This window comes from Paramormyrops kingsleyae, chromosome 10 (genome assembly GCF_048594095.1).
Source record: "Paramormyrops kingsleyae isolate MSU_618 chromosome 10, PKINGS_0.4, whole genome shotgun sequence".
Classification (NCBI taxonomy): domain Eukaryota; kingdom Metazoa; phylum Chordata; class Actinopteri; order Osteoglossiformes; family Mormyridae; genus Paramormyrops; species Paramormyrops kingsleyae.
In genome coordinates, this window is record NC_132806.1 from 11,139,425 (window position 1) to 11,264,859 (window position 125,435).

The 125,435-nt window shown below is 50.6% G+C and overlaps 1 protein-coding gene across 3 annotated transcripts; it reads right to left on the reverse strand.

The window, feature by feature from the left end:
- Positions 1-1,839: 1,839 nt before the first annotated feature.
- Positions 1,840-121,131, reverse strand: aff2 (AF4/FMR2 family, member 2). Of its 3 annotated transcripts, none has more exons than XM_023819909.2 (21): positions 120,999-121,131; positions 87,612-87,735; positions 79,145-80,002; positions 48,989-49,033; positions 47,157-47,243; positions 46,172-46,208; positions 45,919-45,973; positions 38,862-38,913; positions 32,186-32,223; positions 16,538-16,697; positions 14,469-15,464; positions 14,240-14,349; positions 12,292-12,562; positions 11,281-11,417; positions 10,729-10,792; positions 8,602-8,738; positions 8,216-8,287; positions 7,559-7,652; positions 7,404-7,453; positions 5,523-5,737; positions 1,840-5,247 (listed from the first exon to the last, which is right to left on the reverse strand). In XM_023819909.2, the coding sequence occupies exons 1-21, from the start codon at positions 121,049-121,051 to the stop codon at positions 5,126-5,128; spliced, it is 3,777 nt and encodes a 1,258-aa protein (XP_023675677.2). In that variant the 5' UTR covers positions 121,052-121,131; the 3' UTR covers positions 1,840-5,125. The 3 variants fall into 3 exon arrangements, with proteins under 3 accessions (XP_023675677.2, XP_023675676.2, XP_023675678.2); XM_023819908.2 differs by having other exon boundaries at positions 79,145-80,005; XM_023819910.2 differs by having other exon boundaries at positions 79,145-80,005; positions 87,612-87,732; positions 120,999-121,118.
- Between the last annotated feature and the right edge of the window lie 4,304 nt (positions 121,132-125,435).

The following is a 125,435-nucleotide window of genomic DNA, read 5'->3' on the forward strand; positions in this document are numbered from 1 at the left end:
CCGTCACGGTCCTCGGCGTGTAGAGGGCTGGCCGTCACCCTGGTGACCTCTCGTCTCACTGGGTGCTGGAATTCCTGCTCTTCCCTGGTCTTCCCTCACCACTGAACATCCTCAAAGAATTAGGTAGCTTTTAAACGTCACTATTAGACCCTGAGCCTCGGGTACTCAGATCTGCTGGAATGTCTGGGGCATCTGCAGGTGGTTATTATGGGATGTCTCAGCATAGAGCCACCACCTGGCTCTACTTTCACCTTATGAAGGTGTCACGAACACAAAGGAGGGAGGCGGACTCTGAGGGGTTCCACATAGATTTTGCATGGATTCTGATGTGGATCTCTCTCTCTAACGTGTCAAAATAGGGAGGAATTCTTCTTTGGGAAAAAAAAGTGCCCTGACTCTCACCTCTGACTCTCGTAAACAGTGATCCCCAGTAAGTGTTCACGGCTGCTCCAACTGCATCACACACGATGTTACTCTGTCCGTCGGCACTATTTGGCAGAATCGATGAGTGTCCGGTAATACATATAATGTCCCAGAGCAGGAGGTACAGCCATGGAAAGTAAATGTCTTTTTCACCATAAGAAAAGTTTTTGTTATCTATACACTTTTAGAGTATTATTACTTTCTTTCTTTAAAAAAGGAGGAAGATACTACGAAGAGAACGCACTCGGGATCAGGATGGAATGACCGGAAAGTTGAGTACACAACCAGATAGGATACAGAACCGGATAGGTTACAGAAACTGGATAGGAAACAGAGGTGGATAGGCTACAGAATACCAAAGCTAAAGGGAGGTAAGATGTCACACATCTGCAAACGTTTCCAAGGCGACAGGGTTCCGAAGCAGTGGCTTCGCTCAGTCCCGAGGGGCCCAGAGTGCAATCTATGTGGCACACTCTGTAAGACGAACGTACACAGACCATGAAGCACTGTGATGCACTGTACAGGAATTAACATGTCAGAGCGCCACCCGCTGGCAGATGCCGCGTCAGGTGCTCCGCTTCTCTTTGCATAACGCTCAGTTTTGGTGGGACGCAGGTCAGCACAAATGACGCTCCCCGAAGCCTGAGGAGGCTCAAGGGGTCGGTAAATGCATAGGCTCTATCCCAGGGCCCTGGCAAAAGCAAGCGCCCCCCTCGCCTTGGGAAAAAGAGAATGGTCAAACGTATTAAATCTGGACAATTGATCCTCCAGCACCCCCCGCTCATGAAATTTTAACACCAGTGTCTCTCTCCCCCCCCCCCCTCCAATTGGTAAGCTCTACATCTTGTGCTCCCCCTTGGTCGGGAAGTGTTACCGCCTGCACCCCGCATGTCAATTAACAAATTATTGATGCTGCATTGTTTTTAATTCCCTCTCGTTTCTCTTTCGGCTCACAGAAAAACATCAGGGGGTCTGTGTGGGGGCTCAAGCCAGTTTCCCACAGGGATGAATGTGCCCCGGGGAGCTTCCTGTGGTGAAGAGAGCCTCCCTGTGGTTTGGGGTGCATCACGTCCAGCCCAGCGGACACCGCACATGTGACCCGTGAACCTAGCCGGGCCGAATCTGCCGCGGGACTCGCAGCAACATGGGTAACATCGGGGGCCTTAGCCGGCTACCATGCTAACTTATTTTACGGCAATTAACAGGTTGCTAAGGAGTCGGAGCACCACCTGGAACTGTCCAACCGGACACCTCTGTCCAAGACATCCGAATTTCACCAGCAGACGGGAAGGGAGAACATGGTTGTCGTCATGGAGTTTGCAGGTTTTCAAAGAAATCTGATACATCACAGAGTGCCTCGAGAGAATCACGTAGAGCAGAACCGCGACTCTGAAGGTGAGGGTGGGGGGGGGGGGGGGGGGGGCGTGTCATTAAACATGGCTGGCTTTGTCATGCTTCTTCTGACGTTTTTAAGACATTAGGCTCTTTTAAGGGGGGCATCTTAGAGATGTGCCTCCAATTCCTTGTTACCACCTCAGTATTAAGATCTGTTGTCCATGATTGCATTATCACTTTGGAAAGAGGACAGTGACCTGCAGACGATCCCGCTACTTGTGGGTGCTGACCTTGACTCACGTCAATACATAAGCGATGCACATTCGCGCAGTTACGCTGGTGCATTTATCTGACTGCATCTACGAACACACCGGTGCTACAGGTATCAAAAAAACAAGAAAGTTAACATTAAGAAAGACTTCAACACTAAAAGTGCGCTCACAAGAGGCAGACTTCTAAGGTTAATACTGCGAGGTCACCCAAACCCCTGTCGAAATTATCCAATTATATCGAGCAGAGCGGTCCTCCATCAGCCAATTAATTTGCAGAGTCACCACCTTGAGTTATGCGGTGGTGCGTCGGAGCTCGGTAGGTCACGCGTGAGGCGGGGGCAGCTGTTTCACGACAGTGATGGCCAGATGGCCCCCATCACGCCTGCTTAACGGCATTTGTTTGCGGAGGTGGGGGGGGGGGGGGTATCACGAAAGGCCGTCCAATCAGCAGGCCTGCTTTCATATAAAAACAACAAATAATAATAACTAAAATAGTACCAGATGTTAAATGTCTGTTCCCCGTACCACAAAATGCCTTGAAACAGGGAGTCTAACGTGGTGTTTGCATTATGGAATGAAGAACTGTGTGGCTACACTCCCCTCCGCCACGGGATGCTGGTCTCCCTGCCAGAGTGACTCCTTCACGAAGCAGCTGTGAAAAGCCCACTCAGAATCGCGAGCGGCCCCCTTTGCTGTGGCTGACAGCTGGCGCTGGCTGAGGAGGGGCTACCATTTGCATAAAACTAATGAGGAGACGCTTCGTTGTTCCATGTGCTGACATGGATACACTGGACATTATACACAAAGTTGCAAAAAACAATAATAAAAAAAGGGAATGGAGAACTCTACATTTTCTACTGAGATTTCTTTGTACATTGAGTATTTTTGTGTAAATGCCAAGAAACAAAGTGGATATTCTTAGACCCTCCTACGTGTAGTTTAATGATACTAATATTAAACTGAATATTGCTATCTGTCCTCAGTCTGGAATCACAGAGCTATTGCACGATAAACAGGGTAAATACTGGAAATTTATGGCACTCTTCTAGAATATTCTGCATCAACAACAACCAGATTAATTAAACAATAGTTAAAATGATTTGGTTCACTGGTCAGGAGAGAGCGAGTCGTTAATTTAATTAAATAATTCGTTCAGTCATCTGCGTTCCTCTCTGCAATTTTGTGGTTTATTCTCCTTACCGTCGACACAAGAGCAACTATTCTCTTTAATACTGTGAAATAAATAAGTTAGACGTTAGCGATTTTTTTAAAGCCAAAATGGTATCACCATCATCAGTAAAAAGTATACAAATAAATAACTGTGGCTTTATGAAAAAATCTAATATACCAATATGGTATGGAGGAATCACATCATCATTCTTAAACAGGCGCTTCATATTGTCACCTCGGTCAGTAGGCACTTTGTATCGTCTGGCTGAAGAGTCCATTTCAGTCCCGTCCTTCCGATGGCTCATTTAAATTCGCCAGCAGCAAAGCGCAATCCCGGTCAAAGCCCGTAGGCCACCCTAGCCGCCCCCCCCCCCCAATATACTTCACCGCCCAGTTTCACTGTGTCTTGGAGAGGGTAGGGGTGGCACTTTGCTTAGTTGGTGCCCCTTAGAAGCCACCCTAGGTGGCTGGTAAAGGGTGAAAGGGTGGTCCATGGGTAACAGTACACCTCCCTTGCCCCACACGGGCATGAGGACTGATGTCCCCATGACGCCTGTGCCTTTACACTGTCGACGCAGATGTTAATCTGGGCGGGTGGGGTCCTCTGTAACAGGCAGGGGGCCACAACACACCCGTTGCACCTACGACCATGAACAACGTCAAATGAAACATTTAGGGCCGCGGAGGTCGATCCGGAGCGCATTTATAGACCATGGACTGAAATACCATGTCACCTGTGAAGGTTCGGCGTGATTGGCTGGCGACCGACGTGTCTGAGCACAGTGGGAGATGGAGGTCTGTACTGCACAGTACTGACATGCTTTCCCCGAGTCAGGAAGACAGTGAATTTGGGCTCAGGTTAAAAGCCGCAATCAGAAAACGTAACGTACTCCAGACCTGGACCCCCCTCCCCCCCCAGCATGAGAAGAAAGATGCAGGAGACCATAGTGAAGACGCCGGCCAATGGTACCGAAAGCCTGCGGTGAAGGCAAACTACTTTCAGATACAGCTGCATCACCAAAACCTCGTTCTGCTTTTCAGGCTGATAGCGATCACGCATCGGACACCTCGGTTGAGTTCTGTGCCTCCAACCCCCCCCCCCCCCCCGAGTGATGCTCCACCTGGCTGCTGATCTCACGGATGGATGTGCTGCTTTCCGCCAGACTGTGTCCCCTCTTGAAGACGGCCGAGTGATGATCTGGCTTGGAATGAGACGCCCGAAATGGCAGCTCCTCTCTAGATCGCTCCTCTTACTTGGCCGTGGCTTGCTGACCTTCATTGCATCCTACTGGAACATCCAGGAATCGATAAACCATCAACCAGTGAATTAAAACACTGTGACTTTTTTCCAAAGTGTACAAATAAGCCATTTTTCACCCGTCCCATAGCTAATGATAAGTGAAAACAAACTCGCAGTCTATTGAGACGTCCAGTACTGCATACAATACGATGAAACCACGTGGTGTGCAGGGACCTTTCCGGCTTGAACAAGTCAATCCTTCACACACTCTAACCCCACTCCCCATCCCACCCCCCACCGTCCCACTCTATCTCTCTGTCACAGTGCAGGACAATCCACTGTCCTTAACAGTTGTCATTCCACAGAATGTTTGGGTTAAAAACAAATTAAGAGTGAAGACGCCTTCTCACTTTTGGGAAAGTCTTGAAATTCCTTCAAATCCAGTGGGACTCTTAAAGTTCCTCAGACGGCCAATAACAAAATAAAAACAAAAAACAAAAAGTAAACAACAAAAAAAGCCAAAAAATGCATGGTTATACACAAGGGTGCGGACTCCTCCCGAGGACTGTGATTGGCTGGCAGAGAGGGGCGGTCCTCGTGGGGGTGGGGCGGCTGGAGATGGACGTGCTGGTAGAGGTAGTGATGGAGACGGGAGACGTGGGGGACGGCAGCGGCGGCCCAAGTCCTATAATAAGTGAGCCTCGAGACGCAGCCAGTGGAGCCCCTGCCTGATGTAACGCACCAGGTCTGTCATGCTACTGTGCTGTGTGAGCGGCTCCATCACCGAGTCCAGCTCCAGAAAGAACTCTGAGTGGGAGAGAGAGAGACAGAGTGAGAGAGTGAATGAACAGGAAGCGTGAACAGGGAATATACTGGGGAGCACTGGAGGGAATTGAGGTGGCAAAGACCCCCCCCCCCCCCAGCAGTGGGTGGCAAATTCTCCTCCTCTGAGGCTGAGCAGTGCTCACTACAGGCTGTTAGGTCAGGACTTGGTTATACAACAAATGGCTTCCGTGTGGCGCTCCGTTCTGGGCTCATGTATTCGCGAGCGCTGTGGCGGATGGCAGGTTCCCCCCGGGCACCTTGGCTCTCGCGTGCCAGCCGGTCCGCCGTGTCCCAGTGCTCGTAGCTGCGCAGCACATTGTTGGTGATGTTGACGTGACTCGCCGCCATGTGGTGGATGCGCTGGGGGATAGCGACGCAGCCGCTGGGCGAGGGGCCTCCAGGACCAGTGCCGCTGCTCACCGAGCTCACGGGCGACGAGCTCAGGGACATGGGTGACGGCGTGCCTGTGCCCCTGGGGGGAGAGGAGGGCCATAGGTCAGGGGTCAGGGATCAGAGGCTAGGCCGGGGCATGCTGCCCTTTCACTCATCATCATGCTATCAAATTAGCTTGTTTACTTATTTATCCACTACGCAGTGAGCAGGCTCTGGTTGTTTAACGTGTAGCTAATTAAGGTCCATTTCAGAGGACCAGAACCAAGCACGTTCACCTTTCCTGACCTTTACAGACAGGGTTCACTATGAATACACAGACTGTGACCTGACTGTAAGATCATACCGGCAATTTATATAATGCATCAAATCGGAAAACAGTGGTACACTACTCCCACTGACCAGGGGAGGCGCCTGTAACTCTTTGTAGGCCTCATGGGGGGGGGGCCTGACCTGGGACGACCTCGTCCCCGGGCCTGTGTATTTGTCCCATAATGCCCTTCCAGCCAGGCTAACCGCTAATCGCTAATGCTGATGTTGGCTGCCAGGGCTCTGAAGGGGCTCCTTCTAACTGAACAATTATGGGCCTCTGTGCCACTGGGAGGTTCCAGCCATCAGTCAGAGGCCGCATTCATCAGTCTCTCAGCGCAGAGCCCGACAATCCGGCTCCGAGTACCGTCATTCCGTGCCGAAATGGGACGCACTCCCCCTGCAAACGTAAATTATGCCCCCTGTCAGCAGTCTTGCTCGTTCCGGGCCATGCTGAGGTTTTTACTCAAACAAACAGTCCCTGGAAGGAGGAGAAAGCAAAATAATGTGTGATTCATGACTGCGGTGTGGGGGGGGGGGGGTCAGACGAAAGGTGAACAAACAAAGCCTGGAATGGAGGCCGACTCAAATCTAATGCTGATTACAGCTGCAGCAGGTGGGGGTCCAGAACCCCCCCATACTGTAGCTCCCCCCGCTGCATGGGCAGCAACCTTACCAACAGCACAGGGGGGTAAGTCACCACTGAGCCCTGGAGAGGGCTGTGCTGAGGGCCCATCACCCAAAATCGACCCCTGACTTAAGTTAAACACAGTATTTAACTTAGCACTTAGCTAGGTTCTAGTACATTCTTACGTTCCACCTCCCAAAATTAGACTGTGCTCTCACAGTGTGATTGGATATCTTGCCATGTTTGACAGGGGCTGGACCCTGCACCAAGTGTGTCAGGGGCTGCTCATCCCGCCACGTCCAATTGGGGCTGGACCCCATGCCACATGCGATTGAGGCTGCACCCTACAGCACGTGTGATTGGGACAGGACACTACAGCACAAATGATTAGGGCCACATATAATTGGAGTTGGACCCCATACCATGTGTGACTGGGGCTGGACCTTACGCCACATGTGATTGGTACTGGTCTCCCCGTCATGTCTAGTTGGGGCTGGACCTGTGATTGAGATTGGACCTTACAGCACGGCCATGCCACATGAGATTGGGGCTGGACCCTATGCCACATGTGATTGGGATTGGACACCACATCATCTGCAATTGGGGCCAGACCTTACACCACATACAATTGGAACTGGACACCACATGAGATTGGTGCTGGACCGTATGCCACATGCGACTGAGACTGGACCTTACACCACATGTGACTGGAGCTGGACCCTACACCATGTGCGATTGGGGCTGGACACCATGCCACAAGTGATGCACACCAGGAGACTCTGAGTGTCAAGATGGCACTGGGCCCACTTACTTTCCATTTGCTCCCAAGGGAGAGGGCGCTTGTGACGGCTTGGTGGAGTTCTGAAACAGAGACAGTGTCAGCAAAACGCATCTCCAGTTTCCCCTCATGAGCAGACCACCAGGCGAGGCCCGTGCCCAGCGGTGCAGCTTTGGGCTGAGAGTTACCTTGAAGTACTCCATCAGCGAGCGGGAGTACTTCATGGCGTGGTCCTTCTTTAGTTTAAACATCCTCAGATAAAGCAGGGATAAACACCGGTAGCTGTAGACACAGACAGAGACACGCGATCAACACACGATCGACTTCTCAAACCTCCACTCAATAACAGACGCATAATATCCTAACTAAATTTTAAACCATGTGACACAAAGCAGGCAACATAAATGTGAAACTGAAAACCCAGTTTATGTGATGCTGCCGATCAGCAATGGTGCCCATTGCCCCACGTAACTGTTGCCGAGATACCAGCAGTGCCCAGTATGTTCTGACCCCCCTCCCCTATTCACAGACCCCTTTCCTGCTGATTGAAGCAGCGGCTGGTAGGGAAATCATGAGTTATGTTGTAATAGCTTAATGAAATACAGAATAAAGGGCCACTTTAAGCTGATTAAGTGCTTCAGCTGTGTTTAAAGCTCCTTCAAGATAGAGCCGATTGTACTGGATATTTAAATAGCATTTTAGCAGGGCTGAGAATTTACCATCTGATGCTTTTGAACAGCGCTGGGTTTCACACTCCACTTTTGGGGGGGGAAGGGGGGGCTGGGTCAGACCCACATGTGCACGCGCATGTGTGCGTGAGGGGGCAAGCAAGGTAAACAACTTACCACAAGACGGCTAATTTCTTCTCTGCAACGGTTGCAGAATGGCTGGTGAAGTTCTTTAACCTCATGGCGTACCTTTAAAAAGCATGTCAGTGTGAAACTCTCCAGTGACACTAGCGAAGGCCGACAGTCTGAGGGAGGCGCTATTTCCTGAATATGCATCCCTAACTCTAAACTTATCCTGAACACCTCTGGCAGCCTCCCGTTGTTTCAGTAACTATCATGGCTGCACGGCGATTTCCTAACACAGCAAGTAGAGTAAGGACGACATCATAGCTAGCTAGTTGGTTAACAGAACATGCTGCGCCAGCATTTCCTAAATAACTGATGTGTTTATTTAATATTTAGTGTAGTGACTGCTTGTGCCCAATAGGGGGAACAGGACCCACCTGATGAGCTCAACCGTCTCTGAGTACATGGTGTAGGGTGACTTGGCTTCCAGGGGGTCCCGCTCCATTGCGTTGCCGCACTCGATGAACGAGAGTGCGCCATCTGCGTAGTTTACCGCCTTGCCGAACTTCTCCAGCTGCGCGGGGAAGAGGTGAGGGTTGGTGGTGAGTGAGGGGGTTAGGGTTAGGGAGTCAGTGGAATGCGTTTGGGAACACGGATGGTAGCACTGAACCCCAACATTCTCAGATTCTGACAGGGAACAAAAAAAACTCATCTAGATGGGTCATTACTACATCATCATTATTACAGTGCTACACCTTCACCACCATCACAGTCTTTAAAAGCACCATCACCTCAATCATCATCATCATTTTTGTGACCACTGTCCTCTGTTAACATCCCAATCCCGATGATGCTGCTAGCCCCCCCTACAGGTCTTACATGGAATGTCACATTTCTCACAGTCCCTCCTGCCAAAATGCCCATCCTTTCCGTTTCATGGCAGTGAAGGAGATTTGTGGGCCCCTGTGAGGTCTATTAGTCGTAAATGAGCCCTGTAACGCAGGCCGCTGGCTGGCCTCTACATCCTGGCTAATCAGCTCCCCTTGCCTTGCCTTCCTGTCATGCTGCAGGTCCCCGACCAGATTTGTGACCAAATAGATGGCTACACATCTTCAGTATGGCGACATGTCTAGGGAGAGATAAACCATAGGCAACATTTTCCATCTTCCCGTGGAGCAGAGATCGCCCAGGTTCAGGGTTAGCACCAACCCGTGTTTCTGCTGGTTCTGGGCACTCGGAGAGTCTGTGTTTCATTGTCCGCATATGCTAACTAGGTACATAATAGTATATTGTGCCATGATAAATCGTGGTGCAAATTTATGACAATTCAAATCAGAAATTTAAAAAATAAACCACAAAATTGCAGAAAAGATTATTAACAGGTTGCATATTTTACTTAGCTTTTCCTAGCTGTAATGGTGCTGTTTTGACAGCAGAAGGTGCAATAACTTGGCCTTTCCCTGTACCAGCAATCAACTAAACAACCTGCAGAAGTAACACCTTGGAAAGGTGACATGGTTAAGAAAAGCCCTATGTGTTAATAACTTTTTTCATTTTTAATAAAAAGAATATTTCAGTTAATAGGCAATAATATTTTACTCCAACTTTTACAAATGTTTGTAAATAGTTATTGTAATGTTGTAATAATCGTGGGAAAATCAAATCGTAAGCCCAGTATCCTGAGTCATGAATTGGGTGAATCGTTACACGCCTGTTGCTACAGCCGGGTAAGATGTGTTCTTAGGCTTTATAGTTTAATGAACTCGTAAGGAGAATCAGCCCTCAGTTCTCTTTGCAATGTCTGTGAAACTGTCCTACGCATCCAGTAAGCCTAGATGGATGATTTATTAATGCAAAGAAAATCCACAAGCAGGAGGTAAAACATGGTGCTCTGGGCTTTGACTGTTGTGTCAGGGGCCCTGCGAGAGATGGCTGGACCCTGAGCTCTGCATATAGCTGTTTGCAGCCCCACACGCCGATGCTGAATCACAAGAACATATTGTCAGGCTGCAATCCCTACTCCGCCACAACAAGACCATCTCTCTCTCACCCTCTCGCTCTCTCTCTCTCTCTCTCTCTCCTCCATTTCATTGAGCAATCCGATCTTTTCCCTCAAGGGGTTTAACATCTGTAAACTGCTGCCCTGATCACAAAACATGGATACATCAGCCATTCATCTAGATTAGGGTCAAAGGGCACACAGGGTACAAGGCGGGGGACAATCTGGACGGGACCTGGGACAGGTTTGTTATTTCTGTGGCCCCACTCAAAAAGTCAGCACCCCCCCCAAGATGTATCTATAACTCAATAGCTAACTAGCTAAACAACTAGTGAGTTGAGTCAGAAGATCAAAGCTAGCTAGTTGGTTAGCAAAATATGCAGCATCAGCATCAGCTACATAAAGAATGCATTTATTTAATATTTGGCGTAGTGACTGTTTGTAGCCAACAGGGAGCCCCCCAAGTTCAGGGCCCCCATGCTAATGGCTTGGCTGGTAGTAAACACCAATGCCGGAAGATCATGCATAATGAGATAAAGGCCAAGGAGAGAGGGCAGGCTCTTACCAGGGCGTCAGCTTTGTGCTTTAACCGCTTGGCCTCCTGCATGTAGTAGTCGGCGTTGTGGAGGCTGTAGGGGGAACAGGGCACAGAGTGAGCTTTGTTCCTGCCAGCACATATGCAGCCACTCAAACACACTCGCCCTGCGCTTCATCTTCAGGCTCCTCCATTTATCTGTCAGCTCACTGTGACTCAGTCTAACGCGCCACTTCCAGCATAAACAGATTTTTTCTTTTCCCACAAGAGCTATAAATTGCCTGGAACAGTCAGGCTGGATGCTAAATAGGGAGAAAATGATTAGTCACACGTAGCGAAAGCTCTAAATCTTTATAGTTTTAATGGAGACTGTGATTCACAGCTCCTTTCAGCCGCAGACAGGGGAGGTAAGCAGGCGGGAATGCTGCACAGGAAGTCTGCAGCACCTGATCGCGCTGTCAGTTATCAGGGGTTAACAGGTGGACAGAGTTGCAGCAGTGCTGCTCTGTGATTGGCTGATCTACGAAGGGGCGGGTCAACAGTGAGCTCTGGCTCCGCCCAGCCCCGTGTTCCAGCACGTACATGTTGCTGAATGTCAGCTTGGGCCTCCTGGGCTCCGGATGGTCCGCCGACACCGATGGCGGGTTGGACCACAGCTCGATGTCGGGCTGCCCGTTGCCATGGAAACTGCCGGAAGGCTTGCCGCGGGTGTCCTCTTCCTGCGAGACGAGGAGAGAAGTGATTAGGAGCAGGTTCGGACTTAATGGCACACTGATGCTCCCTGGTGAGGTGACACTGCGGGTACATTACAGCCACTCCCTCAGTCTCTCAGAACATGGGAGAGCTGATTCTGACTCCTCTCTAGTAAATAATTAAAATTGTGAAAAGCACAAGGATTGCTGGGAAAAGCCTGAGGCACATGAGACGTTTCCAGCAGAGCTCTGAATTTACAACTTATTCTGTTTACAAAATGGGCATTTTATTTCTCAAAGCGTGTGGACTCAGGTGTCTAGTGAAGACCGTTAACTGAACCCTAATTACCCTGAAACAACAAAATCAGGCACTTCAGAAAAGTACTGAATCTGCAGATTTGCACAAACAGAAATAATTCTGATATACTTCAGGCCATAGAAATTCATGGCCTGCATTGATTATTGTGACTTTTATTGTGATTCATAGATGTAATGGTAAATGACGGTCAGGTGAATCTGACAGCACGACTTTGGTTTTATTCCCGAAATGAATAACCAGAAATGACACCGGCTGGCTTAAAAAGTATGTCCATGAATGGTTTTTAGAATCAGACTTATCCTTAAAGCTGCATTAAACGCCACGCTGCTAACCCACCTCAAGAGCTTGTCCAGAAAAGGTGGGAAGTTCAGGTCCAGAAAGCACAAATCCAGACTAAGGTTTTGTTTTAACCAACCATCAGAGTATAAAGAGTCACAGTCACAGAGTACTAAACTGGTTGGTCAAAACAAAATCTGGATTTGTACTTTCCCTGACCTGAACTTTCCACCTCTGACATCCAGGACATCACCATGGACACAAAATCCACCCCCCCCCCCCTCCCCCAGGGCTTATGATGCTCACCTTGGAATGGGCTGGAACCTTGCTGTCCCCTTTGCGGTGCTTGTGTGAGGAAGAAGATGAGGAGGAGGAAGAGGAAGACGAAGAGGAAGATAAGGGTAATGGGCAGCTAGAGGGAAAGGAGCCCGCCACGGAGGTCGGGGGAGGGACGGCTTCGGGGCCGAAAGAGCCACACCCCCCAGGTGGGAATTGCCGGATGGGCTCATCAGACAGGGGCGACAGCAGTGGAGGGAGGAGCTTCTCATCCCTCTTCCTGGGCTGCTTCTTCGACGAGCTGGATGCAGAAAGAGGAAAAGCCCCCCCGCTCGGTCAGGCTGCACACGTGAATGTACCATGCATGCTCCATCTGAGAACGGTTCCCCCCACGTGCTCAACACGTATCGTATCGACAGAATTACGAGTGCACTCCAAACAATTAAAGCTACTAATGGCACTACAGACGCCCTCCAGAGTGATTAACACTGCACAAGTCAGTGTGCAGAGGCAACTAGGAATTAAACATGCCATCGGCTTTATGGAGACACAAACAGCCGGTAACTGCGACTGAAAAAAAGAGCAGCGGAGGCACCGAAATCAGAAGCACATGACATGGAGATGGGAGCCAACCAGAGAAGCGTCACATTATCGAGAGTCAGGTGATACAGGGACTGGGCATGGTGATGCTGCAGGCCTCTGACTCCAGTGCCAGTGTGTAGCCAAAGGCAGCTGTTAGCAAACCCAGTGTGGGCTGATTCCCAGGATAAGCAGTGCCGTAGCACCATGAGATAGCGACACAACATGCAAATTCAGCGTAAATGGCTCTGCGAGCAAAGTAAGGAAGCTGAGGAAATGGATAATGGGTAGGAAAGTGTCAGGACAGCTCGAGGCGGACTGTCACAATTGGGCAATAACCAAGAGCAGCACTTGGATGCAGGTTTTGGGGTCTGCTGCGTTCAAGTTTCACATTTACATTTTACTTATTTATCTGACTCCTCTATCCAAAGCGAGTTACACTACAGAAAAGGGTCACAATTTTAGGTATGCTCTCTGAGATTTGAGCCCACAACCTTTGCATTGTCAGCACAATACTCTACTTGTTGAGCTACAGGAGGGCATTGCCCCAGTTCTATTCTTGCTACTGGAGACCTATCCCAGCCTGAGTAGGGGGTCACCCTTGGCCTGTCCTGGAATAGCAGCACTTGAAGACACACGTGTTAACTGGACACTCCCTACATGAACACCAGAAAACACGTCACAGGAAGGGGCAGGACTTAGTAAAGAGCAGAAAGTATCAACTGGCTGAGTGGAGGATGGCTTCCGAGCCCCGATATCCGCTGGTGGCGGTTCTCTAAACGCACGGACAAGCGCTCCTCCTCAGCTCTGCCCGGGGTTCTCTCCTGGGGAACACGGCGTTCTCTGTTTTCACGTCAAAGCTAAGACCTCGCTCTGGTTCTGCCCAAAGTTCTGTGGATCGTTGCGGCCCTCCGGGACCCATGGAGAAACTGTGAGTATATCAGGTTTCTCTTCACTTGGATATTTTAAAGAGCTTCCCAGGATGGAAGTTGGGGGGGGGGGGGCGGGTGGCACCTGTACCTGCCTGGCCATTTAAACAGTGTGGTAGCAGTTCGCAGGCCAGCAGGTCAGAGCAGATCCACACCGAGGAGCCTGGGAAGACCCCTGTGATAACCACCCCCCACTCCTTAAGCACTACTGTCTGCAATGAGCTTCCTCACATCTAATTTATTGTGGAGGGGGGAGGTAGGGGAGGGGGAGAGAGCAGGGTCTGGCTGGAGGGGAAGGGGGGCAAACTGCACAAAATTTCTGGCTCGGCTTGTGCTCCTGGAGAAACCCTGCACGGAGCTCCTGGTGGACATCACAGTTGCTATGGAAACTGGAGTTGTACGTGCTCTTTTTCCTTAAAAAGCGTTATAGTGGCCACTTGCTTGGACTGCAGGGGGGGAGACATACTCACTCTTTAGTGCTGGTGAACTTGTGGCTGTGTACGGGGGATATGCAGGGGGGCTGGAGACTCGACTCCAGACGTGACTTCTTGGTCCCACTAATAGGTTCGCAATTCTCCGACTGTGAGAGAAAATGAGAGAGATGACAATTTAAACAAAAATATGCAGATCGCCCCCTACAAGAGGGGTGGGGTCACTGCAGCAGGGGAGAGAGGCAGCAGTTGGGACCGGGCAGCTTGCCTTGTGTTTTCTCTTGGATTTGCTTGGGGGCTTCTCAACTGGCATGGACACAGGCGATTGCCGGCGGTGCCTGGTGACAGGGTCCCTGGGCTCTGGCTTGGTCAGGGCTGGCTCCGGGGGGTCCCGACCAGGCACCCGGGTTAGGAAGCTGAGCTCAATCTTGACCCACAGGGACTTGACCTCATCGAGGTCTCGGAGTGGAGACAATAGCTCGTTGGGTGCCATGGGAATGGGGGAGAAGAGGGGGTCATCCAACAGGTCAGTAGCCCCCGGGTCCGGGATGGAGGCGCTACTGGTACTCGCCAGGCTGCTCACGCTCAGGATGTTGCCGCTGCAGTCCTTGGACTTCAGGGGCCCTGGGCCACTGGGTCCTGGGCAAGGAGGGGGCACTTTGGCCAGTTCCTCTGGATCTGAGTGGCACTCAGATGAGGAGGACTCTGTCTCGATGAACTCCTTGGACTTGGGGATGATTTTGCTGGGTCCCCGGTGCTTCTTCTTGTCCTGCGTGGTGGGTGGGGCGGCCGTGGCCGTAGACCGTGGCTCCTTCCGGGGGGCGCCCTTTCCCCTTCCTTTGGTGGGCTCTGGTGGCGGGGGCTCCTTCTCCTTGGCGATAGCACTGGGGTTGCTGGGCTTGGGCCATCCGTGTGGGTCCTCCACGCTGGGGGTGCGCTCAGCCTTGCGGGGCTGTTTTTTCCCTGTGCTCCTCCGGAGTGGCACTGGTTCCCCGCTGGCTGGGGACTTGGCCCTGGCACTCTTGCCCTCGGGTGGCTTCTGGCCTGTCCGGGGTTTGGCCTTGTCCCGCACAGGGCTGAGGAGCGCCCGGTCCTTGTTCTCCAGCGGTGCCAGTGGTCCCGGGGGTTTCCCCTTGCCATCCTCGGCCTGACCATCCCCTGGGCCATGACTCTCTGGCTGGCTATGGATGAGGGCCTTGCTGTGAGGGTTCACCTTGTTCAGCCACTTGTCAAGCTGCCACTTGTTGGTAGAAGGCGGCTCCGGCTGGAAGAAGACAGACATCAAAGCATCAGAAAGCCTGTGAGCATCTACGAGGGCTGGATAATTATGCAGATAATACCCCCGATAACACAGCGACACATAAAGCGCTGCGTGTTGATGTGTCACAGAAGAATAGCGATGGTTTCCCATCATCTGAGCGCAAGCAGCACTGAAAAGCCTCTTAGGATTGATGGATTGTTTGCTCGATGTCTTGCTTGTAGCAGTCGGGGTTTGAGACCTTCGAGCGCTTTTGTCAGCCGTGTTATCTCCCATCGCGTGTCGTGCCGCCTCGCCTAATCACAACAATAAATCTTCCAAATGAATACCTGAGGTCTGCCCTGAATGATTTTATAAACGATGAGTGAGCCATTCGGAAAAAAGAAACCTGAAAGGGACTGGCAATTACAATGAGCCACCTCAATGAATATAAACTCATTTAAAGCCAGCATCTACAGCTGACGGTTAACAGACTATTCGGCACGATATCATTCGATGTTACTGTCTATAAAAGGTAATCTTCTGGCCCTCTGCTTTCCCAAGCATCTGAGTGTACATCTCGAGCTCGTGTTGTGATGACTCCGGGCTGTTATGAGCTCGGAGTTTAAAACCCGCAGGAACGCTGATTAATATTGATGGGCCTCGCACGCGGAAACGCAAGAGCCCCCTGGATTGTTTATAAAACATCACAGTGCAACGTTCTCACAGGAGATCTCCGGTTGGTCTGCTCCGAGGAGCCTGAGGATATGGGTAGGCCGATCGGTGAAAAGTTTGAGCAGCAATGAATTCTGGGTAGGTAGCAAGGGCTGGGGAGGGGGTTCTCAGTGCGAGCCACAGGCACCCAGGGCGTACCACTGTTGTGAGGCTCAAATATGCCAATTAGAGTATTTTTGAGACCTATGCAGACTGTCCTCTTTTATGCATGCATGCCGCAGGGCCTATCGGGGTAGGGGGCAGAATTAAATTACCCACAGTCCTCTTTGCAACATGTCTATCTGCTCCTTTTGTGGTAAATGAGCATGCAGAAAAGTAAACATTTTCTTAAAGAGTATTAAGAGCCAGCAGGAAGGCAGTCGTACCTCGGGTGTGGCTTTCCGGGACGCCCCATTGCCCTCGCTGTCGCTGGAGCTGCTCTCGCTGTCTGAGTCCGACTCAGAGCTGCTTTCTGATTCGCTGGAGCTGCCCGAAGCACCGCTGGAGTGGCCTGCTTCACTGGAGCGAGTGGCCGGCCCGGGGAGGCTGAGAGAGAGGAAGGCAGAGGTGAGCTGGATCTCGCTGCCTTGAGTGGCCCGCCCCAGGACCCGGTTATGGCCAGTGCGGACAGTGTACCACTCGGCTGGCTCTGGGGGGTCGTCACACCTTGCGCTGGGGACGTCGGCATTACCCACAACTCTCTGCAATCTGGCTGAACCCATATTAAAGGAGCTCGCCACTCTCCCAGGCCACCACGGCGCTCCCCAGTGCGTTGCCTGACCCACGCCGCTGACTCCTGTTCTCCACGAAAACCGTATCTCCGCCTCCCATCCTTCTGCCGGCAGCCACCGCCGTGGCCTGCTACACAACATGCTGTCGAGGGCCGCCTGACACTTCTGAAGGTGCCACTGACACTCAGATAAACCACTCGACACTAAGAGGGAGGGGAGAAGACCTGACGCCCCCCCACGCACACTCATGTAACTGCAAAGTGATGTTTACACAATCACCACACGCTCTTGGAGGGAGCCCTTAATCCAGATCCTGCTCAACATGCTATTTATAGGTTACCCATCTATCTTATAACCGCTTTTCCTGCTGCAGAGTGCAAGAGTGCTGCAAGTACATCCCAGGAAGTACAAGCCACAAGGCTAGTGGGCGTTCTGGATGGGATGTCAATCCGCAACCAGGCATGCATGCATGCATGCACGCACACACACACACACACACACACACAAAAAGAGAATGAGGAATGCAGAGTAACACAAATGGGATTCAAACCCACAATCCTGGAGGTGTGAGGTAGCATTGCTCATTTGATCAAAACATGCTGTCCGGCATGCCTTCACCCTACCCCCCTGTGGCCAAAGTATGACCTTTGAAGCTGTTCACTTGCTGGTCGCTAAAACACTTCAAAATGCCAATGACTCTATATAATTAAGTCTCGAAACAAGATTATGGACACATAAACGTAAACACTGCACCGTGCACACACTCCCCGCCTGGAAACCCACTGGCTTAATTACATTAGAATTCCCTCATCCAGAAAAGTCTTCCAGGTCCTGCATCGATTCACCGGGAATTAGTGCGGAATCAGCTTAGCCACGCTTCGGCATACTGGCCGAGCCACGACTGGCCGCTCCGACAATGTGCCGGTATCACACACCCCAGGCAGCCCTTAGAGGGACCTGCAGCCAGCTAAACAGATTGTCACCATACTCACACCTTAAGTCACCATACTCACACCATAAGTCACCATACTCACACCATAAGTCACCATACTCACACCTTAAGTCACCATAAGTCACCATACTCACACCATAAGTCACCATACTCACAGCTATATGATTTACTGTCTTCCAGGAAGAAAGTGAGAAACCATCAGAGACTGCTCACCTTCGACCCCACCCCCCGAACTTTGACCCCCCCACTCTGACTTTTGACACCAGGGCTTGAGGATCATAACGGCTCTCCAGCTGGCCCTGCACTGGTACCAGAACCCACCACCAATGGGGACGAAACACCCCCAGGAGAGTGATTTGAACTGGACCGACCTGAGGCCAGCAGGCCCCACTTTAGCAGGGAACCACAGAATTCAAAGGAATCCCAGCAGATGGACCCCCCCACCCCCACCCCCCGCTGAGCCCAGGGCTGCGGGACAACCAGGCTCAAATCAGCCCTGCAAAGCCCCCTAGTTCATTTCCTGTTTGTTGGTAGTGTCTGATTATTTAAACATCAGACAGAGTCAGGCTGGGGGCCGCACGGGTCCACACGTAGGGCATTAACATTCCGACACAAGCTCCCGGTCTTACCTTTCAAGGGCAGAACTGTCATGGTGCCTCCTCAATAAAGCTGGTTCCTTAATTATACATGTATGAATGGGGGACCGGAGGAGTTGGGAGGGCAGAGCCAGCCAGGAGACGGCGAGGTGCTCGCAGCACGCGTGCGTCTGACTCCATTCCCTCGGACACTCGATGCCTGATATCCATTTGCCGGCTCCGGGCTGCCAGCCGGGCCGATGTTCAGTCCTGTTTCTCCATACCAGCGTTCACGCCACTCCCAGAGGGACCCGGGTGAAGCTGTTTGTTTGTGTGTGGGAGTGTGCTGGTGTATCGCGGTGTGAGAGTGTGAGATAACGAGAGACGGGATGGGGGGGAGACAAGAGTTCCGGAGGCTTGTCATCCATAATTTATAGGTCCTCGGCTAGCCCCGCTGCGTTATTAAATGATCTTCAACACGCTGCACGCTCTATTATTTTTATAAATCACTCCAAAGTGCAACCTGTGCTCCGGAGCCACGGAAATGGTACCACTGACGTGGGTCGCCCCTGGACGCCCCGGGGCCTTTAATTGATTCAATTACTGGGTCGCAGCATGTAACATCCGTGTCAGCAGCGGGTCTCCGGTGTGCTGGGGCTTTTGGCGCCTGTCACATCCGGGAAAACTCAACACGGCCCATGCCACAGAGGTCCTGACCCCATCAGAGGACAGGTCATGTTTAGCTATTTGTCCTTTTTTTATACCATTTGTGTAAATGTCTCAGACATCCCAAGAAACAGCCCAAGGATGGTCCAGAGACGGGGTAAAGATGGTCAAGGAACCAGAGAAAGGGCAAAGATGGTCCAAACTTTGGCCAATGTGGACCCCAAATTTAGCCAGTGATGGACTAAATAGGGTCCAAAAATGGTTCAAAGATGACCTGATTTTGGTGGTGCCTAAAGCAGAGTGCGCATCAAGGTTTTCAAAAAGCTGATGAAATGAATTCTGCAGTACCTCAGAAGACCACCAACTCTGTAGGCCTCTTGGACCGTAACTGATTTGGCCTGGTTTACCATGGGGACGTGTTTAATTAGATTACAAAATGTGCCCCCAGTGGGCACTTGTGTGAAAAGGCCGCTTTCTTCAGCTGTGGTGTGTGTTAGAGCACGGTCAGATCATCTCCTGGGATGAGGACCTGACTGTACAGTGCCATTAGATGCATGGACCAGTAAGCTAAGTCTCAAGTGTGTCTATGCCTGTGTGAGCATCTGTGTGTGTGTGTGTGTGTTTGTGTGTGTGCACTAAATTGTGCTTGAGAAAATACAAGAATGTGTTTTCCCCTCTGATGCAGGTATTTGCGCTTGATTCGGGCCAGTGAAGGTAATCACAGGTCTCTGCCCTTGGCTAAATTGCTGGTAATTTAACATGCAAAGAAAAAACACACAGAGATGTGGTACATTTTACTGAATCACTTCAATTACTGAGGCAGCATCCAGATGAGGAGCCGCAGAGGAGGCACAGAGGAGGTGCAGAGAAGCCGCGATAACGACAGGAATCAGAGCAGTTAGATAAATTCTCTACTGATGCCAGCTTTTACTCAGATAGAAGTGAAGGTGTGTCCCCCTATGCTTTCAGGTTTCAGTACATTGTGTGCTTTGTGTGTATGTATGTGAGAGTGTTTGTGCTTTGCTTGTATGTATGTGAGATCGTGTGTGCTTTGTGTGTGTGTGTGTACATGTGAGAGCATGTGTCCCTTATGTGTATGCATGTGAGAGTCTTTGTGCTTTGCTTGTATGTATGTGAGATTGTGTGTGCTTTGTGTGTGTATATGTGAGAGCATGTGTCCCTTGTGTGTATGCATGTGAGAGTGTTTGTGCTTTGCTTGTATGTATGTGAGATCGTGTGTGCTTTGTGTGTGTGTGTGTACATGTGAGAGCATGTGTCCCTTATGTGTATGCATGTGAGAGTCTTTGTGCTTTGCTTGTATGTATGTGAGATCGTGTGTGCTTTGTGTGTGTGTGTGTACATGTGAGAGCATGTGTCCCTTATGTGTATGCATGTGAGAGTCTTTGTGCTTTGCTTGTATGTATGTGACAGCATGTGTGCTTTGTGTGCATGTATGTGAGAGCGTATGTGCTTTGTGTGTATGTATGTGAGAGTGTGTGTACTTTGTGTGTGTGTGAAAGCATGTGTGCTTTGTGTGTATGTACAGTATGCAAGAGCGTATGTGAGAGTGTGTGTGCTTTGTGTGTGTGTGTGTTAGACTTGTAGTCAAGACCGCCTAAACCAAGACCAAGACACTACCAAGACCAGAAGGTATCGAGACCAAGACAAGACCAAGACTAAAGACCAAGACAGACAGATTCAAGACCAAGACAAAGTCGAGACGAGACCAAGACTGAGACTGAGACTAAAAAAAGAGACTCCCTTAACTTTTGTGTGCTGTTGAGGACTGACATGACGGGTACTAACTGGTCCCAAAGTCATCTGACAAAACAGCTAACACCTCCAACAACTGTCTAAAGGATGGGAAATATGTAACTGATTTCAATTATACTTAATTTGAAGATGAAATTGTAACATCAAATTGAAGATACACAATTATAAACTTGAAATTTCATCATGTCCCATTGTAGTAGTACTAGCCAAATGACACTGCATGATATCAACATCCCTGAAATGGATTAGGCCTGTTAGGTCAACACAACGTGATATGCAGATGTTATTTAAAAGTCAATGGTCACATTTATTTAGCCAAACAACACCATTTTAAGTAAAATACTGTAATCAAACAATACAAAAGACATGCTCACATGTCACATGAATCAAATGCAAGCTACAAATACTATATACCAAATTGTGCATTAATAAGAATAAGGACAAGTGCTTAAAAGATTCTGACATCTTGATGTCTGCAGTGGCATGTGATTTCACATTTAACTAACGTTTAACTAGCGCTACAATTATTTTGCGCATATAACGCGTATTTTGATTGGATGAGCGCCAATGTCTGAATCACAACAAAATGCATGTATGTCATTGATTGGTTGCATTTGAAGGGCGCGAAAGGTGAAATAATAATAATGTTGCATTATCGAACGTTATGTTGTGTGTCATGGATACTTTTCGTTCCAAATCTCCCGACCACTATGTCGATCTGAGACAGCAAGATCAAGACAGCAAGACCAAGACAAGACTGATGGATCCGAGACCAAGACAAGACCAAGACCATAGACCGTCGAGACTGTGACAAGACCAAGACAGCATAAAAGTGGTCTTGAGACCAGTCTCGAGACCAAGACCGGTCTCGAGAGATCCAACTCTAGTTGGTGTGTGTGTGTGTGTGTGTGTGAGAGAGAGAGAGAGAGAGAGAGCATGTGTACTTTTTGTGTATGTATGCGAGAGCATGTGTGCTTTGTGTGTGTGTCTGCTTTGTGTATGCATGTGAGAGCATGTGTGCTAAGTGAGTGTTAGTATGTACCTAGTATGTATGTATGATAACGCATAGTGGACACAGGGATAGGAGCCTCACATCAGAGTTACAAGCTGTACTCACAGACATTAATTTACGCAGCTCTCAGACTCTCTGCCTTTTAAGTTGAAATAGAAAATGTCAGTCACATGTTACTTAAACAGAGTCAAGCCAAGCCAGCACTGACAGCGGCCCAATGTCCCGCTCTCATATGTGGCCTCCAGGGTTCAAGCTTAGACTCACAGCCAATTCACTTCTCTTTCCCTAGATCTACTAATCATGCCTCGTCTCAAGCTGACCACAAACATGTTCATAAATGTCCCAAACTACTGTTGTAGCTCATTCTTTGCCTTTTTCATTAACATGTGCCTGCCTCATTAGTGTGTCTTTTCCTTGTGTCCTTCCTCATTAACATGTCCCTTTTTGTTAGCTTGTCCTTTACTTGTAAGCGTGTCCCTTTTATTGTCAGCATGTCCCTTTCTCGTTAATATTTCCCTTCCCTATTAGCGTGTCCCTTCCTCCTTAACGTGTCACTCCCTCGTGTGTGTGCCCCTTCCTCATTAAAGTGTTCCTTCCAAGTTCACATGTCCCTTCTTATTTAATGTGTTCTCTTCTTGTTAATGTGCCCCTTCCTCGTTAGCATGTCCCTTCCTCGTTAGCGTGTCCCTTCCTTGTTAGCGTGTCCCTTCCTCATTAGCATTTCCCTTCCTCGTTAGCATGTCGCTTCCTCCTTAACGTGTCACTTTCTCGTGTATGTGCCCCTTCCTCATTAATGTGTTCCTTCCTCGTTAGCGTGTCCCTTCCTTGTTAGCGTGTCCCTTCCTCATTAGCATGTCCCTTCCTCGTTAGCGTGTCCCTTCCTTGTTAGCGTGTCCCTTCCTCATTAGCATTTCCCTTCCTCGTTAGCATGTCGCTTCCTCCTTAACGTGTCACTTTCTCGTGTATGTGCCCCTTCCTCATTAATGTGTTCCTTCTAAGTTAACATGTCCCTTCCTAGTTAATGTGTTCTCTCCTCATTAACGTGCGCATTCCTCATTAACATGTCCCTTCCTTGTTAACGTGCTCCTTCCTTGTTAGCGTGTCTGTCCAACTTTTTGGAGGCAATGATAATTGGATCTGTTTTCCATCACATCGTGTATTTCTTGCAAGTTGCTCAGCTGAATATGAATAATTGAGAGGCAGAGCAATACGTGCCAGGGGAACAGCCCCGGTTTGCGGGTGAGCCTGCCTGCCTGCCTGCGGCTTATGTCACAGCTTGTAAATATTCTAGGGTCCAACATCCTACTTCATTATCCCCAGCCCACAATGTAGCCTGGAAGGGGCCTGGATTGTAGATTAGTGCTAATGGCATTAAGCAGTGCACTGCTTGGCTTTCAAAATTCAGCCATTCTTTATGTCTTATTTTCTAAAGTCAGCCTTTCTCTCTCTCATATGTATAAATGAAAGATGAATTCATTCATGTATGAAGATTGTCCAGAGAGGGAGAACAGATTAACTGGAAGGCAGAGAGAATCACCAGAGAGGCATAAATAAGGTGAAAATATTGGGGTTTCAGCTACATCCCATCATACGACTGCCTGCCAATCACTAGGTTTAGCAAGGGGAAAGATCAAAAGATGTAAAGATCAGCAGGGGGAGAGATCTGTAAGGAGAGGAGATCAGCAGTAGAGAGAGCTCATCGGTGGTGGACATCAGCAAGGGGTGAAGATTAGCGAGGGGAGAGATAAACAGGGGGAGATATCAGCAAGGAAGGGGGATTAGCAAAGTAGAGACTAGCAAGGAAAGGAGAATGACAGGAGGAGAGATCAACAATAAGGGGAGATCAGCAGGATGAGAGATCAGCAAGGAGAGGAGAACAGCAGTGAAGAGAGTTCAGCAGCGGGAGAGTTCAGCAAGAAAGGGTGATCAGATGGGCTAGCAACTACAAAGGAGGAGTGATCACCAAGGGAGGGATCAGTAAGAAGAGGAGAACAGCAGGGGGTGAGATTAGCAAGGGGAGAGGTCAGCAAGGCAGAGAGATCAGCAGGTGGAGAGATCAGCAAATAGGGGAGGTCAGCAGGGAAAACGATCAGCAAGGAGGGGAGATCAGCAGGGGGAGAGGTCAGCAGGGGAGAGATCAGCAAGGAAGCTTTATCCAACACTTTCACGTTGCTGGGCCCTGGCTCACGCCCTAAAGGGTCTGTTGACAATGCTGATGATCTGTCACACTGATTACTGGGATTTTGTGAGTCTGGAAGGCTTTCATTAAGTAGTATGATGGAAATGTGACAAATATTTATCTTGTTCATACAACAGTAGCTCACTGGTCCAGGGGAAATAAATGACCCCCCCCCCACACACCCAAAAGCGGGGATTGACTACAGCGGACAGAAGAGCGTCACAGTTCACATAGGCCCCAGAAACCATTATCTATGGAATCACTGTCATCACTGTCAAGCCACCTGATACACATGCTGTAGTGACAGATGACAGAGTTCAAAGGTCAAGTGGGTAACTGGATTGTGAGAAGCGTGCCTCTGATACCTGCTCCCATCAAATTTTAATTCCACTTTCACTTGAAGACAAGTAACTCCCAGTGACCTCGCTGCATTTGGTCTGATAATCCCGCTGCAGATGGATGTCTATTAGCACCAAGGGCTGAGAAAGCAAACCCCTGCTGCTAGAGGTGTTTCATGGCCTTAAACTGAAAAATGTTCCATCCAGGTTTTACACCCCAGATAGATCAGTATTGTTTTGGACAAGAAACCTTAAATGTTACCATCTTTTAGATACTGTTTCATACACGTTTCATCGTGACCTGTCACCACGGCACCGGCAAAGGGTGGGTCACTCATATGGGGTGAGGACCCTCCCGTAAGCCAAACACGTGGATTTAGTGTTTTTCATGGGTTCAGTTCTTCAAGGTGCCCGCGGCTCCGTTCCCATGGAAACAGTGAGTGCGATGTAGGTCGAGCAGCTCGCTAATTAGCCGCGCTCACCTTACGAGGACAGATGAGCGCCTCTGTCTGTTGGAGAGTGTGTTGTCCTGCCTCACATGTGTGCGTGTGTGTGTATGTGTGTGTACTGAGGGGGGGGGGCTCTCCCACCATGTGGCCTCTGTGCTTTTTTCTTTGATGCCCCCAAATAAAAGAGATATATGCTCACATAAATAACCTGCAAAAGCGCGCAGATATTCGACGACCTTTCCTGCCCTCGCCGCTACATCCCTCATATACGCTTCAAAAATACGGCCACCTTATAGACCTTTACAGTCTCACACAGCAAGATGAATTGCAACCCCCCCCCCCCCCACCCTTCCTGCATATAAATGTACATAGAGAACTCCAGTGGAGCGGAGGGCAAGGTTAGGGGCTGTACAACATTAAAGTAAAAGTAAAGGACCCCCCCCCCCCCACACACACACACTTTTTCAGTGTTATAAATAACTTCAGGGACTAAGGAGCACTCTTACTTAAGATAAAATAAGGAAGGGGGGGTTCTGGCTGGTGTATAAATAATCCATCCAGGATGCTGAAATGCTTCCCCCCCAGCATGGACCAGAGTCTGGCATCCGACACGGCAGGCCTCGTTGCCGTGGTCGCCCCGTCACCGCGGTAACACAGGGCGGTGTGACACTGAGCCGGGAGGTTAAAATGACAGCACCGATGATTGGTGATGGAGTTTTAAAGACGCCATAAAAAGCTGAGTGGGCTGTACTGAGCACAGGGCCAAGGTTTAATGGTAAAACAAACAATGCTTTGATGCGGAATAACACTCCTGCATGCAGACAGTGGGGGTGTGCTGGGTCTCAAACCAACACCCTGCCCCTTAAAGACCTGGAGACTTCATGAAGACATCATCGCAAGCTTCCGATATCAGCGCTTCAGATTTTGGGGGTAAATCTAAAGAACTGCTCGATTAGCTATTTATGCTGGAAGGAATGCCACATATCATGGAAACCTAACCTTTTAATTTGGGCTTATTCAAGTCGGTTTGCTTTTGATTCGAATCACACATCAGTCAAGCGATCAACTGGATTTTGCACGCAGCTCCGTCCAGATTGGATTTCCAGATTTCAGTGCTGATCACAGTTGTGGTTTTGGAGAAAATGATTAATTGGAGTATGAAGGCAGAGCGACACCCAGAGGTGGGAGATGGGACTGCAAGGCGCAGGGGTATCCTCGCTGGGGATCATGATCTCCATAGTGACAAACACGCGCTAACTGCAGCCAGGAGAACGTTCTGGAATAACATGCACCTGATGAGAGAGGCAGGCACTGTGTCTTGCTGGTGTGCTAATCAGAGCCCCTCCCACCGTAATGGTGACATGCTTCCTGGGCCAGGGCTGGGCTGTTCCCATGGCGATGAGTCACCTGAGCATGCTCTCCATGGCAGATGTCTCACGAATGGCACGGAACATCAAGCAGCTCATTAGAGGGACGGAAGTGTCCTGCAAAAAAGCTGCTGGCAGGGGTGAAGCTAAACCACTAATATCGAGTGTCACATCACGAGTGCGTGCAATTCACCCTGAAGGATTTGTGATCGCCGCCCCCCCCCAGTTTCTGACACTGTTGCCAGCCAGCCCCCCCCCCTTTCCGTGTTAATGATACATTTAATTAAATTAATCAATTTAGCGGCTCGATCACAAAGTGATTTGTTGATGGACACTGATGGTTCATGTCGGGCTGCAACCTAACGTCCAGCTGGCCAGTTCCAAGCTCCAACTTCTGGGGTACTGCCTACACTGGCTATACATTTCTCGAGCATTACGCAACCAAGGGACTGTGCCAATAATCAGAAAGTTGCCAGTTAAAATCCCAGTGCCGGCAGAGTAATGTTATCACTGGACTCCTGAATGAGTCCCTTAACCCCCAAATGCTGCAGGGTCTGACTGAACCTGCTTTTTCCACTACTTTGGATAAAAGCCTCAGCAAGGCTGGTAATACATCAGATGACACCCCCAGAGGCTGATTTTAAAGATTTCCGACTCCGAAAAGAGCGAGGAAATTAAAAAAGTTCACAATTAGCATCAGCAGAAGCTGCGGATTTTCGAAAGGAAGGTGAACAGATCTGCTGACTGTGGAATGAAATGTTCAGATTAGCAACCCGCCGCTCTGCTATCCGCAAGTTACTGGGGAGGGGGGAGAGGGGGGCACGCTTTGCGGGGGATATAACGCTGATGAACCCAGTGATGAGGTGTCCCTGTCAGCTGTCTGTCAGCCCAGACTGTGGGGAGTTTCCGAGGCTCTGCTTTGATCCGCGCTGGACCAAAGAACAGATGCTTGTGTTAAACGGGACGCACTGATTATTCCTGCGATGACGCATTGACTGTGCTGCTCACATTGCCCAGTGGGATAGCAGCTAAATAAACCCCGACAGTGCGCTATGGCGGGAATCCCACAGCACAGCTGGATACACAGTGACCGGAAAAATCCCAACAGTGGGCTATGGCGGGAATCCCACTGCACAGGAAGACCCCCCGGGTTCTGCAGGGGAAATGCGTAGCTTGGCAAAATGACAGGTCACTGATGCACAAATGATGCAGGATGAGGAGGGAGGGAGAGAGAGGGTCACACACAGGGGTCACATGAACGGGTGCCATGGAGGGGCCACAAACAGGGACCAGTAGGTTAGGTCTCTGTGCCAACAATGGGAAGGTCACTGATTTGAAGCCGGTGCTCCACATCATAGCCACATCTCAGCTGGGCCCTTAACCCTCTGAAAAATGCCTCTTGGGGTGCTGGACCATTGTGGGGACCAATCTCAATTTTATACAAATCTGTGATCAATCAAAAAACTAAAAATGCCAAAAGTCTCGTGTTTTGTTTGGCTATTTATGGTTAATGCTAGGACTAGTTAAACAATAAGGACTCTATTGCAGACTGCCTGTCTGGACACATTAACCATGTGATTCCTTTGTCCATCATAACTGCACTTGGCAAACCTCTCCTAAGGTACAGACCTTCATCAAGCAGGTAAAGAGACACTGGGATCGTGTCAAACCACAGATGCAAGAGCATTTTGCTCCAGGGTTCGGAGAAGATGATGGGAGGAAACCTCTTTTAGAGGGAGAGAGGGAGATAATGACAGAGAGAGGGGGAGAGGAGTAGAGAAAGGGTGAGAGAACGTGTGTCACTTCACCATTCCATCACAAGTGCTGTCCCTGTGAGCCAAAGACTGCTCTGACTCTGATCTGGGTTGGGGGTTTATCAGCCCTGAATGGGGGTCCGGGGGGCAGTCTCCCCCTGTGCCTTTGATGTTTTGATGTTCTGCCCTGGTTATACAGCTTGGAGAATTTCGATCTTGTGTTATTGCAGTGAGGGTGGGGCCTAAGCAGATCTCCCATAAAGATCCACATGCGCAGAGAGAACTTCTACCTTATCTATCTGGACCCATTCAACGTCGGCTCTAACCTCTCACACTGAGAGGACTTCATTCTGTCCTCTGCCCACCTTCATTGTGCCTTCACCAAACTTCACTGTATTTTACAGAACTCCACAGAGAATCATCACTGAGCTCCGTCAAGCATCACAGTAGCAGCATTGTGGACCTTCACTGAGCTCCATCAAGCATCACTGTATCAGCATTGTGGACCTTCATTGAGCTCCATGAAGCATCACTGTATCGGCACTGTGGACCTTCACTGAGCTCCATCAAGCATCACTGTATCGGCACTGTGGACTTTCACTGAGCTCCATCAAGCATCACTGTATCAGTATTGTGGACCTTCACTGAGCTCCATCAAGTATCTTCACTGTATTTTCTCAGTTTCCAAGGTCTTCATCCTAAGCCTCCATTGATTTCTCTGCCTTTAAACCCAGAAGCTAGTAGACCTGCTGTGTGACTGTGTCACCGTTTCAGGGATGTCACATTTGCCAATATGTCAATCAGTGACTTTCTGCTGACTGCTTTGATGTTTTTTACTCTGCCATTAAGATCCCATTAAGATGCTCACAGCATCCAAAAGGTGATGCTGATCCAGAGACCTAAGAGTCCGCCAACAGAAACCCTGCATGTTCAGTTACACCTGGCTGCCTAACCCTTTTCCTGTCACTGCGTGTACCTGTCACTGTGTTCGCCTGTCACTGGATTTGTCTGTTGTTGCATTTGTCTGTCACTGCATTGACCTGTCACTGTCTTCGCCTTTCACTGTATTTGTCTGTCACTGCGTTGGCCTGTTACTATGCTTGCATGTTACTTTGTTTGCCTGTTACAGCATTCCCCTGTGACTGCATTTGCGTGTTAATACATTTGCCTGTCACTGTGTTTGTCTGTCACTGCATTCACCAGCGACTGCGTTTGCTTGGGACTGCCTTCACCTGTCACAAACACCCCCCGAGCACCTGTAACTCCCCCCAGCCCTTGGATTCCTACAGTGCCTCTGTGTCAGCACACAGATTCACCTACTCAGGAACGCATGAGCTTTGGGCAAAGCAGCAGTCCCTTCCTGGGGTTGAGCTGGAAACCCCCCCCCCCCCCAGTCTGGATTCCCCCACACCATGTTACACGCAGACAGCATGCAGGGAACTGTATTGGCAGGGGGGAATGCACTGTGACTAATGTAGAGGTCACGCAACACAGTGAGCTGATCCCTCTACACTGTAATACAAAGGTAATAAAAAAAAGTATATATGAGGCGTCAGAGAGAAAGTTTGCTCTGTCAGGTCATTTGGGCCATGCTGGTCTGGGACACAGAGAAACAATGCTGCATTCGCAGGAATGTGCGTCTAAATGTACCCATCTCCTGAGTCTAGGGGGCACTGTCAGATCAACAAGTCTCATCTGAGAGACCACAGGTATGTGGCTCCATGATCGATCAAGATGTCTCCCCTAACAGGCCAGTGAGCAGAGAACTGGAGGCGGGGGGGTCAGCGGTCAGAGAATGATACCTCTAAAGTGGGCACATGCACTCACACACAAACACACACACACACACACACACACACACACACACACACACATATACATGCATACCTAGCAGGAGGCCAGGGGATTTGAACACCCTGTGTGTGTCTCTATGTGTGTGGGAGTATATGTGTGTATATATCTCTCTCTCTGGTGGTATGTTGAAGTTTTGTGCCATTTTCTAGAGGACTTGCAAAGTTTCAGCTGTGAGGGGGAGGCTGGGGGGTCAGACCACTGCTGACCCTCTCTGAGGGCCCGAAACGGAGCCCCCTATCCCTTCAAACTCCCCTGGTCATATGTGAAGGCCAGAGACAGCAGAGCTTGGCAGGAGCCCCCACCAGGCACTCAGGCTGCACCCCACCCTCCCCCACCCAGAACCCAGACGGCAGGTTTAATGGGGGAGATTAAAAGCGCCCCCCCCCCCCCCCAAGTCATCGCCTCCCGTTATCAGCCTCTTGTTGCCAGAACACCTTCTGCTCTGCCAATCGGCACGCCAAGCCGTGCGAGGCAGCTGGGGCGCCGGCAGCAGTTAGCGGTTAGCGGACGCAAGCCTGATTAATGGAGGCCGGACGCTCATGCTGCCCACCCCCCCATCCCGCCCATTCACGCCTCGCGAGTGTGTCACACTCTGCCGTGTGAAAGCATGTTAGCGGTGTGCAGAAGCATGCCGCCATTCCCCGGCTGTGAACCTCATTGTTAAAATAGTAGTAGGTGCCCATGAAAATTCGGGGAAAGCGCAGAGGCCAGCAGCCAATCAGAGAGGAGTCGTCTGAGGCGTCCTGACACAATCTTAAAACACTCTCCGTCTTCAACCCCCCCCCCTTCGTAAAGGATGACCAGCCAGTAGACGTATTGCCAGGGCAGAATGAGACAAGGCAGTGCACCGCCCCCCTCCCCCGCATAGCCTGTCATGCATTTCCTGCCTGACTGCTCACACAGATTGGCAGCACCGTTGGGCCGTCCGCAGAGCTGAACTCAATACATACATTTTCTCACCTTCATAACATTTACTTCCCAGATTCCTGGCGCAACTAAGGCAATTCGGAGCGACAGGCGTCGGCGTGACAGTAAGGCTCGGCACCCCCCAGGTCACAGGCCGTAACCCCGATTCGCTGGCCATTAGTCCGCTTTTGTCATGCGGTTGCTGGGCCAACAAGCAGGGTAGTGTCTGGACTCACAGATAAGAAGACAGATGTATGGACTGGTGGGGGGGTGCAGTAAAGCCTGTTTCAGATTTACCTTAGCGTCCTGACTGGGGATTCTCTGGAACGGACCACTACTGCTGAAACATCCAGTGCTAATAATTAGCTGGAATCTCTGACATCACGAAACATAAGTTAAAGTGTTACGGAGCCTCTCCCCTAGTCACATGACCCATTATAGAGCCTCTCCCCTGGTCATATGACCTATTATATAGCCTCTGCCCTGGTCACTTGATTCAACAGAGTAACTGTTCGAGGTCCAAGGGCATGATGTATTCACTTCCCTTATCTCGAATGGGGGCCTCAACGTGACAACATGTGGCATGAGCCATGCCTGTATTCGGAGTGTTAATGTGTGAATTTACACTCTGATCAGACGGCCGGCCGGACAGCCTGGTAAGAGCTTCACATTAAGTGTCTCAGCTGACAGCTTACGCCACGGCGGCCACCAGCTGGACATGGGACTGCAGTGCAGAGCGTCCACCATGTTTCCCTGACCGCTACTCCACCAGCCCCTTCTGAGAATCCAATCCTGGGCAGCTGCATAATGCAGTGCACTGTTGCACAGCTCCTCAGGTCAGGCTGGAACCGCGTCATGCTAATGCGCGGTAAACGTGGTAAAAAGGCGGTAAAGGTCCCCAGTTCCTTGCAGCTCGGTCTCGTACAGCACCACAGCCACGCTCCCACTCCCTGATTGGTCAGGCACTGCAGCCTGCTGGTGTGCCGCCCTCCTAGGATCGGGCACCAGGGACTGTGGTTACAGCAGCCCCCCTAATGAGCATCTCTACACTGTCACCCATCTCTGGCTGCCGGTGTGGAAATGTTTATTAGCGATAAAAAAGTCATACGTCAGGCCGTTAATATTAACTCACACATGGGGGCGTCATTCAGGCAAACTGGGCCAGCCGCTTGCTACGCTTCTCCAATCAAACCCCCCGCAGATCTTACCATTGTGCGCGCAAATTGCTGATTCAAAAGCAGTTTGTTTCTCCAGGCCATGTTTCATCGCCTCGCATAAACAGCACAGGGGAACTGTGACCCCTCCCCCCCCCCCCACACCCCGGTGTAACCCACTGACCCCCACGACTCTGTGTTCTTGTGGTTCCCCTCCACCCAGTGGTACTCTGCTACAGTCATGTGACACACAGCGGCGTCTGATTGGTGCACAGGTGAGAGAGAACCGAAACCCAGGCCCACAGATGCGGGGTCCACACTTACTTCAGAGGTCCGCTGCCTGGCTTGGCCTTGTCTGCAGCCTGTGGACACAAACACAACCCAGTCAAGTTGGAGATCCTCAGCTTGTATCCGACCTCAAACACATAGCAAAGGTTCCTAATGACGACCACAGAGGGAGGAATTAAAACACAGAGACACCACAGAGATACAGAGGCAGACAGATGCACACTTAACACACAGAGAATGATACCTCCAAAGTGGGCACATGCACTCACACACACACACACACACACACACAGTCGTGTAATCATATCTTTTTGGGCACCGCTCATTCATTTCTATGGGAAAAATGCTAATGACAACTGTGACAACCTTAACCCCCACCCAGCCCTAACCATAACCATAAGCAGACAAACAAAATACAAGACTTTTTGCATTTTTAGTTTTTTCACTGCAGTCACTGGAACCCCATAAGGTAAAAAAAACGGTATTCATCACAAGGTAAGGTATACCTGGACCACACACACACACACACACACCTTTCCCCTTAAATCTTGAAGTCTAAATCATTACAAGAAGAAGTGAAATGTAAACAGGCAGATCGATGATGGCAGCCAGTGGCATGGATAACCGATAACTATGGTGTGGATCCTGGGGTCCCTCTCAGCCCGCCGGGAGCTCCGGGCTCCGGCCCCTGCGTCTCCATCTGTGAGGGGCCAACCTCCCACTCAAACAGATGAGGATGCCGTTTGCTCCCTATGCCACATTCATCAGGATTGCAGCCCTCAGCACCGTATCCATAAACGCAGAAGAAGGCAGCGGTAATTAGCTTCCCCGTAACGAATCTCCCGTCCGCAGTAAAACGGGGAGGTGAGATTGAGCAGGAGAGGGAGGAAAACCTAGACGATGACCCTTCAGACTGGGCAGAGGGGCAGACAGTTACACAAGACGGCAGGCAGGGGGCAGTGTGCTCAGACACCGTAGGCTGACCAGGGGGGTGTCAGGTCCCTGAAAACATATTTATCTGCTAGCACTGTGATCGGTGGTGACACAGAGTCCCCCCCCGGCAGTCCGCAGTGAGTGGCTGTGGACCCGGTATGCTAGAGGGCCCAGTCCCCAGCTAGGTGTTGAAGTCGGGCTCTCGCCTTATTGCCGTGGCTATTGATCTGTGTACAGCCCATTAATCATTCAGGGAAAGAGCCAGTGATCTTCACAGTGTATTAGATGAAACAGGCCGTCTCATCTGTCAGCGCCAGGCTCCTGCCTGTTCACCGCTCTCTCTCTCTCTGCGGGGATTTCGCTTCCCTCCATCCTTCTTGAATTCGGCCGTTGCTAGGCAACACAGCTGGGGGCCCCGGGCTTGCCAGAGCGGGTCGCTGGCTTAGCCAAGCTATTTAAATGGCTGCGGCACTTTTGTTTTTCAGGCCTTGCTTCCGACTGACAGGATTTTCACACGGCGTCACCGCAGAGGCAATCCGGGCGGCCGGTATGGGGGGGAGGGCCGGGGTGACAGGACGGCCAGTCCCACCCGCGCGGGGCTCTTCCCCAGATCCGTCTGACTTGGCACAGAGAAAACGTGTCACAGTATTCCCAGAGCATTTGGGCAGCGGTGTCCCAGGATTCTGGATGTTTTAGTGGGAGTTTACAACAGGTGCACAAAGAACAAACGTATTTATTCAGCAGACATACATATTTGTGAGACAGTTGACAGTCCCTGGAGCAATTGGGGGTTAAGGGCCTCGCTCAGGGGCCCAGCAGTGACATCACTCTGTGGGGGTTAAGGGCCTCGCTCAGGGGCCCAGCAGTGACATCACTCTGTGGGGGTTAAGGGCCTCGCTCAGGGGCCCAGCAGTGACATCACTCTGTGGGGGTTAAGGGCCTCGCTCAGGGGCCCAGCAGTGACATCACTCTGTGGGGGTTAAGGGCCTCGCTCAGGGGCCCAGCAGTGACATCACTCTGTGGGGCTTAAGGGCCTCGCTCAGGGGCCCAGCAGTGACATCACTCTGTGGGGCTTAAGGGCCTCGCTCAGGGGCCCAGGAGTGACATTACTCTGTGGGGGTTAAGGGCCTCGCTCAGGGGCCCAGCAGTGACATCACTCTGTGGGGGTTAAGGGCCTCGCTCAGGGGCCCAGCAGTGACATCACTCTGTGGGGGTTAAGGGCCTCGCTCAGGGGCCCAGCAGTGACATCACTCTGTGGGGGTTAAGTTCCTCGCTCAGGGGCCCAGCAGTGACATCACTCTGTGGGGGTTAAGGGCCTCGCTCAGGGGCCCAGCAGTGACATCACTCTGTGGGGCTTAAGGGCCTCGCTCAGGGGCCCAGCAGTGACATCACTCTGTGGGGCTTAAGGGCCTCGCTCAGGGGCCCAGGAGTGACATCACTCTGTGGGGGTTAAGGGCCTCGCTCAGGGGCCCAGCAGTGACATCACTCTGTGGGGGTTAAGGGCCTCGCTCAGGGGCCCAGCAGTGACATCACTCTGTGGGGTTTAAGGGCCTCGCTCAGGGGCCCAGCAGTGACATCACTCTGTGGGGGTTAAGGGCCTCGCTCAGGGGCCCAGCAGTGACATCACTCTGTGGGGGTTAAGGGCCTCGCTCAGGGGCCCAGCAGTGACATCACTCTGTGGGGGTTAAGGGCCTCGCTCAGGGGTCCAGGAGTGACATCACTCTGTGGGGGTTAAGGGCCTCGCTCAGGGGCCCAGCAGTGACATCACTCTGTGGGGGTTAAGGGCCTCGCTCAGGGGCCCAGGAGTGACATCACTCTGTGGGGGTTAAGGGCCTCGCTCAGGGGCCCAGCAGTGACATCACTCTGTGGGGGTTAAGGGCCTCGCTCAGGGGCCCAGCAGTGACATCACTCTGTGGGGGTTAAGGGCCTCGCTCAGGGGCCCAGCAGTGACATCACTCTGTGGGGGTTAAGGGCCTCGCTCAGGGGCCCAGCAGTGACATCACTCTGTGGGGGTTAAGGGCCTCGCTCAGGGGCCCAGCAGTGACTCTGCTGCCTCCAGGATTTTTAACCAGTGACCTTCCGATCGCAGGCACAACATCCAAATGCGCTGAGCCACACTGTCCCATTATGCAGAAAAGTAAAGAAACAGATAACGAAGAATAGATGTGCAGTACTACAGAGAAACACGATACCCCTCTATTGCAATTCGCTTGAAGGACGCCAGTCCAGATTTAGCTGCTGATGATGCGGAGGATTTGCTTAAAAAACTCCTAACTCTGCAAGATGTATTCTTTTCTGAAAAAATCCAGTGGATGTCATTCCTGCGTCATATTTCCGTCGCTCAACCATTTCCGTCACAATAACATTTACTCCCCTTTATAATTCCTGGGGGGTTTCATCCCCCCCACCCCCCGCATCAGTACAGCAGTGACATAGACAAACTTAACGCCACTTTTAAAGAATGATGAATAAAAAACACAAAGGGTTAATCGCCGCTCGTGTGACCCTAACCCTGACCTCCTCCTGGCCCCTGCTCAAGCCCGCCTTTGGTTCCTCCAACAGACCGCGGGGGTCTAATTAAATTCAGGATGCCTCTGGTAGACGGCCCGTGTGGCTTAATGAGGGAGGGGGCTCGTTCCCTCGCTGGCTCAGAGCGCCTTGTTCCGTTTCAAAGATTAGCTTTTGATTATGTGGGATTTTACACATCTGATAAAAATCGCCTCCGTTCATCTGCCCGATCGCTCAATACTCATTATCCTCTCGCTCTTAACAAATGATGCCATTGAACTTCAATACTCCTTGTAAAAATACCATTAGCGTGCCCCATCGACGCCCCCTATCAGTCACACCGATATCTCATTCAATTTGGACCAAAACGGGATGTTGAATCATTACAGAGTAAAGCTGGGGAAACACAAATAGCGTCGCCGCAGTCTGGAGAGATTAGATGGAGCTTTAATTGCTGAAGAAGATAATTGGGTAAGAAGTGACAATAGCCACAGGGGAGCGGGTGCGAGAGTCCGCCCCCCCACACGCGTAACCCAAAGCACAATTTACAAGGATGCAACAGCTTCACCAGGTTCTGACAGACACACAGTCACCACCTTTGCTTATGTCTGAGGTGTGCGTGGAGAAGCTGTACCTATGACCGGAAGGTTGCTGGCTCAAATCCCGAGGTTGACAGAGTGATTTCACTGTTGGGCCCCTGAGCACTGTGCCCCCCAGTCGCTCCAGGGACTGGCTTGAATTAAAAAATGTATATCTCTGCTAAAAAAATTAAAAATATTTAAAACATGTCTGAGGAACAACATTTCACAATGTGCCACGATTCTGTGAACGGGAGCGTGGAAAATTTCCACACAGAGACTGACGTGAATGGAAGTAAATAATCCATGTCAAACATCCCCGTGGCAACCGGGCGGGGTACAGGGAAGCAGCATGTGACAACGGGGAATCAGTGTGTGACACTCGCACGTTTGCCAGCATGTGATGCTGCACCACGGCACGTTTCTGTGCGTCGCCGTAGGGAAGGACCTCAAACTGTGAGCGGATGCAGACGGCAGGGTGTTACTACAGCACACCCGAGTGAACATTATGGGATGGCACCAGGTGGCTCAACCTGCGTGGTCAGCAGGATGGCCTGCCTGTAAGGGGCGCTCCTGAGCCCGTTAATTAATCTTCACAGAGTGCTAAGTGAATTCCTTGGGGGGGGGGGGGGGGGGGCATCTCGTTTTGATGACACTATGGGTCGATGCCGCCGAGCTGCCCGGGGTTGGGGATTGTGCAGAACACCTCCTACCTGCTCTGCCTCTGGGGGGGGGGGAGGGGGGGCATTCAGAGGAGAGAGCGGGGGCATGAATTAGCAGCAGAAGGGGGGGGGGTGATGGAGCATGCCAGGCGATGCTAATTACTCCGGATGCAGCGTGACGCACACACAGCGAGGGGGGTAGTCGAGTTACGGCTGCACCCCCCCAACCCCCCCCCTCGCCAGGCCCTGTCACAAATATATTCAGCCCCCCCCCCCCCCCCCTGCACCCCCAACTGCTGCCTGGAGTCACATGCTGGAGAAAATGCCCGACTCAGAGTGAGCGTGACTCACACTGGGAATTTGCCTGGGGGGGCGAGGGGAGCTGTGTGCTCGTGTGTGTGTGTTTGTGTGTGTGCGTGTGTGTGTGTGTGTGTGCATGTGGGATGACACACAGAGAGACACAATGACAGATACAGACAGATACACACATACAGACACACACAGAAACACAGACACGAGACAGAGACAGTCACACACTCAAGTATCTGAACAGGCTGAACCCCCCCCCCCCCCCCAGTACCTTCATGTTAAGTTTCTTGAACAGCATAAAGGTCGCAGCACATGGTAACTATCATTAAAGCAAAAGAGGGGAGTGGGGGAGGGGCCAGGCTGGGACATGCGTATCTCACACACGCGAAGGGCTGCCCACCACCAGCATGTCACCGCACAAGAGCGCCACCTGGCTGTACAGCTGGGCGAGTGTCATTCATTCAAAGGGGCAAATACCCCACGTAGAGCCGCCTGTCTTCCAGAGGGAAGTGGCCTATTAGAAAGCTACAGAATCCCGGTGGGTTTCCCCCCCAAAAGCATTTCTGGGGGCAGGAGAGCCCGAGGCGTTCGTGCCGTATCTGCAGGGGAAGGGGGGCTGCGCGTCTCTCTTAAAGCTGTAGATAAAAATAGCCTAAATAAATGGATAGTCACACTGCAGCCGAAAAACACTTTACAAACAACTGCTGCTGCCAAAACAAAGTGCAGAGAAACCCATAGTTTGGACTGAGAGCTCTCTTTGATACAGAGAGAAGATTCTGGAAGATGAGACATAATTATCCTGTCCCCGGGGCCAAGGCTGAGAGACTCGGACGAGAGATTCCCCTGACCCGAAGTTTCTGATTACTTATCAGCTTGCTCTGACTCAGTCTCTGTGCATTTCCCTTGTAATCTAGGATGACTGCTGTGGTTTTGGGGGGGGGGGGGCTGGGCACCCCAACCCTCCCCCCCAACCCTCCCCCCCAGCTTGACTCAGACGACATACGATGGCCCCACTGCCCGTATATGTGTTTCAGCAAACTCTGCATGTGTTAGTCAATCGTTGCTGGATTAACGCGAACCCACATGAAACACGATTGCACTCGTCTGTCTCTCTGTGAACCCGCCGCTCTGGGGGACGCAGTGAGCGACGGCACGCAGAGTTTGCCAGGTCGTTTAAAGAGCCTGATTACTGCAGCCAATCTGCAGCCCTGACATGGCCATATTTCCTCACATGATTCATAAATAATGAACGTTTGCTGGGCTGAGAGGTGTGGATCTGAGCCCCCAGAACACAGGCAGAGATTAAAGTGTGGGGAAAAAAATACAGTGTAAACAAACATTTTTCACCAGTGTCAAAATGCAGAGAGAAGGGGGAGCGTAGGGTGTGTCTTTTTAAACAAACCATCCTCCCCCCCCCCCCGCCAAACACACACACACACACTCTGGTCACCTGAATATATGTACAAAGCAGGGCGATGACTGAGTTTTCTGCACGCAACCCCTGAATCTGGTACAGCCTCAGGAAATCAGAGATGCCCTAATCCACACAGATGCACACATTGATGCGCACATGGATGCAGGCATGCACAAGAACATACGCGTGGACACACACACACAGATGTAGACTTGCACAGACACGCACACCTGGACATGCTTAGGGACACACAAACAGACGCGCACACAGATCACACAGACATGTGCACAGGCCCTCGCACACGCTACCTGGTCGCCGTCGTCTTCGTCGCTGCTGATTTTCAAGTCGTCCTCCAGCATCCTGTAGATGTAAATACGACAGGGTCAGTGTGTCACTGTCACCATCGCTGGTCCCCTGTGACATTAACCCTTCAGACCAGGGCTCATGGAGACGGTGTCCCATCTGCCGGTTGCCGTGACACATAACTGATGGAATGTTCTGTTAGTACCAGACATCGGGTTTCTGACTACACTGATGCAAAGGATTATATGATGGATTTTTGTGATGCAGAACGCCTGTCTGACCCCCTGCGTGTCTGCGTTACCCATCACGGGCCGATCGCGTGTCGGAGTTTCATGTCGGACTTCTAATGCGTGAAGTAATGGCTTTAAGAGATGATGTAATTACGCAGTCCGTGGGCTGTGGTGACATCAACGCAAAAGCATGTAAATAAAACCCACACGAGAGACGCACGCCAAGTCCTGCTGACATGCGTTCCTGCACGGCGAGATCGCGGCCTGGCGCGGCTCTAACAAGGTCTGGCAGTCATTCGCCTGAAGTGGGAACAATAAAGAGGCCAATATGCTAGAGTTTTGCACAGTATGACCTCAGCTGCCCGGACTGTCTCAGACCGAGCAGGACCTCAGAGTCCAACTACCGGCAATTACTCCTCTAATGTCTCACATGTGTCCTGCAGGACCTGTGTCACAAAGCCGAGGTGTTTCATGTGAGCGTGTGTGACAGGGTCTATGTGTGCGGGTGTCAGAGGGTCTATGTGTGCGGGTGTCAGAGGGTCTATGTGTGGGAGTCAGAGGGTCTATGTGTGGGTGTCAGAGGGTCTATGTATGCGGGTGTCAGAGGGTCTATGTGTGCGGGTGTCAGAGGGTCTATGTGTGCAGGTGTCAGAGGGTGTATGTGTGCGGGTGTCAGAGGGTCTATGTGTGCGGGTGTCAGAGGGTCTATGTGCGGGTGTCAGAGGGTCTATGTGCGGGTGTCAGAGGGTCTATGTGTGCGGGTGTCAGAGGGTCTATGTGTGCGGGTGTCAGAGGGTCTATGTGTGGGTGTCAGAGGGTCTATGTGCGGGTGTCAGAGGGTCTATGTGTGTGGGTGTCAGAGGGTCTATGTGTGTGGGTGTTAGGGTATGTGTGGGTTTACATCAACCTCAATTTTATAAAAATCACTGACAGCAATCAAAAAACTAAAAATGCCAAGAGTCTTGTTACGTATGGTTAGGGTTAGGGCTGGGTAGTGGTTACGGTCATCATAGTCAGGGGTTAGGGCTATGCCCAAGGAAATTAATGGATTGTCCCCACAACGATATGAGTACAGGTCTGTGTGTGTGTGTGTGTCTTTCTGTGTGTGTGTTTCTGTGTGTGTGTCTTTCTGTGTGTGTGTGGGTATGCCCATGACATTCTTCTAAGACCTAAAAAAAAAATCAATTAAAGAAGAAAAATCCCACAACAAAGAAGTCAGCAAGTTGATCAGTGAAGCATGGGGGGGGGGGGAGGTTATACTGTGTAATCAAGGGGCAGGGTGTTTTAAAGAGGGGGGTGTGTGGGGGGTATTCTGTGTAAGAAAGGGGCGTGGTGTTTTAAAATGAGGGGTTATTCTGTGTAAACATCGACCAGGGCGTTTTAAACTGGGTGGGTTATTCTATGTAAACAAGAGGCAGGGCATTTTATAGTGGGCGGGGGGTTTAAAGTGGGGGCGTTCCCATTATCCTAAAAATGCCCCAGGGACATCTAAAGAAGCCGCCAGTGTCTGTGGCTCTGCCTGTCGCACTGGACAGCCAGTTACCAGCTGGTTTTAGCCTAAGAACTAACAGGCAGCCGATCGGTTGTCTGTAGCATTTAGCATTATGCTAACAAACAGGCACATTACAGTAGGCGACTCCACTGGAATTTCACAGACGGCTCCAATGCATAATATAGTCCCCATACAACATTGTGAAATGAGAGGCCGGTGTCACTGGGGTGTGAAACACTGCTGTGTATTAAAGCCCTCCCCACGGCAGCCCATTAAGCACACCTCCTTCAAAATATACAGAGGCGGAGCACACATCTGTTTGAAAGCCACATAAGAACAGAATGAATCAGAGGTCTGGTAGGGGCCCTCTGGAGTGCAGTCATCGGCCAGCAGACCCAGGGGGGTCGTCAGTTTGTGTCTCAGACACTTGAGCACTGTTTGAATCTCATTCAGCTGAACCACCAGCTGGCCAGGATGAGATCTGACTCAAAATCACAGATTTTGCTATGTTTTAACGTGGGTGATCTTTCGCGTTTAAATATCTCCCTATAAGAGTTACAGGTATAGTAAAAATACAACATAACAGTAGATGTAGAGGGAGGAACTACCCAACAAAGACCGCAGACACATATTTATTTGGACATTAGGTGGGGGCTGATGCCAGAATAGTAAAGCTGATTTTTTGTGGGGATATTTTATTTACAAAAAATATAAAAAGACCCTGTAAGGAGTTAAAATGCCTGTAAAAATTTTCTTACCGTATTGGGTTTTTAATCTATCCTGGTCTGTGTGCGCGTGCCCACAGACCAGGTGCAGACACGCGTGTACATTCACACGTGTGCCTGCATCATGCTCGTGCCTGCAGTTATACATGCCTGCGCACACACCTGCTTCTCCACTTGCGTGGTGGTTCAGTGGATGTTGCCAGGGGCAACCCCCCCCCCCCCCCCCCCCACACACACACACACACACACACACACTTTCTATCCCAGTGGGTAGAGTTGCAGGTTTGTGCCAGCACAGTCCCCCCACAGCATGAAAACGAACACTCTGTCGACCCCGTTAACCATGGATGAGTCACGGCAGCGGAGCCCCCTTGTGGCAAAACCCTTCTCACATGCAAACGTGAGGCACAGAGGCCTGCGGACACTGCTCCCCACCGGAATGTAGACAGCAGGCAAGCGATAAGAGGGGAAGATGGATGATCGGCAGAAATGTGAGACACGAAAATACACCCCATAATCCCAGCAAAGACAAAGGGATGAAAATCAATATTTCAATCTGGGCTTTTTTCCAGGAAGAAAAATATGGTGAAGTCCACATCCACGTCTGAGGGAACACTTGACCACACCAGTGGGGGAATTGGGGCTGCAGAGCTGTGGAGTTTATCCCTGATGGGGCTGTGAGGTTTATCGCTGATAGGGTTGTGGGGTTTATCCCTGATGGGGCTGTGGGGTTTATCCCTGATGGGGCTTTGGGGTTTATCCCTGATGGGGTTGTGGGGTTTATCTCTGATGGGGCCGTGGGGTTTATCTCTGATGGGGTTGTGGGGTTTATCCCTGATGGTGCTTTGGGGTTTATCCCTGATGGGGTTGTGGGGTTTATCCCTGATGGTGCTTTGGGGTTTATCCCTGATGGGGTTGTGGGGTTTATCCCTGATGGGGCTGTGGGGTTTATCCCTGATGGGGCTTTGGGGTTTATCTCTGATGGGGCCGTGGGGTTTATCTCTGATGGGGTTGTGGGGTTTATCTCTGATGGGGCCGTGGGGTTTATCTCTGATGGGGTTGTGGGGTTTATCCCTGATGGGGCTTTGGGGTTTATCCCAAATGGGGCCGTGGGGTTTATCCCTGATGGGGCTGTGGGGTTTATCCCTCATGGAGCCGTGGGGTTTATCCCTGACTGGGCTGTGGGGTTTATCCCTGATGGGGCTTTGGGGTTTATCCCTGATGGGGCCGTGGGGTTTATCCCTGATGGAGCCGTGGGGTATATCCCTGATGGAGCCGTGGGGTTTATCTCTGATGGGGCTGTGGGGTTTATCCCTGATGGGACTTTGGGGTTTATCCCTGATGTGGCCGTGGGGTTTATCCCTGATGGAGCCGTGGGGTTTATCCCTGATGGAGCCGTGGGGTTTATCTCTGATGGGGCTGTGGGGTTTATCCCTGATGGGACTTTGGGGTTTATCCCAAATGGGGCCATGGGGTTTATCCCTGATGGGGCTGTGGGGTTTATCCCTCATGGAGCCGTGGGGTTTATCCCTGACTGGGCTGTGGGGTTTATCCCTGATGGGGCTTTGGGGTTTATCCCTGATTTGGGCCGTGGGGTTTATCCCTGATGGAGCCGTGGGGTATATCCCTGATGGAGCCGTGGGGTTTATCTCTGATGGGGCTGTGGGGTTTATCCCTGATGGGACTTTGGGGTTTATCCCTGATGTGGCTGTGGGGTTTATCCCTGATGGGGCCGTGGGGTTTATCCCTGATGGAGCCGTGGGGTTTATCTCTGATGGGGCTGTGGGGTTTATCCCTGATGGGACTTTGGGGTTTATCCCTGATGTGGCCGTGGGGTTTATCCGTGATGGAGCCGTGGGGTTTATCCCTGACTGGGCTGTGGGATTTATCTCTGATTGGGATTTACGGGACACGTCTTCCTTGTCCACCGCGAGGCCCCACTGCATCGCGCATCACTTGCCGCTGCAGAATTCATCTCCTGAGCCAAGAGGAGGCTCTCATTGCATCTGCAAGGTAGATATGACAAAAGGCCCCTTCACCTACAAGAGCGGAAATTCCAGTTACCGAGCAGTTCAGAGGTGCCGTTCCAGGGTCCAGGTGAACGATCAACCACACCAGATTTGTCCCCTAGATCTCCACTTAATCTTTAGCCACTTTGGTGTTTGGAGAGTCTCACCATAACTCTATACTTGACACTTCGCGGTGGGATACCGCGTTATACCTATTCAAACACTGCCTTACCGATTATGGCCAGCTTAATCGGACTCGGCACTGGAGAAACACAAAGGGACAGACACTGCCTCTCCCACACTCTGACAGAGATCTCATTTTCAAGGTTCCGTTTCCATGGCAGCGTCTGGAATCTTAATCTAGTGGAAAAGGTTACAGGAGGCTGCTAGGGAGTCTGTTTCGGGCGTGAGGCCGCACCGGGCTGGAAGCTCGAAGGCATCGTTAGAGTTGGAGGCTGTCTGCCCTCTCTCCCAGGAAACAGCGGAGGCCTCTCTAAGCCGCCGCACCCGGTTACACTTCAAACCCTGACCGTGGACTGGTAATTATTCCTGACCGCTTGGAGTCGGATGTTTTCTCTTTCCCAGATTCAACGATCCGTCTGCTTCCCGGAGCGTGTGGCGGGTGTGTTGCTCGGAATGAGCTGCCTGCACACACTCCTTCACGCTCCGCCTCCTCAACGGCTCGGGTGGTTGTCCGCGGTGACGTCACCTCATTTTATGCCTGGCCGCTCATGTCGGACTGTTCCGTGCTGACGTCACTACGTGGCCACACCCCTTCGGTGTAAATGACCGCAATTGCGATCGGTGGTGCAGGGGAGCAGAGCCATGTTATCACCCTGTGTCGTAGTTAAACAGCACGCCGAGGCCCCCGCAACCAGTGCTGGTTTGTGTAGGAGGATTTGGTTTATTTCAGTCTTAATCTAAAAAAACACACACACACATCAGAATAGCTGGATGATTTGCAAGCGATAGCTTTGTGCATCTGTGGAGCCTTCTGTTGTACATACGGGAAGTTCTCTAAAAGCCTTGTGGCTGAGTGCTCATGCTTAAAGGAATATACCAATCGCGGTGAGTCTTACAGGAAAGTACCAATCGCGGTGAGTCTTATAGGAAAGTACCAATTGTGGGCCTTACAGGAGTGCTGTATTCACGATAAGTCCTACAAGAACACACCAATCTCTATGAGTCTTAGAAGAAAACAAACATATCACTCTGAATCTTATTGGAATGCATCAATAACTGTGAATCATACAGGAATGTACCAATCACCAAGCATCTTACAAGAACAGAGAAAGCACAGTGAGTCTTACAGGAAAACACACATATCCCTATGAGTCTTACAAGAATGTTCCAACCACTGTGAGTCTTACAGGAATGTGCTGATTGCTGTAACCCTTACAGGAATGGCCCGTGTACTGTGAGTCTTACAGGATTGCACTGATCGCGGTGACTCTGACAGGAATGGCCCATGAACTGTGAGTCTTACAGGAATGCACTGATCGCTATGACGCCTACAGGAATGGCCTGTGCACTGTGAGTCTTACAGGAACACACTGATTGCTGTGTGTCTTACAGGAATGGCCCGTGCACTGTAAGTCTTACAGGATTGCACTGATCTCTGTGACTCTTACAGGAATGGCCCTTGCACTGTGAGTATTACAGGAAACAGGAATGCACTGATTGTTGTGACTCTTACAGGAATGGCCCATGAACTGTGAGTCTTACAGGAATGCACTGATCGCTGTGACTCTTACAGGAATAGCCTATGCACTGTGAGTCTTACAGGAAGTCACCATGTCCTTAACTGCTAAACTCCCCACTGCCGTGTGCACGTGGCAAAGCTAATCTGCTAGTCTGTGGATTAGAAGGGCTCTATGTGCCCAATTCCCAAAATCCTTCAGGGGCTGAGCGCGCACATCATAACCGGGGCCTTCTGAGGATCCCTCTCTCCCACAGTGCCTCTGAAACGAGCATCAGGACGTGCGTCATGGGGCCGCCGGAGCTACAGCGCATGCCACCTGGAGAAGAACTTCCCTGGGCGACAGTGGAGTGGTCGAGAGACAAGAGAGAGAGTGATGCTGCAAAGGTCAACAGAGAGATTCACTGTCATGCTTGGTTCCGTCTGCGGACTCCGTCTCTCAGGAAATTACTCCCTGTCATTTCTGGGCTATGATGGAAAATGCAGCTTCAGCTATCAGTTAAGTCACCTGCCTTGTTTTTTCCAAATCAAAATACACTGATTACATTTTTATTTTATTTCATATTTTCCTGTACAGCAATATTTTCGGATATGAACCTGCGATGTTTTCATCTTCACTTCTGGAGATTCGGTGAAAGACGAATTGGCAAGTTAGCCAGGCATGCCTCCGACTGTCATAGCCAGTCATGTGACAGGAGAGCCAGTCAGTCATGTGACTGGGGGCCATTCAGTCATGTGACAGGGAAGTCTTTTTGCCAGAGGTTAGGCAGAGGGCAAATGTTTCCCATTTTCTGTGCTGTGTCTTGCAGCATTCACACCAATTGGCACCAGTGTCAGGCAGCTTATCCCACAGAGGAGTCAGCGGTCCCCCCTGCCGCACCAGATAATTAATAAAATGAATACTCACGACTTCTGAGGCACAGCCTTGGTGGGGGGCTTGTTACCGGTGATGCCACACCGCTCTGTAACGGAAAGCCATGTGGAAACGTCAGCACGGGCCGGCATCAGCTCAGTGCCATCACAGGGCTGGCATGCTGCCAATTAGCGTCACTAAGAAAGTGCTGCACGGCAGAACATTTCCACCGTGGAGGACAATGAGCCACTGCTAGTCTTCATAAAAATTAAGGAAGATCTGGAAAGCAAAATAAAAGCAGACTTACTCTGTCCATTGTATCCTGAGGTGAGATGTTGAGGATCCTAAACAGGGGAGACAGGCAGGGGGTGGAGAGACTAGTGAGTCTTCATACATGTGGAGGTCATCATACATGTGGAGGTCATCATACAGGTGACACGTTACTGCATCAATACATGTGGAGTGACCTGATCTGGTAGTGATGCAATCAGACAGAAAACACCAATCACACATCACTGTGCAGATGGAGAGTGAGACAGGGGTAGTCTCACCTGAAGGGCGGTGCCATTAAACACAGATTTACAGACACAGATCCTTATGAAAAATGCCACATGGTTAAAGCTAAAAAATTCAACCTGATCCCAATTAGAACACGAATAAAGGGATTCAGCTGTAAAAGGATGAGGAATGGGCGTAGGGACGGGGGACACAATGGATGACGTCATGGTGAGTCACGCAATCAGGCACAATAATCACTAATGGTTAAAGGAGGTCATCAGAGAGATGGGCTGTTTGCTTTGATATATCATTTCTACAGAGGATTGACCCAATCTGACTACTTGATGCTCTCAATGGGCTGTGACCACTCCCAGCTGGCCCTATAGGGGGCGCTAGTTTGGTTTAAGGCCCAATTTTAAATAAACCATCTGCACTATTCTTTCTTCAAAGGACAGCTTGCCAAATCATTAAATGAACAAACAAGTCTGGGCAGCACATCACCCCCCCCCCCCCATCCCATCGAGATCCAGAAGAACGGACACCAGGGACGGTCATAGTTCCGTTACATCTGTGATCATTCCTCAAACGGCAACCGATCCAGAAATAGCAGGAAAGGAGCATGACATTATCGTTCCGACAGGGGGATGAGCCTTGATCACGCCGCACCCAAAGGAGGCCCAGGTCATGAGGCGGGACGCTACCTATGTGAGAATGCTGTACCGAGGCATGCTGGGAGAACACAGATACGGTGCTGTGAGCAGCGGGGCGGCTCAGTGTGGGGCAAAGGCGGTCACCTTGGATGGGATGGGGAATTTGTTCTGGTCCGCTTTGCCTGGTGTGTGGATTGCAGTCAAAGGAGGGGGCCAGGAATGGGTCATCTCCTGTAGGGGGCGTCATTAGACAGTGATCAGTCATCTGCAGAGCAACACACACGTATACAAAAGCACACGGATAATCACACTCAGAAAGAGACAAACATACACAAAGGCCATGGATGGTAATAAGGTCTCCCAGAGCTAAATGGAGGTCAGTAAGGTCTCCCCAGAACCTGCCAGCTGTCAGTAAGGTCTCCCTAGAACCAGCCAGCTGTCAGTAAGGTCTCCCCAGAACCAGCAAGCTGTCAGTAAGGTCTCCCCAGAACCAACTAACTCTCAGTTATGCCTCCCCAGAACCATCTAGTTTTCAGTAAGGTCTCTACAGAACCAGCTGGCTGTCAGTAATGGCTCCCCAGAACCATCTAGCTGTCAGTAAGATCTCCCCAGAACTATCTAGTTGTTAGCAAGGTCTCTTCAGAACCAGCTGGCTGTCAGTAATGGCTCCCAGAACCTCTCCTGCCCCCTGACTTACTGCCCTTCCGTAACACTCCCAGATATCTTAGTTCCCACCTCCCACTCTGCAGGGTTGTTTTTCTCATAAACTCCCTAATTTTCCCCCTGACCTTATTCTTCACTTGCTGCAGTGAGGCCGAGCGCATCTTCTGTGGCCTTGGGCTGCAAATTAAACGCATTAAGGGTACCAGAGCGTGTCTCCCAATCTAAACACGGTTTTGCAAACAGAACAAGCTGATGCCGGCGGCCGCTTGCTCGTAAAGCCCGGAGACAGCAGCGGCAAGATTAAAACCCGCCTGAATAATCACAGGCTGAAACCACCCTTCATGTTTTCACCTCATTCATGTTCAAGATTAATTACACTGGACTAAAAAATAATAATAATAGCGATGCAAGATGGGGGGTGGGACAGTGATTTTGTGGGTATAAGTCTTGATGACCAATTAGACAAGCAAGATCGCTTAACAGGCTTTTAAGCTGGCTGAAAGAGTAAACTCTGAACGAAGACCACTTTTGTCCAGAGGTGGCCAGTCTGCCCATAGGGTATTACTGTGTAACTACACCGGACAGACTTTTCTGGAAGGCCAAGAACAGTTATATGGAGAGACAGGACAGACGTAAATGAAGACACACAACAGTTAATCACTTACAGAGAACATCTGGCCCTAGGAGGATTATGGGAAGACAGGAAACTGAAACATCCCACACATGACCTGGAAGTGCTCTGATTTGTAATGACTGGTTTGGCATTGATAGGCCCATTTGATTTAATCCCTTACAAGAGGAGCCCTAAGAAACTCCATGTCTGATACACCCATGTCACATGTGGAGGCTAAATGCTTTGTTGCCCAGCAACCTTTACCACCCCCTTCTTCTTCCGCCACAGGGTGCTGACGGCCACCTTGTCATTTCTGTTGGTGGCCCTGTGGCCCCGGGAGAAGGGTCCATGTGGAGGCCTCCAGTCCCCAACTTGAAAAGCCTCCTGTCTCCACGGCGATAAACAACCAGACAGTGCCAGCACGCGGCGGGGGCCTCGGGAATGCCAGCGTCACCGCCGCCTTAAGGCCTCGCCCACGCAGCACAAACAGCACAGTGAAAACCACACGGCCCCATCCCGGTGCGCGCACGGACGGGCACGTGGTGGAACACACCTCGCTAATTGTCACACGGCTCTTCTTAGAGCTCTGGCACCTTTCGTGGGGGATAAGAGGATCACTAGCAGGGTCCTGCTGGTAACTATGTGTAATTAACATGGGACAGGGGACAGGGGGGGGGGTCACGAAGAGCGTTGGACTCACCCGGAGAATGTCCTCCACGCAGCTGGAGTCGCCCGACAAGCTGACCTGTGGAAAGAGGAGGAGCCTCTGATTAGGACATGGAGAGAGCTGATAGGGCAAAGGGGTCTGGGGGTGGGGCAAAGATTTCTGGGGGCAGGGCAAATTGGGTCTGGGGGTGGGGCAAATTGTACAGACAGTCAAGCACAGCAAGGAAGCCTAAGACCAGACAGGCGAGAGGAGGACAGATCTGCATAGAGAAAGGAAACAAAGGACTCGAAGTTACAGATTCAGCCTGAATAAAAACGCAGAGTCAGTTTCAGGAATAGTCTGTCACTTAAGGGATTTCACGGAAAAGCACGCAAACAAAAAGTCCCGTCTGAGGAGGGAGCGTGAAAGCCAGGCTGAGCTGGTACATAATTAGCGGCAGATAACTGGCAAACGCGGCCATCCGTGGAAACGGGGGGTTTGTTTACGGAATTAGTCGCCACTTTATATTTAGTCGGCTCTGCTCGTCACTCTGCTGGCTTCGCGCTGATGTGGGAGGAAGTCCCGGTGCGAGGGAGAGCCGCGTCTGCTGTGCCGAGCCTGCAAGGAGGCGAGGGGACTCGCGGAGGAGACGCCCGGCCTGCTCTATGAGGAAATCACACCCTTGTGATACGTGCCCGCGACAAGTCTGCTGTTTAATAGTCAGATCAGACCCATCCTGAGAGGTGAGGAACCCACCCCCCAGGACAACCCTGTCAGGTCAGGAACCCATGTGACCCCAAATGCCACCCCAGCCGCCTTGTCAGGAGGTCGTGATGCGCTGTGACAAGCCAGCCTATCGACCCCCCCCCCCCACCAGCACCAGTACTCAGAGGGAAGCTGCACACATGAGCACAGAAAATGAGGTAAATGGGACTGTAACGTCTGGTGGGCCCACAGGTAATCAAACCCGCCATTCACCCCCAAGGCAAGCAGATAATGAGCAGTTTGGATTTTATTTTGGGAGGGTGGGTATTTGCCCTCGAGGTCTAACCTTCAGCAACAAAGGAATTTGGAAGCCTGTCCCCGGCAAGGAGAACCGTCAAATCAGATGGACCTGAGTCACCCTGGAGAGGCCCTGATTGGCCGTTGGGCACCGTGGGTCTCAGTAAACATCAGAGCTCAGCGGCCCACAGCAGACACACACACACACACACACACACACACACACACACACACCCGTACACACAAACACACACACACACAGACACGCACCCATACACGCAAACACACACACACACAGACATGCACCCATACACACACAGTTTTTATAATTATATCTTTGTGGGGACTCTCACATAAGTAACCAAATAATTACCAAAGCGCTCACACATACACACAGAGCACATGCACACAAACACACACGCGTGCATGCTCCCCATTTGCGCAGCACTGGCACACCAGAACCGGTTGCCATGGAAACGGGCCGCTCGCGCATTCCAGGCCTTCCCGGATGCTCCGTCTCCCCATTGTCTTTCTCTTGCCTCTGCAGAGTATCTCGCCATTAATGCTGGCCAATTTAATTGACCTGCAGAGGACAGGGAGCTGGGTTAGGTAACCTACACCGCATCAGGATTAAGTCACTATCTATCATTAACACCATGTGAAAATAATAATAATAATAATAATAATAATCATCATCATCACCAAAATCATCATCATTACCACAACAGAACCCTAATGACTGAAAATGATATGCATGTCATCAATATATTTAAAAACTGCAGATGTTTGGTCAGTAAAATAAATAAAAAAAAAACATGAGATGTAGGGATAACATTAAAGGCCGGTATAAGAATGGTAGAGGATGAAGGTTCATTAAGCCGCCATGTGGCCAGTGACTGTGATGGGAAGTATACGGCTGCGAGGTGGGTCCCTACGCGCAGTGCACTGCCCGATACTCCCCTGTGCCCCACTGGACACTCCCCCTGTGAGCCACCGGAGGGACACTCCCCCTGGAAGCCATTGGATACTCCCCTTATTCACCATTGGACACTCCCCCTTTGCCCAACTGGACACTCCCTCTGTGTCTTGCAGGACACTCCCCTGCGAGCCACTGGACACTCTCCCATTGCCCCACTGGACACTCCCCCTGTGAGCCACTGGACACTCCCAATGTGTCCCACTGGACATTGTCCCTGCAAGCCACCAGACGCTCCCCCTGCGAACCGCCGGACACTCCCCTTGCGAGCCACCGGACACTCCCCTTATGAGCCACCGGACACTCCCCCTGAAGCCGCCAGACACTCCCCCTGTGAGCTGCCAGACACTCCCCTTATGAGCCACCGGACACTCCCCCTGAAGCCGCCAGACACTCCCCCTGTGAGCTGCCAGACACTCCCCTTATGAGCCGTCGGACACTCCTCATGTAAGCTGCCGGACACTGCCCTTGCGAGCCGACAGACACTCCCCCAGTGAGCCGCTGGACATTCCTCTTGCAAGCTGCTGGACACTCCTCATGTAAGCTGCTGGACACTCCCCCAGTGAGCTGCTGAATAGTCCCCCTTTGCCCCAATGGACACTCCCCATCCGAGCCGCCGGACGCACCCTGGGACCCTCAGAAGAGTCTGGAAGCAGGGTAGGGGCCTAACTGCTGGACACTTGATATGCGTCTTTGAAGACACACATCAAACACAGAAAGACGATGCAGGACGCATGTCACTGCAGCGTGTAACATGACACGGCTGTGACTGCTGCCGCACAGCAGGCAGCATGAGGCGTGTCACACTACCCACCCGCAGGCACCAAGCCTGTCCGCCACGCTGCCTTCTGCCTGCCCTCCCCCCCCACCCTCGCCTGCCCATTCTCAGGGAGAAAACAAAGCCTTTTAATTGGCTAGTTCGCCAAATGCCACTGAGCACCACTGAGAGTGGGTGACTGCTTCTGTGCCCGGCACTGCACCGGAGGAAAGAAGGGTGGGGGTGGGGGGGGGGGATCTGCTGTTGAGCTCGTTCTCAGGGACCAAGGAGGAGTGCTGGCCCTCCAAAACGTGGGGCAAGAAGACAGCTTCTTGAAGAAAAGTACAGCACCAACCCCCCCCACCTTTGCTAAAAGAGAAAGAAAAAATAATAACACAGTTTGCTGGTTGTAAGTCCCTGTTTCTGTCTAATTCAGAATTACTGAATACTGCAAGCATCTTTCGGTTTTGGAAAGCACTGTATGAATATAATGCATTGAATATATGCATTATTATTATTATCATCATTATAATTAGTAGTAGTAGTATTACTACTGAAATGCACAGAGACTGTGTAGCTCTTCAGACAGATCCAGTAGGACAACCAGACAGACAAGCAGACTGAGCTGGTCACAGGCTGTAAGGTGTATGGCCCTCTGGTCCTTTCTGGGCAGACGGTGGTTGGGTAGGGGGCACATTGGAATGGGGGGGGGGGGGGTGCCTCACATGTGTACTGCACTGGGGCCTCAGGAATGAGTCATCGGAAATGCCATGTTTTTCTGTGGGGGGAGGGGGGGGACTCAGCAGTATGAAATCATGGCCTCTTCTGGGACATTTATCCTATGTGTCATTGTGACATTTAACCTATTTAGCCTTAACCACTCCGCCACCTGCTGGTTGCACAGGGGACTGCACACATCTCTACCTGCTGGATGTACTGCATTGTGGGAACCGAATCATGGCTTTTAAACATTACTACAGGAGAGATACCCGCGTGTAACTATCACTTGCAGAGCAGCTTGCAATGGAGCTGAAAGCTGCCAGAGCCCAGCACTATAAAGGCAGGACTGTAAAGGTCTCTGGCCCTCTGCCTTCAGCGTGGCTGCCGTCCAGCAGCCGGGCTGAAACGGGACCCATGCAGCGGGGCGCTCCCTTCCCTGTCGACGTGGCCTCTGTCTAGCTCCGGCTCTCCCTCCCGGGTGCATGAAAAGGCAGAAGAAAAAAACAGGAGGCTGAGGAGACTTCGAACCCACAGGCGGGGAGGTCAGTGCTCCCCGTGCCAGATGAACAGGGTGTCCCTGTACCGCCGTCTGGAAGCAATCCTCTCGATCCTGTCAGACGGGGAAGGGGGGGGGGGGGCTTCCAAGCCCGCAGATGGGCGAACGAGCGAGCGCACTGTAGCCAGCTTTTCTTGGAGGACGATCAGCAGCGTCTCAGGCCGACATACCTGCACGTATGACTTCATACCTCCCAGATACGGATATGGTGTAAAATAAATATCGGGACAGAAGAGGGGCACCGGCTCACGGATGCAATCCAACCCGTTTCCCCTGGAGATGATTGACAGGACTTATGTTCGGGTAAAAAGGAAACAAGAACAATAGGGATGTATCTAGATGCAAGCGGTTTCCATGCAAAGACGCCGCAGACGTTACCGGCAGCTTTATTGTAATCGGAATCACAACAAATGTTGCTCCTCGTAAAAGAGCTCAATGGCTCTGCTGAAACAAAGACATATCTAGATGAAAAATGTATTAGGTACTGAGGCTAGTGACACGCGAGAATATCGAGGCTGTGTGGCGATCAGATTCCTAACAAAACCCGGATCCTCACGCTTAAATTTAAGAATCCAAAAAACACCAAAAGGGATGATAATTCAAACAATTGGAAGTAAAACAACATGTGTGAAAAAATGGAAATTATTTATATTTTGCATAATTGCATAAAATGGTGTAATTGTTTCATTTTACTTCAAAGTTTCAATTAAGTGAATATACAAGAACAGGAATTCAGTATTCAGCCCCAAAGTGCCGATTCTGGGATTTAAAAAAAAAAAACCCATCGGTGAAAGACACCCACTTCTAAAGAGCCACTGCCATTGTGTGTCACTGTAACACATCCCATATTAACAAGTTACACTGGCATCATGGCCATCAGCAGGGGGCTGACAAAGCACCACATCCCCCTATGTGGACCATTTGCTGAAATACCGATCAGGTAACAGCAGGTTAGGACTCACATCCCAGGGTCAGCAGAACAATTTCACCGTTGAGCCCCTGAGCAAACCCCCCCCCCCCCCATCGCTCCAGGGACTGACTGGCTCTGCTTTCTCAGTAGTATGCAGCTTTGGACAGAAGCATCTGCTAAAGATGTTTACCAAGCAACGAGTCATCTGTCGTTTGTGAAAATCCTTGTGTAGGAATCGAGGCAGCCAGGTCACGGCTGTTGAGGTAAAGTGTATTTCATCAGTTGCACACAATTAAGTGTCATGTGATCGAGTGCTTCAGGAAGGTGACGCTGTCACATGACCCGGGAAGACTTGAAAAAGAGGCTGGAACCTTCTAAAGACTCAGCAAACTAATGCTGCTTTATTGTCAGTCAAAAATTAAATTTTACTTATTCATAAGAAAATCAGGACCAACGCTGGGTGGTGACCTAACTCGTCATGAGTGGATCGTTTCGAACACAGATTATTAAAGCATTCGTCTCGCAGCATGCTGTAAGACATCATAAGGGCGGATTTATGGCCAATCTGATGACCATCATTCTTCTAGAAAGTTGGTCAAGCCCGTGATAGACCCCTGAAGCGAGTCTCGGAGGGGCACGGGCGCCTAAAGTGGCCAGCTGAGCCGCAGAACATGCCCCCCAAAGGTGCTCTCTCTCTCTGTCCCTCACCCTCCATCTTTCTATTCCCCTCTCTCTCTATCTCCCTCTCCCTATTTTCTCATCCTTTCATTCCCTGTCTTATCCTCCACCATCCCTCCATTTTCTATCCCATCTCCTCCTCCCTTGCTCCCTCTCTCTCCTGGCCTCACCAGCTCTCTCTTCTCTCCCTCTCTTCCCCCCCCCCCCACATCGCTTTTGTTTGCACAGCTCCTCAGCAGCGACACAGACCGCCAGTCGCAGTGATGGTTAGCGATGACAGGGCTCAAGGACGTGGGCGGGGGTAGCTCTGAGAGGGGAGCGAGGGCTCCAGATTTCCAAACTTTCCATATTATTGTCAACACGGTTTCTCTGACTGTTGTTTTAACTGGAAAAAACAATCACTCCGCATGCCATGAAATCCCCGGGATGGCCTCCTCCCACTGGCAGCAAGCGTCTGCCGAATCTGGGCGCTCGCCATTCCCGGGAAATAAACACATCATGATGAGCGCGATGCATGCGGGAGGTGGGTACTTGAGGCCGTGGCGGGCGGGCGGGCGGGCGAAGGGGGCGGGACAGGGGAGGTGAGCAAGGGGGTTGCGACAAGGGAGGAGGGCGGGGGGCAGGTGAGGAGAGTGGGTGAGGGGGGTGAGACTGGTGGGTTGGACGAGGTGGGCAAGTGGGGCAAGGCTGGCTCATTGCAGATGAGGTAGGCAGGGGTGGCGAGCGAGGGGGGAGAGGCAAGCAGACCAGACTGGTGAGGGGGGCAGGTGAGGCAGGTGAGGCATCCACCTCCAATGCAGCCACCGTCGTCTTCCCACATGCTAACACGCTAACTCCCCGCTATCCACCGCTTCCTTCTCACAGCGTTCCTGAAATGCGCTTTCTGCTGCCGTCTTCCCGTAATGAGCTGTCTGAGAGGAAGCTGTTCCCTCTTTCCTGATTTCCCCGTCCTCGCCGTCATCCCCAGACGCCTCCGTCTGCGCGCCGGTTATTCCGGGAGCCGTGCGTCGCTCCCCGCGTCTAATCCTGTCCCCGTGCTCTCCAGCTCTGACATACCCGTGATGCCGGCAGTCACCCATGTCACATGGGGACGTCCTGACCTGGCACGCGTCTCCATGGAAATGGCCTGTGGTCAGCTGCGGTGGCTAGATCATGAGACTGGCCAAAACACACACCTGACCTGGGGGGGGGGGGGGGGGGTGATATGCAATCACAGGATGGGACTGGACGTGGCACGGGCCCCATTTCCTGTTACAGGGGGCCCCATTCTAACCTGCCCCCTGGCACAGGGGTGGGACACACTGACCCATGCAAGAAAGAAGAGTGGAAGGGGTTGGGGGGGGGCGAGTACAGAAAAGCACAGCAGCAGTGAGCCCAGACGAGCACAGAGCAGCCGAAAGCACGGCGCCAGGGACAGATGGAACAAAGAGACCTAATTACCATGCAAGGCACAGCATCGCCGGCGGGGGGGTAGGGGGGGCACACAGGACGCAGCCCAGCATGACAGCTCGGGCAGGAAGCAGGGGCCAGGCAGGCAGGCGGCCCTGCGGGAGGGGACGAGGAGAGTCATCTTCAGCTGCCCCACTTACACCCCTGCCACACTCCCGGGGGGGTGGCATGCTCTGAGGAGCGTTGAGCTGTTGGACCTTAGAGCCACCCGCACAGCATGGAATATTCCAGTAAAATACGGAGCTGTAAAAGCAGAATTAATGGCTCCGACAAGCGTTTCTGCCCTGTAGATTCCCAGTGATAGCTAATGGTTAAATGGCAAGCAGAAGGGTTCAGCAGAAAGACCCATGGGAGTTTCTGGGAGGTCCAGCCTGGTTCTTTAACCACCATGTCACTTGGCTGATTGTGGCTTACTAAGTTCCCTATGTAACATGGTGATGCACAGCGACTTCAACTCGAATGGCGCACTAAAGTAACGACTTCCATCTGCACACACTGATCGTGAGAGTGAGAATCGGGCTGGCGGGGGGGGGGCAGTGGGGGAGGGGGTCGCTGCGCTGTGCTCAACTCATCTGGACAAGGAGCGGCTACGTGTTTAACCACCGGATAAGTGACCTGCATGGACACAGCCCAGGGTAGGGGGGCGGGGGGTGCATAGGGGGAGGGTCGAGGGTGCGGGGGTGCATAGGGGGAGGGTCGAGGGTGCGGACCACCCTGAGGTGAAAATCTCGAGAACACAGAAAGAGCAACAGAGATACAGGTTAAAACGAGACAGGATGCTGCCTCATCCAAGGCTGGAGAGGTGCCAGGAAGACAAAGGAACACATCAAAAACGAGGAATTCACTCACAAGGAAATCAAACACACCGCCGGTGGCACTAAGGTCAGACTGAAAGCATAGCAGTTAACGCTGGGCTTTTTACATGAGATATTGTACAAATCACAACGTTCCCCTCTGCATATTCAGACATTTTCAGGTAGAGTGGGAGAATCCCGAAAACGCGTCTGCAAATGGAGACCCGTAGACGCGGATTCAAACGACGTGCTTCTCTCAAACACCAAAAGGGGGCGCCATGCTGGGAGAGGGCGGACGCACTCCGCAGCGAATGACCTCATGTTCCGCCGAGGTCCCCTTCATCCATGACCGCGACCGTGTGCCCCGACCCCCCCTCACCCGAACACAGCGCGGTTAATTAGCGGCGGCAGTATGTTTCACATGCTGTCCAATTACTCTGAGGAATGCCTGGCGAGTGCCCCCCCCCCCACACCCTCATTATCTGTTACTAATTTAAATTTTGGCTATGACTCCGCATGGAATGATGTTAATATAAGTGTTCCTGTCAGTCCAGGAGTAATTTGATTTAGGTCGCACTACAGTCTAATTAAATATACTATTTATGCACAGCGCGCGGCTGAATGCAGCGGTCCATCTGTGTTTCATCATCTCAGAGTGGGGGAGGGAGAGGCAGGGGGCTGGAAGGGTGTGCAGGGGCCCGGCTTTAAAACTCCCCAGGAAAATGATCCCGCGACAGAAGATACGACCACGGGAAAGCCGCAGACCTCACAAAACAAGGAAAGATCTGGAACCTGAGGCTGGCTGAGCTTCTGCGTCGGTTTATTTACACGTGCAATTTATTTTCTAAACTTGTTTGGGGATTAGGGTTAGGCTGTTAATCGATTTATTGCGCTCCAGGGAGGTGGCCCCTTGTCCTCGGGCAAACGTCGCGTTTTAAGCCCATGCAGTGTCATTGACGCCCTTAAACCTTCACGTCTCCGGAAGCTCCCAGACTGAACGGTGAGCTTGAGTCGCGTCTCCTTGGATATCTGACGTCACGTCGCTGAGATTTTTAACCCCGCAAACCAAGGCGCCGTAAATAAGCACACATGTCCCGGGGCTGTACCTCGCTGTGCTGAAACTGCCGCCGTATGTTAGCGGCAGACAGGCAGCTGAACTGTATAAGACAGGGACAGAAATACTGACATATTTCAATGGGCTGTGACCCTATAATCGACAAATAGCTATGGAATACGGACAGATGATTGATTGATGGATGGATGGATATTTAAATTAAATTGAATACATTTAAACTCCAAATTTCAAACCAGAAGATTCTAAATTTTAAAGTGGCAAACACAAACACTACATTCAAACATCCGTCAAACTGTCTATACACAAACGACTCAAAAAAATTACGACAAAACGACGAGAAAAAAAAAACACTATATAGGTTAAGTTTTTAAACACCATTTAAATGGTAAAAATTGCATTATGAGCATAATGTTCACCAGAATTCACTATGAAATTGACCCCTAATAATTGCTATGCGTCTATCCATATTTACTTTTAATTGTATTATTATTATTATTATTATTATTATTATTAGTCTAGGCATAACTCTCTCCCAGCATGCATTTGGGCACTGTTTTGCTACATGCCAGAGGGCAACACTTTTGCTGCAAATGAATAAGCGTATGCGGCTACATAATAATAATAACAATAATAATAATAATAATTATTATTATTATTATAACGGGAATAGCATTGTGGAGTCCCGGCCCCTGGCCGTGAATCTGAAAGGGGGCCGGTCTTCCTGTGTGCCCAGCCGCCCATCAAAACGGCACTGCCTGCCCGCTGCTTTAATGAATGCAGATAGACACGACAAACGTAATTAGCATAATTAGATTTACACACAACTGCCGACGTTTATGGCGTGTCGCTTGTTTCCCTTTCACGTCTGATGAAAGGCGATTACTCAGGCGTTCCCTGACTCTGCCATTCCCAGCGTTCCCAGACAAAGCGCAGGCCCACACCCCCCCATGTTGATTTGTTCCACACTTGTTGATAGTGCTCACAGATCATCAGCCACTTGTGAATCTCTCAACATTATCAATATACACAATGAAGTACAGCACCAGATATTTACAATATTTACAACAAACATAGGTGGAATGAAAGAAAAGTGATCAAGAGCAGTAATTTGTTCAGTAAACACAGTGAGACAGTTTAAGGGACAGACAAACAAGTGAAAGTACACTTCCTGTTTAACAGGAAGTAAGGTGTCAAATGGTAAATGGAGGCCTTGGGAGGTATACTCTGCACACATGAACCCCTGTTTAAAGTGGGTCAGTGCTGCTCCTGCAGTGACGTCTGTCCTTCCAGGCCACTGGGGGGGGGGGTGGGTGGGTATGGGTGGCAGTCCCAGGGTATGATGATTTGTCGACTGTCAGAAGAATCATTACAGACTCTCAGCGCCATTAATATTCAGCAGGTGGGGGCAAGTTTCACAGCTCAGTACTGTACACACACACGGCAGCACCGCCACCTGAAATACTGAGGCGTAACCTCCAAGGACGCCACAACGGCCCCATGCCATGTTCTCAGTCTCTCATGCTGCCCTTACAACATCCTTTCTCACACCCCCCCCAGACCACAGATCAGAGGGGAGTAAATATTTTACAGGAAAACATCTGAAAATGGTAGGCAGGGAGTTGGGATTGGAGGGTGCCACTGAGCCTTCACATAGATTATTGTTATCAATCCTGCTATGGTTATCAGTCCTGATGGTTATCACGTTTCAGCTATCAATCCTGATGGTTATCACGCATTACAGCTATCGATCCTGGTGGTTATCACGCATTACAGCTATCAATCATGATGGTAATCCCGTGGTACAGCTATCAATCCTGATGGTTATCATGCGTTACAGCTATCAATCCTGATGGTTATCCCATGGTACAGCTATCAATCCCGATTGTTATCATGCATTACAGCTATCAATCCTGATGATCATCCCATGGTACAGCTATCAATCCCGATGGTTATCACGCATTACAGCTATCAATCCTGATGGTAATCCCGTGGTACAGCTATCCGTCCTGATGGTTATCACATGTTTCAGCTATCAATCTTGATGGTTATCACGCATTTGAGCTGTCAATCCTGATGGTCATGTCATGGTACAGCTATCAATCCTGATGGTTATCATGCATTACAGCTATCGATCCTGATGGTTATCCCATGGTACAGCTATGAATCCTGATTGTTATCATACATTTCAGCTATCAATCCTGATGGTTATCGTACATTTCAGCTATCAATCCTGATGGTTATCATACATTTCAGTTATCAATCCTGATTGTAATCACACGTTACAGCTATCAATCCTGACAACGATAAGACATTATGACTATGAGGCATCACAGGTAGCACAAGCCATAACAAATGTTGGATGCCACGCATTACAAGTATCACACATCATGGACAGCACTGGTTACAGCTGTCAAACAGCAGGTCTATCACACATTAGGTTTATTCTATATCAGGTTATGGGCCCATTTATAAAACAGAAGGGATTCTCAGGCAGCTCCTCAAAGGGAGACTAAGCTTTTATGACACACTACCCATTCCTATAGTGAGAAATAGCCTTCATTAGCATTTTGTTAGCCGCTTATGTTGGCATCTATGGTATCTGCACCATAAATGCAGTTGCATCTCTTCATACTAACACTGCACAGTTAAAACACCTGATAATGGACCTCCACACTGCAGGTGCCCAGTGATCTGGGTAGACCAAATAATCGATCCCCTCTCACTTCATGTTCAGGAGGGCCAAATAATCGAATGGCGGATCTTAAGGGAAGAGAGCATAGTGTTCCTCATCACCAGGTGAAAAGACCCATTGCACCTCCTGTGGGGATTCTGGAACATCTGTGATGTTCTAGAACAGGGTCCAGTCCCAGGGGTGCTGTAAAGTTAGGAGGATTCCTAAAAAATTTGTTTGGGGCCGCTGTCCAGGACCACCCCCCCCCAAACGTGTGTACTGTTTTTTTTAGACTCTACCTAACAATAAATTAGTCTGATATTAGTTTGGTACGATGTCACCTGTGAGCTACGTATTATTTGACCTTGAAGGGTCACGGGCGAATTTCTGCAGAGTCATGCACCTCCATAACGTAATGAGGCGAGGCGGCAGTGTAGTACTCTGCCTAATTAGGATTAATCAGTCATCCAGTTATGTAACTGAGATTATTAACGACTGAGCTAAATAATAAAGCAGTTCATTCATCATCGTTGAGATGAAATTGTCGCTTTTTATTAGTTCAAAAAACACTGATTGGTGAGTGGCGGGATTAGGCAGGTCTGGCTGCAGGCAGGGGCCAGTTTATTGTTTCTGGGACCCCCACACACACTCTCCTCAACAGGAAGCAATGTCCAGCCACATTAGCAGTGGCCCTTGCCCGTTTGAGCCCCTCGCCCTCACCTGCCAGTCCCCTCGCCCGCTCGCCCCCTCGCCCACCTTCATAACCCCCTCAAACTAGAGTTTGAAACTCGAACTCAAGTTACACTCCAGTCGCTCTTAAATTGAATTCGGACTCGACTTGCAAGTCTTTGATAACGACTCGTGAACAATAAGAGTCTTTAAGGCTCTGCTGAAATTTCTGTATAACTCTTTATAATTCTGTATAACCATAAAGGTGTTAAACACATCAGGATGTGTGGCTGTGGACCGAGCACAGGAACTGGAGTTGGAAAAGCGTAACATCAGGTGAAATCAACAAACAACATGCTTTTTCTGTTTTTCCACTAGTCTGAAAAAGCGCAGGATATTTAGAATATTATTCGGAGTTTTATTTTACATTAGATGGCAATGCTTAGAAATTGGCATTGCTTAACCTGTGTTGTAAATTATATGTACATTGTGTTGTTATACAGTGACATAGATTGCCATATACTGCCATAAGTCTAATAATTTAGCAGAAAAACGTTTCTGACATACAAGTCCAAGTCAAGCTGTATTTTTTTACAACGTAGAAAGTGTCTGCGCCTCTTCATTGTGCCCCGCGTATGGCATGTAGTATTATTCAGAGTTCCGTCACATATTCATATACGTCATATATAACGGTGTTTAATAAAGTAAAAGCATAATGCCAGCAAATAATTTGATTGAACAGTAATATTACTGACTGCTCTCTCGTAACTAAAAGAGCAGCGCGACAAACAAGGTGTAGCCAATCACATCACTTTAACAGTTTTGAGTGTTGCTGGTATTGTTTTGGTCTGGCTCCAGATCAGGGCCTGTGGTTTCAGCACAGCAATTTATGCATACATGTATGGTCCAACTCAAGAATGCTGAAATGTCCTGCAAGGGATGTCAACATCATTAGATAAAGATTAACAAGATTATCAAGAACATTAAGATTATTTTTGAGAAAGTATTAGTTCTAATGTCTATATTAGAAAAGTGCTTAGTTTCTTAAAAAAATGTTATTGCATCAAATGCATTTGAAATAGGAATTGCTATTGAAAATGTATGTAAGCCTAAGGAACTATGACACATGCAGTGTTTTGAGCTGTTCAAGTGGTGATTCCCATTTAGTCACATCAGTTACTGATAGAAAAAACAAATAGGTTACATTTTTGATAAACAGTCGTGTCAAATTGGAACTACAATGGAGACTTTAGACTTGACTCGGACTCTAAATCAGAGATTTGACTCAGACTCTAAGTCAGAGATTCGAGACTTGACTTGGACTCTAATTTTGTGACTCGTGAACATCTCTGTCATAAGTGCCGGCATCAGTCATCGTCGCCCTCCTCCACAATGAAGACGTGCTGCGCTTTTATGAAGACCATCTCACTGAGGTTCCAGAGCGGCTGCCAGGTCGCGGTGATGCACGGTCATGCCTCTGCCGTAAAGCACGGCGCTGTTAAATCTCGCGATGATGAATGGGCCGCTCTGTCACCCCCGACCAGGGACAGACAAGCTCCGCTAGCCCTGCTGAATCCTGCCAGGAGCTGCAGTTTGACCTCATTACTGCCGGAAATGAAGACAACGGCCCACATCTCCTAACCTAAAAGGAGACACACTGTAACTTGGGCGACCCGGAGCGCCTCCCGGTGACAGGATCCAGCCAGCAGCTGCGTCACACCGGAATTGACACACTTTGAGGGTCAGATGAGAGCTGGGACGCAGGCCAAAGGGACGGCAGGGGAATAGAGTGGTGAAAGGGCATTGAACCAACAACGATCCGGGGGGCTTGCATTTGCCTGTCAGTCAGGCTCTGTCTGACCCCCTCCCCTCTGGGAGTTGCTCTGACCTGTGGTTTCGCCTGACCTCCTCGGTGTGGGGGCGGGCTGCTCATTTGCATATTTAATCAGCGCAAGCAGCCAATGGGCGTTCATGGGCGTAGAGCACAGAGTCAATTATTATTCTGAGTATCGGTTACGGGGGAAATGACACTAACGTTACACTACACAGGACACTATCTGTGCGAAGGCAGATAAGTATTTGATTTAACATCCAATTAAAAGGCGTCATTGAAAAATTACTTCAAATAAGCCTTTTATTTTCTTTAATCAGTCCTCGATTCAAGTCCTCCTCGGCCGCGCTCAACCACAAATCGGGGAACTCATGAATTTTGATTAAAAAATCTAAGCCCATTTCTAACCAAAGCAGATTTTTTTGTTACAGCGTTTGATAGAAATTTAATAAATCTATGAGCCCCTGCCAGCTCCATTTATCATCCCTTTTCCACAAGACTGGGCCATTATGTCCGGGCCGTAAATTATGAGGGAGCCAGCTAACCACAACTGCAGAGAACGATATTGAAGAAGAGCTATAATCACCGGCACTGAACCGTATAATTGCAATAGAATACAGCTAGCGGGACATTAGCCCCGTTTCCAGGATGCGACCCCCCCCACTTCCGTTTGGTTAAGGTACGGTCGTGGCCCAGGCCAGGCTACAGATGGCCACCCTGGGTGGGGGAGATTAGCCCCCGTCCGGCTGCTCTTGACCACACCAGTACCGTCATGACTTCCGGCTGTATGGGGTCCATAGTCAGTGAGCTGGGCTTGTCATAGGGTTATGTGCGGCAACCATTTGCACACACAGAAACAGGCAGACAGACATACAGAGAGACAAACAGACAGACAGACAGACACAGTAACACAGATATACAGAGAGACAGACAGACACACAGAAATACAGACAGACACACAGGTACACAGACAGACAGATAGACAGACAGACACAAGCACACACAGGTACACAGACAGACAGATAGACAGACAGACACAAGCACACACAGGTACACAGACAGACAGACAGACAGACAGAGAGACAGACAGACAGACAGACAGACAGACATATACACATTTTGCGCTCTCTGTTTACTTCCTGTCGATCTATAACTGTCCCTAAAATCAGTAATATACAACCCCATCCCCATGTCTGGCCATGCTGACGGCTGTCTAATACCCCAGACGGCCCTGCAGTGGTGCCAGGGGGCAGTGCCAGCCCCTCCTGTCCGTTGAAAGTGTCAGCACCAGGCCTGCGAGGCACATTTGCACATGCATGCAGATGCTCACAGGTGTCCCTACACCCGTGAACATCCTTAACACACGTGTACAGGCACACGCACCCAGGCACGGCACAGTGCCATCCCACAGCTCCTCTCTTTCATTCCTCATTTTCTGGAAACAGAAATGATGTTCCCGGTTCATCGCAGAGATGATTGCAGAGATTGCCGGTTTATACCGGTTTGCGCTTCCCAGCGAGAGACACAGTGGATCAGTGACTCCACCGCCGCTCTCCGGTCTCTCACAGCACTGAGGGAAATTTACCTTAAAGTCATTTTCTAAATTCACTGCCATACGCTGCACTGCACTGCTGCATGAGCACCACCGTATGTCCACACACACACACACACACACACACAGAGAAACACACACACACAGAAACACACACACACACCATGCTGATTATGTTATAGCGTGCTAGGGAATACCATTCACAAGAACCATGAAACAAATTGGTTTTCCCAACCTTTACTGGTGTAATGGTCAGTGACTGCGATATAAATCAAAACCTAATTATGGCTTAAGTCTGATTTATCCATTTGCATAAGTGTCCATAAGAGTGGAATATTATGTTTTACAGCACAATGTAAGTGATAAGCTATCTGGTACACAACACCCCCCCCCCTCCTGAAGGGGCTACCACAGGCTCCATCAGCCAGAGACAACTGCAAGGGCCCCAACCACTCATTCCTAACAGGGCGGAGACGGAAGCAAGGAAGTACAGGAGAGGACAGCTATACACTTATGCAACATACACACACTCAGTGATAGGATTTACCCAACACACTCTCAAAGACAGGACTTACCCAACACACACTCAGAGACAGGATTTACCCAACACACTCTCAGAGACAGGACTTACCCAACACACTCTCAGAGACAGGACTTACCCAACACACTCTCAGAGACAGGATTTACCCAACACACTCTCAGAGACAGGATTTACCCAACACACGCTCAAAGACAGGACTTACCCAACACACTCTCAGAGACAGGACTTACCCAACACACTCTCAGAGACAGGACTTACCCAACACACGCTCAGAGACAGGATTTACCCAACACACACTCAGAGACAGGATTTACCCAACACACGCTCAGAGACAGGATTTACCCAACACACTCTCAGAGACAGGATTTACCCAACACACTCTCAGAGACAGGACTTACCCAACACACACTCAAGAGGCAGTACCCAACTTACACATGGTATTTTGCTACCAACACGCTGATGGCAGTTGGTGACACTATTTATGAACACCATTAATTGCTGGTGAATTGGCTCATAAATTGCCCCCCATGCCCCCATGCCCTCCCAATTACCCTGAGTTTGCCACAAATCACATATTCCTGTTTCACCAGGGTCTAGCAGCACTGCGGTAAACATCACTGTCACCATCCACTGTAATTACGTGGAATTCTGCTCCAGGAGAAAAACTGTTATAATCATTTATTCATATTTATTCATATCATTACTCTGTATAGCCGACGGTTTCATCCAAAGCTGCTTACAATTACAACCATGTACAAAGTTGCATTATTTTAATTCAATTTTATTTTATTCATTCAGTTAATCAGTAGAGGTAGTTGAGTTAAAACATGACAGCATCTTGATTAGACTTAGTTAGAGTTAGATGTATGTGGATACAAAGGACTCATAGGAAACAGAGAGTTAATGTGTACACCTCCAAAAATATATGTCAAAGGGCAGGAAGGTGAGTGCAAAGCATACATGACTGAATATACATGTCAAAGGACAGGAAGGTGAGTGAAAAGCATACATGACGGAATATATATGTCAAAGGGCAGGAAGGTGAGTGAAAAGCATACATGACGGAATATATATGTCAAAGGGCAGGAAGGTGAGTGAAAAGCATACATGACGGAATATATATGTCAAAGGGCAGGAAGGTGAATGCAAAGCATACATGACTGAATATACATGTCAAAGGGCATGAAGGTGAGTGAAAAGCATACATGACTGAATATATATGTCAAAGGGCAGGAAGGTGAGTGCAAAGCATACATGACTGAATATACATGTCAAAGGGCAGGAAGGTGAGCGGCAGAGCACGATGTGGACATTACCTGATATATATGTCAAAGGGCGGGGGAAGAGGGAGCAGCTGCTGCTTGTTTCAGTGTATGGGCTCCATACTGGCTGCTGTTCAATTCCAGGCCAAGCAATCGTGTCTGGCAGCCACCAGCGCCATCTGGAGCTGCCAGAGTCCTCGGACCTCAGAAACCCCTTCCCATCACCAGACAATGTGTTCCCATTGCCAAGGCAGAACCAGCCAATGTCCAAGCCAGGCCTGCGAAGGCGACTGGCGCATACTGACCCTCTGGTGCAGACGGGCTTGGTGTTGGCGGACGGCCCGTGGGGCCTCATCCAGGGTCCTCTACTTCCTGGCTAGATCACCTCCCTTGCCCTTGTCGGCCTGAACACCTTAGCAACAACTTCAGGTGAAACAGTCGCAGGTACTGGATATGGCAGCCGTGGCCCTGGACTCGAACCAGGACGACACAAAGAGGGCCCTTCTCCCTTCAAATCACTAAGGCAAATCCCCCCCAGGCACGCTCGAACTACCCTCCTCCGGCAGCACACCTCGAAGCACAAGGGGTACCGTTTCGTGAGGCACTGCTGGCAGCTCTGCCTCCCGCAAGCTGCGCCCCCTGGCCTGCTGCCCCTCCCCCCCCCTTTACCTGTTGCTTAATCGCCCTCCGTGAGCTGAGCACCCCAGGCCTGGACATGGCTGTCCCTCCCACTGTGCAATATCAAAGGCAATCTAGTGGTTTGACAAAGGCACCCTGGGAGCTATCTGATCTCCTGACGCAGAGAGATACTTATTCCCTCCCTGCACCCCCCAGCATGATGGCTGTCATTCTTTACCACCATCAAGTGCACAGCCTGAGTGTCCCGGAAATGAAGGCTTTAGCTGCACAGTTTTGTTCCTATTCATCCCTCACACAACGCACGTTATGGCAGTAACAATTTCCCCATTCCCCACAGATACATTCTAGGGGACGGTGGGGGGAGGTTGTAAAGGTAACCTGAGGGGGGGTTCACATTATGGAGACATGTCGGACTCCTTGTCTGCTGTCTGTTCAGTGGCGGTCTTTACCACTACTCAAACCATGCATTTGCGTGGGGCCTCCTGTTGGGTCGGGTCCCAGTTTTTTTTTTTTGCTTCTCTCAAGTTTGCTTGGAGTGCATCGGGGCAGGCTGTTTGATCCCTGCCCAGTAATCCTACTCCTGCCACCTCCCCTCACTGGTGCAACCCGAACCTGCAGATCTGTCAGTTTCCAGCAGAAAGTGTGACCATTCTCCCCTAATCATACCTCCCGTTCACCGCGGACCTATCCCATCCCTTTTGTCCATTGGCACAGCCTTCTGGGATTTTCTGTGGGACCCAAGCTACAAGATCTTCCAGAATGTGTTTAATGCGTTTTTTTTTTTTTGTTTTTTTTCTGGGCATGCTCAGAGGTGCTCTCCCTCGATATGGGCATGCTCAGAGGAGCTCTCTCAATCTGGGCATGCTCAGAGGAGCTCTCTCAATCTGGGCATGCTCAGAGGAGCTCTCTCAATCTGGGCATGCTCAGAGGAGCTCTCTCAATCTGGGCATGCTCAGAGGAGCTCTTTCGAGCTGGGCACACTCAGAGGAGCTCTCTCTCAATCTAAGCACACTCTGAGGAGCTCTCAATCTGGGCATGCTCAGAGGAGCTCCCTCGATATGGTGACGCTCAGAGGTGTTCTCTCTTGATCTGGGCACACTCAGAGCTGCACCCTCAATCTGGGCACACTTAAAGGAACCCTCTTTCGATCTGGGCATGCTGAGAGGAGCTCTCTCTCGACCTGGGCACACTCAGAGGATTTCTCTCTCAATTTAGCTATGCTCAGTGGAGCTCTCTCTATCTGGACATATGAAGAGGAGTTTGCTCTATCTGGGCACGCTCATTCAAACTCTTTCTCTATCTAGACACGCTCAGAAGCGCTTTGGGGCAAGGACGCCGACTGTACACATCCATGGCGGAGCCAGAGGACATTGTAAATCCTCTGCCATTAATTAGGATGATTAACTGGCAAACAATCATTGGTTAATGCAAACGGAAGCTTCAAATAACTCATCCTTTGCCAAGGAAAAAGAAAAAAAATTGTATAATCTTGAAACAATTTATCTTGCAGAGCAAACACTCGCTTGGTGTTTTGATTAGCTAATGCAATTTACGTGTGAGTCTTAATGTGGGTAATACTATCTCGGCCTGCCTCACGCACAGACGCACACACTCTGGGGGGGCAGGGTAGGTCACATTAGCATGCAGATCAGCAGAGTGGGCTAATGAATAACTGCCGTGTCTTATCTATGGCCCCCCAAGACTCAGGGCGCGGCTAAGCTCTCAACAGAGTTTGGCAGTTGAGTATGTGTGTGTGTGTCTGTGTATGGGGTTAGGGCACTGGAGTGCATCAGGGTGTAGTTACACCAAAAGAACCAAAGGGGTCGCTGCTCATTTCTGCAAACTGCCCCAGGAGGCTGACCAAGCATTTTCCCACAATCGGAGCTGCTGCGGTAGATAGTATCCCTCGAGGGAACAGCTCTGCGCGAGTTCTTTTTGATATAACATTCCTCCCGTATGCAGCCACAGCATTCGTGGGTGGGAAACTGGCAGGGGCAGGACAAAGAACCCCCTCGTAATCATGAGTTAGAAGGATGAGGGGAATGTCTTGAGTCATGAGTATTGCCGATTAAAACAGGTTGTACTTTCTTTCCATGAATTCTTAAGAGACAGCCTTCTGTTCGAGTCCTACAACTCCGCCGACCTGCACAGCTACAACTGAGCAGCTAATTCATTGCATTTTATTCCTTCAGCAGACACTTTAAGCCCAGCAGTGACATGACCTTTCCTGGGATTAGGACTAGTGACCTAGCGATCACAAGCACAGCAGCCTGACCCGCTGAGCCACACACCATCCCTATTGGTTCAGAATGTTACCATTTCTGTCTGAGTAAGTACTTCAGAACTGATGAATCATTCTGACCAATCTGGGTCCATCTCAGTAGACAGGTGGACCTGACATATTTAAGTGGGGTTTAAGACCTGGCTCACATTTTACTGATGGACTGGAGGGCTTTCACAGGCCCCTAGGGGCGATGTCGCACCCTTAGGTGTCACCTTTGACCAAGTATAAATGTCAAATGGCGGGAAGGTGCACACAAATATATATATGACCCCGGGGTGACAGTGTCAGTCACCTCAGCACTCTCAGTTGATGCCAAATGTGCTGAGTGGAGGTGTCAGAGGTTTGAGCCCAGCCCCCACTGTAGTTATTGGAGTTTATGTATCAGGTGTCTTCATGATCCAGATCCTTGGTGTGATATGATGGGACATGCAACCTTGCAGCTTGCCGGAACCTTCTCAGAAGCACGAGCTCGGCTTTTAAACCCATGATTAAGGAGTCAGCCAGCTGCTGGGTTGGGGGGGGGGCACCTTGAATATATGGGTGCGGAGGTAGGGGGGGGGGGTCGTGCATCATTTACCCGGCGAGATGGTGGTGGAGACAGAGCAACGTCCCTATAATTAGCATCATCAATCAGTGTTTTATGTCCGATGAGGGATGTGAGCTAAGATACACGCGCAGCAGGACACACAGGGACATACTGACACATACAGACACACAGGGACACACACACACCTCTCTAAGAGCCGCCACTGACAGCCTGCACACCCCTGAAAACATGTGACGCAGAGGGAAAACGGTAAAAGGCACCCCCAGATAGGAGTGCACAGCAGTCGAGTTAAGGAGCAGTGTCTAACAACGGCCCTCACCCTGAACTCTCTGGGGGGGTAACAGCCGTGTTGAGGAGCTGCCTCTAACGATGGACCTCACCTTGAACTCTCTTGGGGGGGTAATAGGTGTGTTAAGAAGCAGCGTCTAACGATGGCCCTCACCCTGAATTATCCGGGGGACAAACAGCCGTGTTAAGGAGAAGTATCTAACGACAGATCTCACCCTGAACTCTGTGGGGGGGGAGGAGGTAACAGCCGTGTTAAGGAGAAGTGTCTAATGACGGCCGTCAGCCTGAGCTCTCTGGGGGGGGGGAGGGGTGGTAACAGTCGAGTTAAGGAGCACTCACTGTAAACTCTGGGGGGTGGGGGGTGGGGGTGACAGCTGTGTGCCAAAGTGTACGAGGAATTGGGGGGCACATTAGCAGATTAACAGGGTATGTTTACATAGCTGTGGTGAGCGGATATCAGCAGCTGACTCAGGGGCGATAAGCGAGGCCAGCGCCCCCTGCAGGCAGGGTGGTGAAGCAGAGCACCCCCTCCCCCACCCCGTGTACCTAACTAGCTGTGTGATGGTCCCCCATAACTACAACTGATAGCCATGGTTTCTGTCTACCCCTGCCAGCTTCATGTGATAAATTCAATGACTTCTGAGCTGCTTTTATGTGTGTACTGGGTATGAGGTGCTTGCAATATCCCCCCCATCACCGACAATACTACAGCAATAAATTAGCATATCTGGTCACAGCCCACTTGACATACCTGCAAACTGCATTGTGGGTATTTCATTAGGAGAAACTGCGGGTGACCTGCACTTGGGATGAATTAAAAGGCCGCCAGCCTTCCTGTGCACCATGTCGTGCATTAGTTTTCAGTGCCTGGAGCTCAGGATTTCTTGTAGGGCAACACAAATGAGCACCTTCCAGAAGGTTCCGGGGCATATAACGGCTGGAGCTTGGCCATACGCTTGCTCAGCGTTAATGTGACGTTCGGGAATGGTGAAGCAATCAGAGCGGTCACCTTCGCTTTGTGGTGCCGCTTGGCGTCAGCTGGTACCCCGAGCCCCGTGAGACAGGAACCAAGCTTCCGGCCGGCAGGTTACGGGCGCTGTGCCATGGCTGACCAGTAGGGGGTACAGCATTGTGCACATGCATCGCAGCCCTCCACTGCATTTTGGGGGCAGTAATAACACAGGATGTTAGTCTGTTTGCATATTACTCTGTGAGGTTGTATGTATAGGCACCAAGTCAAAAAAAGATGTATGTCAGAGGTTAGGGGGGCAGATTCAGATGGTCAGGATTTTGCTTGCCTCATGGCTTTCAGCTTATTCCTCAGATATCAACCTATCAGAGAGCGTCATCACATAGCCATTGTATGTTGACAGGCTGTGAGGAGCCAGAGCAGAACCTTGCAGTGACCCCCTTCCCAATGGGAGAAGTTGCAGGGGACTGATGACACTGTACCACTCATTCTACAGTGACACACTTCTCATAGCTGAAAGTGCATTGCATGCTGCAGCTGGAGGTCAGAGCAGCCCCTCGCTGCTGTCCAGCTGTTTACTCAAGCAGGGATTACGCATCTTTGTGACTTTCACTCAGTTCAGGTCAGGTCAGGCTAGGGAGCATCTACTGGTACATTGTGTTGCCACACCCACCACACGACATAAAACCTCGGGACCGGGTTTGCTCCCCCCCCAGGCAGTCATGTTCCACCCTCCAGAAATAGCTGTATACCTGCCACAGCCAGGTGTTCAGTGGGCATCCCCTGGCCTGGTCCAGCTGTTCAAGTCCTCAGCAATGAGAATCTTGCAGGCTAGATCACCCTCAGGGAATCACACCACATGGCCATAGTGCCATACCAGATACTTCCTCACAATGCAGGCAATGTGCCTCATTCAAGTCTCCCAAAACAACTGCTCATACAACAGAAAGTCAAACCAGCAGTGCCCAAGGATCCTCTGAAGAGACACAGTACGAAAGGAGTCCAATCTTTGTTTCAGGTCACTGGGTAGCACCCATGTCATGCAGCCATACAGCCAGACAGGGAGCACCAGGACTCTAAAGACTTGGACCTTCGTCCTCTTACAAAGATATCGGGAACGCCACACACCCCTTTCCAGCGACCTCATGACCCCCCCATGCTCTTTCAATCCATCTGCTGACTTCAAGAGTCACCAGAGACATGAATGTCGCTGCTGAGGTAAATGAATCATTGGAGCGGTTAACATTCTTTCTGCAGAAATGATACACTGCTGATGGCTATGCCCAAGAGGTCATTAAAGGTCTGGATCTTGGTTTTTATCTAGCCCAGACTCCTTACTCAGTCTCTCGAGAGCCCTGATCAGAGGCTCCATTGCTTCCATGAAGATCACAGCATCATCAGCAAAGTCAAGATCACTGAATCTTTCTTCACCAAAAGATACCCCACAGCCATTGGACCCCACGAGTCTGCCCAACACAAGCATTGAACAGAGTAGGAGCAACAGCACGCCCTTTATGACCCACAGAATCAACTGGGAATAACGCACTCTGCACCGCACTCACAGTACCAGTGTACAGACTGGCTATGACAGGGTGTGATTGATAGTAGATTTCTTAGGAGTAAAACCAGACTGTTCCAGTCAGTGGTAGACGAGCAGGTGATCACGAATCCTGCTGAGGATAACCTGAGCAAGGATGTTACCTGGCATTGAGAGCAGTGTTATCCTCTGTGTTTGCCACAATTCAGGCAATCACCCTTCCTTTTCCAGATAGGGACAACAAATCCCGTTTTCCAGTAAGTTGGGATGATGCCCATGTCCTAAATGGAAGCAAAGATTGCTTGCAATGCCAGGTGGACAGCCTTACCACCAGTGTGGACAAGTTCACCTGGATACCACAGATCCTTGCAGCCTTTCCTACCCTCAGCTGGTTCACTATCTGTGCAATCTCGTTTAGATTGGTTCACAGCTAATCAGACCATGAGCCTCAAGAACTGTGAACCCAGAGATGCCCAATGTCCTAGCCAGAAGATCAGCTTTAAACAGCTGCTCAAAGTAGCCAGCCCAGAGGGTCGCAACTGCAGTGTCATCCATAAGGACCGTTCTATCACCCACCTTGATTGTAACTCTCTGAGAAACAAATTTTGATGTGTGTAATGCTTCAACACGTGGGTTGGTAGATTATAGAGGGTGTTTAACTTACTCATAGATTCCTCTAACAAATGCCTTCTTATCTGTCCTCAGAGCCCTTGCAGCCATCCTTCTCAATTCCTGGTACAGACTGGAGTTCCTACCAAGCCGTGTGGTGTAACCCCTCTTAACAATATTCAAGGTGCTCTAGAAGATGAAACACTGCCTTCTGGGAACATTGGCAACAACAATACAGCCCTCAGCTACCTTGCCATGGAATGTCTTCCACAATACATTAGAGTTGAGAGTGCCCCCCCCCCCCAAGTCTGCAAGTTCCTCATACAAACTGCATGCAAACTCATCAGAAACAGCTTCATCGTGGAGTCTGGCCAGGTCCAGCCTCATTCTCCTAGTAGGTGGTAGCCTACTAGACCTAAGATGAATCTTCAGGAGTAGTAACAACAAGTCTTGGACAGAATTAAAAAACTGGGCACTCCTGTAGATACTGCAGTTCTATAGGAGCCTCCAGTAACTGCTCATGAGATGATCAATTTCCTTTGCCCCACCACCAGTACTTGTACCAAGTTCAGAGATCTGGAACCAAGATCCAGCGACCCGCAGCTCTTGACCTTTTGCAAAGTCAAGAAACATGGACCTACTTTCACCACGGTCACCAGACTCATGGGGACTGACACAATCCTCACAGCCAGCCCTTCAGTGCCAGTGGTCGCACTGAAGCCACCCATGACCAGAGTGTCACCTCATGGGCACCCATCATCAACCGAGCAAAGTCACGAGTAAAATGTCTCCTTCATCGAGATATCACTCATCACAGTTAGAGTAGACACTGAGACTACAGACAAGTCATCCAGAGGGTGCCTTAGCCTGAGTCTCAGAATACGCTTGTTGAAAGGAGTGACATCGGACATCATCGGGAGGAGCCGATTCACCACAGAAACAGCTACTCCCTGAGTATGGCAGCTATCAGGGTGATTAGACTAATAATTGGTGTACCCACCTACAGAGATCTGGCCACTCCCTAGTCTGCGTACCTCAGAGAGTGCCATCACTGAAATGTTGAGCTTGCAAAGCTTCTCCAAAAGCAGAGGAAGATGAGCATTATGTCGGAGACACAAGACGTTAAACATGCCTACCCAGATGAACCCCCTCTGGTTAAAACCTGAGTGCTGCCATGCAGCAAGCAACACATCGGCTCCAAACCAACTCTGATCACCAACAGGACTGACTCCATTGGCTCTCCAGCGGTTTCAACTCTTCTGGGGATGAGGCTCTAGAGGACTTTCCCCCATCCATTTCATGATGCGTGCAGCCTTCCTGTGGGCAGCAGCAGCAGAGCTACTCCCACAGAGAAGAGAAAAGAGTCCTGCCTGCTTTGTCGAAGCTCTGTGAAGTTTTTATGGTAGCTAGAGTGTCAATCCTGACACCAACCTCCAAAATGAATGGAATTCATTAATTTAATTTAATCATATAAATATACTCTACAAACAGCAATGGTTTCATTAGATCTTCACACATTACATCTAGTTCTAGTTTTTGACTAAGTTCTAAACTTACAAACAGTTGTAAACCCAGTCAACTCAAAATAAAGCGAACCAGCCAGCAGGGGAAACCCAAAACACGATGCATTTTCTGTTTGGTGAACCGAGTTTGGGGTGGACAGAAGGTGTTGGCTGGGGATAGGGTCCCTCCCGGCTGTGCCGGTGAACCCCGACAGTGCTGTGTGGGTTCTAGCCCCAGGCCTACACAATCTTTCTTTATTGCAGTTTGACAAGAAACCAGGGCAAATAGATTGTAATGGGATTTATGCAAATGAGACCAGCTGTTACTTGGAATTAAGGGGCTTCCTAATAACTCAGCATGGAGGGAAAAGCACTTGGTGCTGCGGTGATCCAGCTGGACGCGGCACGTTGGCGGGATGGACACCCCACCCCCGCACCAGCCGCTGGCCGAAGGTGCGACAGCCCGTGCCTATCTGAACGAGATCCCAAAAAGCACAGCCTGATCTGGGACCACTGCCTGCTATCTATCGCTACATCTGTCTATCTATTGTGATTCTATCTGTGGTTACACAGATGGGGGACTGTCATCCTCAGCCTGACGCACCTCTGATAATGACTTCCCTTAGGATTGGGGACTCTAACTTGTAAGGATGATCGGAGATACATAGGAGAAGCGCTGGGAATAATGATCAGCCCGTCACAGTGGGATAACAGCATGAACATGGGCTCACATCCTTCATGGCACTAAAGGTGAGGACACTCCTACCTTCATATGTAACAATATCTACGACGACAAGCAGACACACAGGACAATGACCAAAGCAGAAATGCACGGTCCATTTGTGGAAGCCCCTGGTCTGATTCTGGGGAGAACAGGCACGTGTTGGTATTTGAAGGATGAAAGGAATGGCTGCCATATTGCTTCGGTGGACGGGATACTTGTAAGACGAATGGTGTTAGGTGTTTCACACTTAACATGTGCAGTGACACGTGGTGACGCTGACTGCTTAACGTGATGGTGTATCCGTGGCAACATCCATAGGACTTTCTCCATGTGACGGCTTGCTTGTTTCGCTGTACATAACGGCACCCCCGTTGCCCTGATGACAAGCCTCTAAACGATTCACCCGTTAGTCAGAGACAGAGAGCGAATGCTCTTCCTCAATCGGTTCTCCTTAGGCTGATCGCAGAAGCTGCTCTGACTCACTCTCTGGTCATCCGTAAAGGAGCCGAGATGTTTCACCGGCAATGATGCCCACCTCAGCGGCACTGTGACTATGACCGCATGGTCAGAAACCCATTTCAAACTGAGGCAGTGCATCAGACAAATCCCCAGCATTTCTCCTGCCCCCCCACAACGTGCCCAGACCCTCCCAGAAATCCAATTTAGCTCCGAGGTAAACGGACTGGCTACATGAAAATAAAGCCTTAACCGCAGCTTCCACTGCTGTTATCATCATGAGACATGACAGAGGAGGAACTCCATGGGTGTGGGGGGGAGGGGGGCATTTGGGTTAAGTTTCTAAGGAGGGAGGGTTGTGGGTGGTAACCCCGACCATATTCCTTTCAAAAGACTAAATCCTAAATTAGAGACTGCTGAACACAGCCAGCCAGTCCAAGGGGCTGGCCGACCTCCAGCCCAAAGCAAGGCCCCTGCTCACCCTCCCTGCATGCCCCAGCCACCCTGGCTGTATGCAGCAATAAAGCCTCTTACGTCCCACACACCTCCAGCAGGCGTCCCAGAGGCTCTGCGCTGGCCTCCATCCTGGCATCTGAGGGCCACGCTATCTTACGTGCTGCACGTCCAGACAGACAGCTGGTCTGGGATTCCACCATTGGGCCCCTGAACAAGGCTCACAACTCCCAATGGCTAAAGGGACTGTATGAGCCTGCTTTCGCAGAAGAAAGTATGTCTCAAAAAAAATGTACATTGGTTTGGATAAAAGCATCTGCTAAATAAATTAAATGTAAATGTGCCAAGATGGACAATTCTGAAAGACACGACCAGGAACAGCCTGCCAAGACGAATGTGTGTGAAATAGTTTCACTCTGGGGCAGCTCCTCCAAGCTGATTGGGAAGAAACGAAACTGGGATGACGCTGGAAGTGTGGCTCAGGCAGGAGGCATTTGAAGCCGGAGCCAAGCCCCACGTAAGGCTCATTCCAGAATGTTCTTTCCCTGTCTGCACACACACCCGGTGTGGGAAACACTGTGCCGTCTGCTTTGGGCAATGGTAAAGTGAGCATTTGTGCAGGAGGGGCTTATGAGGTCAGCACCCCCTCCCAATTTTTTTTTTTGTGGTGGCGGAGTATGGCTCCCACTTCATCGAGGGCGCTGGTCAGGGTCAGCCACACCAGCTCAATTACCTCCAGAAACGTGGGTGAGGAACTCCAGCTGACCTTCAGTAGGCAGAAATCCATCAGTCAGAAGCAGCACGGGCTGGGGGGGGCCCACATCAAAGTGGGTGCACCGTCTGGGATGGACTATTTAAACCGCAGTTTGGACGGAATGAGATTACCCTCCACGCAAAGATCCGCTATGATCTCCCGCAAAACAACACCATCAAAGGATTAAAAATGGCTCTTTAAAGGAAGAGCGTGCAATAAAAGATCATTTTCGGCGCATCCTTCAGTCTGCACTCGACAGAGCGGCTAATCTAATGTGCCCCATCGCCGCTGTGGCTCTGTCCCGGAAGGGCCAGCGATAAGGCGATTAGTTACGGAGAGCTCCCATAATGCCCGGCACCGAGGCCGATCAATGCCGTTATCTGACTATCGATGGCTTGCATTTGCCGCGATGGACCTGAGGCGGCCGTTTTCAGTGAGTGCCGCATGCACCCCCTGGCCGGATTGATACCCTCAGCGATAGCAGGACGCTTCCTGACGTGTCTGATGGACCTTAGCGGGCCGTGTCCCCTGAGGCTGTCAGATGGGCTTCCGGTGGGTGCCTTGGGGCATTTGGGACTTGCTCATGTTTCACCTTAGACTGGGACGGGCGCCTACCCAGAGCCGACGGCACTGAGGGCGACTTTCTTTCCATCAGACCTGCCTCCAAACCCTGATTTGTTTTTTCATGTTCCATTCGTGAGCAGCAGGTTCCAACAAATACATACATAGGCAAAGACACATAAAGGTGCAAATACACTAATATAAATATACACATGCGTAAACGCTCTGATACGGCCCCCCTTTCCGCATTCAGATTTCTAGCCCCCCCCCGAGGACCCATGACAGTTATCCCACTATTAGTGACAGCTTGGGGCCTGTCCACATCCCTGAGGGATCATCCCAACCAGACCCGCCTTGAAGCCCAATGGGGCGGGATTAACATGCAATATTCTGCCTGCCTTAACCAATAAGGGCCAACACTGCCTGTGACTGACAGCATGTGGCAATCCCACCCACTCCTGCGGAACACCACTGGCCTGTCAACTAGCAGAAATATAAACAATTGTGATTTTTAAAAAAAAGGCAGGTGCAGGTCAGCAGACTCCAGGAGCCAGGCAGCCTCAGAAGACCACAGAGAACAAACGCGAGCAGATTCAGTCCTTATCTCAACCAGGCCAGGCTAATCTATCCCAGGATCCTCTTTGTGTCACTCCCTATCCCTCGCGACCTGAATGCTGAGGGTGCAGTTATCACCCACCTCTGTGACGCCTTGTTTGCGCCAGCAGACTCCCTGAGCTGGCCTAATGACCCCCCCGGCCGCAGCCTGCGTCTCCCTCTAATCCCCCTCTCAAAGCACTTAGAGTGCCCTTAATATATTAGCATTTAACTGCAGGGCGCCACGGATTAAAGATGTCTTCTGGCAGCGGTTTGGCGCGCTGCGTCTCATAAATGCTTCAGAGGCCCAGCGAGTCGGCACCTCTGCAGGGCTAGGATCAGGCTCTGCTGCTCCCCTCTCCACCCCCAAAAAAGCCCTGGACTCGATTTATGTTTGATCTAAGGGCTAGAAGTGCAACTGAACCTTAATTTGGGCCCAAAACGAAGGCTTCTGTGTCAGTGAGCGTTAAAGGGGCGTTCAGTTAAAGGGACATTAGGGTGTGCCGTGGATACGTTTATCCACACAAAGGCTCAAATTGAGATGTGCAGCCCTGGAACATTCTCTTTCTGAACAGTCGTGCCTATGGGTGTCTGTGGCAGATGTTAATACCGTCCGCTTGCTGGGCTAATGGCTGGGCGCTCCAAATCGGTGGTTACAAAACCGCAATGGTGCCAGGGCAAGGCCACAGAGCACTCTAACAGGCACCATCGTCCATCAAGTCACGGTACGGCCGGCCTGGGTCCGCCCTCCACCAACACGATCACATAGAAGGCGTCAACCACAGCTCCAACATCTGAACCCAAAGCATGGGAAGGCGAGCACATGGCTGGCTACTGCAGCACACCTACCTCCCCGGGCGGTGGCAGCGTCAGCTTCGGCAGCTTCCCCTTGGTGCCGTTACCGCCCGCCTTGCTGTCCGCCAGGCCCCCGAAGGTGGCATTGCCATAGCCATCCCCGATCTCCATGGGCGGCTTCAGCTCTGGCGAGTCGATGGGCAGCTGATCCTGGCCGTCCATGGGCCGCACGTAGGCTGTGGGCTTCTGCTGCACCGCGCTGGGCTTACTGTGCAAGGCTTGTGGGAAGGTGGGTGTGGCCAGGCCACCGGGCAGCAGGGATGTGGAAGCCACGGGGGAGCCCACGCCGTGGGGGCCCACCTCCACATCCCCGGGAGACCGGCCATGGGGGGGCTCTTTGTACGGTGTGTCCACCGGCGGCCCCTTTGCTGACGCGTGCCGTCGTCCATGAGAGGATGAGGCCGCCGGGCTAGAGTCACCCTTGTGGCTGTCGCCTTGGAGAATGAATGGGTCCTCATGGCGAGCCGGGGGTGGCTCGTGGATGGCGGCCCCGTGCTTGCCCCGCCCACAAGTGGACCCTGCCCCCAGGGCCGCCTGCCCACCCCCTCTGTGCCAGTCTGTGGCGCGAGATTTCTTGGGCGTGGAAGAAGATGATGATGTAGAGGAGGCAGAGGAGGGGCCTGGGGGAGGCATAGATCCCGATGTGACCTGGCCGGGCCCCGGCCGCCCCCTCGCTCCTTCAGGGAAGAAGCCGGGCTGCTCGGCCTTCTCCACCGGCGTCTGCGGCACACAGCTCTTGGGGATGCCCACCAGATGGCTCTGGTTGGAGTGGCTGGTCAGGAGCTCCTTCATCTCGTCGTAGTTCCCCAGCGTGTTCTGCACGCGGTTCGCCAGGGCGTCGCCCTTGCTGGTCTGCTGGGGCAGGAGAGGGAAGAATTAAACAAGGCACATGCTGAATCGCCCCACAAGGGGGTAGCATGGGGAACAGGGCCATTAGAAGACACCGCAAGCACGGTCAGCCCTGTGCTGTGGGGGACTGGGTGATGGGGACTCAGCTAGAACTGAAGTGGGTGGGGTCAGGGTCATGGTACATGGGGGGGTGGGGCTGCTGATCTGCATGTTTAGGCTGGTAGGGTGAGGGGTGGCACAGTGGTATAGGGCAGAAGAGGTTATGATCACCAAGGGTTTAAACCTGGGTCAGGGGTTCATCACAGCCAGTGGGTGGCACCATAGAGCAATGTAACGCTTTACGCTTTATTGTTTTCTTGCAGTGTTTTTACAGCGTATCATTAGTTTATATCCTCCTTTAATTTGCATAATAGGCCTCAGATCGTTTCATGCAGACGCTGCCTGAGACTTCCTCAGCCTCCTGAATCAGCCATGAGAGGATAAGTGACACTTCCTCCCACACACTGCAGGGGGCGCTTCTCCAGTGTGCAGTATGACAGCAGATCAATCCACAGAAAACAGGTCTGAGTGAGAGGATGGGGTGGCAAGGGAAAGTTCCGGTAGTCTGGCACCTAAACCCTGACTCCCAGAGTGTTTTACTTAGTCATTATAAAGTGTTGAATCTGCTGAGTTCAAACTGATCAGATCAACCCCAGAGGTTAGAAAAGGATCTTCTAAATCAGGGGTCTCCGACTCCGGTCCTGGAGAGCTACTATCCAGTAGGTTTTCTGTCCCACTTGGCTTCTGATGAGCCACACCTGCTCCTGGTATTTACCTGAGACCAGGTGTGGCTCATCAGAAGTCAGGTAGGATAGAAAACCTACTGGACGGTAGCTCTCCAGGACCGGAGTTGGAGACCCCTGTTCTAAATCTTCTGAAAAAAGAGGATCGATGAATGATTCCCAGAAGCCTCTGAACTCTTCTTTGCAACCCTGAATGACTTGACTGTTTAAATAATTGTTTACATATTTTACTTTTTAAATAACATAACTTTAACTTGCAGTTTTGGGATGCACTAAGAGAGGACCAATCAGGGAGGCTGAAAGCAAACAAGCCTCCACCCCTCCCCGTAGCCCCGCCCACTGCCAGCCAATGCCAGTGTTTGACGGAAATCCTCTCACGTTCGACTTTGCCTGCGTGCCCCAATGTCCCACGTATTGATTTGAGTTTTGTGGTCCAGGTATTTTTAGCATTTGGGCTCTCAGACTTGCAGAGCTCTCAGAGTGGGGACACACCTACTACCCAGAAGGCCCTGCTCGGCTCCCAGCTAGAAACCTGGATCCCGGCCATCCCTGGGCTGTAATTACCCCGTTGTTAAAGGCGAAAAAAGAGAAAAGGTATAGCAGTTAGGCGTGATATTCAGCCAGCTGGAAAGGCTGAAGTGTGTCGTCAATTGTTGTTTTGGTTTTCACAGCGTTAGTCAGCAAAAAACAGCGGTCTGAGGGGGGATTATCTCATGCGGGCTCGCAACGCACACAGCGGCGATGTCTCCTGCCGCTGCAATTAGCAAACGAGCCTTTTAAGGGTTCGAGTAAAACATTTATTACGGTGTTGCGGTGCTGACCGAATTTGATTAGCTACATTGAAATGGGCAATGGGACGCTGAGCGGTGAAACTCATGCCCTAAAGACTGAGAATCAGGCGCAAGGAGGGAGATGAAGGAGGATGTTCTCTCGATATTCACAAAAAAGATTAATGGGATGCCAACAATGGCGAACAATAATCCCGGCAACTGGCAATTGCTGAGTATGAAAATGGACTTTGATATCTCTCAAAGCAGCGACCCGTCCTGCTTATTGTGGCCCCCATCAACAGACCCCTTTAAAAGTCCCCCCCACCGTGAAGTGCCTTTGGGCGCCATGGCCTCTCAGCAGAGCCGCGCAGGATGACATTAAAAGCCCACACTGACACTTTGAAAATCCTTACACTTCATTTCTTAATAATAAAATACGGCTTTTTTTCAGCGGAGGAGAGTAACTGCCTCTTACTGGGTTCTGCAGTGCATTAGAGGCGAAGATGACTCATCTTAAGAGAAATAAAATAAAATAAAAATCTCCTCTCGTCGGGCAGCGGCTGACAGTTTAGTTTGGGATGACCACGTTTATTTTTTTGGTGGGGGGGGGTGATTACTTGGAAGAATTCTGAGTAAAAAGGTGGTGAGTGAAAATCTGGTATGTGGATGGTCACTTATGCAGTCCACCCTAGGAGACAGAACCCCCCCCCCCCAAAGATCCCACTTTACCCCTGTGAAAAGGGAGAAAATGCCACTATTGCAGTGGGAGCTCGGCTGCTCTGAGACCAGCGTCCAAATTTAGAAGCGTGGAAATTAAAAAGCAGAACAGAGCAGCAGCCTGGAGTCACAGGCAGCCGGAAATCTCAGTGCAGCTCCTGCGCTTGAAGAAAGGCGAGAGAATCCCCCACAGACCTTGAAGGATGGGGATTTGCCTGCGGGACAGTGGGTGTGCGTGGGCATGGCGCCCCTGTGGAGGGGCCACTCACTGTGAGATCGAGTCCATCATATGATGCCATGCACATAACTGTTGCCCGCTCTGAGTCTGGGGGGGGGGTGGTGCCATTTATTCGGCTTTCGAAAGCTCAACAACCAAGGACAGGTTTGCTGTTTCTAGGGCCCCAATCAAAAAACCACTTTGGGACCCCCGCCCCCCAGCATAGTGACTCATTGCAGCCAACAGGGGGCCCCCAAACTGGGGTGCTGGTAAACGCTACCGCTAATGACACCAACTCCAGCTTCAAAGTGTCACTGGCAATGCGATCCGCATCATGGCGCCACAGGGAATTCTGGGACTGACGTTCTATATGGGCAGGCAGAAAAGAGAGACGGGAACATGAGATGCCAACGGCACCCTGCCTGGATTGCGGAGCTAGACGGCGCTATGGCTTTCACTGGGTAAGAAAGGGCAAGAGGTATGGGCACTCCTGAGATGAATTACTGTTTTGCTTGCTTTGAAGGAGATGCAGGAGTAATAAAAGGCATTAGTGGCGTGCGTGGCCATTAGCACACAGTCAATATGGGGGGGGAGGCCCCCACACCTAGCCAGCCCCCCCGTGATCGATAAAGAGCTGAGCGGAGCTGTGGGGAGCGCGCTAAGGAGCCGGCGTCTTCCTGACGAGACGCGCTGGCAAAGAAAGGCCCCACTAAGCGACTCCCTGGATGAAACGCTTCAGGAGGCCTGACGGCTGGAGGGGAGTCGTGGGGGGGGGGGGGGATCGTTTTCAAGCAGGGAGCGGCGGGCACCCGCATCACCCGGACGATTCATCCTGCAGCGCAAGCCGCACAGCCATGAATAAAACATAGACGGTAGACGAGTGAGGAGTGACGCGGCAGGAGAGAGGAGTAACAGAGAGGCCCAGCTGGGGGAGACCTCCCTCCCTCCTTCCCTCCCTCTTCCTCTCTCCCTCCCCTCCCTCTCTCCCCCACCTCAAGAAGGAGGCACATCCAGCTTGTCTTACTGCGGGACTGATGGGGGAAGCGGTGGGGTGCGTGAGAGGGAGAGCGTCAGCGTGTGTGTGTGTGTGTGTGTGTGTGAAAGAACGTGTCAGTGTGTGAGAGAATGTGTATCTATAAGTCAATTTCTGCGTGCGAGAGAGTGTCAGTGTGTGTTGGTGTGTTTGTATATGTATGTGTATGAGAGAGAGAAGGTCAGTGTGTGTGTGTGTGTGTGTGTGTGTGGGTGTGTTTGGAAAAAAATCATCGGTGTGTCTATAGCAAAGTGTGTCTCTGTGTCAGGATGTCTATGTGAGAGCGAGTGTCAGTGTCTATCTGTGTCTATGTATCTGTGACTGTGTCAGTGTGCATCTGTGTCAGTGTGTGATAGTGTGTCTGTGTCAGTGTGTGCGTGTGAGAGCGAGTGTCAGTGTCTATCTGTGTCTATGTATCTGTGACTGTGTCAGTGTGCATCTGTGTCAGTGTGTGATAGTGTGTGTCTGTGTCAGTGTGTGCGTGTGAGAGCGAGTTTCAGTGTGTATCTGTGCCAGTCTGTGTGTATGTGACTGTGTCAGTGTGGATCTGTGTCTATTTCAATGCGTATCTGTGACTGTGTCAGTGTGCATCTGTCTCAGTGTGTGATAGTGTGTGTCTGTGTCAGTGTGTGTGTGTGTGTCTGTGTCAGTGTGTGTTTGTTAGGGTGTATCTGTGTGTCTGTATCTGTGATTGTGTTAGGGATTTTCAGTGTATCGGTGTCTGTGTCATTGTGTATCTATGTCAGTGTGTGAGTGTGTATCAGTGTTTGTGTCAGTGTTTATCTGTGTGACTGTTTCAGTGACTGTCAGTGTCAGTGGGTGTCAGTGTATCTGTGACTGTGTCATTGTGTATCTGTGTGACTGTATCTGTGACTCTCAGTCGGTGTCAGTGTGTATTTATGTCAGTGTATCTCAGCACATACTGTATCTATGTTAGTGTGCGTCAGTGTGTATCATAGTTTGTGTCAGTGCATATCTGTTATTGTGTCAGTGAGTGTCATTGTGTGTTGGTGTGTATCTGTGACTGTGTCAGTGAGTCAGTGTGTATCGGTGTCTGTGTCACGGTGTATCTATATCAGCGTGTGACAGTGTGCATCAGTGTTTGCGTCACTGTGTATCTGTGACTGTGTCGGTGAGTATCAGTGTGTCGGTGTCTATCTGTAACTGTGTCGGTGAGTGTCAGTGTGTATCTGTGACTGTTTCAGTGAGTGTCAGTGTGTCGGTGTCTATCTGTAACTGTGTCGGTGAGTGCCAGTGTGTATCTGTGACTGTTTCAGTGAGTGTCAGTGTGTCGGTGTCTATCTGTAACTGTGTCGGTGAGTGCCAGTGTGTATCTGTGACTGTTTCAGTGAGTGTCAGTGTGTCGGTGTCTATCTGCAACTGTGTCGGTGAGTGTCAGTGTGTATCTGTGACTGTTTCAGTGAGTGTCAGTGTGTCGGTGTCTATCTGTAACTGTGTCGGTGAGTGCCAGTGTGTATCTGTGACTGTTTCAGTGAGTGTCAGTGTGTCGGTGTCTATCTGCAACTGTGTCGGTGAGTGTCAGTGTGTATCTGTGACTGTTTCAGTGAGTGTCAGTGTGTCGGTGTCTATCTGTAACTGTGTCGGTGAGTGTCAGTGTGTATCTGTGACTGTCACCCAGAGCCCCCCCCCCAACCCCGCAGAGTCAGAGTGTGTGATGCTTTGAAGCCGGTAAACACACAGCAAACAGCCACTAACAGCACAGCTCCATTAAACAGGATTAAGGCAGATTAGCAACAGACTGTGTGAAGTAGCATCACCAGCAGGGGGGGCTGGTACAGATTGGGGGGCAGGGTGGACACATAGGAGGACTTTACACACACACACACACACACACACACACACACACACAGGTTTATAATTATATCTTTGTGGGGACTCTCCATTAATTTCTATGGGGAAATACTCTAATCACAACATGACAACCCTAACCCCAGCCCTAACCTTAACCATAAGTAACCTAGAAAATACAAGACTTTTGGCATTTTTAAGTTTTTCTATTGCATTCACAGATCTTTATTATGAACTGAGAAATGGTTCCCACAACGTTTAAATGACTGCTTTTTATTACAATGTGGGGAACATTTGGTCCCCACAATGTACTATAAACATAATCCACAGACACAGACACACACACACACATTTGTCTTTATAAAAAGCCAAATATCTGTAAAACATGACATTATTACATAATCATCAAACATGGAGGACTTGGGGGGTAAGAGTTCCTCACTGTACCCCACTGCCAAAACAATAACCCCCCATGCTAAAAGGAAGCCCCCAGGCCCAAGAACACCTTCACACAGATCTTCCCTTTCCTGCACTATTATCATTCATAATAACTGGGGTCGTAATAATAATGATTTATTAGTTGTTTTTAGCTAGAGTGGTGATGTTAAAGGTCATATGCATTAAGGTAATAAAAGTAGCGGTTGTGGGGTGGGGGGCTGCTCAAGTCCGGGGGGAGATTAACCACCACGACTACCACACATTGAGTGCTATGGGGATTATGTGAGCAGGGTGTGCACATGATGGTGGGGGGGGGGGGGGGTGTAAATGATGCAGTTCCCAAACTCCACAGCTTATTGTGGGGTTATCAAAATGTATATAAGTAAAATCTCAGCCAATGAGATGACAGGAGGCCCGACATGTGACCGAAAGAGGACGCGCTCAGTCCCGAGTGCAGGGAGACGGCAACTTGGCATGAAAGCGGGGAGGCAACAGTCAGCATTCAGCCTGGGGAGGCGCCCCCCACCTGCCTGGATGTGGACAGTGCAAAGCGAGGAGGGGGAGAGAGGGAGGGAGGGGAGGGAGAGAGGCAGAGGAAGAGGGAGGGAAGGAGGGAGGGAAGGAGGGAGGGAGGTCTCCCCCAGCTGGGCCGACTCCAAACGGCCGCTGATATTCCACCCAGGAAGCAGGGAGAAGGAAGAAAAATAAAATGAGGTAAAAAGAGCCGGCGGTCACTGCGGATTCACAGGCAGGGATGTCTGTGTCGTCACCATCTGCTTCCGGAGAGAAAAAATATCTCCGTCAAACATGGCTAATTAGGGCTGCATGTTGGAAAAAATATATCTATATGTAAATGAAAGGGCAAGAAAGGAGAGGGGGTGGGAGAGAGTGACAGAGACTGCTGGAATCGCATTAACCCAGATTCCAGCTTCTGTCTGATGGGTGGGGGCAAAGTGATGTCGAGGGGACCGGACAAAGAAGGAGCAGCTGCCCCCCAGGGTCCGCTAACCCCATCCACCAGTGGGATGTATGTACTGGCGCCCCCCCCCCGCGCAGAATAACCCTGCTATTATTTTATGTGGGCTCCCTGAGCTTGGGCAATGGGCCGTTTTTTCAAACGGAGCAGGAAAAGGGAAAACAAAGCGGGGTGCTAAATAATCCATCAGCAGGGGGCAGCAGCGAGCTCATCAGTCGGGGCAGGGTGGGATACGGTGGGGTGCTGATCCTGCAGTCCGCAGTGATTTCTGGGAAATATGAGCATCTTATTTCACGGGGCTTATAATACTCATTGTGACCATTATCTGCATGTGTGACAGAACCACACGACTGGGTCACGTCTGCAAGTCTGGGGGGGGCGGAGGGGGGGGGACTGTGCGTCCATGTTATCTCTGAGCAGATGGGGAGAGAGTTGCAGTGGTGAAAACGCCCATTTAATGGCAAGGCGGCAGAGTGTGCGGCTCAGGGTCACCGGAAGGGCCGGCTCTGGATTTATTTGGGACACTCGGTGACACCTGGAGACACCGTGTGACACCGTCCACGTCACATGTAGGTAAAAAACAGAATGCGGGAGGACAAACATTATACACACACTACAGGGGATGCAGAAAGGGGCTAGACCCCCTCATAGGCTGGGGTATCAGGAAGGGGGGGGCAGGTTGCAGAGGAAGCTGAATAAAGCTGGGAAAGAGGGCCATACCAGGTGTAAAAATGATGGGGAAAGTAGCATCACACACTGTGCTGCTCCACTTCCATTAAACCCCCCCCCCCACCCCATGCCTGTTGCCGGGGAACGCCCGGAGCATGGCGAGAAAACGCCGCCTCTGATTGGCCACCCCCCCACCCTTACCTTGTAGGGCTCCCCGAACAGATTGAAGCCGGAGGAAAGCAAATCTTCATCCTGCTGCACCTCCTGAGTCCGCCTCTCCCACTCCTTCTTCTTCAGTGCGCTGCGGTCCGGCTCGTAATGGCTGCTGGCGGGAGAAGGGCAGGTGTTAAGGGGCAATGCTGTATCACCACCCATACCTCTAGTAAGCACAAAAGGCTCGGAGGGGACATGCAGGCAGAAAAAAAAAGATTGGCACTTAAATGCTGAAACATGAGAGGTTTACTTCTCAGAGCCAATATCAAAATGACAGAAAAATCCGGAAATGGAACCTCTCCTTCTAGGCTGGCATCAAACGGCTCTCTTGGCTGTGACGATCCCCACGGCTCCCCCACCCTCCTGGGGGGACTGTGAAACCCATTCCCCACAAATTAAAATACTGGCTTTAAGTTTCTTTTTTTTTTAATGTTAATCTCATCTCATTAAGCAGCAGTCCGCTCTGAATGAATGGGCACTCAATTTTCTTTACCCACAATGCACCACAACGTCACCAACTTGCTGAAAGGCCTACGTGATGACGCTCTTTCTGCCTCACATTCCAGAATGTTAACATTAAAGAACATCAGAATCGTCCCTTGGAATGTAAATAAGGACTGAAGTTTGAAAGTGCACAAGCACTTTCTGCTTTCGCTCCACTTTACAGAAATAAATCCCACTGTAAGGGTAACGGGGTTGTAACCGGCCCAGTTTGATGACCCTGCTTCTCGTTAGGCCTCCTTTTTTTACGATTGTGAAGTGCACGGATGTTCCATAGGGAATAAAAAAAAAAAACAGGGAAAAAAAACATGACAACATGGAAAGCATCTGAGAATGATTTCTTGTCCCTGGCGGAATGGCAATGTCCCCCCAGGGGGAGCAGTCACAGCCCAGACGTGCATGTACTGTCAACCTGCAAACGGTTTTAATTCAGTGAGAGGGGGAGGGAGTCGAGGGGGGGGGGCTATGATCACAGTGGCATCACATACGACGGCAGCAGGAGAGCCAGCCATGGCGGGGGGGGCCTGGCAGGGACCAGGGCTGGTCAGGCACCTGCCTGTAGGGGCCCCCACACTCTCTTGTGCAGGAATGTCACGGTTCCTCCACGGGAATGGGTCTCAGTGACCAGGACTGATACCAACGGATGCAGTGTTTTTCTGACAACCGGACTAAACCACTTGGGCTTGAAAGCTGTTAATCCTGACTTTACTTACATCCAGCAATCTTTCAACAGAAAATCCGGGTTCTGAACCGCTGCGCCACCTGCTGGTGAACGAAGACGCACAGATAACAGCAGGTTTGTGTGTGTGCTGGTGAAGTCTGTGTGTTGCAGATGCAGTTGAATGTTTGTATTCATATCTTTGCGGGGACCATCCATTCATCTCTATGGGCATAACCCTAATCCCAAATATGACAACCATAACCCCTACCCGGCCTTAACCTTAACCACAAGCAACCAAACTAAATACAAGACTTTTGGCATTATTCGTTTTTTCATTGCATTCACAGATCTTTGTGGGCACCTGAGAAATAGTCCCCACAACATCAAAATAACGGGTCTTTAATACATTGTAGGGAACATTTGGCCCCACAATATAATATAAACCTAATCCACACACACACACACACACATTGAGAAGGTTGCCAAAATTAAATGAGTTTCTCTGTCACACCGTTGAAACACCTGTTTGAACAGCTGTTCAAAAAGCAGTTCAGTGGTCCAACATCAGGACCATCATTAGGGAGTGACATCATATACATGCATCAATTTAACTTAACACATGCTAGTACTTCAAAATCTACTTAAACAGCTAAACATTCTCTAGGGTACATCAGCATTTCCCATTTAAGGATCTCCCAGCCACTGTTCCTTCTTACTAAAGTAACTCGTTTGTAAAGTGTTTTTTTTAAGCAGGCTGCTATTCCTCTGGGGGGCGCTGCGACTCTCTGTGATAAATAACAAAACCAGGCGGAAAGCGGAAATCAGTTTGTCTTCAATCTTCCCTCCCTCACCCCCCCCCACCCCCGCCCTGAGGCCGTCTGGTTTTTCCGAAGCGTTTAATCCATCACCAAATTGTTCTGGAAAAAGGCCATGCCGAGGAAGAAAAACGACCAGGGGTCCGAGAGAGAGACAGGCGGGGGGCGGGAGGGGGATGGTTCCGGAATAGGGAATAAATATGGCGAGAGTGACGGCGGTCCCGTGCGGTAATGACAGCGAGATGTCAGTTATCTTTATGTCGCTTCGCTGGGGCGCCTGACAGCGCCACCTGACAGGCCGATAGATCAAATGCACAGCTGTGACAGCAGCGCAGAAACCGGGTCCCCCGACGCTGAATTACACTGCGAACGCAACAGTGCGGGGGTGTATGCCGGCTGCGGGGCTCTCCTCATGGGGTACGCTGCCTGTGGTGGCAGGGGGTCCTGATAATCAAGACAAGGGGGGTGAAACAGTAAATAGAATGCCAGGATGCAAAGCGGCTTGCATTTAGAGCTCCGTATGGGGGGGTGGGGTGTCACCTTTCTTCCAGCATGCACGGTGACCGATAAGGACACTTCTGTTGTTTTCGTTTCATCAGTTTTTCTAACTTTTCCCCCGGGTTTGGGAATCCGTTAATTAGCCGGCGGATTCCGGCAGAACGGCGCCGCGTCTCGCTGCACACCTCCCTCACATCCTGCTGGTTTCAGGACTCTCTTTTTCTCTTTCCTCCTCTCCTATCTCTTTTCTTCTCCACCTCTCCACCCGTTCCTTCCTGGCCCCTAATACTGATATCCACAGTGAACTGAATGAATTTAATCTCAGCTGAGCTTTGCTGCACTTGGAAGATAACCAAACAGACCTGCCCCCCCCCCCCCACCCCAAATCGCTGCCAGAGGCCCCCCGGAAAAAGCCTCAGACTGAGAGATTCGCTCAGTGGCAAACGGCATCCTTATTAAAACGGAACTGCCGACAACAGTTACCGGCTTCTCACTTGAACGGCAATTATTAATTTGAAGCACCATCTAATTAAAGCTACAACAGAGCATTTAGCCGCTCGTTAGCGTTATTCCGTCAGATGGTAATTATAACGAGCTCCCAGGTTATCGCCAGGCAGCCGGACGCCAAGGTTGCGGGCCACTTTTGGATGATCAGGGGTCAATGGGGGTCCTGTCGGGATTCGGGCCAAGATTGACCAGTGCCGGGTGGACCCCCAAGGCAGCCACAAACCCCTAGGTGTAACAGAGCATACAGCACTACCCAGACAAGTCTTGTGAGCAACCAGTCACTGTACCTTTGAGGATGCTCAGCTGATAATGAGTAGTTTACACTCTGCTGGACCTTTGAGAATGACCAGTTGATAAGGAGCAGTTTACACGCCGCTGGACCTTTGAGGATGACCAGTTGATAACGAGCAGTTTACATGTCACTGGACCTTTGAGGATGACCAGCTGATAACGAGCAGTTTACACGCCACTGGACCTTTGAGGATGACCAGTTGATAACGAGCAGTTTACATGTCACTGGACCTTTGAGGATGACCAGCTGATAACGAGCAGTTTACATGTCGCTAGACTTTTGAGGATGACCAGCTGATAACGAGCAGTTTACACGTCGCTGGACCTTTGAGGATGACCAGTTCATAATGAGCAGTTTACACACCGCTAGACCTTTGAGGATGACCAGCTGATAACGAGCAGTTTACACGCCGCTGGACCTTTGAGGATGACCAGCTGATAATGAGCAGTTTACACGCCGCTGGACCTTTGAGGATGACCAGTTCATAATGAGCAGTTTACACGCCACTAGACCTTTGAGGATGACCAGCTGATAACGAGCAGTTTACACGCCACTAGACCTTTGAGGATGACCAGCTGATAACGAGCAGTTTACACGCCGCTAGACCTTTGAGGATGACCGGCTGATGACGAGCAGTTTACACGTCGCTAGACCTTTGAGGATGACCGGCTGATAACGAGCAGTTTACACGCCGCTAGACCTTTGAGGATGACCGGCTGATAACGAGCAGTTTACACGCCGCTGGACCTTTGAGGATGACCTGGCTGATAACGAGCAGTTTACATGTCGCTAGACCTTTGAGGATGACCGGCTGATAACGAGCAGTTTACACGCCGCTGGACCTTTGAGGATGACCGGCTGATAACGAGCAGTTTACACGCCGCTAGACCTTTGAGGATGACCAGTTCATAATGAGCAGTTTACACGCCACTGGACCTTTGAGGATGACCAGCTGATAATGAGCAGTTTACACGCCGCTGGACCTTTGAGGATGACCAGCTGATAACGAGCAGTTTACATGTCGCTAGACCTTTGAGGATGACCAGCTAATAACGAGCAGTTTACACGCCGCTGGACCTTTGAGGATGACCGGCTGATAACGAGCAGTTTACATGTCGCTAGACCTTCGAGGATGACCAGTTCATAATGAGCAGTTTACACGCCGCTAGACCTTTGAGGATGACCAGCTGATAACGAGCAGTTTACACGCCGCTTGACCTTTGAGGATGACCAGCTGATAATGAGCAGTTTACACGCCGCTGGACCTTTGAGGATGACCAGCTGATAATGAGCAGTTTACACGCCACTGGACCTTTGAGGATGACCAGCTGATAATTAGCAGTTTACATGCCGCTGGACCTTTGAGGATGACCAATTCATAACGAGCAGTTTACACGCCGCTGGACCTTTGAGGATGATCAGCTGATAACGAGCAGTTTACATGCCGCTAGACCTTTGAGGATGACCAGCTGATAACGAGCAGTTTACACACCACTGGACCTTTGAGGATGACCAGCTGATAATGAGCAGTTTACATGCCGCTGGACCTTTGAGGATGACCAGTTGATAACGAGCAGTTTACACGCCGCTAGACCTTTGAGGATGACCAGTTCATAACGAGCAGTTTACACGCCGCTCGACCTTTGAGGATGACCAGCTGATAATGAGCAGTTTACACGCCGCTCGACCTTTGAGGATGACCAGCTGATAACGAGTAGTTTACATGTTGCTAGACCTTTGAGGATGACCGGCTGATAACGAACAGTTTACACGTCGGTAGACCTTTGAGGATGACCAGCTGATAACGAGCAGTTTACACGCCGCTCGACCTTTGAGGATGACCAGTTGATAACGAGTAGTTTACATGTCGCTAGACCTTTGAGGATGACCAGCTGATAACGAGCAGTTTACACGGCGCTCGACCTTTGAGGATGACCAGTTGATAATGAGTAGTTTACATGTCGCTAGACCTTTGAGGATGACCAGCTGATAACGAGCAGCTTACACACCGCTCGACCTTTGAGGATGACCAGTTGGTAATGAGCAGTTTACACGCCGCTCGACCTTTGAGGATGACCAGTTGATAATGAGCAGTTTACACGCCGCTCGACCTTTGAGGATGACCAGTTGATAACGAGTAGTTTACATGTCGCTAGACCTTTGAGGATGACCGGCTGATAACAAGCAGTTTACACGTCGCTAGACCTTTGAGGATGACCAGCTGATAATGAGCAGTTTACATGCCGCTCGACCTTTGAGGATGACCAGTTGATAACGAGTGGTTTACATGTCGCTAGACCTTTGAGGATGACCGGCTGATAACGAGCAGTTTACACACCGCTCGACCTTTGAGGATGACCGGCTGATAAGGAGTGTCTTACAGGTAATGATACGCGCTCATATTGTTGTGCTCTGGATGCCTGATGCCGTGACCATCTGCAGCCCCCGAACCGCGGCGTTACTGACGGGGATGCTGGAGGTGTAGTGACCTGGAATGGAAGTCTGTCTGTGAAGCCAAAGGTGTGGAAAGCTGTTCAGGTGGTCACTCTAAGTCCGAGGAGACCCTGACCCCCCACTCCGAAGTCAGGTGGTCTGGATGTTCTGTGCACAAATATCACCCTGTGAGGAGACAAGAGGAGATCCTAGCTGTCTCATGTGAATGAGGGGGCCGGCCACTGTTCTCCAGCACCCCCCTACTGCCTATATTTGTGTGCATCCACATAGTCTGTGTTGAAGTAAGAATGCATGTCTCCCTGCAGTCTGATAATGCACAGCATCACTGTGTACTTCCTTAGATCTCGTGGCTTCTCATGTTTGAACAACGCAGACAGCCTCGGATCAGCGCCGGTCATAGACTCAAACAAAATCAACGCTGCACCATTTTAAATACACACGAGAGACCTTAGGCTGCTGCCCCACCCTAACTCAACACCCAGTGTCCCGTGAGCCATCACCAGCAGCTAGGTGATTAGACTCGGAAGTGAGATGGCGCTCCACCGCTGGGGGGGGAGGCAGGTGGGAGTGGGTGGCAAACTTGGGGGGGGTGATGATGCTGGTGCTTGTAACATTTCTGCACTGCAGAAAGATGAGCACGTCAGGAAAAATATCCCTAACAGGCTCTGGCGCCCCGAAACCCTGCCCAATTCATCCTATTTATCTCTCTCTCCCCTCTGTCCCCCCCAGAGGGTGACTAACGACACAAGCTCCCATGATTAAGCGAGGTGGCCAATTAGGGACACTGCCTGGGACTGGATCGTGTCTGAAATGTCATGTTATGAATATTTTAAGAGCAACCCGGGCTTTTCTCCAACTTTCGACCCAATTTAACAAACGGGGCCCCTGTGAGGTGCTGGAAACGCCGGCGCTCAGCTCCAGGCCTCCATGAAAGGAACACGCATAACACTTCAGACCGGGGGGGCTCGGATGGAGTGTAGGCCATGGTGAAATTGGGGGGTGGGGGGGGCGGGGGGTCTTGTGCCCGTGCCGGGAATGTGGGAATGCCCAGATGGCGGAATGAACCCGCCAGCCAGTGTGAGTGGCATGTCATGCTTTAATGAGCATGCACCCCCCCCCCAACTCCACTTTACCCCCCAGCTATTTGTATCCTGCCTCCATTTAAAAGGAATTTACTTTAAATTAGGCAACAATTACCTGGGAGCCGTTGAGGCGCTACCGTGCACATGGATCCTCGTTATTTAGGTACTCTGTTAAACCATCCCCCTGTTTGAACATGCAGACTAAGCATTATAGCTCAAACTATTCCTTAGCTGTCCACAAACCTGGAATCTACTGAGCTCACTCTGGCTGGCTGTACCGGAATTCCTCCCTGGGAATTTCTGTAGGGGAAAACGGAATCCCACATCTCAATAAGCAGATGAACCAGGTACTGCATGATTGTCATGTTTATAAATCAAAGGTGAGCTACTGCCGCCCTTAGTGCTGAGGGAGAACAGCTTGGATTTCTCGCTGAAGAATTAACGTTTATTAGATTATATATAAGTGGTGTTTATATCTCTGGTTTTCTCCCAAAGACATACGGTTAGTTCAATTAGGACCTCTAAATCGCCCACAGTGTGTGGACCCAGTGATGGCATGAGCCCTTGACACATGCATGGCTTGAGTGGTGTTAAACACCGCTGCTGGGTGTGGGTAGACGGGTTGGGGGTTTCCTGGATATTTGTTGGTGTTTATTAAGCAGATCCAGCCTGTCATCAGCCGCGGTTCCGGGCTGCAGCCTCCCCCCCTCCCGGCACCACCCGCACCACGCAGCATGCTTTCAGGACACCGCGAGGGGTCCGGGGGGCTGTGCGCAGCCCGTCCGCTTGAGTGATGTTAATCCGCAATAAACGCGATGCTGTTGATCCCGAATGAATATTAATATGGAAAACGGTGCCGACAGCACAAGGCCGTCGCTCCATTTGTCATTTAATTCGGCTTGATTTGGGAATCACAAATCAGGTGTCACGCTGTTAAGAGACGGGCTTTTTTCTGTCCGTCTCCGGATAGCGGGGTTTATTTGAGATGTGACATGACATAGATTAGCCAATCAAGTCCACTGCTGCGATGGTGAGGTAAATATGTTGGGTTCACTGGAGGGGCCACTGGAGAAAAGGAGGACTTGCCGAAGCAATCAGCTTCAAATAACAAAACAGCAGTCAGCTAAGACCCAGATGGGCAGCAGGTCGCGTCTCGGTGCAGGGCAGAGCCCTCGCCAACCCCAGACGAGCAGAGCGTCTGTTAGCATGCAGGCGGACACCATCAGTCAGCCCGAAAGTACCCGTCCAGTCCCCGCCCAAGCCGTGTACCACTTAATGGTCTGTGACTCCGGCTCCTCCCATTGGTAGAGAATCAAATGTAAGAAAACATGCTCACGCATGAACACACAAGCCCACGCATGTGCACACACAAACACACACACGTGAATACGGTGCCTCCCCCCCCCCCCCGCCCGCTCCTTTCCGCCTGTCACAAACCCTACAATTACATGATTTCAACGAAAGCGCAAAATTCAAGCTGCATTACCTACGATTAATGATTTCACAAGAAAAAGAAAATTATACGACTTTGGAATGAATATATATTGCTGGGAATATTGGGTAAACACACATTTCACAGGCGGTTACTGGTGGTCCCTGTCACCCTCAATCAGGGGCAGGGTTGGGGTTCCTGATGCCCCACTAAAAAGTCACTTCGGGCCCCCCTGACCCCACTCAGATGTTTCAACAAGTAAATAAATATCTAGCAGTTGGAGTACAGTTGGAAGATGGTAGCCAGCTAGCTGGTTAGCAGAACTGCTGCTTCAGCATCCCCTAAATAAGGAACGTGTTTATTTAATATTTAGTGTAGTGAATGTTTGTGGCCAACAGGAGGCCCAAACCTTGGACACCCCATGCAAATGCCCTCCATTCATATCAGCTGCGTGTCCAATTGTCACCTGGCCGGGTGAAAATCCCCACCTTCCCACTGATGCAAACCTCGGCTTTTCATTCCACCAAACGCCGGCTGGCCGACAAGCCGGTGCAGGTTCAGCTCGGCCCCCAACTGAGTCACGGCGCAGATTGAAGAGGTGCAGAGATGCCTAATTACCTTAATGATGTGTACACTTCAAAAGGGTTTATTTATCTAAGATAAAAGAGCTTATGAGGGAAAGAGCCGCTTTACAGAGGCGGATTCCAAACTGCAGGCCTGAACTGACGGTGACTGGTCCAGATCCAGGAAGGTTCTGGTTTATGGTGCTTGGAGGCCCGGGAAACAATATAGCTACCTTCAGCTTGGCAGGTCCTCAGCCAGGCCGCCCGCTGATCCGAATTCACAGTGCCGGATTCTTCACGGGCATGCAGCCGACGGAATGGTACCACTCAGTGGAAACCTACCTTTAAGGTGCCTCTCCTTCTCACAGGCTGTTATTATTAATGCCCCCCCTCCCCTCTGGCACACAAATCTGGGGGGGGGGGGCAGCTGAGAGGGGCCCGGAGCACTGTGAGCTCATACATACAGACGCGACACCTCCCATACACTCTCACCACAGCCCAGCTCCAGAAAATGCCTGGCTGTCTCCCGAAGGCTACAGTGGACAGGTCTGAGTCTTGAACCTCACACCCCAATGCTCCTTGAGTTCTCGGGCACCATAGCATACCATAGTAAAAATCAGACAGGCTGGTAAATGAAAAAAGGGGATGGTGTTACCATGGTCACCAGACCATAATGCCTCCAGGCTTCAGCTGGGCTGAGTGATGCAAAACAGCACCCTTTGACATGCCAGCATTTCCTCAGTGAGTGTGATGCGATTTGCTGTCGCCCCCCCCTTCCCCCCCTCCCCCAAGTGTGACAAACTACCCCCTCCCCCCCGAGACAAGCTGGTCCTGGGAAGCTGGCAGTGACCCCTTGGAGCCTAGCAGTGGGGAACATCATAGCACGAGGTCTGTAAAGGCCACCCAGCTGTTGCTATAATTGAAATTAAACAAACAACCTTCTGGTTTTAGGCCCAGGCATTTAATGACCATACAAAGAGCTACAAATTAACAACGACCTTAGTAGAGTTGCACAGATTAATACGATGTACAGTACTGTGCAAAAGTCTTAGGCAGCAAAAAAATAATATACAGTGGTACCTCAGTTCTCAAACTCATTAGAACTCGAATTTCTTAAAAGTCGAACCAACCAGTTAAAAAAAACCTAGAACTGGATCTGAATCTCAGAAGTCGAACGTGAACACCGACCTAAGATAACTTGTACGCACGGGGAAATGAGTCACACAACACATCTCTAAGCGTAAACAAAGGGTAATGCTTCAGTCTCAGCCTCGCATTCGCTGTGATAGCATCGTTTGTTGGTGATAGTGCTTTTTTATTGAAAATACTGTATCAGGTAATACACTGTACTTTATATCATTCTGGTAGCCATTGCTTACCAAAAAGTTACGCAATAGTTGTACAAATGTTACAACCTAAAAGTGTATGATTTACGAACAAATTAACGAATACAGAGTAATAATAAAAATAAACAATGGACCGCATGGCATAGTCTAGTGTTGGCGCAGTGTTGGGGCGTGGCTTGGGGTAGTGTTGGGGTACATTCTTTATCGTTTTGGGAGCCATTAAGAAAAAAATGCTCTTCTTGTTTTATCCTGTTCATTTTGTGTTTAAATGCTAAAAAAACATATTTAGCTGTAATTCTTTTGGGGCCGGGAACCAATTAATTGGTTTTCCATTATTTCTTTTGGGGAAAATTCGATCAGAACTCGAACTATTTAGGATTTGAACCCGAGTTCTGAACGGATTAAGTTCGAGTTCTGAGGTACCACTGTATATGTTTAAATTATCTTCATGTTGGTGTAAAACTATGATGTTATGCCTGTCAAAGTGTGTTAGCTTAGCCATTTCAAAATGTCTGCTAAAATCACCCCGGTATCTGTAGTACCCATCCAAAACACCCACATATTTTTGGCCCGACCACTACCACACCTTCTATAGCTAACCAATAACTCATTGATTTTTTTTTAACAAAAAAAATCATTAAGTGAGCTAATGATGTAATTTAATAAATACATGTCAATTGTGTTTTTTGTTCTGAGCAAAGTGCATTTACTAGCCAGATAAATGGCTTTAAACATTTCTCTTGACTGCCTGAGACTAGCATAGATGGTATAAAACAAGCCTTGATAGATGGTATAAAACCAACAACCATCTGGTTATAAGCCCAGATATTTAACCACCATATGGCCAGGTACAAATAAACAGTGACATTAGTAGAGCTGCAGAGATTAATAAAATGTGCATGCCTTCATAAATAATATAAAACCAACAACCTTCCGATTATAAGCCCAGGTGTCTGTTCAAGTAAAAGGTAAGTCCCCGCAAAGGCCCCTAATAGACCTGTTCCTCGTCAATATCGGGGTACTGACCTGGGAACAGATTATCTCCAGGCCACAGACTCTCACGCTGAAGCTGCACTGTTGGGCCGGTTCTGCACTGTGATCTGTTAGGAGCCCCAGAAGCCCCAGAAAGCTTTGACATGCGTTTACATCACGGGCCTCCGGACCACAGCTGGATTTACGCTCTCGGGCTGTCCAGGTCCTAGAGGGGAAACATCACCCTGTGCTCAGCTCAGCGCACTCCTGGCAGACAGGCATGGCGCAGCGTGGCGCGGCGAGGCGGATCTTTCCAGAAAGGTGAATCTGGGAATCCTGCCTCTGCTCTTGGCAGATGTGGGACATTATGAATCACTCCTATCTTGACACTTGCTTACTTTTCTGGGACTCATTTCACTCTAGGATCCTTTCTCTCGTGCCGAAAATTCATCGCGTTTCCTGAGAAATGAAAGGAGGCCTGAGGCTGGCCAAATGGAAAAAGTGAGTTGTGGGTATCGGATTTGAGCTGGACGGCAGGCAGGTGTTGGAGCCGGGCCAAGTCTCAAATCGGACTGCTGATCTCGGGCTAAACTGGCTGGGGGGGGGGCTCGTGCTGATGGCCAGGGGTCAATGTCTGGCTTCGAGGTCCCAGCCTTCTTCGACATTTGGGTCAGAGACGTTCACCTCAGTCGCACCGGAATCACAGTAGTTTGCTACTACCTCTGTTGCCGTGGAAACAATGATGGCGGTAGGTCTGACTGGGCCAACCATCCCTTGAGGCGAGGGGGCAGGGGGCATGTACACATATGAGTGCAGTGTACCCAAGCTGGGGGGGGGGATTGTGTGCAGCTGATTACCCCCGCATCTCTGCCTTATGTCGGCCGTTTCCATGTTTCTGGCCTAACTCACACTCTGCCACGCAGGCCGGTCATGCGGCCTTTGAAAAAATTAAAAAAAAGAAGAAAGAAAAAAAACAGCCTTCAATTGATACCATGTGGGCTGGCTTCACAAAGACAACATTGTGTTCCATAAATCCTGACGGCAGCGCGTGGCTCCGGTTCCAGGATCTTGGGGTTCGGCTGTGGCGTACACTGACGCTGTGGCAAGCCCCAGAACACTGCCGAACCCCCCCTGCCCCCCCCGCACCCCACAGTGCCTTCATAGCTGCTTCTACCTCAAGCTTCCTGGACCCCTCTTATAAAGCTTGAGAGACAGAATTCAGAAACCTCCCGTCACAGGCTTGAAACATTTATCATGTGACTGATTATGTGACGCCAGCAAGAGACTTTGAGGACAGGAGTCTCTGACGGCCCCCAGCAGTGCAGAGTGAGCAACAGCAGGTCAAGCTCTGCATTTTAGGTTAACTAAATGAGTGCCCTTGCATGTGCTAAATGCTGAATGGCGGACTAAAGGTAGCTTTCAGAGTTCCTGACTTCAGCTCCCATGAGAGAGGCATCACTGCGAAAACTTCTGACTCAAATGTGGAAAGTGTCAATTACCTCCAGCCGATAATACTTTTTTTCTTTTGATACATCCACAAAAGAATGTATACACAAACCGGCTGAGAGTTACTGCAGAGTACTACTGATTATCACAAAGTAATGCTGAGCATTGCTGTGTACCACTGACAACCACTGAGTATCACTGAATACTGCTGAGTATTGCCGAATACCACAGATGACTAATGAGTATAACTGAGTACCAGTGAGTACTGAGTATCACTGAGTACCACTGACAACGAATGAGTATCATTGAGTACCACTATGTCCAGCTGAGTATCGCTGAATCCCTCTATGAATGGCTGAATATGAGAGGTTGTGAGCTTTGAACAAACACAACAAAGAAAAGCTTTTCCCTTAATCACTCTGTGCCCTCTTTAGAGGGGGGAATTAACACTTAATTAAAGGAACTGACTTTGTGCTTTAACTGAAATTTAAAAACAGCCACTGTAAACATAACGAGGGCAGAATTTTGCAAGACGGACAGTGCCCTGTTTGACCCTTACTTCACAGGCGCGTCCCGGACGAGTGTGACGTGGAACGCCAGGGGAGACCGGCTGAAGAGGCGATGACTCACTGATAGCATCGCCAGGGCAGATATTTTAAGGGAGGGACACACACGGTCCCCCACAGCGCATGGAACATGTTGGCAGTCCACGTCACATGGGCCGGGAGCCCCGCATCACAGCACAAGCCTCCAGCATCGCCGCGGTAATGAGAGGTGACAGGGGAGGCCTTCCTGTTCGGACTCTATTACAGCACAGACTGTCTTGTGAATAAAGAGCGGGAGTGGCATAAAGAACAGCACGTCTCATGAACTGGGGGGTGGGGGGTGCTGAAAATGAGCCAGTCCAGGGTAAAATAAAAGAGGAATGGAGGGGGGCGTTTCAGCTGGAGGCAAGCGACAGCCGTGTGGCGAGGAGACAGACAGGACCTCTCCGGCTCCAGCGTTAATCTACTTTAAAGCTTGGTGCTCTGAGGTCATGCTCGCCTGCCAAATGCCAGTGTGACCCTGCGTGTCACATCTGAACAGCTGCACTCCTGCCAGGACCTTTGACCGTGCACTGGTCCGCGGCTGCGGCGGAAACCGCCGTTAATCTCCTGACATCACACAGTCACCTCACCATGTCCACTCTCTCTCTCTATGTCCTTCTCTCTCTCTCTCACTCCCTTTTTCTCTTTCTCTGTCTCTCCCCTGTATCTCTCTCTCGCTCTCACCCCTGTACCTCACTCCCTTTTTCTCTTTCTCTGTCTCTCCCCTGTATCTCACTCCCTTTTTCTCTTTCTCTCCCCTGTATCTCTCTCTCGCTCTCTCACCCCTGTATCTCACTCCCTTTTTCTCTTTCTCTCCCCTGTATCTCTCTCTCGCTCTCTCAGCCCTGTATCTCACTCCCTTTTTCTCTTTCTCTCCCCTGTATCTCTCTCTCGCTCTCTCACCCCTGTATCTCACTCCCTTTTTCTCTTTCTCTCCCCTGTATCTCTCTCTCGCTCTCACCCCTGTATCTCACTCCCTTTTTCTCTGTCTCTCCCCTGTATCTCTCTCTCGTTCTCACCCCTGTATCTCACTCCCTTTTTCTCTTTCTCTCCCCTGTATCTCTCTCTCGCTCTCTCACCCCTGTATCTCACTCCCCTTTTCTCTTTCCCTGTCTCTCCCCTGTATCTCCCTCTCTCTCTGTCGGCATGTCTCCCTCTCTCTCTCACATTGGGGTTGGCCCGGGGGGGGTCAGACTGCATGCTATCTCGTCTTCCGCCCTCTCCGCTATAAATCCTGCGGCTGTTAACTTGGCGACCCGTGCTTCATCTACAACGTCCAGATGCCCGCGCGGTAAAACTCGGCGTGTGGAACGGGCCGTAAAAAGCGAGCCTTTGAAGTGCAGCGCAGTAAAGTGCCATACTGGTCCTTTACGGCCATGAGGGATCCCCCCATTAAACATGCACGTGGAGCGGGGGCCGTGGCGTGTACGGGGGCCAGACCAACAGATGAAACCTGCACTGTCCTGGTCCCTGGGCAGGGAGTGCCGAAAGACTGGAGCCCAGGAAAAACAAACTCAAGCTCCGCCGTTTTTAACCGTAATCGCTTGCACTGGCCTCCCCCTGTGCCCGTCCGCATGAAACACCCTGAGAGATGGATCTCTCTGCTTTTAATTAGAACCCCACACGATTTTCATTGCTGCCCCACTGCCTTTGAATGTTATGCAATTCATCTCCCAGGAGCCCGGGCAAATAAAAACATGCCACCGGCAGCGGCTCTGGGGGGGGGCACCACGCCGCGTCACTTTACTGTGTCGCCGGTGCGTGGGGGGCTGGCTACTAGCGCCCAGGATTTCTGTGTGACCGTATTCTGCTGTTAAGATTTCCCAGGTGATGTTAGCTGACACTAAGACAGCACCCACCCAAATACACACACACCACCACATGCAGCCTTTAAGGGTCCCGGACGTCACTTGAGTCTCTGAAATATGACAGAACCCAGACTGGTCACGGAACGATGCACTGAATCTGGAGTTGGGCCTCCGAATTCATGTGTGTCGAATTTAAAGACAGAAATGCAACTCTAAAGAAAAGAAGAGGTCAAAAGAGACACGGGAATAATTTGTACTTTTTCAAAACTAGCAATTAATTTCAATCCCCATGTTGCAACTCATTGTACCAGCTGTTTCATTTTAGATCGATTGCTGGATTCTGATCACTTAATTTTTTTTGGACAGAGAAAATGACCAACGTATAAATTTTTACACGGTAAAGTGTGTGTTTACTGACAGCTACCAAGGAGTATGCCTACCCGAATCGCAAATGGCTGACAGCATGTCATGAGCAGCAAGACGCAGAGTCACTGTTCCAGCTGCTTTGGGCCAGGCCGGCTGAAAGGCCCAGACCACAATCAGATATCAGCGGGTCCCTGGGGAGCATCTGGCCGGCCACCAGAGGACGCTGTCGACGCATGACGCTGCCTGGCTCCCGTGATTTACCAAGTTTGTCTTCAGGCATTCCAAGAGACAGCCAGTGAGGCAGGGGGCTTTCAGATGGGGGGGGGGTGTGCAGGGACACAGTCTGGCCTGCTGCCGGAGAGGCAGAAATGGCGGACACACACACACACACACAGCTTCACATGCACATACTGAAACACAGAAATGGACACAACCTCACACACAGATATGCACACACAGGTTTGTAATTATATCTTTATGGGGACTCTCCATTCATTTCTACGGGGAAAACTCTAATAACAACATGATGACCTTAACCCCTACCCAGCCCTAACCTTATCCATAAGTAACCAAACTAAATACTAGATTTTTGGCATTTTTAATTTTTTCATTGCATTCACAGATTTTTGTGGGGACCTGAAAAATGGTCCCCACAACACCAAAAAAACAGGTTTTTATTACATTGTGGGAGACAGCTTGGCAATGTTTGGTCCCCACTATGTAATATAAACCTAGTCCACACACACACACACACACACACACACGCACGCACACACACACACTCACAGTAGAAGGAAGCACCCTTTATCACCAGACGGTGAGTACAAAGAGGAGATTAGGCTGCCACACCAAACCAGCCACCTTCCACTGCAGCTGAGCTGATAACCCAGTGACAAACACTAACCCCCCCTCCCACCCCACCCCACCAAGGAGCCCCACCTGGCCACTCACCCGTCGTGTGACAGCTACACTTGCAGCGAGGCACCAGTCAGATCCCGAGTCTGCTGTCATTCTTCCCTGCCCCTCCTACGGCTATGCCCCCAGTCCCCCGGCAGGGCGAGGGGGGTCGGCAGCGCCAGCCTTCCCAGTGAACCGAACGCACCCGTTTTTGTTGCTCTCCAAAATCCCAGTGCTGTGTGTAGGCAGCCAAGGTCACTGAGCTCAGCACACAGCCGCTGAACACAAAAACATAAACGCAAAAAGGTGCAGCTCCTGGGAATATCGCTTCACCTTCCCTTTGACCGCGCTTTGTGGTGACTTTCTGCATGAAACGAAACATCACACCCGACACACAAAACAGGTCAGTGTAAGCATGAGAACACAGGAACCCGCTGAGATAATGAGCATAGGCGTATAGGAAAGGAGAGGCTAGCTGTGCTAATGAGCATAAGCATATATAGATGAGGAAGATAACTGTGCTAATGAGCATAAGCATATATAGATGAGGAAGATAACTGTGCTAATGAGCATAAGCATATATAGATGAGGAAGATAGCTGTGCTAATGAGCATAAGCGTATATGAATGCGGAAGCTAGCTCTGCTAATGAGCTAATAGATGAATGAAGGAGCTAGCTTTGGTACTGTGCATAAGCACATGTAAATGTGAAGCTAGCTATGCTAATGAGCATAAACATATATGGACATAACTGTGATAATGAGCACAAGCTAATGCAAACATGCTAATAAGTAAAAAAAATATATGAATGAAGAGGCCAGCTGTGCTAATGAGTATTTAAATATATGAATATAAAAGCTAGCGATGCTATAAAAATATATGGACATAGGACCTAACTGCAGGGTGGCCAACTCTGGTCAGCTGGCTGGAGTCAGATTTTCAGGACATTTACATGTATGCAACAGTTTTATTGCCTTATATATAATGAGTAGGGTTTGCAAACTACTCCGACACTTTTGATGTAGCTAATTTTAGGTTTATAGTGGAATAATAGATAGATTTGCCGTAAGATTTTTTTTGTGTGCGCATGAGAGTCTAAAAGTGTGAGTGTCACGCCAGATGTGTGAGAGCTGACAACCCTGAGACTGTGATAATGAATACAAACAAATGCAAATATGCTAACAAACAGTAGCATATAAGAATGAAGAATCTACCTGTGCTAATGAGTAAAAGCTAATACAAATATGCTATGACCATAAATAAATGTGGAAGCTGGCTGTGCCAATCAGTATAAGCAAATAGAAATGCAGAAGCTAATTGTGCTAAATAGCCTATCCTTATATATAAATGTAGGAGCTAGCTATGCTAACAAGCATAAGCATACATGAATGTAGAAGCTTTGTGCTAATAAGTAAAAGCACGCATGAATACTGAGGATAGCTGTGCTAATGAGTATGAGACACAGGAATGCAGAAGCTAGCTATGCTAATGGTGTTTGTGTCGAGGAAGCACACATTAGGCAAATGGACTAGCAGCAGGGGTAGAGTGAGCGGGCCTCCTGACATCCACACGCTGCCCGCCGCTCTCTGTCTCACTCCCTCTCGACACTCCATTAACTCCCGCAGTTGTGGCTGGCCTGCGGCTGCACCATGGCTGCGCCGTACAGGCGCGTGATACAGGGATTTGCAGTAAATCCACTGTTCCTGGGGGTCCCCTCCGCCTGCACTTATCACCGCTTTTCAGCCATCGATGTGCTGCCCATTGGGAGCCAGGGGGCAGCAATGTGCCACACGGGCCCTCGACAGAAGTGAGAGGGGCCCCTGACCCAGGAGGTCGAGGGGGTCACTTAGCATGTGACGCGCTAGGGTAGCATGCTTCCTTTGAGCTGAGTCCCCGGTAGCTCCGGGGCGGCAGCCCCCCCCGTGATGAAGAGGATAATGGCTTTCATGAGCTGCCGGGCACGAGACAGAGCGTCGCCAGACGCCGGCGAGCGCGCCGCTCAAGTCGCCGTGATAAACGAGCGTAATATTTCACAGCTTACTGTAATCCTTCGCTCTATCGGCGGCATCGCTGATTTTAATTAATCAAGTTTCTCACTCGTGTATTTCCCGGTGGGGAAAAAATTTGCACATGCAAAAAAAAAAAAGCATGCATCAGATATTAATGCTGAGGGTGGATAAAGTAAAAAAAGATAGCAAGGATTTATAAATAGGGACCGGAGAATAACAACTCCCTCTCTGGTTTTCCTGTGACAGACACCGATAAACAGCCTCCAGCCAGTTCTGAGATGGTTGTTTCAATTAGTGCACAGACACACGCAAGAGTCCCTACCACTCTCCTCTCCATAAAAAAAAAAGATAATACAATTTAGGTCTCCTGCTGTATGGAAACTCGTCCCCGGTTTCCATAGCAACCCACTGCTGGCCCAGACACTGCGATGAGGAGGAGCGGCCTCCAAGGACAGAGGCACAGGCGCTCCTACACAAAGCCGGGGCCAATTACGGCTGCTCCCAGCATGCCGGGGGTTAAGCTCACCAATCGTGTCGCAGAATGCAAATGAGGCCCAAGTCACATTGGCTCCAGATGAGGAACATGGCCAGATAGAGAGCTAAGTAAACACAGTGAGGGTATGGGGGGGGGGGAACGGGGGGTGTCATACCCAAAAAAATCAGGAACACTGCGAATATTCAGCAGGGCACGTCCAGTCCAAGCATCGCCAAGCTAAGCCCTTCATCCAGATCTTAAATATCTCAACACATGTTATCGGAATTAGCCAGGGGTCCAGTCCATTACTGCTTCACGGGCCAGACGGGCGTCATAAATCGTCAGAGAAACAGGCCGCTCCTCCACCCGTGGTCCAGCATGGCTCGCCAAGCCTGCCTGGGCTCCGCAAACAAAAATAAATCTTCACCCTGGATGTATGAACCTGCAAAAATGCAGGCACGGAATTCGAGATAAAAACAAAAGAAGCGTTCAAAGTTCCCACCCCCCCACTCCGCACGCTAGCGCACAGTCTAACCTCTTAACAAGTTAGTTTGCGGACTGACAGAGAGGTTGGATTGTCCCGTGGGGTTTAGCAGGATGCAGGTTTAACGGGGTGAGTGTTTCTCTGTTAGCTGTGCCCATACTGAGGACGCTAATGCTAACACTGATGCTAAATCAGACACTGTCCCTTTCAATCATTACTAATCGTATATCGATGCAGTGATGTGGCTCAAAGGATAGAAATTACTAATCCACCCCCCCAGCTAGATGGCAGCACTATTCAAAACGCAGTGAACATGATTGTGTGAAGAATATACATCAGGGAGACAGAGAACAGGGATCAGAGCACCAGAGGTCCCCTGGCAGCCCCCATGGGGGCAGGATTATGAGGGAGGGGTCGGCTTCCAGAAGAAGGAGGGGCCTGTCGACATACTACCACAGGTAAACCAGCACGCTGTCTGCAGAGTGTATGGTAATATAAAACCGTATATAAATATCTGACTCCCACTATCAACACACATATATATATATACATACATACATACACACACACACACACACACACACATCTACACAAGCCACTGCATTCACCTTTAAAATACTAACTAACACAGCTAACAAATTACTCCTCCTAGCACTTTACTGCTAAATGTTTTGAAATGCAGATTCGCAGTCCCTCCGTCACGCTGCAAGAGCGTCCTACAAAAACATGCTTTTAGGGTGTAGAAGAGCCCAGCAATTAAATCCAGCCACGGTTACTGTTGTCTGATGTAAGCAGTCAGGACTCTGTATCGGGGGAGGATGGGGGTCCACATAATTATCTACGACACCCTGTGGTCTGGCAGCTCGGACGAGTAATAGCTGAAATACGCCAACATCGCAAACTGGAACAACATAGGAGATGGATGAATAACCTCTTATTCAGTTCAGGGTCACGGCACACCTGGAGCATATCCCAGCATGCACAGGGAAAGAGGCTCCCCAGCACTTCAGGGGGGACACACACGTACACCCTCAGAGGCGTCGGCCCATCTAAACAGTGCCTGCGGACCGTGAGAAGAGGCTGGAACACACAGAGAATGATGGGAGAGCGTAGATACCGCACACGCAGAGCCGGGCAGGGAATCAAACCCACAACCATGGAGGTGCGAGGCCACAGTGCTGCCCAGCGAGCCAGTATCCCACTCAAAACACCCGAAAACCAAGGGATAAATGAAAACAGGTGCTGGACCCGTGACCCCTATTACCCTGCGTGAGTGACAAACACAGGGGCGTCAGAGGGGACGCCGGAGACAGGCTTATGCCTCTCCAATCCCCGAAAACATTTCCTCCTTTTCTCAGTTGATTCCCCCCAGTTTGTGGAGTTAGATGCGTTATCTGTTGCCAAGCCTGGGTAACGCACAGCTGCACGTCCACCAGAAGCTGAATCAAATCACAAGGGGGGGGGGGGGGGGTTCGGCAATCAAACACGCAGACCCAGCCAGGCCACCTGGAACACGGAGTCTCTGAGTCAGCGGGTTATGGGGAGGCCAGGCCGGGGGGCTGGGGGTCATGCTGTGGACGGGGCCGCACACGCCTGATGCCGTGGGCCGGAGGGGCGGGGCCTCTGTGTGGGAGGCGGAGACATAACATAAATGAACAAATGAACAGGAACATCTGACTGAATACCCCCTCCCCACCACCCTGCTGTATTGCTAAATTTTCCAATCCTGGCCAAGGGGTGAAATAAAAATGTAAAAGCTTAACTGATTATTAGCTCGTTTGCTCTTATTGCACTTCTTAATCATGATGTTTAATGAATTTGACCACTTAAATCACTTTTATAGAAAGTTGCTGGGGGAGGGAGGAGGAGCGACAGCCTTTCTAGAAGTTTCTAACATGTTTATACTGTGCTGTCTGTCAGTGCTGAACACCAAAGATAAACATGAATACTGCTTATTTTCCCAAATGTTCTGTGACAGAAGTTGATTTCTTTTTGCCTTGTGGTGATCATATGACTGCCAGCGGATCATGTGACTGCCATATGATTTGCAGAGAAACACGCTGACAAGTATTTTCATTCTGTGGGTGAAAATGACAGTTCTTTAACCGCTAGGCCACCTGCTGGCTGGATCTGCAGTGTCCCGGCGCTGCAGACAGGAGAAGGTAACCTTGCGTGTTCTGCTCTGGGATAAACTGCAAGCGAGGCCTCGTCTGTCTGGGATCCTTCCCCAAGTGAAGCTCCGCAGCCTCTCGGCGCCTCAGCCAGCACGCTGATGGTCCTTCTGTTCCACACAGCAGGAGTTTACAGCAGATGCCTCTGTTTTTTAACCCCCTTTATTGTCTTTCTGTTTCATGTCTCATTCTGCCATTTTAAGAATCGGAAAGAGAGCCGCACACTTTCAGTAAGGCATCTCATGGACCCCAGATGCGAGCTGCAATGGGGGGGGGGGGCTTGGTGTAGATCACTGCGGCGACCGCAGCGTGTCTCACTCACGCTAACACCGCCGTGATCGCTGGGCCAGCCAAGGAGATGGGCTTCTCCCGCATGGATTAGCGGATTAAGCATGTCTTTGAGAGCAGCGCTGAGCACTGTGCCGCCATCGTTCTCCTCAGAAAGGATGTTTAGCAAAAGGCAAGCCTTCCCACCTCCCAGCACAGACACAACGCGGCGGCCCATTTCATACCTGATTCCGTACTCATTCATTTCTCGCACATTTTACATCTGGCTGGATATCCGCCACAAATGTGATTATGGTAGTGATGGAACAACAGCAATTACAAGTGCAGGAGTCGAACCTCTGACCTCCAGGTCACAGATCCTTAATCATGGCCTTGCTGGTGGCTTAATAATACGAGGTACTAACGGCTGTCCCCCAGGGAGACTCAAAGCAAGCATGTTGGGGGGGGGGGGCGGCTGTGGACAACAATCAGCCTCGCGCTTCCAACCAAGCCTGACCAGCATTCCAGAAGTTCACCTCTGAACATAGCGCCGTCAACACCCTCACAGGTTGCTGGGTTGGGATGACGCCTCTCTTTCCAGGACATTCCAGTCGAGCTCTGTTATGATGTTGCATTGCGACCGACAAGCTGAGGACGATAAACCCGCTTCCCTAACGCTACCAGCGCACACGTGTCCGGGGGAGTGGTAATGACTCACGGCTGGGGGATCTCCCAGCAGTCAGGAATGAATGATATTCAGTCAGGTTTTGCGGAAGGTTCCCTTACAGCCAGGCTGAAACCCTCGAAGGACCCGGTGGGGAGAGAGGCCCGTCACACCCAGATCTGACACCCCAACGTGAAATTTTGGTGTGAAAACCCAGAATCTGCTGCCTGAGTGAAAGGCTGTTCTGTTTGCACCGGACACGAGGGACATTCTGTTAGACCGCTGAAGAACGCGGGTCGGATCAGCAACGCTGCGTGAGTCAAGGTCCCGGGACGTCGCCGTGGAAACGGCAACCAGTCAGTCACTTTTCCCGCCCTGTCAGTCTGAAGCGCGGCAGCCAACATCCCATAGTAATTAGAGCCCAGCACACGGCGTGCCTGTGTTTAGCACGTATAAATTACCGGGGCACACATGCATAGTTGGAGCTGATTGATTTTCCAATAAAATCGCCATTATCAAAACAATAAAGGAGTGATTCGCCTTATTTTCCATTACGGCGCCGCCTGGAGATGGCTGACAGTTAACGGCAGTGTGGGGGGGGGAGCCTGCCTGCCCCCCACACCAGCGTTAACTGTCAGCCTGGGGTGACCCTGCAACATTTGCCCCCGCTGTCTTCGGGCCTGAAAGATGACAGAAATGCTCTCATGTTGGCCAGTAGACCAGGACAGCAGGTTCACGCCGTGTTTAGACAGACAGGACATCCTGAACGGTACTCGTCAGCAGCTTAACACTGAACATCTGCATTGTCTCAATATCAAGAACACTGTTTCATATGAAACATACTCTAGAATGTACAAATAGAATGATTTTAACCAGTGAGTACATACACATATGCCTGTACATCTATCCATGTATACATCCTTCCATCCATCCATCCATCTTCCAACTTCCTGCTTATGGAGGGCTTGGAGACAATCCCAGGCAGCAAAGAGCACAAGGCTGGCATGCCACTCTATCACAAGGCACAATACCTGCACCCTTCTTCTATTCTCAGATTCTTCACTTGTCTTACTTGTGTAACCTTTGGCCTGTTGTTTCCCAAAAACCAGCTTCCTGGAGCTTGCTACATAATGAGACCTATTATATTCTTCCACACCTGAGCTAATTAGCACCGCACTGTGATTGGCCTGTGTGAGAGCCATAAACGTCAGGCAGCAAAGAATCGTGGAACCTTGGAGGTCCAGCTACCTGGAATGGCAGTGGGGAAAATGAAGAGGGGATTGTAAATGAAACTGAAGGGGGGGGGGGGGGGGTGACCTCATACTTGCACATAAATCTATATAAAGACACCCCAAGCACATATATAATATGTGTGGCATAGGCCCATAGTATAATACAGATAAATATAATATGACATAACTATAATAATTTTCCTGCACCCCAGCCTATGTAAGGATGTATCCTCCAATAGCGGACTCCAGCTGAGCTCCAAGGCATCCCGTCGCTATGGCGAAACGCCAGCGTGGAGCATCCCTTGCGCTGCAGGCGACCGCCAGGCCTGCTTCCTGTTCTCGCGCTGCATGAACGCTGCAGCTACCCCCCCCCCCCACCCACTCCGCACCCCCCCCGCGTGTCCGTCCCTCAACCTCGCTCAGCAAGGGCACGAACAGCGGGACTCCAAACAAAGTGTGTTCTTAATTATGTCAGCACCGAGCTGGAAATAGGTCTTAGTCATCAGGTGACAGGGGCGTGCACTGCCCAGAAAGGCCGCTCCGAGACGTCAGCGCCGGAATGTTCCGCTTCCGCCCTGATCTCCGTGGCCTGTTGCTATTCGTCTGGCCAGCCCTGTGACATCAGTGACCTGGACTGTGACGGGGGAGACACCATGGACAAATGAAAAAGGAAACTTGTTAATTACCACCTTGTCTGAGGTGTGTCGGGGGGGGGTGGGGGGTTGATTTAGGCATGTGTCACAGGTAAAGCTCATGCGTTCCCAGGGCTGGGTTAATCTGGACCACGCCACAGCGTGAGGATCCCACCCCCAGCCCCCACACCCTGACCCCCCCTCACCCACCTGCCCGTGTGGGGGTGTCTCCCCCCAGAGGTCTGCAAGGCCCATGGAAAACAACCCCTTCAGCACAACAGGTCCCAGAGAGGGCCCCCTCGTTATTAAATACCATAGCCCCCAGGCCAAAACGCGCAATGCGGAAACTCGCAGAGACAGGAGGACATGACCGGCGAGACTGATCTCAGCTCAAGGTTTTGTGGTGTAGAGATGACCACCTCACCCAGCTTTTGTGCCGTGGAAACTGGCTCACTCTCCTCAAGAAGAGCGGTGAAGCAGCAGGTCTGAGGCCGTGAGATTTATGAACCGGGGAGCTGGGTTATGGCGAGGACAGTGCCTGTAAAATATATAATTAAGAACATTCTCCCCGCGGCCCTAACGGCTTTTGATAACAAATGAATTAATGAAGCCGTAAAGGACGGCACAAGTGGATTGGCGAGAGGCAGAAAGCGAGAGAGAGAGCTGGAACGCAGAGTAGAGACACGGCGGCAGATTAGGGCTTAATGGCTGCGGAACGGCAGTAATGTGGCCATTGCTGCCATCCGCTCGGACCGCAGCACATCCATCTGAGTCACATCATGGTGAAGTGGGCCGGACGCCGGGAACTCCTGAAGGAATCGGGGGAAATCAATAACGGGGAAAAAAATAATCATCTGGATTACCGCCGTGGGAATCGCCAAATCGGAAAGTGGCAGCGGTCTGGAGGGTAACCGTGGAAACGCGGACAAATTCACACGTTACAAAAACAACAAAAAAATCTGGACATCGATGGGACGCCACTCGGACTTTGAGCAAAAAGTCTGTCATGTGTGAGGGCATTCTGGGTACTGTGAGGGCATTCTGGGTACTTTCTGAGCCGCAGCCTTCCAACACGGCCCACAGGCCAGCTGCTCCTGGGCCATGTCCCAAACCCCTCGCCGACGCCGGGGCCCCTGCCTCCTGCAGGACTCTGAGCTGATTTTACAGGCAGGCAGAGTTGTCCTCTCTGGACAGAGGACCCCAAGGACCCCAGGGGCATGACGAAGAGCAAGACCACAGGGCAGGCGAATGTGGTGATGTCACAGCTGAAGGCAGATGTGTTTCTTGGTGGTGAATCGTGTAAGCCCCTCGCGTCTTAAACGCCAGGGTTATCTTTTCTCCTTTTCTTTCCAAATAAGGATAACACCACCTGGGAGGCCAGACGTTAATATTAACACTGGCTAACATGGACTCCCCACCCCGTCCAAAGGAAAGGAGGACAGCGAGGAAGTGTGATGGCCAAGAGAAAAGGGGTCGTTTTCATAGACCAAAGATTATGGGTTCAAACCCTGTCTGTGCTCTGAAACTAAGGGTCATCATGTTAAGGGGCACTGTGTCCATTATCAGAAGGTCACCAGTTCAAATCCTGGGGTTAACAGAGTAGATGTCAACATTGGTCCCCTAAGCAGGGCCCTTACTCTCCATTTAGTAGAGGGTCTGGTTGACCCTGCTTTCTCAAATGTATGTTGAGAAATGGCTGTGTGTAAGTCTTGGTGATGATGCATCTGAATGTGATCTGGGGTGGGGCACCGATTGTCACAGCTTCAGTGGATCCTGGAAGCAAAAGAGCAGCATCACACTGATGGTGGCATAAGCCCAATCTAAATCCATGGACTGGTCTGGGAGCTTAAAATCCCCAAAGGAAAAGTGCATCTGTCCCCCTCCTGCATTGGAACCCCCGCTTCATGGAATTTAAGCCTCACCCATCTTCATGAGCACGGCCAAATTCAATCAGCACTCTCCATCTTGCATCGCAACAAAACTTTCTTTCCTGGAAGTAATTTGGCTCTCAGGACGCGACGTCGCAGCGTGAGCGGCGCTGCCCCAGCCCCGTGCCCCCCTCCCCCCTCCTGGTTCAGCCGGCGTGCCGTTCCTGTTGCTGTATGAAGTCCTCCGAGGACGTTATCGCCGCCGCTAAATGGTTTGTCAATTTATTCTCCACAAGTTCGTCCCTGAGAAGATTACCGCCAAACCCGGCTTCTGCAAATATCGTTTGGCGCGGGAAACGACAGATGGGGGGGGGGGTGGGGGTTGTGTATTTCAGAAAACGTGCCGGCCGGGGGTCCCAGGTGGTGCAGCTCGCTCCCTCCCTCCCTCCATCCCTCGCTCTCTCTCTCCCTCTCGCTTTTGCTCTGTATGCTCGTTCCCCACACGCTCATTAAAAACCGCAGCCATCCTGGGAATTCCGTGCGGTGTTGTCCATAAACACCCGGATCCGGGGTGTCTACAGGGGCTGGGCCACAGGGGCTAATGATAAAGTTGCCCCCCTTTATGAATTATGGCCCATCTTATGCCCCCCCCCCATCCTGGATTTCCCCCTCCCCCAGCTATGCCTCTCCACGGCGACTCGCTGTTGTCGTGCCTTAGCATCGTTGAGCCCCATCCTGCTTTCCTGTTCTCTTCTCCCATCAAATATCTTGCCCCCCCCCCCAAACCTTAGTCACCCTGGGCTGACAGCTGTCATACGACCCCCCCCCCCCCGCTGCCGTGGCGTGCGTGTGTGCATGCCCCCCCTTATCTCCCTGCCGCGTACGGTAGCATCCCGCTCGCCGGCGAGGCTTATCGAGAGCCGCCGTCCTCTGTGACACCCAGCTGCCCGTCGCCGCCTTCCTTCTATCGACTCGCGTTTTAACGCATCATCCTTAAACCCAACCCGCCCCCCCCCCCCATCCCCGCCATGCCCACCATGACAGCCAGGCTACTGGAACGCTTAGCAACCAATCCTAGGAGTGGGCTGTCTGCTGCACCTTTAAGGTATTGGAACCCAAATTAAAGATCAAATCGAGTAAAACTAGGTCTTCATGCCACCTCAGCTGAGTCATCATTGTAATAATAACAATAATAACAACAACAACAACAACAATAATAATAATAATGATGATGATGATGATGATAACATTCCACACCATCATCTTCATCTTCACCTAGATAGGGCCAGCCCACCCCCCTGCCCCTGCCACACTCCCCCACAGAGGGGCCAGATCCGCAGCCGCTCTGCTGCAGAGGCGCGAGGCTGTTATCCTTTTGCCGCGGTCCGATAAGATCTGTGACGGCTTAATGGTGGGGGCTCCCGAGATAAGAGTGTGGGAAGTGGGAGGGAAGCCACCCCAACACACACACACACACACACACACACACACGTACTGCAAGCAAGGTTTGGCAATAATGAACCTTTTGTTGATAATCAGCTCCTATTGTGGGCCCCGTTAACCGACTAGCCGTCATTAGCACCTGAGAACGACAGACAGACAGATGCTGTAAAGCTACAGAGTAAACATCCGTAATATCACTTTAAAATCCCATCTACACCATGCCTTCATCCATCATCATCATCATCATTACAGGCAGCATTTATTTAATTTGACTTACAGTACAAGAGGGTTTGTGAAACAGACTTACATCAGTTGAGAACTGCCTGTATCATTATGTATATTATTATTGTTATTATCATTATTGTTGTTGTTGGGTGACATACACCTGCACCCCCAGTTACTGTCACATGCTATGGACCCCTTGGGTGCAGCAGCGTAAGACGGATCATATTTGTATCATATCTCAAAGAACAGATCCCTTGAAAGGATCGCAATTTCCAACAGCTTATAAAGAGATCAGTCATGAAAGGCCAGTCGGGGGGAGGACTGATGTTCTGTGCACAGCGATGAGGGCAGGCGCTGTGTGAGTGGGAGAGGGGGGATTGTGACCCCCCCCCCCCCCCATCAGCTTGAGTCATTCATTCACCCCTTCGCAGGTTGATTGCAGCATCGACGACAAAGCGCACAAACATGATTTACACTCACTTCATTTTACACGCCACGATAAATGGCAATAATAGCTAGCAGGCGGAACGCCAGGGATTTCGGGTATGGCGGGAATGGCGGGAATGGCGGGAATGACATTCCGGCATGGAGAAGCGAATTACTGCGCAGCTGCTAAACTCCATGGCGGGGAATTATTAAACAGGGAATGGCAAACATCCGGTTTAAAAAGGGCCTGTCAGTCTGTTACAGAAGATAGAGGGGGAGGATGGGGTGGGGGGGTGCCAAAACACCCACCCCGGTGCAGGACCGTCCGATTAACGCCAGATAAAAGCCGAGTGCAGAGATTAACCCAGTAACTCTAATGGCTGCTTCTCCGAATGACGACTGAACGACACAGATGCTGTGACTGCATGACGACATCAGGCCATGCAGGTTATCAGCCATCCCGGGTGAGGATGGGGGGGCGGGTCCAGGTTCCCCACGCAATTCTGTGAAGGATGTGGGCCACCCTGCCGGGGGGGGGCGGGGATCGCGTCTCGGCCTGTAAATCGAAGTAGCTTAGCGGGTATTAGCTGAGCCGCGCTGGGTGACAAAGGCGAGGGCCACTGTTTGGTTCCCACGCCGACACGTACTGGGCCACGCCACAGTGGGACAGGCCTGGCGTACAGATTCGCCAAATGGCACCATAGCGGGTCGGTGGTACCAAACTCAGCTGACCCAGGCCTCCCCCGACCCGGTGGGCTGTGTGACAGGCTGGACCCGGCCAGCAGCCGGGACTCCGTCTGGCCCGCTCGGCCGATCTCCCCGTCTGGCCCGCCTCCCTATCCTTTGGGCGATTGCCGCAGCCTTCGTTAGCCGCGTGCTAATTAGCACTCTGCCGGGGGTGGGGGGGCTGGAGTGGAGGCATGCCTGGCCTAGTGATGGTGCCACTTGGCCGTCCTATGCCCTGCCTTCTCTCTGTCCCTGCAGAATATCTGGCCCTTGGAGGGGGGGTATGCAGGCTGGAGGCCTGTGCTCATACATTAATTTAATTATGGAGTCTCCTATCTGCAGGACCTTTATACTTCATCTGAACAGACTGGCAGCAACTGACTGTGGCCAGCAGGGGGCGAAGTGGTGGAGGGGAATTTTGAAAACCAACAACAATAATAATAACAATAATAACAACAATAACGGCAGCACTAGTGAAGGCCGCCAGCCTCCTCCATGCACCATCAGGTAACGCTCACTGGTTACAGCATGCTGGAGCCTCAGGGCTCCTTTGGCGACAGGCTCAGCAGTACAGGTCTATGCCAGCTGGGGGGGGGGGAGGGTGGAGGCGTGGCTGTGCCAGTGGGCCTCCTTGGCAGTACCACCTCCTCATGCCAGCCATAAATGAGATTGGCATGCGCCACCTCTGGTGTGCCTCTCATTATGGCCCACCGCCCGTCCCCCCGCTGCATCGTGGGATACCCAGGAGCACAGGGCAAGCAGGCAGCCAATGTGCCGGCTTTGCTGCGTCCCGCAAGGAAGCCGAATCTGCGCGACCACATGGGCGGGACCGACAAATCACACAGAGCCGAGCCGGGCGGTGCTGTGCAGGTCACCCAAATCAGCGATCAGGGCCCCCCAGCCCTAGAGTCGCCCTGGGCGAGGGAGGGAGGCTGTTCTTCTTGCCCCGACCCCACCAGTACGGCCCTGTCTCATGTCAGGAGGCAGCACATGAACACGCAGGGCAGAGCGGAGTCCACAATAGTCCCATCGCTCCGGCGTTGCGGTTTCACACATTTCCCCGGCAAATAGCAGCAAATTATCCAGGGAGAAAATCTGTACGGAGCACCGTGAGTTAGGAACAAAGCCGGTGGTCGGCGAGATGCCCGCAGGATCCTTCTAGAACAACTGCATGGTGAGTGTTACCATGACTGGCCGCCTCAGCATGGGAAGCCCCATCGGCGACGACTGGAAAGGGGCATTCGGTGTGGGCTAATCAGCCTCCTGAGAAAGTCCTGCCCGTGTGTGTGTATGGGCGCCGATGTGCCCAAGCCTGTTACACACGCTGTTACATCGCCATGTGCTGCGCTTGGCTGCAGCCCAAGTGGCGGGGGTGCAAACGCACGCATCACTGTGCCTTTGTGAGCGGACGCAGCGTCTCACGGTAACGCGCATGGCAATATCTCGTCATTTGGCCCCACACAGACCCTCATGCATCCACACAAAAGGCCTGTCTTCATCGGAATATTTTTTAAAAGGCCACATAAAATTCAGGGTTTTTATTGGCTGTGGAGAGAGTGTAAAAAACGCAGCTGGACGGAGTCTCCGGCTCGCCAAGACCGCGGCCCAGCCCCCAGACCCCGGTGAGCTTACACGTACAAATGGTCCCTTTCTCCACACGGGGGGCTCGTTGTGCGAGCAGCTGAATCTCCCCTCACTGTGAAACCTGATTTGATGTGATTAAACTTCACACTTGTTCTACGTAACGCATCATGTATTTAATCAAATCAGAATCAATAGCGAGCGGCCCTTAACTTAAACAGAAAGCCTGGTATCGCGTTACGTTCACAAACTGGGCAGAGAGAACAGGGCAATATGGCAGCCTGCCTTACTAATCAGAAATTAAACACATTTCAGATCAGTGCAGATATATGAAATGATACAGTTATTTGACCACTCAGCCATTAAGTGACCCGGTGTTAAAGGAATCGATGTGCTTCACCATTGGGATATGAATTGTGATCAAACACACCAGCGAATCCAAACTTAAGTGCACCCCATTCCGAAGCTCAATATTAATTGGCCTCACCGTGACAGTGAAGATGTGACCAGCTGCCTAATGACTGAACCCCCCCTCCCCCCTGGAAGGACACCCCTGAAATGAATACATTGCAACAGGCAATAGACCCTACTGCCACCAACCAAACAGTAGATCTTCGCAGTCATAGAGCGAGAAAGAGAGACAGAGGTCATGACCCAAACGTGGATGGCTACCTGAAGCACAAACAGAATTCTGGGTAACCTGAGATGTGACCTTTGGCAGGGAGCAGAGTAAGATGCCCTGACTCGCTATCTGATAACGGCTGCCTGCCAACATTCAGGACAAGCCCAGACGGGGAAATGTTGGGTCAAGGTCCTGTTAGCAAACAAATTAGCCTGCATCCAGAACCAAGATGAACCCCAAAACGGGCCTGCAGGTCCGGCCGTCCTGTTGGGTTGCTGCACGAGGCGCTCAAGCAAAACGGCCCCAGAAACACGCAGAGGTCCGCAGAGTGTCAGCTGGTAAACAGGCATGTTTTATTAAAACATCTGGAGACAAGTCTTTTTCTAAGTACCAGACAGCAGAAAGAGTCCTGAGACAATTAACAGGCTACATAAGTGACCCCCGCGAAGAATAGAACAAACGGAATGGTCCAGCCGCCAGGCGAGAAGGCAGCCTGGGCCGCTCGCCGGGGTCCGATTGGCTACGGGGCCACATCGCGGCGCCATACAGAGCCTCCTGGGAAACGCTGGCGATGACACAGCGGCGGTAAACAGTCAGCGTACAGCCCGAGCGTGACACTGGGTGGAGCAGAGAGGCAGGGGGGTGGGGGGCACGGGTAAGAGGCAGAGAGCAGAGGGAGGTGGAGACGAATGGAAAAAAAAAGGAGAGCAAAGCAGCACAGGCAGAGAGCACAGCAAGTATCAGAGGCAGAGGGAGGGAGAGAAAGAGAGAGAGAGGGAGAGAGAGAGAGAGAGAGAGAGAGAGAGAGTGGGGGGGGGGGGGAGCACGTGGCACCAAGGAAAAACAAGGCAGTACTGGAGACACAGCGACGTGACGCAGGCTTCAGACCCGATGCTCTGCCCCCCCCCCTCCCCACATCCCCCCCCCAGAGCTAACGTAGCCTAGTGCTATTGATCTGGGTGGGACGGAGGACACAGAGTACAGGGCACACAGCTGTGCGTTCACCAGTATGGACTCAAAAGCCGCGTCAAAGCCGTTTGATCTGCATAAGGCAATGCCTCGGTAATCCAGTAACTAATGTGTTGTATTATTCATACTTAGAGCAGTAGCAGTAGTAAATACAGTAATTACCGGTTGTCAGTAATATCATAGATGGTAATGTCACAGTTATTATCACAGATATATAGAAGGTGGCCCGCACACACATACAGGGCCTGCACAGAGCAGAACACAAACAGTCCCCACAACTGTCCTTCGCATATCTCGCCACATGGTGGCGCTACTTCGTAGCCTATTAGCAGCGGTTCGGGCTTTTGTTGTATGCTTTCCACTTGAATTAGGGCAAACAGAGATTAATATCTCAATATATAAACAAGCATAACATTCCTTTGCGATGCTCAGTTCGGCCAGTCCCGGAAGCGCACGGTCTACACGCAAATGATAAAATGAAAAATATAAAAACTCCGCCAGTCTATGAGAAACTAACCAGATGGAGAAATGAGTACCTGGGGAACATGAATAAAGCCCGAAATTACAGCCACTTCGACTCATATGTGCCCTCTTTATCAATAAGAAAAAAAACACAAAACAAATATTTACTTTCTAGTAGTGGCATGATCAATTATGCAGGAGAAATAATTATACTCATAAATTATTAGCGATGAGTAAACAAGTTTACAAAGATGACAGTTGAGCGTCGGCCCCTGTAATGATTAGTTGCACGGATATTTTTTGTCATCATATCAGACATTGTTATTAATATTATTGCTATTTAATACTATGACAGTATGGGTGATGAAGACCGTGAAATTATAGAAACCTATATGATTTAACGGTGTAACAACTTGTATTGAAACAACGCCGCTACAAAGTTGCTCTCTCCGTATATGATAATAATAAATGTATGCAATAATAAGAAACACACTGGCGTTTTGGTTACGAATTAACATTAAAGCCAATTAAATGCATGTGATAAAAAACACTGGCGTTTTTATTACGAATTAACATTAACTGTGTTAAATGCATGCGGTTAAAAGGCGTCAGGAAAGGCACACGGAACCGCAACCCGGTTAAAGTTAACCAGCCGGCGACATCGCCCCGCATCTGGGACCATCCCGGGCAGCGTCGGCTCCCCGCTACCGGCTCCCCGCTCCCGGCTACCGGCTACGCGGGTACGGCGCCGCGGTCCGGGCTGTCATGCCGTGAGCACCGGCGCGGCGCAGCCCCGCTTGCACGACAAAGACGCATGAAACGCGGATTTTAAATAAAAAATAAAAGCAAACGTATTACGCGCATCTAAGATAATAAGACAGTATAACACATACCACTGCTGCTCCAGCTCCCAGTCCCTAAAGAAGTCAAACTCGAATAGGTCCATAGCTGAGGAGCCGCTGCCCGCACGCAGCGACCGTGGCTTCCCGCACACTGTACCCCGCCGTACTGTACGTGCTCCGCCGAGCCGAGCCGAGCCGACACACGGCCCCCGCCCCCCGCCACCGCCGCCCACCCGCCGCCTGCCCCGCGTCTCGGCGAAGGCGGAGCTGGGCCAGGCAAGGGTGTGGAGGGGGGGGGCGGCTTATCATATTTAAATAGGCGGAATAACGGTACACCTTCGCCCCCCCCCGCGGCGCCCCCCTGCTGTCAAGATCAGCTGGGCCGAGCCATTGCGGCTGCTGTGCGCCACATAGATAATAGCGAAGGAGGCTTTATTGCGGGGTAGGGCAGAGGATGGGGCGCCGGGCATTTCCCTGACGGGACCCAGCTTCTGTCTGAACATATTTCTCCCAAGGAGCATCGGGCTGACAAACGCTGCTCCTTATATATACATTCATATGTGAGGTTTGTTTGTATGCCAGCGTCCTCCCTGTCAGCAGAGGGTGTCTCAGCCCCGCAGGGAAACCCGCACACAGCGCTCTGTCCGCCAGCCTCGGAAACCTCCAACGGCACCGCCGTGCTTCCCTGAGCTCCCGGCGGGCGCCAAGCGCATCTGCCCACCCGGGTCCCGTCATTCCGGCGAACAGTCACATGGAGGGGGGCTGTTGACGTGAGACAGCGACGCCGACCGCTGGTTCCCGGGCAGCATGTGACCTCTCCGAAGAAAGCTTGCGTGTGTAGGTCCTCGAGTGGTAACGGGGGGGGGGGGGGTATGGGTGACGCAGCCGTTTATCTGACTGGCCCTCCCGTGCTGTGTTCCGGATCCGCTTCCTGCCAGGCCAATCTCACCTGTCCTCGGTGTGCTCGCCCTGTCCCCCAGCATAATGTACTGTTTATGTCCACATATACTGTATATTTTGAAGCACACTCAGTGATGCAGTTACACTTGTTGGCCCCTAGGGGAACCACCTCCTACCTTTCTACACAGCGTAACAAGGATGTGAGCCAGTACCTTATTTATGATGCCAGTCGTACGACATCACCATCATCATCTTTTTTTAAAATTCAATTTACATGCCGCTTGACAAACATCGTGACCTGAACCTACTGCCATATGAGTGCTCAAAAAGGCCTCAAAGCAAAGGGGCATAAATGCCATATGCAGTGCCGGTGTTTATCATCATTCAAATAACACATTTGCAGGAGGCCACCTATTGGTCAAAAACAGTCACTACACTATGAGAGGCCCCAAAGTGACTTTTGAGTGGGGCCACAGAAACAACACACTGGCCCTTGGTTATGTGACTGGGAGCGATGGGAGGTAGGGGCTGGCAGATCTGATGTCTGTATGCTGGGACTTTGGAGGCCCTGGTCAGGGTATTTTTAGGACAGCATATCCCCTGGAACACGAGCCCTGCTGCCAAACTGCCTGCTCTTTAAATAGAGCCGGGATCCCCACTGACCAGATCAGTCGTCAGACCCAGTGTCTCCTATGAGCACCCCCTAGTGGTCGTCAGACAGGCGTTGTCTCCGCAGAGGAGGAGGAGGTCACCTGTGCTTAAAGAAGGACCCGGTATCCATGCCATCCAGACTGCCGCTGGGCGTGAAGGTCACCCCGCCTGCCAGGTGACTGCCACGGCAGCTCCTGATTGGCTTGTGGCTTGTGGTCGCCATCCCGGCCACGCCTCTGGTTGTACTTGCTGAACGCAGACTGAAGGCAAACATGTAGTATACAATTCAGCCACCGCTCATTTTTTTTTGGTGAAACTGCGCACGTGGACGGTGTTAGCATGAATGACGGCCAAGGGTCCAACTGCAGTGACCGCCAAAGAGGTCAAACCCATCACCCTGCGGTGCCGCCCGGGGACAGCTCCGTTTCCACATGTGTGACGGCCACCGCAGATCGCTCAGTTAATCAAGTCATTAAAGACAGAGGGACAATATTAGAAAACGGCATTAAAGACTCCCCTACTTGGGGGAGGGGGAGCATGACTGTGACAGTGCAGATGTCACAAGGGGGGGCTGGTGAAATTTACAGAGACGTAAATCGGTGGATCGTAGATGGTGCGCATCCGGGTCCTGAAAGTGACGCCACCGCATGGATTGGGGGGAGTACACCCCCCCCCCCCCCAATTCAGCCTGCTGGCACACGCGACTGGGCCTAAACCCAGCTGGCTGGCCCAGGGAGACAGCGCCTCGCAGCCCAGGAGGAGCCGGGAGAAGGGCGACAGGATGGAGGCACGGAAACAAAGGAACAGCAAGCTTCTGACGTCCGGCAGGATCCGCTGCCTCCATCCTCTCCGAGACGCGTGAAAGTCCAGGGAAAAAAAAATCATCATCATAAATAATTCATTTCAGTTTATTCTTCAGTGGTACAGATCGCAGTGTGGCTGGCTGCTTAACAAAAGGATGTGAAACATCTGAGATTTAAAAGGTTCATTAAAAATAATCTATATAACATGCATATTCTGTTTTATATGCAGTATGTTTTAATCCAATAAGATATACATTTGTAAATGTAAAACATGTATATTAAGAAGTAAAACCATCATATCATACATTTTTTAAAATAACATACTACACCAATTCATTTTATTTCTTTGGAAAATCAGGGTGGAAAAAAAGCAACTGGTCCATAGGAACTAGATAAGTGTTAGAGTCCAGAGTCTTGGTTTGGCCCCCCTGCCATGTCAAACGGGACCACCATGGTGTTACTGCTTAAACTGTCCTCTGGGGGGCGCTCTGAGATCCACGTCCCGTACGAAGCCTGTCGGACTTCAGTTATAGCTCATTATCTATTAAAATTTTATTGTTCAGACATCTTGTTTGCATATATGTAAATAAATAAATAAATAAAAATGACACTTTAGCAGACAGACATTAACGCACCGTGCCACACACTGCTCCCATGAGGAGCACGCTACACCACAATCTGACCAAAAACTGCGTAATTAATGCACTCATCGTTAACTTCATTGATTGCCAGGGAATGGAGTGTCCTGTACTGTTTATTTTTTTGGCAGGGAGGGGGTGGTTCAAGGTTTGATGGTGCTTTCTTGGCTATTTTGTGTAGTTTGTGGGTGAAACACTCCGGCTCGCGGAAAACCGACGGCAGCACTGAGCCCCACCTGCGGCTGCTCTGGACAAACCGCGTCGTGGAGCTATGCAAGTCAAGGTCTTTCACATGTCATGTGCATGACGAATGGGTGCAGCCATATGCTGAAATGTTTATGACAAGGCTCGCACACACATCACTCGCATATAGACACATTTTACCTTTAATAATATGAAAGTATGAAAAAAAAAGTATGCAAGTTACAGTGAATCAGGACTGAACAGCATATTCAGTACTACTGCGTTGGGGGCGCAGTCAGTGGGAGATTTGTTGTTTCTGGGGCCACATTTAAAAAAAATCTGAGGTGTAACGCATTGTATTTGGTTTGCAGTCTCCCCTGGGGGTGGGGTTCAAATCCCTCTTCTGACACTTCTTTGGTTGGGTGGTGTGATGCACAGCAGGCTAGGCCTCTGGGCCTGTGATTGCAAGGTTGTTAGTTTAAATCCCATGCTCAGCAGAACAGCTAACTTGCCACGAGGCCCTTGAGAAAGGCCCTTAACCCCCCGAAATACCCAGAGGGCACAGAATGGACGGCTGACCCTACGTTCAGACCGCAAGCTTTACTCTGACATCTATGTGTGTGTGTGTCTGTGTCTTAATAAGAATAGCTTGATGGGATACAACTCCAATGTAGTTGTGCACTAACAAATAAAACTTCATTTCAGGTTTTCAAAAAAATCCACCACTTCTCCGGAATGGGAGTGCTGTCGTTGAAAGATTTGCCCTGGGCAGCGAGTTCAGATTCCACCAGGTCCTTCCCGCCCTCTGATGTCGGTGTAAATATAGATTAATGTGTAAAAAGCAGCATGAGATGAACAGCCCCCAGCTTTGCTGCAATGGTTCATCTTTGCAAACAACCAAGCGAGTTCAATAATTTAATTCAAAACCCATTGACCTGAAGAGTACATCTGCACCACCACTTCTAGAACCTTCTGTGATGAGCCAGGGGGAACATACCGTAAAAATTTCCATTCTGACCCAAAAGTTTTCCTGCTTGACATTGTGGCATTAGTCTCATCATGATTGCTTGGCAGTTTTTTATTTGCATGAGAAGTTTCAATGCACTCAAATATGAGTTTTGGCAGTGCTGAGGACTCCATTCATCTCCCAGGACCACAAAACTCCTCACGCAGCCCACTGGACTGTGAATGAAGCTTGAGCTCAAGTCCAAGCCAGGCTGGGGTCCAAGCCAAGTCTAAGCCTCCACCTTATTTATGGTACAAGCCAGGTCTTAGCCCCTGTCTTGGCTGGGGTACAAGCCAGGTCTAAGCCC

Bases quoted from the DNA above. Each gene is read 5' to 3' on its own strand.
- aff2 (XM_023819908.2), bottom strand. From the start codon at position 121,051: ATGGACCTATTCGAGTTTGACTTCTTTAGGGACTGGGAGCTGGAGCAG. The intron at 80,006-87,611 runs GTAAGGGTGGGG...CTCCTGCCCCAG, and splicing joins TGTTCGGGGAGCCCTACAAG to CAGACCAGCAAGGGCGACGC. The intron at 45,974-46,171 runs GTAAGTCTGCTT...TTTCCGTTACAG, and splicing joins CTCAGGATACAATGGACAGA to AGCGGTGTGGCATCACCGGT.